This window comes from Dermacentor andersoni, chromosome 6 (assembly GCF_023375885.2).
Source record: "Dermacentor andersoni chromosome 6, qqDerAnde1_hic_scaffold, whole genome shotgun sequence".
NCBI lineage: Eukaryota > Metazoa > Arthropoda > Arachnida > Ixodida > Ixodidae > Dermacentor > Dermacentor andersoni.
In genome coordinates this window covers 110,171,828-110,316,006 of record NC_092819.1, presented here as the reverse complement: position 1 = coordinate 110,316,006, position 144,179 = coordinate 110,171,828, and the positions used below count along the sequence as shown (strand labels likewise).

Here is a 144,179-nt window from a genome sequence, read left to right as displayed (position 1 = left end):
AACAATTTGCAGATCATGCTTATTCATCCATTCCGCATGAAAATGTTGCAGGAAATATCGTCATGTCATAGGCACAATTGATTTAGTTAGTTTAATTTCTTTGCATTGTGATTCTTAAATCAAGAAAACGTTATTATAGCGCTATAAACGCTAATACGTCATACGCGTTGCTACGGCGGAATTCAAACTGAAACAATATATTTCGCTGTCGGAAGCTAACTTTAAAGATTACTTCATTACTGTTACTTTATGAACAGTTCATTATCCCCCTTTCTCAGCATTTTTCACTGGAATGTCTAAGGAACTACAGGCTGGTGAGCTACATAACGGACGCCAATAGGTGGTGGTGGCAACAAAATTATTGAAAAATCCGGGAAATTCTTCGCATGGCCCTTGGCCGCCCCCGAGGAGGTCCGGAGATCTTGTTTCGTCGCCGCCTCACGGCCTTGCTGGATGACCCGTAGTTGATGACGGTGACTTGAGCTGCGCAGCCCGGCCGACCACCGCGCCGCAGCTCGTCGATCCTCGTATTCGGTCACACCTACGACCAGCGCTTCCTTGTTCCTATCGAAGGCTTGTAGCAAAGCCTTGGCTCTATTCTCTTATCGACACTGAGTTTAGGGTACATGCTTTTGGCTAGGTTAACCACCTGGAGCTTTTTCCTGATCGCGCTTGGGAGGGATGTCTTTTCGCCGTGCCGTTTGTGATAGGATATACCGAGTTTGTCCATGATGCTCCTGCCCGCTGTTCTCCTGCTTACTATCTTGAGTTGCGAGATGTTCTGTGTATTGATCAACTCTTCAAGCGTGTTGCAGACGCCTAGTTGTAGCAGAAGTCCCGCGCTTGTTATATCTGGAAGACCCAGTGCCATCTTATGTGTTCTCCTAATGAGCGTGTTCAGGTTGACCTTTTCGGTGGTGTACCAGTTCTGGTAGGTGGCCACGTAGGTGATGTGGCTAATGACGAAGGAGTGAATGAGTCTGACGATGCTCGCCTCCCACATACCCTGATGTCTGTTGGTGATTCTTCTGATGAGCTTCATCGTGTTCGTGATCTTAGTCTCCAAATTCCTGACCGCTTCTCCGGTGATGCCGTTGGATTCTATGATGAGTCCAAGCACTTTAGTCTGCTTCACCTTGGGTATTTCTTGTCCGTCTTTGGTGTGTACGCAAATTTATTCGGGCGCAGCATGCTGGACGTAACCTTTAACGTTATGCATAACGGCATAACGTTATTTAACGTTATGCCGTTCGGCCTTTGTAACGTGCCAGCAATATTCGAACGATTCATGGATACTATCCACCGAGGACTTAAATGGGAAATTTGTGCTACCTTGATGATGTGGTGATTTTTGGCAGCAGATTGAGTGAGTATAACAGCCGTCTCAGTCTTGTCCTGGGTTGTGTCAAACAAGCCGGCTTGATCCTAAATTCCAAGAAAAATCATTTCGGGGAAACCGAGACGTTAGTACTTGGGCATCTGGTCGACAAAAACGGTGTGAGGCCAGATCCACGGTAGATCAGGCAGCTCCTTCGAAGCATCGAAGTCAGTGCGGGAGTTAAGGAGTTTCTTGGGCCTGTGCGCGTATTTTCGTCGGTTCGTCGCAAGATTCGCCGACGTGGTGTGCCCCCTAACATGTCTTCTCCAAAAATCCGTCCCTTTCAACTGGACATCGGCTTGCCACAACGCGTTCCGCCAGCTAAAATTTCTACTAACGTCAGGGCCCATATTGCGTCACTTCGATGCATCCTCACCTACAGAAGTGCACGCTGATGCCACGGCATTGGTGCCGCACTAGTGCAACGTCATCAAGGAGCTGATCACATTGTGGCTTATGCTAGTCGCTCTTTGACTAAATCGGAACGTAATTACAGTGTGACCAAACAAGAATGCTTGGCAGCTATTTTCGCTGTCCACAAATTTCGGCCCTATATCTACGCACGCCCGTTCACTATCGTTACTGACCACCACGCGTTATGCTGGTTGGTGAATCTCCGTGAACCGAGTGGACGACTGGCACGTTGGGCTCTTCGACTGCAGGAGTACCACTTTGTTATTTCCTACAAGTCTGGGCGTCGCCACGCAGATGCGGACTACCTCTCCCGCCTTCCTCTGACGACGACGGAGTGTGACGAAGACAATTTTGATCACTGTTTTGCTCCCATTTCTTCTGCATTCCCAGACTCGATGACTTTTAAAGTAGCGCAGGAAAATGATATTAGTTTAGAACCACTATTTGTAGCCGCATCACGTCCTGGAGCCACCGGTCGATTTTGTGTCCGTGACAGCCTGCTTTACAAGACCAATTATTCGGCTAAAGGCGCACGCTTCCTTCTGGTGGTGCCGCAGAGTCTGCGAGCGGACATACTGAGAGACATGCACGACGATGTAACATCTGGCCCTCTAGGATTCATCAGAACTATGAACCGGACACAGGAGCGTTTTTACTGGCCCAAAATGCGGGACATAGTCAAGCACTACGGCGCCAGTTGCGAACAATGTCAACGCTACAAGCGCCCTACGACCGCTCCGCCAGGTCTTCTCCAACCTCTACCGCCGCATCGCCTGCCATTTGAACAAGTGGGTATCGATCTTCTATGCCCATTTCCCCGATCATCTAACGACAACAGATGGGTGATCGTATGTGTCGACCATCTGACCCGTTACGCGGAAACGGCGGCCGTAGCATCTTCAACAGCTGCGTCCGTTGCCACGTTTTTGCTTCGATTCATTATTCTTCGACATAGTCCTCCCCGTGTCATCATTAGCGATCGCGGTCGTCAGTTGGTTCCGAACGCCGCAGAAGAACTGCTTCATCTCTGCAGTTCGTAGTTCCGTCATTCAACGCCTTATCTCCCTCAGACAAATAGGCTTGTAGAACGTACGAACAGAACTCAAACTAACATGCTGGCCATGTACGTATCTTCCGATCACAGAGACTTGGATGACGTACTCCCCTTCATCACCAATGCTTATAATACTGCAAAGCATGCGACGACCGATTACAGTCCATTTTATCTCCTTTACGCACGTCCACCGCTAAGCTCCATTGACACTATACTACCGTTTGACTTTAAAGGCGAGTACTCTGTTGCCAAGACGCTTTGTCCAGACGAAGAAACCCGGTATATCGCTCGTCTTGGTACTGTGGCATCGCAACACCGATCCAAAGAGCGCTATGACAGCCGACACCAGTCTGTCTCGTACACTAAAGGAGACTTTCTGTGGTTGTGGACTCCGGAACGTAAACGTGCCTAATGCAAAAAGTTTTTACCCCAGTACACGGGCCCATTCGTCATTGTAGATCGCTTGAGTGACTTGACGTACGTGGTGGCACGCTTGACGTCCGCTGGTCGTCGGTCTAGCCCGACCCAGTTAGTACATGTTACTCGTCTTAAGCAGTTTCACCCTACCCTTTCCGAGTGATTTGGACTTGCCCAGCGGGCTTCGTCTGGCAACCGGGGATTGCTATGGCATGAGCCGGGCGAGGAGAAGAGGGGGAAGATGTTAGCTGGCGTAGCCTCGGGACGCCATCTTGGCTTCACCATCCACCACGTCCCTTAAATAAAGCCGGTTCAACATTAACCGTAACAATATATATGTGTGTATATATATATATATATATATATATATATATATATATATATATAACACAAGTGTGTGTACACTTGCAAGAATTGAATACACAAATTTTCAATATAGAATGAATACAAACTCTAACCGTATCTACCAACATACAGGCAAACTCACCGGTCTTGGACAGACAAAAAAAATTATGCATGCTAAGCCGGACCTGCAGGTTTTCTCTCAAAGGGGATGATGTTCCAAATTTTGGTTTCATGCGATTCTATTGGTGTTTTGCCATCAGCCGTACGACAGTTGGGCAGGTTAAAGTGGCCGTTTGAATCATGTCGCGTATTACGTATAGGAAAAGAATAGGAAAAGCTGCGATGCAGAATAAAAAAGTTTTACCTCGTAATCTGTTTGCTTATTCTTGCAACAAACAACTGTAAATTTCGTTTTTTTTTGCATTTAGGCCAAGTTTATTTAGATAGAACTACTCGCTAAGTTCTTGTAACCAATGGGCTGCGGTAACTTCTAGTTCGTGAAGGTCTGCTCCAGAAAAAAAGACATTAGTGTCATCAGCGTACAGTATGATTTCCGCTGTCAATGGAACGGTAGTTAAGTCTTTTATGTAAATAATAACTAATAATGGCCCTAAAATGGAGCCTTCTGGTACCCCATATTTAACCATGCTCTTTTCAAAACTGTACCCTTTCAAGGAAGTATACTGAAATCTAGATTCGAGGTAGCTATGCATAAGTTCTAATGCTATGCCTCGAATGCCATATAGTTTGAGTTTCTCTAGTAATATGTTGTGTTTTGTGCTATCAAAAGCCTTGCGAAAGTCTAGGAATTTATCAATGGTAAAGTTGTTTTCTTCGATGTTATTTATAACTGTATCTCGGACTCTTCATAATGCCATTTCGGTCGATATATTCTTCTGAATACCATATTGCTTATCCGAGATAACGCCTTTATACTGAAAATAAAACATTTAGACGCTTATATATATATATATATATATATATATATATATATATATATATATATATATATATATATATATATATAGTAGAAGGAGTGTGGCCTGATCCCGGTGACCAGACCCGGTAACGCACTCCCTCACCAGAGCAGGATTGGGCACCCTGGTGCAGTACTTGGCCCCAACCTCCTATATGCACAGTCTGTAAAAATACTGAAAGATATCTATAGCGGCTCCACAGCCACCGTAATCCTCCATAAAGAAAGCAACAAATTCCCGATAAATAGAGGCGTCAGGCAGGGAGATATGATCTCTCCAATGTTATTCACAGCGTGTTTACAGGAGGTATTCAGAGACCTGAATTGGGAAGAATTGGGGATAAAAGTTAATGGAGAATAACTTAGTAACTTGCGATTCGCTGATGATATTGTCTTCCTTAGTAACTCAGGGGACCAATTGCAATGCATGCTCACTGACCTGGAGAGGCAAAGCAGAAGAGTGGGTCTAAAAATTAGCCTGCAGAAAACTAATGTTTAACAGTATCGGAAGAGAACAGCAATTTACAATAGATAGCGAGGCACTGGAAGTGGTGAGGGAATGCATCTACTTAGCGCAGGTAGTGACGGCGGATCCGGATCATGAGACTGAAATAATCAGAAGAATAAAAATGGGCTGGGGTGCGTTGGGCCGGTATTCTCAGATCGTGAACAGCAGCTTCCCATTATCCCTCAAGAAAAAATTACATACAGCATGCGGCGCTTCGTCACGATGTTATCGCCCTTGGACTTTATATGAAACATGAGGGCGACGATGACGGCAAGAAAGCGCCTGGAGTATCCACATAATTGGTAGTGGAATAATATGGTAATGGTATCCGGCAACTGAAGCGTCCCGTGGCCCATTACCTTCCGTAAAAGACGTAACAAAATCGAACTTTCGCCATGCGAGAATTCGCTGCGCCGCAACAATGTATTCCTTTTTCCTGTTGTGCGCCAGGGGCACCGAAATGAAGAAAGGCAACGGAAAGTATGTTGGCTGCCATCGAATGCCTACTTTGGGCCCCTAATGTGGCTACCGAAGGAATATCGAAGAAAACGTGAGAAGCTTGGTCTACCGAGAAGTATACGCATACTGCTCGGTATCCTACACCGGCGAGACAAGAGTTAACAGAGAGGCTGCGCTCAAGCGAACGCGGTGCAATCCGTCGAGTCCCAGCAGTGATGGACACGAGCGACCATTGTTTCTTTTTCTCGTCTGCTAGCCACTAAGCGTCCAAAACTATGCCAGGAACCGAACAAACCGAACGCGCACCGAAGTGCGCCGCGCGGTGGTTGGGACAACACGGGAAAAACGTATGCGCTCTGGCTGGCTCTGGCAGCTTGAAGGTAGGGTAACGAGAGCAAAAAAATTGAAGACGCTCAATGTGCCCGCGCGAATAAAAGTTAAAACAGAAAAATAAATAAGAATGTAGTTACCTTGGCTGGCTTTAGTGTCTTGACATGGTTGCTTTGGCGTAGGTGAAAAAAAAAGTTGGTATTTTTAATGTGACACGACGGCACAAATGATCCACCACAGCGCTTCGTCTCATCGGACCTCGCTGCGTGCTTTGTCAACTTGTGTGATAGTGTGGTGATTTGACTTGTCTCGTTGTATGATCCGATGTAAGACTTTAAACAGTCAATGCCCCTTTGTCGTCAAATGTATATACCAGCATTAAACCAACAAAGTTCCGCAATTGAAAATCTAAAGCACAACTTTGGAAATGCCAATGCACTTTTCATATCAAAAGTTTCAGAGATTTATACCCATAAAGTTTTGGAATTGACATACATGCGCTCCGTAGATTCAACGAGGTGCCGCGTGAGCCCGTTCGCCATCAAAACACCCTTGAAACTTTGTGTTCGGATGGGGCTGATTGCGTTATGTGACTCTCGGTACATTGGCGTTGCCGCGAAATCCAGCCCGACTTCGTAATGTTCGCGGTGAAACGTCTTTTCCAGCGTGAAAACAACATTCTAGACAAAATCCAGAATGATTTCCGGTGCAGGGGGTTGCTTTGGTCGGCGTTGCATGTACATTGGGGGGGGGGGGGGGGCGCTGAAGCCCCATAAGCCCCCCCCCCCCCTGGCTAGGCCCCTGCTACACGACCGTCGTGGCGGCTCGCCCACCACGGTTTCTACCATCCTGCTCAAATTGGCTTCCGTCCATCCATAGGTACTGAAGATGGGCTCGCTTTCTTGGCATCCTCAGTTTTATCAACTCGTAGCCACACGGGTCCGTACTGTCCTCGCTATGGACGTCGAAAAGGCGTATGATAACATCAGTCATGCTGTCATCTTGGCTTCAATTGACATGCTGCATTTCCCCCTAGAGTACAGCACTTTGTCAAATCTTTCCTTGAAGACCGAAACTTTGCAATTCGCCTCAGTGGTGACGCCGTCGGCTCATTTGTCCCTCTTCGCGGCGTAACCCAGGGATCGGTATTGTCACCAACATTATTCAATATTGCTTTCAACCCGTTTCCATGGCGCTTACACGATGTACCCGACATAAAGTTCTTGTTGTACGCTGATGACATCACGGTTTAGAGCACTCACCATGACCTGCAGACTCAAGCCGCTGCCCTTGAAACAGCTTTAGATGTGACGTCGACTTACGCTTCTTTGGTCGGCCTTAGGAATTCCGTCAGCAAATCTGTCTACATGTCAGTTGCCAATTGCTGGGGCCGGTGTAAAGTCTCTGCAACACCGATTCGTCTTCATCTATCCCGAACCGCACTTCAACCATGTTCAACTACAAAAATTCTGGGTCTGACGGTCCACGAGTGGGGAACCGGAACCTCTTGGCTCTCCAGCGCTAAAAAGCAGGCGATTCAGACGTTGGGTCTGATTTAGCGCATTGCTGCTAAAACGGCCAGCGCCCACTCATGTGTTACGTGACAGTTGGTGAGGGCGGTAGTGCAACCACGTCTTGTTTATCAAACCCAATTCCAACATTTCACGAAGGCATAATGGGATCGCCTTGAAGCTGGTAATCGCGAGCCAATGAGGGTCATCACTTGCCTTCCCCGCAACCACCCCGATCGTGGCTCTCCAAGAAAATGCAGAGCTGAACACACTAGATGAGCTGGTGTAGCAGCGACGTGATGCTCGCCGCCTTTCACACGCAACGTGTGCTCTCAGGGCTTACGCGTTCTCCTACTTCCTTCTACCACCACCATCGCCAGTTCTTCCTGCCTGGAGTTTTGTACAGCTGAGCGATAACAAGCCAACTGATATACGTCGCCCGACATCAACTCACCCGGCTGCGTCGCTTCGTGACCGAATTATAGCTCAAGATTCCCACCTGCCGCTTGGCTCCATCGTGCTTTACGTTGATACTGTGATGTGTGGTGCGCGACATGGTGCGGTGATCGGGACGGTCGAGAGCAGACGACGCTGAGTGCACGCGCGCCGAGGTGGAAGGAGGAAAACAACGACGCCGGAGAGCGTCCGGCACGAGAACGCGCGGCGCATGAAAGCCAACAAAAAGAAGAAAAACAACCAATTAGAAAAGACCACGGGGCGTCAGGCAGCCAATCCGAGAATGCCAAATCGGCCAGACCAGAAGAAAAAGCGTGGTGCGCTAGCAGAACGGGGGGACACGCAAGAGGACACGCAGGGAGACGCCGGGGAGACGCCAGGAGAGTCCCAGGAAGCGACGGCAGGAGGAGGTCAACCACCGGAGCGGGCGTTGAAGACGGGCCGTCGGGTTCCGGACCCGAGCCCACCAGGACCTCACCCGCCCGGGGCCTCCTGCCAACCTGTTCCTCTGCGTCGCCCGTCTACCCGAGCGTGCCGTCAGCTCCTCAACGCCGGTGAGCTTCTGCGCCAGTGGGCAGGACGAGAACAGTCGGGCTTCGGGCCCGAGTTCTACGCCAGCTGCCCGGCCAGAACGCCACCCCCGTCTGCCGTGCCGCCTGCTGCTCGAGGCCAGCGTTCGAGCTTCTGCGCCCGTGGGCGAGACGAGAACAGTCGGGCTTCGGGCCCGAGCTCTACGCCAGCTGCCCGGCCAGAACGCCGACGCCGTCTACTCGCGCCACCAAGCCGCCTGCTTTTCCTCGCCTAGCCAGAGCTGGCGCGCTCTGGTCGCCCGGTCGGTCAGCCTACACCGCGACCTATGGTGAGACCGGCACCACTCCTTGCGCCAGCTTGTCGCCGCGTCGCCGCGTAGAGACTGTGACGCATCCCCGCCCTCGTGGCAAGCCCGAACTCGCACACCCGTTAACCTCATGCAAGCCCTATGTGTGTTCTTTGCCGCCAGGCCTTCTTGAGTGTTTATTTTAGGCATGCTTTCTATTTCCTTCTATTTACTTTATGCCTCCTTTTTAGTTTGATTAAAAGTCTTTGTGTGTGTGTGTTCAAACCAACGGCTTTGTCCTCAATTGGGTTCTCGGAGGCTCCGCCTAAGAGAACCAACCGAACCATTGAGTACACGAACCATTGCCCCCATAAGTGGGTCGTCACAGATACATACATTCAGGACTCTGAAACGGCCACTGTAATTTATTACCCTTGTGCACCTTCCCTTAATAAGACGACCCGGTTTCAAATCCAAGAGCCTCCTTCTTCCTTTTGTGCTGAGCTCCTTGCTGTTCGAGAAGCGTTGTGCTCTGTGGCCACCTTTCCCATGGTCCCCACGGCCCGCATCGTCATCCGCACTGATGCCCTCCAGGCGACGCGGCTTCTGCGACGCGTCAGTCGCAGCCCTGAAATATGTCAACAGATCCATCTTCTGGCGGCACGCATCCTGCCGCCAATATCTCTCGAGTGGATCCCACGTGACCTTCTAAGCTTCAAAAGCCCTACAGATTCTGCGACCCGTCGAGCGACCTCTCCATAGTCGATGCCTCAGCTCTTTCACCTAGATAATGTCACCCTCCTCTTAACGAGAAAGCAGCACCTTCGACGCCGCACACGTGTTCTTATACCTCCGTGTGCGGTAAACGTCCCCCGCAGTCTGACCCGTGCAGAGGAGGTTGCGCATCAGAGGATCCCGGTCGGCGTCGCCCTCACTACTGCCGTGACTCGGAAGTGGCCGCACTTTCGCCAGTTATATCCTCGCCTTGGGTGTCCACTCCGCAAGTCGCGAAATACTGAAGCCGACAGCCACCACCTGCTGCGGGTTGGCCCTGCATTGAAACCGACGAGGCTCCGGCACTTCGCATCGGCGGGACTTTCGCCGCCTAATCCGAGCGATTACACTGCGTGGACGCAGGGACCACATTATCGATCTCTCTTGGACTTCATTAGATCAGCAAATCCTTTTTAATTCATTTAATCATTCTTATTCACCCCCATCCCACACCCTTGTATGCCCTGAGGCATTTGCCCTCGCATTAACAAAAAAAAACTCCATTTGCTGTGTCACCTGATTGTGCTGACAGGGAAAATGAAGCATAACTGTCTCCTACGTAATTCACGCCGCCCACCCAAGCTATATGCGACAAAGAGCCCTGTCCCCAAGTTGCTCCTATACGCGCCAACTGTGTTCAAGACCCTGCAATAGCAGCAGAGCCTCATATCCTCAGTCGGCCGCGTCGTCATATTCGTCAACCACGATGGCTTGGCGACTACGACGTCTAACGCGACACTCTCTTAGCAACACCAACATCGCCAGCCCCAGCCCTATGCTGCTTCCAATACTGTGTTTTCCTGTGCAGAACATTACGACCACGGGGCTTGGTCGCCAAGGAGGGGGTGGGATGTGAAGTGTCAGCCATCCCGCACTGCCTATATACTGTGTCTCTGGACAGATGGCAGCATCCGCAGCTCCGCCGTTTAGCATTTCGTCCTCAACCTACTAGAGGGCGCCTGGTGAGACGCCAGCAGAGACTGCCGGGAACTGGGCGCGTTGCCTGGGGAATGACCATTTTGTGTGCGCGTGCCGCCCTGTTGCACCGCAGTGTTTTCCGCTACTGTCGTTATTAAACATGTAATTTCCAAGAGACAGTGCCAGTGTGCCTTCAGTCGTTCGCCCTCGAGCATCACAGCATAATTGAACCCTTATATATCTGTTCGCTTTGTTATAAGATTCGTGCTCTGCAGTGCGCATGTATATTTTTTGACAGCGATGAAATACAAGTGGCAATTTCATTTTCATTGCGCGCAAGCATGCATAGCGCTAGCATGGGTGGCTATACTCATAAGCTGATTCGTCTTTGTATGCTCTCTCCAACTGCACGAGTACTGGCGTGGGAGGTGAGTGCCAACGTCTCTTTCTGCCACCTGAGCCCTTTCCCATAGCCCCATCACAGGCAGAGGGCGGACGGTGAAGAAGGTGTTCGTTCATTTCAACCTCTCTACCACAGAATTTAAACCTGCACTTACGTCCCGAAGCTCCCGTGCGGCTGCACCTGCACCGAAAAGAGCTAGGTGGCGTACGGCGACAAGCATTTCCTCTATCAGTTACGCGTGAACACGCACCCTTTGCATCGATAGCGGCGTATAAGTGAGAATAATTAAACCCGGCTCCAAACCGGTTAACACCCTTTAGCGTTCTTAAGAAAATACATTGACCGTACACCCACACCCTTATACCCGAAAGGATGTGAGTTGCGATCAAAATCCTTTGAAGGTGCGAATCTCTCATTACTGCACCTCAAAAACTGGCAAAACAGCATAAGAAAGCTGTCCTTTTCTGAGAATTTGCAAATAAAGAATCATTCTTAAAAGAAGCGAATAGCTTATGCAAACCACCGAGAGAATAAAGTGGACGCACTAGTCGCACACTCTGGCGGCTCTTGACAGCGGTGCCTAATAGCGGTGCTAAGGCTGTGCAGCTAAGCAGGAGCAAATATCTGGGCGTTTGCCATGACATGTTTTTGAACAATTCATTGTGGCGCTCCTTAGCATTGTACTCGTGCAATGTTTGACATCGGCCATTTTTAGAGACTCTGTGGTAACTGTAGCCATGACGCAGTGCTACTAAATTTCTCAAGCGCGATTTCTGTGCGCTGAACCATATTACGTATGGGCGCATCTCTGCATTAATAATGTTATCACCTTGACGCATATACGTGGGTCATTGTTCTTTTTTTAGCGCTTCCATTTCCAAGTTAATATATGTCGCTTTGGCCTTTACAATGCACTCACAATGACAATAACTCCAATGCATTTTCTGAAAATAAAATCCAACAAGCTGAAACTAAGTGTTCATGACGTCAGTGTATCACGTCATAGGAAAAAAAGCCAGACATGGCCCTTCGATTCAAACGCTAAAGAAAGCCGAGCACGATCATTATATTTGTCTACATGTCCCATAGTGTATTATTAAGCACTACAGATAGATGTGTTCCAAACCGGTATTTTTAACCATGAGTCCTCAGGAGGGCTAGACAAAATTACTCAACTTCTTTTTTCATACCTCATAAAGTACATAGACAGTAGGTATTTCAAATACACATACAAGATACTAGCAGTTTATAATTATCCGATGCGATACCTTCCAGTTCTTAACTAAATAAATTGGATACATTTTTTTCAATATCTCATAAATGCTCTGTTGGGCCACTGTAAGATTACAAAAGTTGGATTACAAATTTCTTACTTCCTGCGAACAGACAGAATTTTCTTCGAGTTTATTGACAACATAGTAGAAATTGTTTCAACGTTCTTACAAGAACTAGTCTATGGAGCTAACCACAAAATAATATGCTCATTGCGTGGGAAACTACACTTACTTCAGGATAAATATACTCCATTTCAGACATTAGGTGCAGTGCTGTGGAGTCTACGCACGAATTTCACACACGAAAACCTATCATTCCGCGCGTTCCGTCCGTGCTTCGCATCGAGCCAGAAGCGTTAACTGGCGGAATCATGTATGTCAGTGTACCGCGTCGGGCTGCAATAAAAACCCGTAAACAAAACCAACAAAAGCAAACTGATCCAAAAGAGCGCGTCAGCAGTTGTATAGTACAGTCGGTTTGTTTGTAAACAGTAGACCCTTTTTTTCAATCACGAGCACATACAGGGAACAGTTTCATATAATTTCGGTCAAAAGCGTCAATCTATCTTAAGTACAAACTCAGCTAGTGCAAAATGCGCCTGTATCATGCACAGCGCTACACCAGATGCCTAAAACAAAGCATACCATATAGGATAGGCGCGATGGACAGAAAGCCAGATCTTTAACTAATATCTATCTAACACAGACTATAACATAATATATATCTAGCAGTAAGAATGAAACAAAGGGGAGAACTCTTTGAATATATTATAACGTCGAACACTATCATTTCCCACCATATCTAAGTGCCTGACGGTAAGAACGTATTATTATAGTGAACAATTTGCAGATCATGCTTATTCATCCATTCCGCATGAAAATGTCGCAGGAAATATCGTCATGTCGTAGGCACAATTGATTTAGTTAGTTTTATTTCTTTGCTTTGTGATTCTTAAATCAAGAAAACGTTATTATAGCGCTATAAACGCTAATACGTCATACGCGTTGCTACGGGGGAATTCAAACTGAAACAGTATATTTCGCTGCCGGAAGCTAACTTTACAGATTACTTTATTACTGTGAGTTTAGGAACAGTTCATTATCCGCCTTTCTCAGCATTTTTCACTGGAATGTCTAAGGAACTACAGGCTGGTGAGCTACATAACGGACGCCAATAGGTGGTGGTGGCAACAACATTATTGAAAAATCCGGGAAATTCTTCGCATGCCCCTTGGCCGCCCCCGAGGAGGTCCGGAGATCTTGTTTCGTCGCCGCCTCACGGCCTTGCTGGATGACCCGTAGTTGATGACGGAGACTTGAGCTGCGCAGCCCGGCCGACCACCGCGCCGCACCTCGTCGATCCTCGTATTCTGTCACATCTACGAACAGCGCTTCCTTGTTCCTATCGAAGGCTTGTAGCAAAGCCTTGGCTCTATTCTCTGATCGACACTGAGTTTGGGGTACATGCTTTTGGCTAGGTTAACCACCTGGAGCTTTTTCCTGATCGAGCTTGGGAGGGATGTCTTTTCGCCGTGCCGTTTGTGATAGGATATCCCGAGTTTGTCCATGATGCTCCTGCCCGCTGTTCTCCTGCTTACTATCTTGAGTTGCGAGATGTTCTGTGTATTGATCAACTCTTCGAGCGTGTTGCGGATGCCTAGCTGTAGCAGAAGTTCCGTGCTTGTGCTATCTGGAAGACCCAGTGCCATCTTATGTGTTCTCCTAATGAGCATGTTCAGGTTGGCCTTTTCGGTGGTGTACCAGTTGTGGTAGGCGGCCACGTAGGTGATGTGGCTAATGACAAAGGAGTGAATGAGTCCGATGATGCTCGCCTCCCTCATACCCTGATGTCTGTTGGTGATTCTTCTGATGAGCTTCATCGTGTTCGTGATATTAGTCTCCAAATTCCTGACCGCTTCTCCGATGATGCCGTTGGATTCTATGATGAGTCCAAGCACTTTAGTCTGCTTCACCTTGGGTATCTCTTGTCCGTCTTTGGTGTGTACGCATATTTATTCAGACGCAGCATGCTGGACTAACCCTTGGGGATCTTCCCTTAAGCATTGCGCTGTAGCGGAGAAGTTTAGATTTTTCTGGCGAGCAGATGAAACGGATTGCGACGAGGTACTCTTCCACCACCTCCACCGCTGTCTGTAACCGCTGCTCCATTTCTAGACCGCTTCTTTCGTACACCCAAATCATGACGTCGTCTGCGTATATGGCGCGATGCACTCCCTCGATGGCGTTGAGGTGCTCGGGGAGGCCCATTATAATGAGATTAATAAGCATCGGCGAGACGACGAAACCTTGTGGGGTGCCGACGCTGCCTGTGTTCCTGTCTTCTAATGCGAGTTTTCCCAGAGTTAAGGAGACTGTCCTGCTTGTGAGGAAGTCCTCAACTTAGCTGTACGATCGGTTTCAAAGATTGCGAGCTGCAATCCTGCGTAATATGGCTTCGTGAGCCACGTCGTCAAAAGCTTTCTTGAGGTGTAATCTTTCAATGGCTTTGCTACCTCTGTCGCAAGTACATCTTTTGCACAACCTTTCTTTTCCTGTAGTTTCCCGTGCAACTTTGTCCGCATTACGAGAACATTTCTCAGTAGCTATGGCCCACTCAAAGCTTACATCAAACAGGTTTATTAAAGATCAGCGCACACAGAGTGCCACGTACCAACTGCTCCAAGTCGGTGTCAAATGGTGGCTTTAACAGCGCTTACCCTTGTGATGAGGTCCTTTCAATTAAGTGCATGAAGTGATGAAGTCGCTCGTTATCATATTGCAAGCCGTTCATTAAACAACATCCAGCACAAAGAAGAGCAGAAATTGTACAAACTAATCAAACACAAACACAAAAAAAGAATTAAGTCATCAAAGAAAGTGTCCAAATCAGAAAAAACCTAGAGTTTCATGGTCTGCAGTGGCGTTGCGAGATGAACTCGAGGTGGCGGTGGAGGCAGCCCTGGGAGCATGCAAGCGGTGCTGTAGACAGGCACTGTTGGAAGAGAAATTCTGATCACCCTTGGGCCAACACTCCGGATCCAGTGATGCAGCAGTAAGTCACATTGCGATGTTGTGAACAAGGGCAGGTGGCCTTGGCACGGTAGAGGTCTCGACACCGGACACCAAGTCAAATGGTTTGACCTCTCTCTGCTCCCAGGGCATGGACTTCATTTTTCCGAAGTCGCTCGGCATCTTTCTGCGTGCGATCACGAGAACGCTGTTCGTGAGAACGAGGTGACACGCCCTTGGAAGGTCGCCCTGCTCCAGCAGAAGGCACAAAGCATGGGTCTGACGCCCGACGACTTCACCCCTGCGCCTTCAGCACTGGCGAACGCCTTCCTCCAAGCAGGCTTGTTGTTCCACGTCTCCCCAACTTCTTCTCTCCCTGCTCTCTTGTTGTTGCTGTTCGAATTTCTTCGGCACGCTCATGCCACCGCTGCAGCGTCTCATCGTCGCCTTCGCATGCCTTACCCAATCCGCTCAGGGCACTCGTGCACTTCAAACATCACAACCCTGTCCCGCATCTACAGTGAACCCTTCCGGCGTGAAAGAAGTCCGTGGAAGAGCGGAACAAATGCTTCAAAACGGTAATATGCAAACATACATCACATAAATAGACGCAGCCAACCAAGTGCATGAAGTGCCCAAAGAAAGCTGACGCATTTTCAGCGACGAAGACAAGAAAAAGAAAATGTAGCACTGCTTCGAACTGAACTCATCCTACGAACCATTTTAACAACTTGGCCGATGAGGGAAGCTCAAGGAGGGGACCTTGGCTTCGGCCAACTAGGTTTGTACACACCACCGGCGGCGTGTAATATTCTTAGCCCTCGTTAGCTACGGATCGGTGGATGGTTCATGCATGCGGCCATCGCTCCAGTGGTTGAGCTGAGGTTTAAGCGGCCTTATGCGTTTACTGATTTCGAATTGATGCCTACAGACAGATCACAAGAAAATGTTGACGGTGCATTTAGTAATCCCTACGTACATGGATAGGAACGCACTGCGATTAGTAAGCGCTGCTTAGACGTTTTGCCGCTACACAATGTTTTGGGTTCGACTCCCCCCAAAGGTTGAGGGCTCGACTCCCAAAAGAGGTTGTGGGTTTGGGTGCAGTAATATACTCGAGCTTAATCAACTGTGCCCTAATCAACTTCACCCTCGTTAACACCAACGTCGTGGGTTCAACTCCCACCAATAGCTATTGGTTCTAGTGCGATAATTATCGCTAGCTAAATATTTCCGCCTTGGTTAACTTTCCCTTATTACCGCTGAAGGTAGTGCGTTCGATTGCTCTACTTCTGTCTTAATTACCTGTGCCTCCGTTAGCTTTGCCTTTAAGTGAACAGCGTAGGCAAATTTTCCGAAAAAAATAATTTTTTGTTTTTGTGTAATTTAAAATCTCTATTCTTTTCTTAACATGACCCAGTGTTTCATTTGCGCGCACGCGAAATATTTACCTCAATATCAACATTTTTCGAAACCTAGGCGGCATCCAGCCACGCCCCCTTTGACACATGCTCGGGATCATTGCCTCTCCTAAACTGAAAAAAAAAAATTTTTTTTCACCGCCTATTTTTTGTCACGTTTAGCGGAATGGCTGTCACTCATCTGGCAACAGTGAAAACCTAGCTAGTATATTTCACTTAGCCAAACGAATCCTAAGACGCAGCTGGATTACTCGCAACGCGCGGCGTTTTGCTCGTGCTTTGGCGTGTTTTCGCGGACAATCGAATTTATTTATACTTTGGTGCTGGTTACTTAGCGGTAATGCAATGACGAAGCCAAAGAAGTGCTTCAAGAAACGTATCTTCCACGGAAACCGGCATAAGTCAACCTCCAATGACGCCAATTCTCCGCAACACAATCCAGCAGTGGGCGCCGCGGCCACCACGTGAACGTCTGCATCGAAGCTTTCGCGCTCGGCGGAACGCTCGAAGCGGAACGCCGGTGTTTCAGCAGCTCTCAAAGCCTGAGCTTCTCCAAAAATGTCTGCATGGAAAAACTAAGAACGCGAATGAGGCGATCAACAACGTTGTATGGGAGCGCGCTCCGAAGAATGTCTTTCTTGGCCTCAAGACGTTGAAAATATCGACAATGGATGCTGTGCTAACTTTTAATGACCGCAGCATTGCTCGATCCGACATTTTGAGGTCATTCGGAGTTTCTCCAGGATGGTTTACAGTTCAGTGGTAGCGCGAAGTTGACCGGCGGCGACTGTACTTTGCAGAGAGGGCTACACGACTGGTAACTAAGGAGGCCCGGAAAACAAGGCGGCTAGCACAGAAAAGAAGTGTTGACGATGGAGGGGACTACCAGGCTGGTGGCTATTGAAAAAATGCGCCAGAATTTGTTTCTATAGTCCTATATTGCAATAAAGCTCTTTCTTCCACTTCAAAACCAATTATCTCAAAACACCAAATTTTGCTGCATTTGACCCTTTTTTTTAGAAACTACAAGAGCTAGGGAGAAAATATTTTCCAGATATTGAGCAAACATTACAGAAAGTCTACTGAACCAGGATTATAAATATCCCTCCAGGATATTTTTTGTTTACAGGCTATTTACTGCAGATTTTGGCTCTAAAATTTGGTGGGTCCAGTAAAAAAATGAAAACAAAAAAACTAATCTTTAAAAAGAAATAATCCTGGTTCAGTAACACTGCCTAACATTGCTGATTACAATGCCACCAAGTTTAATGTTCTAACCCCAGCAGATCCCGAGAAAAACGGTCACGAACATACCCTAAAATGCATGGCAAGAATAGGACCTACCCTGTCCCCTTAATTATACCAAATGTCGTAGGTCCGAGTGCCATCAAAGTTTTTGGGATCGAATGCCCTAAATAGCTGGGAATTATTGATGCCTTAATAAACTTCGCCTGAGTTAGCACCAAAGCTCGTGCGTTCGAGTGCCTTAAACTCCATCCCACATAACTGTTCTGTACTCATTAACTTCACCCTCATTAACACCAAATGTCACGGGTCAGAGTGCGTAAATTAAATCTATCCTAACTGGACGTTTAAAATTTTTGCATGTGGGTCGAACGCTGAACATCGTTCCATGACTAATTGTGGGGTTTCGGGCTCTTGCGGTGGTTGTGTGGAGCCATTACGTTGTGTTTCCGGGGGCTCCGTGTCCCTCTCCTCCTTGCCTGGACGGCGTGGCAGCGGGTCATAAAACACTGTCGCTCAGCTGTCATCCCCCCCATGGGAAGGTCAACAGGCTTTCCCCATTGGCCAACATTTTGGCGGGATTCGGACCCTGCATACGTGCGCTCCGGGTACGCGCGAGCAAGACGGGGGCCGGGGAGACCACGTCGGGGCGTCTGAAGGTGCGTACGTGTTCCTCTCTGCCGGCGGCGGCTCCCTTTGTCCGCCGCCGGCCGATGGTTACTTCGGCTCGTCAGGGTCCCGGCCTCGGCGGGCGCGCGCACTCTTCCGTTGTCCCGATGTCCTGAGGCTGCGTGTTCCGATTGTGCCCCCGTCTGTTCGTCTGTCGTTTCTTTCTATTTCCATTGTCTCTGCTGTGGGGCGCGCGATGGCAGGCGCTGACCGAAGGATAGGCCTCTCAGTGCTGGGTTCTTTGTTCTTTGTTCTTTGTTCTCTCTGACGCGGTGCACCGTTAGCGGCCACCGACGACTATTTGGCCATGTATTGTGTCTTAATTAGCTTCAGATTCGGACGTGATGTTAAAAGGTGTGTTTGTACTGAGTCCCAGCTTAATAAATGTTCTTTGTGGCCTCTAGAGAGTTTGCCTAGGGTCTCCCTTGCTGCACGTGCGGTCTCGCCTTCCCCTAAAGCTGCGCGTCGGCACACCGAGCAGGCCGGAGCAGGCGCGGACGCGGTGCCCTGCACGCATGGCGGCTCGGAGTGCTCGAACCCGCAGTGGTCGTCAAGCGCGCGCGATGTCAGAGCGCGCGCACCGTGAGCGTAGCGAGGAGGCCACTACATTCAATGGCACATACTGAGTGACCTAAGGTGTCAAGAGGTTCTATGAAATGTGGCACACACACAGTCAATTGTTGGCGCAGCTCGGTAAATGGTACGCGTGAGAAGCGTTCTTGGGAGAGTGACGTTATCCCCATGCAACCGCGGTACCGCATTCTAAGGCGTCGCGTTGGCATGCTTGAAGAACCCTTGTCACGTGGATTACATTCTGCTCTGCGTCAGCAAATTTAAGCTATCTCTTGCGTTCTTCACTGTAGAATGGCACCTTCGCAGTGAGTCATAAGTATTTCCTCAAGTTCACGTCAGTCACAATCACATCATCAAACTTTAAGGCGGGCTTATATAACACTTTCATCTACGTTGTCTCCATGTGGTAACGCGACCTCACTTCGTTTTTCATCAAAAAAGGCAGGCGACCCTAATCTTTGACTTAGCTGTCTCTTAGTGGTACTTGCACCTCGGCGTTGGTGATCTTTAGGTTAACCGAGCGAACGCCTTTCCCTTGGCACGATATGCGAGCGAAGAGCGAGGGAGGGCGAGGATAGATGAATGGATGTTATGAGCGTCCCCTTTGGAACGGGGTGGTGGGTTGCGCCACCGAGCTCTTGCTAATATACTGCATAATGTCCTACCTAGGTTAAACAATAAAAAACGAAAAGAAAAACACTGTGAACTCCCAGAACCAAATTTTCTGATCCCCTATTGCGAACTGTGCTTTTGTACGTCTCCATTTTTTTGTGTCTTTTCCCTACTTTTTTCCACCAATCATCCAATCGCCTCTTACTAATGCCTATTGCGGACAGACAGGCAGACAGACAGACAGACAAAGAACTTTAATTACAAGGTCCTGAGAAGCTTTGCCCTAGGGCAGAACTGCGGGCCGCTCCCACGTGGGGACTCGTAGGCCGAGCCTAACCGCCGCATCGTGGGCTCTCTGGACAGCCCAAGTTTGACGTGAAAGTCCTGAGCTCTGGATGGCAGAGCTCCGTTCTTCTTCTGTGACGCGATTGGGTCCCTGTAACGAGGGGCATCGCCAGAGCATATGTGCGAGATTGCTAACAGCCCCACAGTCGGGGCATGTAGAGCTAAAAACCTCTGGAGTGATCGTGTGGAAAAGGGCCAGCTTTGGACAGTACTTAGTCTGAAGCATGCATAAAGTGGACGCCAGAGGTCTAGCCAGTTTGTTGTGATGGGGAGGATGAGTCCTCCTACCCAGGTTACTACGAAATTACTACGCACTATAGTAATTTCGCTGAAAGAAGTGAGAGTGTCCCGAAACTCGAGAACCCTGGAGTCTCAGCTCGATCCTGCTCCAGCGCGGTAGGTTAGTGCGCGCGCTTGGGAGTGGGCGATGTCATTGAGATTGGGAAAGGAGTCAAGCCGGAGGTCGAGGTGAGCGGGAAACCACGTCATGGTGTGCGGAGAGATTATATTGTTCTTGAGAATCTTGTCAGCCTCCTCAGCGATGGATCCTGAAGCGAAAGCCCTGACCGCTGATGTCGAATCAGAGAAGATTTGTGATCTGCTGTAGTCTAGGAGTGCTATAGCAACTGCGACCTGCTCCGCTCTGGTTGATGTTGAGCACTTCAGGGAAGCCGCATCCACTATCTGTCCGTTGTCATCAACGAAAGCAATTGCGAAGTTAGACGACTCTCCATATTGGGCTGCGTCGACAAAACATGCCGAGTAGGGATCGTCCTTGGTACGCTTGAGGAGGGCGAGGGCTCTTGTCCTACGTCTGCCTACGTTGTGTTGAGGATGAACATTACGGGGAAATGGTGCAACTCGTACGCTGTTCCTTTGATCTTCTGAAATTTCATATTTCCGCTCTTCCATGAGGATGGGGTTGATCCCAAGAACCGCCAGGATCTTCTTTCGGCCGGGGTACATAATAAACGCGATAGTTGGGCTGACTCCTGGGCCTCGATTATCTCGTCCATTGTGTTGTGCACTCCTAGTTGCATAAGGAGGTCCGTGCTCGCCCTTGACGGAATGCCTCCTAGTACTTTTTTATACTTTTTTGGATGAGCGTGTTTAATCGTTTCTTCTCGGAGTTATACCAGTTGTGCATGGCTGCCACATAAACTATATGACTCATAAAGAAGGCGTGGAACAACCTGAGGAGGTTGCCTGCTTTTAAGCCTCCATGCCTATTCGAGACTCTGTTGATGAGCGTGATCATGTTCTCAGTCTTGGCTGTGAGCTTGTTGAGCGTCGTATTGTTACTGCCCTTGGATTCGATGAACATGCCAAGTACCCGAATGGTGTCTACACTGGGGATGGTGCAGCCACTTTTAGTGTGGAGTTTGATGTTTATTTCAGACAACGGTTTCCAGCCGCTAGGTTTGGGACATCTCCTGACTGACCTGTAGAGGAGCAGCTCAGACTTGCTCGGGGAGCATCTAAGCCCCGTATTTTCCAGGTACATCTCTGATCTACAGTGTCCTGTAGGCCTAATTCAACAGCTCCTTCACTTCCTCCGGTGCACCAGATTGTGATGCCATCAGCGTAGAGCGTATGATTAATCCCTTCTATGTTGGAGAGCCTTTGCGATAGTTTCTTCATGGCGATGTTAAAAAGCAGTGGTGAGGCTACCACTCCTTGTGGCGTGCCTCTGGGGCACGAACTGAAATTGTCGGACTTGAGCTCACCGAATTTGAGCCTGGCCTTGCGATCCCGTAGGAACGAGCTTATGTATCTGTGGAAGGCGTCTCCCAAATTGAGCTCCGAGATGGAGCTCAGAATGTGCGCATGGGATACATTGTCACCGCCTTCTCCAGGTCTAAGCCTAGGATGCCTCTTATATCCCTTGTGGTGTTGTCAATGATTTAACACTTGATGAGCTTCATCACGTCTTGCGTTGACTGGGCCAGACGAAAGCCGATCATGTTGTAGGGAAACAATCCTTGTTTCTCGATGTGCTTGGACATTCGATTGTGTATGACATGTTCCGCTACTTTGCCCACGCAGGACGTGAGGGAAATGGGTCTGAGGCTAGAGACTCGGGGGCCTTCCAGGCTTTGGAATGAGGATGACTGAGGCCATTTTCCAGGACTCCAGGACAACCCCTCGTCCCCATATTCCATTAATCTCCTCTGTCAACTATTCTACAGAGCAGTCGTCCAGGTTTCTGAGTGCCCGGTTGGGCATGCCATCAAGACCAGGGGCTGACCTGCCATTTAGATTCTGGAGAGCTTCCCTTACTTCGCATGCCTTGAAGGGGTTATCCAGCTCAGGGCAAGATGAGCCTTTGTAGGGGGGATAGTTTTGGTTACTCGAGTTGCCCAGTAGCAGATACTTGCGAGTGAGTCTGTCGAGTACGGTCTGCAATGTCTCTGATTGTGATGCCTGATGTAGAACCATTGCTATCACTTGTCTTTGGTTTGACTTGGTATTGGTATCATCGGGCAGATGCTTGAGTGGATTTCATTTAGCTCCAACTCTCATCTGGCCATCCACGGAATTGCAGACCTCATCCCACTGTTGTCTGCTCAAGGTTTGGCAGTGATTTTCTATAGTTTTGTTGAGCTCCACGATCTTTTTTCGGAGCCTTCGGTTGAGTTTCTGCCCTTTCCATTTGTTCAAAAGTGACGTTTTAGCTTCTAGAAGATGAGCGATGCGGCTATCCATCCTGTCCACCTACAGTTGTCTGGATTTTCTTTGTCGCTGCGCTGATATCCTCCTTTACCTGTTCAGCCCACTGCTCTAGGCTAAGTGCTGAGTCATGTCTTTGTGCTCGCTCTTCCCGAATCTTGCGAAAGTAATCCCAATCTGTAATAGTGAACTCCTTGAGGTCCCTGCTTCTCAGGTTGACGGAGGCGGCCAGGATGTTGTGATTACTGCCAAGGTCCACTTGGAAGTTGGACCAAGATGCGGATTCCACATTCCGTATGAAAAAGAGATCAGGTGTGGTATCCCTAGAGCAGGAGTTGCCGATCCTGGTCGGAAAAGCCGGATCTGTTATAAGCGTGAGGTTATATTGACTGTAGTTTGCCATAGGTCAACACCCTTGCGGTTAGCTTGTTGGTAGCCCCATGCTTGATGCGGAGCGTTGAAGTCTCCGGCCACCAGGAGTGGGAATGTCTTGGCCTTGCTTGTAGCCCTGTTGATAATTGCCGCGAATGTTTGCCTGAGGTCTTTTGGTGCACTGTATATCTTAAGTATAAATAGACTTTTCTTGAACTGTCCGCTGGAGGTGATTTCAACGAGCGAGTGATCAACCTTATTGGATTGCAGATTCAGATCGTGGGCTATGAACGCACATTTGTTGATGACTAATGTGCTGATTCCCCTCTCCTCATCACCATATTGGGTATGCGATTTACAGCCTGGTAGGGTGACCGCATCCGTGAGCGTTTCTTCTAATATGATTACATGTGGCTTTTCCGGGTGAGTCCGAATGAACTGTTTGAGGATATTCCTTTACGATGGAATCCCCTACAGTTCCACTGCCAGATATTAATTACCCTGTGATGTGCCGCCATGGTGGGACGTAGCAGTTAGCTTGTATTATAATATGCTGCGGAGCGCAGCCGCTGCCGACCTTTCAGTGTCGGTGTGATTCCCTTTGTCCAACAATGTAATTGTAGCCATTGTATAAACGTGGCGCTCCAGATTATCGCATCTGATTCCTAGTGCTCTGACCGCCTCCGCGAGTTTGTCAGTAACAATTTGAATTTTTTCGAGGGATTCATCAATTTTATCTAACGTTTTTTCCAATTTACGAACACTGGCGCTCTTATCTAAGGCATAAACTGCCAGCGCCCTCTTTTTGGGTAGACCATTGGCAGTCGGTTCTGCTACAGGGATCTCCATGGGCGTTTCTACTGCAGGGGCCTGAGTTGGTTGAACTGTCCCTCGCTTGCTGGCTTTTTTGAGTTCTGAAATTTCTGCTGTAAGCTACTCCATTGCGTATTTTAACGAAGCGTTTTATCTTTCCAATTGTGCCATCCTGTTGTGCTCTGGCGATTTACCCACGTTACCTTTTTCGGTGATTCCTTGACCCGGTCAGCCCATGTGGTACCACGATCAGCACGCTCCTGGATATGAACAGCAGGTCCCCTGGAACGAGAGTGGCCCCTGGAGCGGGAGCAGGTCCTGGGGCCCTTGCGACCCCTGGAAGACGAGCGTTTGGTCGAACGAACCCTAGAAGGGGCACGGTCCTGGTAGCCGCTATCCTCGCCGCCGGGGTCTCGGGATCGGCTCCTGGATCTGTGCGAGCTGCTGAGGGCCTGCTTGAGAGGGGTTGACGACCCAGTTGGTTGTTTGGATTGTTCGCGGTTGCACCGTTCTCTTCTCCGTTGTCTAATTACAAACGGAATTTGGAACCTTTGCATGCAGGTTCTGTCAGCCGTGGGATGAGTGCCTCCGCAGAGGGTGCACTTCGGTGTACATTCGTGCTTATCGTACGGGTTGCTCACACCACAGCCGCGGCAGATTGCATTTTCAGGGGCTGGGCAAACGTAAGCTCTGTGACCAAGCTTCCCACATGCATAGCAAACGTCAGTTTGTCTGCGATGAAGTGAGCATTTGACCAAACTGGGACCGCATTTTACGTAGTCCGGGACTTTGAGTCCATCAAACGGGATGACAACAGTGCTTTTGTTGTTGATTCGTCTCACCTTGGGGGCACTTGGATTCTTGGGTTCGATAATGAGGCGTTTGAGCTCCTCTCGATCGATGGTGGGATCAATTCACGAAAAAGTCCCTTGCATTGAGTTTTCGGGGGCTGCGATATATGCACTAACTTCGTAGCTTGCTTGTCAAATAAGTATAGCTTTCACATTGGCGTGAAAGTGTGGTGTGCTTGCCACCAATATGTTTTGCACCATGTTCGGACATATCTACCTCCGTAAGTCTAGCAGCGGTAGTGAGAGCTTGGGCATAACGAACATGGTCTTCAGGTAGTCGAGGCAATGTCGAAGCAGCGGACATGTTTATTTTCCACTGCTCTTGCTGAACCCAAGGGCTTCAAGGAGGCCAGTATTGCCTAATCGACCGCTGGGTAGACGCCTTCACATTCTAATAAAACATGCACCATAGTTTCCCTAGCTTTACCGCAGCAAGCACATGCTTCTTCTTCCTTCTTATATCTCGCTTTATAGGTGCGTGTTCTAAAGCATGCTGATCTCGCTTCGCAAAGTAATGAGCTTCCCTTTGAGTTTCTTTCCTGATTTCGTTTTTTCCTCTTAAGTAGTTACTCATGGCAGGTTTCTTTACCATTGCCGCCACCCATGAGATTTCAGCCTCTTTGACTTTCCGCTTGACGTTCTTTGTTGCCGCATACTTGCTGGTAAGCTTCCTAGTTCTTTTCCTCCACTGTGAATCAATGTTTTTCCTGAACAGATACCGCAACACTCTCCCAGCCCACTTAATTTCTTCCATATTCCTCAGTCATTCTTCATACTCAATTTTAGTGCGAGCTTTCCTTACTCTAAATGTAGTCCAGCCCATATCACCCTGCACAGCTTCATTTGTAGTCTTCCCGTGAGCGCCAAATGCGAGACGACCCACTGACCTTTGGTTCCCATCGAGTCCTGATTGTACCCCAGATTTCCAAAAGTAAGTCCTGGAACCATTACACCTTTCCAAATACCTCGAGGCACCTCCTACCTATTGTATCCCTATAGCGCTCTGTGCTTCATTATGGCTGCATTTTTCTTCCCCTTCCCTGTTATTTTTTCCTGTGTTTCCATATATCTATTGCCTTCATTTATCCATACACCAAGGTACTTATATTCTGTTATCCGAGGTATTTCCTGGCCCGGTATCGCCACTGTCTGTTCACTGCTTTCATTGAATGCCATAACACGTGATTTTCTAACACTAAATTTCAAACCTAAATTGTTGCCTTCCTGTCCACAGATATTAGCCAGACGTTGCAAATCACTTTGCTTGTTAGCTAGCAACGCAATGCCGTCTGCATAAAATAAAGCTGGAAGCTGCTGCTCTACTACTGTACCCGCCTGTTTGTATAAGATATTAAACAATATTACTTCCTTCTAGCGCCCTCTCCATCCTCACCATCTACGAGGAGGAACTGCAGTAAGCGCCACCTGGCGGGGCGTAGCCCCTAGCGAGCGCCGCAGGAAGCGCACCTTACCCGCCGGCTTTCTGGTTCCGACGTCAGAGCATGTAACGAGCGCGCGCGCGCGCGCATCTTTAAGCTGTTTCACATGGCGCGATTTTCAGTCAGCGACACGGAGAATTGCGTCGTTCAGCGGCCGCTGCGACGTCGTGGGCTGTCCGCGACTGGATTCCAACAAGTTGGTCGCGCCGTCACTCAGTCGCAGCGATGGGCGCAATGTGTGAGGGGCAATGTGTGACGAAACAAAGTGCCGCAAACGAACTATAGGTCCGCAAATATAGTCCAGTTGTGGGATAAATTGTTTAGTGGGCTGTAGCCACGCACTCCTGAAATACCTGCTCGCAGTTGGATGCCAACGTTGCGGCACATAAACACCCTGCCTTCTGGGAAATCTAGAGGTCTGCGCTCCTAGAGACTTGTAGCGCGAAGTGTGGCGACGTCGTCCTCACCCATTAAAGTATTGTCGTGCATTCACAGAAGGTATCTGCGCCAGTTAGACACGTTCCTGGCATTCAAATGATCCTGTGAACCAGCACCGTGTGCCAGATCCATATCACAGAAGGCTTCGTGTAAGATAACTTAAACATGATTGGAGAAAACGCACACAAGGATGAGAGTGATAAATACACATTTTTTTCTTTGAAGACACAACAGAAAAAAATAACTGTTGCTGTATCCCTTCGGGCTCGAGGCCGCCAGATGGTTGCCGGCAGTGCACCTCATGTTTCACTTAATCTCAAAGACTTCCCGGAAATCCAGTTCCTCGTCGTTTTCACATGGCATACTGTTGATCGGGTGGACGGGAATGCCGCGCCTGCGGAGAGTTGACGAAAAGGAACTTCGGCTCCAGTTTTGTTTCACTGTATGAAGTGTGTACTAAATTGCAGAGAATGTATGCTTGTTTTAATGGATGATTTGTGACATAGTACTAAACATAGTACTGAGTGCTCTGGCCATATTGTATTGCATTTAACTTTTTTTCAACATAATGCCGCCTGACCTCAGGGCTATAGCGCGAGTGCGTGAAGTGCACAGCAACAAAAAGAAAGATGTGCAGAGCATTACAAAGATTTATTAGGTGCTAAAACTAATCAAGTGGTAGTGCATCAATACTGCCAGGCAAATAACTTCATTCAAAGGCATGGGGGAAAGCTATTTAAATATTACCTTCAAGTTATCTAAAATTTAGAAAATGTTACACAATGCACTAAGGGCAACGAGTGAGCTTAAGTGCAGAAACTTCAAGTATTTCGAATGGCAATGCTCGTGAAACAGGGTTTCTTTTAAGAGTGGAAGATTAGACGGTGACAATAAATATATGTTATGAACATAAAATTTCAAGTGTTCTTTTTTTAACTAATTATGAGTTGTAGCGTTTTTTATGCCAGATCCTGGCACTTGACAGATGCTCCAGAATCAGACGGGAAATAACTTTGTAGGTTAGGAATTTAGTTCCTTTAGTAAAACTACGTAATGTGCAACACAAATATCCTAGACGCCCAACTGTGTGGTTGCATGTAAATTAAATGTGTACTTTTTGTGACGTGAGCAGAACAGGTTTCTAGGCACTGTAATGAGCCACTCTCTGAAAATGAAAGCATTCACGTTTCGACAAAAACACACAGCCCGTCTCAATTGGCAACAGCATCGCACGAGTAACGCAAAGACGAAGGTTCAGATTCCACATGCGGCAAGTTATTCTTTTAGAAAACATGGAATCCAGCCTTTAAGACGCAGACACTAGGAGAGAAGTAGACAGACACACGCTGGGACTTGCAACTTGATATAGTTATTCTTTATATTTTTATATGCCTTCACTTTGTCATTTCGATATTTTAATTAAAAAGGTAATTTACCCTATAGTCTTATCGGTTTCATTATCTGTTGGCTTATATAATTGTGAATAACAAATATTTGGCTCCACAGTTACCGTTTTCGTCCGTCGTACTAAAACTATGGTCGTAATACTCATTTGCCATTTTCTACACGACGAATGCTTTCAACGCAATTGTCAAGAGCTTCATGATTAGCAGTATATCCAACAACATAGTATATTCACCATTTATCTGCATGTAGACCCCGTTTCGTACCGATATTATAGAACAAGTAACCTATATATAGCAAGAAAAAACGCACAATAACGCATACCACCGAACCAAACCATATCGGACACATTTATGGCAGACGATGCGACATTGCTTAAACGAACAGACTCTGGCTTTTGGTCGAAATATATAACCATGCATGTATATAAATTTTGCTCAGCTTATGTAAGAACACTTAACAGGAACGACTGTATTAAAGACCTTAGAAAAATCGATAAATATAGCATCAACTTGGTCACCAATGCGAAGAGAATGGCAACTAACCTCCGTAAACAATGACATTTCAAAAGCCATGCGGTTATAGCGACATTTATATTAATAAAAGGAAAAAAACTTGATTATTTTTAAAAGTGCAACTCTATGTTGACTTCACACTTATAGAATGACAGAACTTTCTGCACTTTCCTGGAATTAGTAACTAGACCACTGTAGATTATTTCTAAATGATAATCTTGGTATGCTTGCTCCTATAGAAAGAATATCCTACAATAAATATAAAATGTCACCAAGCGCTCTTCCTTCTAGGCGGCAAGTAAAATTTTTGTGTTAGCAACATCAAATGAGTTGGCTAACCAATATCGAAGGCTTCAAATTTCCACTGCTCTCTTGCGATTACATCAGTGGACATAGATGTATGACAGAATGATCAGATGATACTAGAATTGTTTCAAAGTTTACAAGCACTGCTTTCTACTAAAACTAACAGAGTATAGCATGTTCTTTCAGAGTTAGCAGAATTTCTTCTTTTTATCTCCTGAGGTTTGTAGCACAATAGTGCTCCTCGAGTTGAACAGCTAAGCGACCCACATTATTTGCACGAGAAATGAAAATGCATAACTGACTAATTGCCAAAGTTCTTTATGGCGTGTGTTGTAAAGTGCGAAATGTAGCCGGCGAATTCTGAAAGCATGTCTGCTTGGAACACATTCTGAGCATCATACCACCTTCTAGGTATGTGATTCCAGAATGTGCGACGAAATGCATTGGCTTTCCAGCTAATTTGTGTTTCAATGCATGAATCAGCGTTTTCTTAACAAAGTAATGGATACAGCAGTTCATTTCTCACTGCAAGTTTGTCCTCAAAAGTGGTGCTAGTTTCAAAATTGCTTCCAAATGAATGTCCTTTCATACTTCCTAGCTTCCGTCTGTAAATAAAAAAAAAGATTGTGGTTCTACGTGCCAAAACAACGATTTATTATGAACCACGCCGTAGTGGAAGTAACGGCATTAATTCTGACGCCCTGGGGCTCTTTAAAGTATGCCCAATACACGGTACAAGGGTGTTCTTGCTTTCGTTCCCCATCTAAATGTGGCACGAATTTGAACCCGCGACCTCCTGCTTAGCAGCTCAGCGCCTTAGCCACCAAGCCACCACGGTGGGCCTTTTAGTAAATTGCAATAGGCTTCCTAAAGAATTAGGTAAACAGTTATTTAATCAAAGTTCGTACATCTTTTGCTGTGCATTTTGATTTCTGGCGCAAGCAATACAGTCACAGCCTAGTAGGAGACAGGAAAGCAGGTGTAGAGGACGTATAAAAACACTTTATCAGAGCAAAAAACGCGACGTCGTTGTCGTCTCTGTTGTTCTACCCGCGAGCTACTTCAGCTTCATTTTCATCGCCTGGCACATACCCGCGGCTACCATACAGTATGTGGCATTTGCCCCTCCTTTGGAAAAGAAAGAAGACACTGTCCAGATGCACCAACCTCCGAAGGCAGTGCACAGACGGTGCAAAGTTGAGGTCATGAGGAAAAGTATGGCTTCATTCGAAGCACGTGCACGGCTTTCGGCAGATGCCGTCGGCGTTTGGAGCAGTTATGACTGTCAGGGACAACTTCATAATTTATATCGCTGATGTGGCGCAGAACTGTGTGCGGCCCGAAGTATCTTTGCAGGAGCTTCTCAGACAGCCCCTGCCGACGAATAGCAGTCCAGACCCACACCTGGTCTCCGACGTTGTACGTGACAGGTCTGTGCCGAATATTGTAGTGTCTGGCATCGTATTCCTGTTGTTCTTGGATTCGCAAACGCGCAAGCTGCCTGGCTCCCTCTGCGCGTTGCGTAAACTCCTCGACACCAGTCTCGTCATCACCGCACTCGTGTGGCAGTATTGCATCCAACATTGTTGTCACTTCCCGGCCGTAAACGAGGTTGAAAGGTGTCACGCGTGTTGTCTCTTGGCGAGCTGTGTTATACGCAAATGTAACATACGGTAAAATCTCGTCCCAGTTCTTCTGGTCAACATCGATGCACATACTCATCCTGTCTGCCAGAGTTTTATTCAAACGTTCTGTCAGTCCATTGTTTTGGGGATGATAAGTCGTGGTCTTTCGATGAGTGGTATCATTTGGTAGCAATACGGCATCCAGAAGCGCAGCCGTGAACGCAGCACCTCTGTCTGTTATGACTACTGCGGGAGCGCCATGCCTTACAACAACGGCTTCGATGAAAAATCGCATTGCTTCGGCTGCTCTTCCACATTGGATAGCACCTGTTTTGGCGTATCGAGTAAGGTAATCTGTGACGATGATTATCCATCTATTTCCGGCAGTAGACAGTGGAAACGGACCTAACAGGTCCATGCCAATTTGTTGGAGCGGTGCTTGCGGCATCTGAACAGGATGCAGCAGTCCAGCTGGCTTGCCGGGCGGTGCTTTACGGCGCTGGCAACCCAGGCATGTCTGTATGTAACGTTTCACGATTGACGCAAGTCTCGGCCAATAGTACTTTAGCCAAATTCTTGCCAGTGTACGGGTGTAGCCCAAGTGACCAGCGGTTGACTCGTAGTGACAGGCACGTAGGACTTCGTCCAGAACAGATGCGGGAATGACGAGTAGGTAGCTGCTGCCATTAGATAAAAAGTTCTGCGTTCTCGCGTTGCTGGCGTGGAACGGTGACAGTATCTAGCACGCCTAGAAAAGCCGCGTCATCATCGTCGTGCTCTGTAGTCTCAACAGGAGACCGAGAAATGCAGTCGGTGTCGGTGTGTCGTTTCCCCGATTCGTATACAACCGTGAAGTCGAATTCTTGGAGCCGAAGAGTCCAGCGCGCAAAACGACCAGCTGGATCTTTTAAATTAGTCAGCCAGCAAAGTGCATGATGATCACTGACAACGGTGAAACACCGACCATACAAATATGGCTGAAATTTCAGGACTGCCCACACCAGTGCGAAACATTCTTATTCTGTAGTGTAGTAGTTAGCCTCCGTTCTTGATAGCGTCCTGCTGGCGTGCGCAATCACTCTTTCGATGCCGTCCTGCCGCTGTACAAGCACTACGCCAAGGCCGAGTTTACTAGCGTCGGTATGAAGCATCGTCCGAGCGTCTTCATCAAAGTGTGGGAGCATGGGGGAGTTCTGCAACCGTTGCCGCAGGTCGTGAAATGCCCGTTGCTTGTCTTCACCCCACACGAAGGGGACATCTTCTCTGGTGAGATGTGTTAATTAATGGCCATGCGATGCGCGAAAATTCCGCAATAAACCGTCGGTAGTAGGCGATGAGGCCCAGAAAACGTCGGATGGCCTTTTTATCTGATGGCATTGGGAAATTAGCGACGGCAGAGAAGTTCTTCAAAACCAAAATGGCACTTTTCCGATTTCAAAGTTAGACCGTCAGGTGAGCGTGTTCAAAGACCGTCTGTAGTCTCCGCAAGCGTTCCTCGAACGTGACGGAGAAAACAATCACGTCGTCGAGGTAGACCAGACAGGTTTGCCATTTCCGCGTAGGTTAATCGTCGCGGCACCGACTGCCAGTCAGGCGACAAAAAGGCCTGTCGAACTACCTCCCAAACGATATCAGCGACAGAGGCCACCTCTGGTGCCATGGAAGAAATCCTGAGCAGCCGAATCTCCTCTCGCACAATCCCTCGGATGACTTCCCGCAGAGACGTGCCGCAGCTCTCAGGTAGAATTAAAGGATTCACCGGTGAGTTCTTGCGATCATATTGGTAGTACCGTTGTTGTAGTGCCCGTTCGATAGTGGCAACCTCCGTGGTAAATTCGCAGACTGTCGTCGGTGGGTTCCTCACGCGTCCGGCAAACAGTTCGTCCTTCACTGCGCGCAAGAGATAGCGCAACTTCTTTTCTTAGGCCATCTCAGGGAAAGGCCATCTCTGCGGAAAAGGCGGACCATATTTTCTGCAGACATGGCAACGCTCTGGTTTGGTTTTTGAATACGGGATTCGAGAAGGCGCTGTGTGTTCTCTCTTCTGTCGATACTAGGGAATGTGTCTAGCAGCTGAGTGCGGAAGGCATCCGATGTGGTCAAACTTCTCTCCCGGTTCACAACCCACGTCGGCGTACTGTCTTGAAGCGCAAAACAGACATTAGCCAGCTTTTGCTGGGAGCCCCAGTCATTATAACTGGCGACACGCTCGAATTGGTCCAGCCAATCTTGGACATCTTCAAAAGCTTCACCATAGAAACTTTCTGGGATCTTAGGATTCTGCAGCTCCCCCTGCGATGTAGTTGTAGTGGCCATGGCGGAAGTAGGTAGACGCGTTCCTGCAGGGTCCTGCAAAAGATTGAACTAGGGCGTCAGGCCTGGCAGGCGGCGACTGCACCGGTGAACAGGAGCTTCAACGAAAGAAGGTGTTTCACCGCGTTCGAGGTATGGCTCCGCGAAGGCATGCCGAGCATGAGCAAATCCTACCCAGCCCCTCCACCAGTGTCACAGCCTAGTAGGACACGGGAAAGCCGGTGTAGAGGACGTATAAAAGCACTTTACCAGAGCAGTCAACGCGACGTCGTTGTCTTCTCCGTTTTTCTACCCGCGCGCTACTTCAGCGTCGTTTTCGTCGCCAGGCACATACCCACGGTGACGATTAGGATGTGGCAATATCCGGCTGTTTGAGTAATCCAGCTCTATGTAAATTTGAACTATATATCATAGGCGATTTTCAAAATTCGTTAAATTATTAGAGAAACCTAGTAACATTTCTTGTGTAATTGTGGTAAATTTTGAAGGCCTTTCCAAAACAAGGTTCGAAATAAAAAAAGCCACTTATGCAACCGCGCTGCTGGGTGACGTTTATACTGACTCTCGGCGCGACATTGGCTGGTAAAGAGCATGTGCTGTACTCTGTCTTGAAACTACGAATGATTTCTTGTGAGATGGGCAGTAGTCCTAAATAAATATATAAATCAGCTCATTAGCATGTAATCAGGCAGAGGTTGGGTGGTTGTTACTAATTTCAAAAAAATAAAGGTATGACCGAAATATCTTACACGGATTCGTAAGAGTGGTCTGTGAGGCATGAAATAAAACAAATTTAGGCAAGCATACAAACGCTAAAGTCCTGATGATGGGTCTTCTTGAAGAAGACATCCTTGTCTCAGCATTTATTTGTTCATTTAGTGCATAGTGCGAATGCGTGGAAGTTCGTTGCAGGAAACGCAATAAAGGAACAACGCATAGAGTTAAAGTAGACCCAAAGACTAGAAGAAAGGCAAGCAACCAAATATTATACTAAAGAAATGAAATATGCATTGACATTAGGATACATGGCATAAGCTATAGAAGGAGCTGCCTTCTTTCCAGTCTGTGAAGAAAGTGGGATGTATAAAATAATGAAAGCAGCAGTGACCAGCACCAACCTCAGCATACGGCATCGATGCGCGTTGAGCCTGACCACCGCGCGATCAGCTTTGTCCACGTCGCGGCTACTCCACAGACGCTCTGCCACGGCCGAAGCCCTTGGCCTGCGGGCAAAAAAAGAGGTTCTGAGCACCCCAATGTGATAATGTCCTCCACACAGGACCAGTGTCAGGGCTAACTACTCAACACTGTGTTATCCTACTAGTACTATGCAGGGTGTGAGAACTATCATGCACCAAAATTTAAAAATATGTAAGCGCCACGTACCTGCACAAAACCAGGGTAATACTGTTTGCCGTCGCTTGGAGATACTCGGGTCATATTTTGCACTCTTCTAATTACATAGTTAGTCTCAATTATTCAACTTCTCGAATGTTATAATTAGGTGAAAAGAGTCTATCAGAAAATTGCAGAGCAACATGCAAAATTTTTGACGCAGCTTTCAGTTGCTCAACACATGCTACATAAATAGTGTTTTTCCGAGCGTGAAAGAAGCCCGCGAATACAAGCAAAATCTAGGCACGGAAAAACTGCAACAATGCTCACCCCTGACGCGCATTTTCGCTTCTTCGTGCAGTTCGCCGGTTACCTTGCTGCCCCCAGATTCGAGAACGCTGCTGCGCATGTCCCTGACATCACGCTGTGCTTGGCGTTATCGTCGTTCTCTTGCCGTGTCATGGATGTGCCAGGCAGTCAACGCGTGGTCGAACCTACCTTCCTTGCACATAACAGCGACGATTTGCTCCTCCTTTCATCGGCCCATCTCCTGCATGCTCCGCTGGACAAGATTGACGTCACACTCCCCCGCCCAATCGCCGACCGATCAAGTTCCACGACGACATGGTTTACGGCTACAAAAGCATCACCGGCAGTTCTCTTCTTCAGTGGGTGGCGAGGCAACAGTGGCGGGGGCACCATGTTGTTCCGCTGTCTGTTTATCACGCAGGTATGTTAACTTGGTGCATACGTTCTGAAGACCGATGTATACTGCTGTTCCCTCGTCCACTTGACTGCTAACACGCTTTTGTCAATATTTCATTGTATCCTGCAGTGCTAATTTCTACCCGCACGCAGACGTTTATTGAGCAGCGATATGGATTCTAACCGAAGTTCCAACGTCCGTCCTCAGCGCGATCCTGCCTCGCAACAACGGTTGACAGTTATTATTAACAAACCGAGATTGCGCAAATGCTCTCTGAACTCCTGAATGGTCAAAAGAAACTAGCTCACGATATTTCTGGACTAAAATGTTTCAGTCATCTGTGAACACGAGGTTTGAGGCTTTGGAAGCTCCTGTCGCTTCCCTAGAGTCACCCTCAACGTCTAGTGGTGCTCAGGCTTCTAATGGTAACCTACACATTCAGATTCAGCAATTAAGAAACGCTACATCGACACTCTCTTGCGCAAATGACACTTTCGAAAACAGATGGCATAAGAACTATAACATACACGGTCTCAGCAAGGACCCTAACGAGAATTATGCGGAACTTTCTTCCAGGAATGTTAAGTGGCTCCAGGACACTTCTAAGATCGCATGCACGCGTACCGAAAGATTCGGTAATAATTTTAGAGGCCGCTCACGTACCGGCACTATGAAGTTCCTAGATTTTCAGGATAAGATTTTGGGGCTGAAGAATTACTATAAACTTAAGAACACTCGCTTTCGTGTTTCGGAAGACTTATCCCCTCAGGTTCATATTCGCAAGAAGCTACTGGAAGCGTCCTGCTCTCATAAGGATAATGGCTCCTCTGTCCAACTTAGATACCATACAATTGGGATGTCATATATTTTAGTGAGGTTATCTACTGGCTCACCTAAACCCCCCGAAACATTTCCTAGGGCCCAATCTCCTTGACCGCATGGCACAAGCAATATACTTTCCATTTTAAACATTAAAGCAAGAAGCCTTCTGAATAATTTATCTAAATTTCTTTCCATAGTCTCGTCTTACTCCCCGCATATCATCGGCGTTACTGAGAACTGGCTGCATGGTGGTGTACATGATTCTTAAGTAACCCTCCCTGCCTTCAACGAAGTTCCAGGAGACAAAAAATCCGGGAGAGGAGGCAATGTTGCTCTATACCTTCGATCGCACCTCCGCTTTTCTGTAATCCGTGCCCAACCTGATGCTGAGCCTTTGTAATGTAAATTTCAACTAGAAAACATGTATTTGATTATACGGGTCGTTTACCGTCCGCCTCGTTCTAATATTGAGTAATTACACAATCTAAGTAGATTTCTTATCGTAGTTTTAATATCTTATCCAACGTTATCTGCATGGGCGATTTTAATGCTCCAGGCGTAGATTGGCTACCTATAAAAGGGAGCGGACACGAAGTATCTATCGGGTGGGAGTTGGTTCATATTTCATTCTCCTGTGGCCTGCACCAAATCGTCCAGGATTTCACTCGGCAAAACTACAGTCCCTGATCTTCTTTTCTTTACTACGTCTCTTATTAATTCTGGTTAGGAATGCGATGTATTTATGAAGTGGTTAACCTTAAGGCTGTGTTAGTTTTAGTTCCAGGCATCGTGCATAAATACTGTCACATCTACTTCACATTTCCTGTTTTCAACCACGCTGATGATTTGGCAAGAACAGATGCCCTATGCGATTGTTTTCTTGAGTCTGGGCTAATAAGTACCACGATACTAATACCATTGGCAAGTTTCTTCGAAAGATCTTGTCAGCAAGCGTATCTCCCTTTTCATCCTTTTAAGAGCAAACAAAACCAACACTGGAATCGCTTACATAACTAGCGACCTTTTGCATTTATCTCAGGATATTTTACGCCAGATTACGTCGAACAAAATGCTCTGGCGACCAAAAAAGTAATCGCACAGTTTCTTAGCGCTAAAAAGATACTTCTTTTTAAAATGGATGCTGAAAAAAGAATTTTATTACAAGGCAACCTTGCCGAAATTAATGAACACTAATTTCCGTAAATTTTGGAAAGTTATCCTACCAGCTTTGTCATCCTCGGACACGCTGACAATTAACAAAGTTGCAGTTTCTGATACACGGACAATAACTTCTTTTATTACCTACGTCCACTCTGTCTTTATGATGGACAATTCGGTAATCTCTGTTTTTCAGTCTGAACCATTCCCTCCTTTCGACGATGTGTCACTGTGCCCTGAGGATGTAGATAACCTAATCCTAAACTTACACACAAAGAAGTCATGTGGTCCTGAGGGTATCCCGATCGCTTTTCTAGTTCGATACTCCATTTAGTGTAGTAGATATCTAACAATTATCTTTAGAATATCTCTCTCAACCGCCACCCTTCCTCCCTCGTGGAAACTTGCTTCAATCTTCCCCTGATTTAGGTCAGGTAACGTTAAATTATTATCTAATTTTAGGTCCATCTCCTTAACAGCACATTCATGTAAATTACTCGAACACATTATCGTTAAACATACTATGAAATTTCTTGAAAATCACTTGAACTCATTTTCCAGCATAGCTCTAGACGCGGCCTCAGCTCTACAACACAATTGACAGAATTCGTTCACGATATCAGCAGCTCTTGAAACACAGATGAAGAGCTTGATGTTATCTTTAAAGACTTTGCAAAGGCCTTCGACAGTGTCTCACACCCAAACCTTAAGCACAAGTTGTTCGCTTTATTAAAAAGCACCCTTGGTTGATTGGCTATCGGCCTTTCTTTCACAGAGTTCACAATATGTTTCAAGTCTACTAACTCACCCTTGATGCCTGTTTTATCGGGGGTTCCCCAAGGTTCAGTACTAGGTGCTCTCTTATTCGTGATTTATATTAATGATCTCCGCCTGCATACCTCTGTTAAAATAGGCTTTTTTGCTGGTGAATACGTTTTATGTCATACAATTAAATCTCCAACTGATCATGTTGACTTCGTTCGCCGATTTCTGTAACTGGTCCAAAGCATGGCAAATAAATACCAACTTTTCCAAAACAGTCTCAATGTGATCTACACGACGTTCATGCTCTTCCTTTTTTGCATTGCCTTTAATATTACTTTAAATAGTGTGTTCGAATCCAAATTTTCAGATATCGTACTAAGACGCAATTCGTCACTGTCAAAACACATTGACGTAACCGGTAACAAGGCCCTTAAAGGGCCCCTCACCAGGCCTGGCCATTTGGAGCTGACAAACGCAGAGCATACAATGCACGCCAACGATCGTGTTTGCAAAGAATTACATCGCTACGCGCCGAGTAAAGGTCGGACATTTCAACCCAAGCGCCGTTTTCCATTTCCCTCGCGGCTACCGCGCTCCAAGCTGAACGGTGACGTACTCGTGTCCGCAGTGTGAGGTTTCTCGTGTTGACACGTGGCTTCGAGAATTATTCAAAGCAACATCTCTTATTTCTGTGATGTGTTGCTTGAATTGACCAATTAAAGTTTAGGGAAATAATAAAACACACAAACGGAATATCTGAGTTTTTTTTTTTTTTTGTTTACTTCGCAGCGAAGCAAGAGCGATGTACTTCCGCTTTGTCAGCTTGTTCCCACGGTCGTGCGGTCACGTGTGCAGGTACCGAAACTATGCCATTTTCTACCGTGTTCCAGCGCATGTTCATGCTCTGCGATCCGCTTGTGTCTGCCTCAGTACTCGTATAGCACGGAATTATACCGCTAGTCATATCCTTGTGCACAGCGCGCAAAATCGAGCAATGCGCGAAACGAGACAATCACAACAGCTCGGGCGCAACGCCATCGGCGAAAATGCGCAGCGGCGAAAAAAAAGACAGCTAGGATAAAGAACTGGGCCTGTGGCATATGCGTAACGTGATCCTTGAGATCCGGTATGGGAGAACGCAGGGAAGGAATTTCGTTTGAGGAGGCTAGACGGGGCGAGTACATAGAGCCTCTAGCTTGGCAGTGGAGCTCGCCTCCTGAAATCATGGATTCGCGGCACTGAAAATTTCTATCTCGGCTATTATTGAGTCGATTTGAAAAATTTTTGCGGCAGAACGTCCCTTGAGGACACGTACAAACCTCTAGCGTATAACCAAATTTGCTATGGGGCCTGGTGAAGGCCCTTTAAAGCTAGATTACTTTCATCGTACGCTGCGTCTCGCTCCCCAACAAACTGAAGTAACATATGGAACCCTCATTCGTCCTTCCATAGAATATGGCAGCGTTGTATGAATCCACACAGACACTGGGACATCAAAAAAAGTATCTGTGCAAGAAAGGCAGTACGTTTTCTTTGCATGAGATATGACAAGGGCATTTCATCGTCCAATTTTCTTCCCCTGCTTGGTCTCACTGCTCTTGCAGCGCATCGCCATCTTGAAGGCCTAGAATTCATTTACACGTTCATTCATTCTCCTGGTCTCTCTTCACTAGATAATTATTTGACTATTTCCAAACTTTCATCTACGAGAAGTCACCACGCCCTAAATATTTCAACCTTTCTCGCCCTCATTGATTCTTTTAAAGATACCTTTTTGCATCTACGATTGAAGCCTGGAATTCATTGCCGAGAAACATCCGTTCACTAGCAATGAGAGAATTCAGGAAAAGAACATTCAATTATGGGGTCTGACATGCCAAAACCACGATCCGATTATGAGGCACGCCGTAGTAAAGCCTCCGGAAATTTGGACTACCTGAGTTACTTAACGTGCACCTAAATCTAAGTACACCAGTGTTTTCGCATTTCGCTCCCATTGAAATGCGGCCGCCGTGGCCGGGGTTCGATGCCGCGATGTCGTGCTTACCAGCCCAAAACCATACCCACGATTCACGAAAGGTTGTCTATAAATATTTGTATATTTGTTGTACATCTCACTCTTTCAATAGCGTCATTGAAGCTGCAATACGCATGAATTATTTAATTAATTAATCATTAATTGATAACGTTGTCACGCGAAGGGCTGCTCGAGGCACTTTGCGTGTATTCGCGCGCATCTTTCACGCTCGGAAAAACACTCTTATATAGCACGTATTGAGCAACAGAAAGCTATATCTGGAATTTTCATGTCGCTCTGCAATATTTCACTTTTCACCTAATTATAATATTTGAGACATTGAATAATTAGAAGTAATCGTATATTTAGCCTGAATGAAAAAAAAAATAATCTAAGTATTTCTAATCGACGGCAAACAACATTACCTTCGTTTGGTCCAGCGACGTGCTATTTGCATATTTCCAAATCTTGGTACACGATAGTTGGGGCAACCTCTACACAACGCCTATTTTCACGCGCACTGAAGTTGCGCAGCACACGTCAAACGAGTATGGCATGCCCAGGTTTCAAATAGAGGTGTGGCATGGGAGGAGAATATTAGAAAGAATTTTATGATTCGCTCAAGCTTCTCTCGGACGGCAACTCTGGGCAATCAGCTCAGAATTCAAACGTAGTAAAAATGCTTTCTAGTAGCCCGCTATGTCTTTCAAAGTGTTGCAGGTAGATTATATCGGCCGCATGTTTTAAAACTTATGCCTTGCATGGTGCCTTGCGAATCATCTCTTATATTCGTATTACCTGATTGATATTATCTGGAGCGGCCGGCACGAAAAAAATGCACAACCCTCAAGTAACGACTCGAATGGCCATTACTTTTCAATTGTGCCCACCCTCAGGCAGAATCATCGGAGCAAAAAATTTCTGCGGCGTGACGTCTGACACAAGAGGGAACTACAGCGCTTGCGCACTCACCAGAGGCTGGCGAGCAGGTTCGTGCGGTCAATGTACTCGCCCCACATGCAAGCTTCGCCGCCCAGCACTTGACGCTTCTGCTTCCGGCTGCCTGCAGACGTAGAATTAGGCAGAGAACATCTTCAAGCTATGTGCCACTTTTCTCAAACTTGCGGCTACTAAAGTGTTTGACGGTGCCTGCGCTCGAAGGACATCGACATAGTACATGTCCTTCTAAGACCCAAAGAAAACACAACGCCGCAAGTTCATTCTAATGCAGCTCCTAGTATTCGCTGATGCGTTACGAACCTGAATAACAATTAAAAAATAAGTGTCACGGTGTTCAACAGCACCCGAGCTGAACAGCGGAATATAAGGCATGCATAACCTCGGCAAGCGGATTTAATGCCGAAAACTCATCGTGAAAATAAGGCATGCTTAGACTCGATAGAAAAGTGAGTTCTGAGTCTGCCTTAATAAATCTTTACCATACAGTAGTTGGCCAGCGGGAGCTGGGTTAAATAATAATCCAATTGAAATATAAGCCGCGATCAAATTCCGTCATACACTTGCCTTGAGCCAACCAGTTCGTTTGCGTACTAAACGAAGGGTCTATTATCCCATAAGCTAACTGCACTGACTGGTCTGCGACACATCTTGCAGACCAGGGCCAGAATTCACTAAGCTGCGCTGTTCGCACGCAATTTTTAGCTAAAAATTTCTTACACAGAGATAAGGGTGCAACCAAAGTGGCAGCGCACCTAACTTACGGCCTCGTATGAGAGCGAGGAGGAAGCAAAGCTCGGATTAAATGACAAGATATGAAAGAATTGGGGTCAACTCATAGCATCATCGCACATAATTCATAGGTAGTTGAGGCTATTTCCTTACGGCAAATCACTGCACACTCTTATTCGACAGCTTCATTTTTCGGGCATCTGCTACAGAGTCGCAGGCGCAACCACGTTCGCCGTTCACCTCACCGCCATCAGAAAAATTTCAGTGTAAGTGTTACGCATTCTTCCCTCATTTCTGCGAGAGACGGGACTGATGGTCACATGGCGACATATTTGGCGCAGAAAGAGACGCTCAGTCGGAGCAATTGCCGGTCAGGTCTGCAAGGTGAACCGCGCCCGTATACCTCAGCAGCACCACCACCACCACCTTATTACAAAGCGACTGAATGTCTAATTTTCGATACTAATTACGTAAATGAAAAAAGCTGCTTAATATCTATTTCGTAAGGCCTCAAGGCAAGGGGACCAGCACCCGTACGTTCATCGGTATTCTATGTGACCGCGCTGCCCACGGTATCAGGGTCGGTTCTAATGACGCGCATAGGCTCAATATCAGCTCCCTCGGCGCTGGTCGACGATGTCGTCGACCGCTAACCGACGACTTAACGTGCGCTCCATTCAGGTACAATCACTGACGAGGGCATGGAAAGCTATGAAAGCAGCCCTAAACAAGAAATGCAGAAAGAAGCCGTGGTTACCAACACTCCCAAATTAAGGCAGAAAACTTCACTACATAGTATCTGCACCTGCAAGGTTAGGTGCATATCGCACTTTGACATCATGTCATCGTTCATCGCTTTTTCTTGGCTTATCCTAAGCTGAGAAAACACGATGACGCCTCGTACAAGGTCAAGGGGCCCTATAACGTAAAACTATTCTAATATGTTTCTATTCCAATCTCCTGACGTCAAATTTGCGTAACCACTGACGCAAGCACCGGGCGGTCACCACCACGGTTGTCTGAACAGACCAATCAAACGCTCTCCTCGTTCATAGGAGGTCACTTTTGTTTGCTTGAAAAACGAATAATATTGCCTACACTGAGCGGCTTGTCGTATCTAATTGGCCGACAAGAGGCGAGGAGAACGCTCAAGTGGAGAGGGATTCACTGGGGCAGAGCCAGTGCACTGAAAATCGATAACCGGATGAAGAGGGTGGTGCCGGCGTCTGCGATTGGTCGGCTTTCCCTTACTTAGCTTGTGGTGGCTGGTCGAAATTCACGGCGGCATGCAACGTAAGCTTAAGAATGACGCTAAAACTGACCCTCAGCAAAGAAGAGTTGGCAGAATGAGGTTGTAAACGTGCCGAAAGGGCTCGAAAACGTTACATGGCCACACAAGAAGTTTTATTATACGCAAATACACCCATGCTCTCCGGCAGGCGCGAGTAGCCAGCGTCTCAGCTATCGGCGGCAGCCATCTTTTATTCCTTTTGGAACGGGGCAGCCTGCGGCTATTCCGAAGAAAATTCAGTTTTGTTCGGCATAGTAATGCATCTTTATCGCGTACACGTCACTTTGACGCGGTGAGTTTGTGCGGTTTTGTGAAGTCGCGTGACAGGCAGGTGAAGTGGGTGCAGCCCGAAAACTTTTTACGAATAGCCGAGGGCTAATGGCGAAAAGCAGTCGAATCAGAAATAACTGTTTTTCTTTTTTCTGTCAAATCATGCATAATCAGTGTGTACACATCATATCAGATGGGGAGGTATCGCGGTTTTCGTGGCGTCGCGTGGAAGACAGGTGAAGTGCGCGTGGGCGAAATAAGTTTTTGACCAATCGTGGAGGGCTGCTAGCAGAGTTGGAATAGAAAAGTTTGGAATAGTTTTACGTTATAGCGCCCAAGAGTGTGTTTTTCAGGTTCATACGCATTTTCAAATGAGGCAAAATGCATAAATGCGCGTAGACGACCATTTAGGAGACCGGTAATAAATCACAGGTTTGTGATTGTGAATTGAATTGTGATTGTGAATCATAGGCCTGGAGCTCCTAACTACACGGTCTGTCATCGCCCAAATACCAACTGAAAGAAGTCAATGCTAATAAGTCAATGTCGCCACGGAGCTCAACGCCAACGTTGCTATAAATGTACCAGCCTCATAAGAACACACGCTCAAGTACATGTTAGCATACTGGACATCACCGTACACGAAGTACATAGCGGTTCAATATTCTAGCTGGTTTCCAATGAAATCGGTTGAATGTCCTTGAGAAATTTGTGGAATGTTTATGGCTGCCCCATTATCTCGCAGAAAATCCATCCCCAAGATGAAGTCTTCACAGCAGTCGGGAAAAATGATGAAAGTGCCAAAGAAGCTGTAATCACCGATGTGGATTCGGGCGGTGCATGTTCACGTTGGTGTCATTAGTTGACCCCCGGCCCTTTTAGCAAGGGGTCCTGCCCACGGCGTCTTCACTTTCCTAATGCGGTCGGCCAGCTCTTGCCGCATAATTGAGAAGTCTGCGCCAGTGTCAGCAAGTGCTGTTACCAGATGTCCATCCACCAGAATGCTGAGATCGGCACGGGCAACGTCGTCGGCATGAGTATTCATCGTCGTCATATCGTCTTCGTCAGCGTCAGTATTCGTCGTCATCAGAGCATCTTGGTCGGGAGCATGGCGGGTACTTTTGACGTCTCGACAAAGGGCAACCTTCGCCCCTGAGGTCGCTGCCGTTAGTTTCCCCGGCGCTGACTAGGGCAACGAACCCCCCCCCCTCCTCCTGCCGACGTCAGTGATGAACCTCTGGCGGTTTGGGGAAGTGTGACAGGTGACGGAAACTACCAGAGACGACGTGGTGAAGCTGCTTAGCTAGGCGACAGCTGGTCACTGTTCGGTACGCGACGGTCGTCGAAGTGCAGAGAATTTGCAGGTGAAAAGGGGCGGACTTGAGCATCTGTATGGGGTCAATAACGGGTAATGTGGCCTAGTTCCCTTCAGTGGAAGCAGAGTGGGGGACGTTTGGCCGCGCGCTACAAGTCAGTACGGCGATCTGGAAGTCCTCACAGACTGCCATTGACACCGTGGCACGAGAAAGGGCCATCGCTAAAACATCGCTAAAACATCGCTAAAATGGCGCTAACGGCGGTGAAGGAGGAAGATGTCGGACCATATCGGCATAGGTCAGCGGATGTGTCTATAGAGTGGGGCTGCTGAGGAGAATGCTTGCTGCAACTGTTGGCGCAAGACTTCGGAAACAGAAACGACTGGCGTTGCTTAGGAGGAACGCCGAGGGTTCGCAGCTCTTCACGCAGGATGTCTCCAATTATGTACCGTAAAGAAATCTGGTCAAGAATCTGAGCAGCGGAGCTCATTGGTATATTGTTGGGCTCGCGGTCAAAGTTGCGGTAATGATGCTGAAGTGCCCGTTCGTTGACAGTCGTTTCCTTGATGATTTCGTTGACCGTCGTTGGCGGGTTTCCTACAAGGCCGGCAAACAGGGGTTCCTTAATTTCCCGCACAGATGACGCACTTTATTTGCCTTCATCATATCGGGTTCAGCTTGGCGAAAAAGACGGCATACATCTTCCGCATGCATGGCGACGGTTTCGTTGGGTTTCTGTACCCGAGCCTCAATAAGTTGTTGAGCATAATCTCGTCGGTCAGAGCTCCAGTATGTATCGAGGCGCTGACGATGGAAATTGGCCCCCTTTTGGAAGCTCGCTTCCCTCTTCGCGTACCACGTAAGAGGGCTGTTTTCTAGCGCGAAGTAAGCATGGGCGAGTTCTTGCTGTTCGTTCCAGCGATTTACCAGGGCGACGCACTCTTACTGGTCAAGCCAGTCCTCGATATCTTCAAAAGAATCACCGTGGAAGATTTCGGGGAGGCGAGGGTGTTCGAGTCACTTGGGAAAGGCTAGTAGCCGTCTGTGAAAGAGGAAGAAGCACCGATGGTGTAGCCATGCTGGTGGGAGTCACAACGCGAGGCAAGTCCGGGCTGAGGACGAGCAGGCGTCGATTGAAACGGTGCACTGGAGTCGTTACGAGATTTGGAGCTTTTGGTCTGGGTGTACCAGTCCGGATAGGGATTGCCCGTATGAGGTTACAGGCTCCAGCACCTCCGCTCGTGTCGCAACGTCAAAAACAGGGGTCGTGGAGCAATATTCCGGAGGCACAGCGGCAGGTCGCCTGTTTATGATGATAATGATGATGATCATCATCATCAGAATGCTGCTGGTGAACCTCTGTCATGGCTCGCAACCACTAGGGGGATAGGTCAAGAATCGGGCGGCAGGAGGTAACTATAGTAAATTTATTTGAAGACAAAAACGGCATACTAAGAGAAATACAAAAAAAGAGATGATACAATAACTAGACTAGTACGCGAGCGAGCCATAAGTCTAATTGAAAGGTGAATGTTGAAAGAGGCTACAATCAAGGAGACCATGTCAGTAAAAATTTAGAAAAACCAATTTAGGTGAAATGAGTGCAGATTTTGTATCTAGAATACAGATACAATAATTAGCAGGGCAATCGTTTTGTTTCAGCTAAATAATCAAATACTCCGGAACAAACGTCTCTGTAACGATAGTCGAGTGTCGAGGCCCCGAATGATAATAGTACTGGTATACCTAAACCTAATCAATTTTGCAGAGTGGAGCTTCGAGTAATGTCTTTCTCTTGTGTGCATATCGTGCACATGACAAAATGTAGTGGTCTATTGATTCAGCTTCCTTACAATTATGGCATAGAGGGGATGTCGTCAGACCAGCTCTATGTAAATAGAAATTTAATTGCGGGATGCGACAGGGTAGTCAGGTGTATGTACAATTTTCGAACAGGACACCACTGTTTATTCCAGCAAACACCGAGATGCTGAAAGTCTCGAGATGGCATCAGCGATACTTTGCTTAAACCATTTTGCAAACAACACTTTCTGTATTCCGATGCAGTGATGTAAGTTGTATCGGGTAAAACAAGAATCAAAGATCCAATGGAAGATGTGGCTAATACATCTGACATTTCATTTAAGTAAAAACCGCGGTGGCCAGGAACCCACAGCAAATAAGTTTTTTGCAGAGTTGTAGGGAATAAATTTTGAAACATACTTAAGATAGTTGTATTCGCTGCCGTGAAGTGCGACACACATACCGACAGAGGATCTGTAACTACGACAGCTGACGATTGATTAGCCGGAAGATTGCGAAGCGCTAGAACAATAGCCAATAATTCTGCTATGAAAATAGGCGTGTAATCTTGAAAGTGTATATAAAAGAACCAAAAGAGAGAAGGAGAGAAAATGCCTACGCCAGCCTTCTTTACAGACAGTGAAACATCAACCGCTATTATATTGCTTGTTTCCAGGCAAGAAAGGTAACCTAGTAATTGGTCATTTAAATATTGGTATGGCATTAGTTTAGCATCTGATGAGAAAATATTGCCAAATATCATCTGGAGACTTATCTTGGATTGGCCTGCTGGTTGAATACGTTGAATTTGCACATTCAATGGTTTTAGTTGTGCCTGTAGAAATACAATCTGAGGTGTGCGTAGTTTATTACATTGATTCCATTGGTGATTACAATATATATTGATTTGTTTTGAGGAGAACTGTAATTTTTTAGGTACGCATGGGCTGTGAGAATCCTGAATACTTTCTAAACATGGTATTCGTGCTTGAATATACAGAGCGGTGTCTGCAACAAACTTAGGAGCCCAAGGCACCAATCGCAGAACTTCCCTTTCTAATAAAACAAGAGGCTGCATTTCATGAGCTGGGCTGCCGGAAAACAAGACTCCCAAATTCCATGATGGGTCCGACATACATTCTAAATATTATAATTAGTTCATGTCTTAGCGACCCATATCGTCGGTTATTGATCGCACGCGACCACCCCACGGCACGAGTTGCCTTAGGCACGGCTTTTTCAAAGTGACTTCTCCAGTTTAGTGTCTTATCATCAGTGATTGCCACGTATTTAAGAGAATCCACCTGGGGAATAAACTCTTGACAATACATAAGTGAAATATGAACGGGAACATGTAAAGGAAACGGAAGAAGTGCACTTTTAGTGACGTTCAGAGACATATATATCTTATCTATCCAAGGTAAAAGAGTAAATAAGATATTTTATAATGATTGATAAAGTAAATGTAGACCGTCATTCAGTGCAAGAAAGCGATGCCATCGGCATAAACGTATACCTGAATGTCCTGGAACAGAGGGTTGGAGCTTTAACATATATTAAATAAAAGGGCAGGTAACATTGACTCTTGTGGTACCCGGCGTTCCTGCTTATACCTAGACGATGAACATCCGCTATGAAAACAGTAGAATTCTCGTTCCCTTGAAAATTCTGAAACCCATCCGTGATGTATTTCGGAAACCTGTAATGTGCTTGCTCTGAAGGGCTCTGAAGGAATTCCTCGAGTTTCTGTCTCGTTGGGAGTCACATGCAATAGGATTGCCATTTGTTGGCCGTGTTGGTAGACTGACTTGGAAAGCATATTTAGCGCCAGCAAACTAGGACAGAAGGGAGACGACACCACAATGCGCTAACTTCAACTTGATTTTCAGGAAACACCCGCCTATTTAACTGTGCATAGGTTAAATAGGTGGGTGTTTCCTGAAAATCAAGTTGTTGAAGTTAGCGCATTCTGGTGTCGTCTCCCTTCTGTCCTCACCACGCCCACTTTTTGACCTGGGTCGCCATTTAGGCCAGACCTCTCTCACGACACATCCTACTGACGTGGGTGACGCACACCCTATCCCCAGGCGACCATGCCATCGGTCCTTGCGCAAACGACAAATCATTCAAACGGAGGTCGAGAAGATTCTCTCTCGATGAATCGTTGAACCATCATCCAGTCCTTGGGCGTCCCCTGAGGTTCTAGTTAAAAAGGACGCCAACTGGTGCTTCTGCGCGGATTACCGGCACCTCGAAAAGATCACCAATAAAGACGTTTATCCTCTACCACGCGTTGAGAACGCCTTCGACTGCCTCTATGGCACGTTTCTTCTATCGACCTTGGTTCCGGTTAATGGCAGACTGCTTACACGACATGGACCGAGAGAAACCCAACTTCATAACACCCGATGGCCTATACAAGTTCAAATTTATACCATTTGGCTTATCTAAGGCTCCATCTACTTTTGAACACATGATTGACACACTCCTTCATAACCTACTCAAGCAGCATCCAGACCAGCGCGTCGCAAATTGAACGTTCCCGCCCTGTGTTCGCAGTCGAGGCTTGCCTCGTCGCACTAGAGCACAACTACTCAAGCTGAAGGTTGCCTGCGTGAACGTGCACGAACGTTTATACAGACAAGGACGTGTGGCAAGTCCATTGTGTACGTATTGCAGCTGCTGCGAGACACCACCATGTCGCTAGTGACAAACTACCCTCACCTTGTTCTGCGGTGTACGACACTCGACGAATGTTTATACCCCAGTGGTTGTGCGTCTAACCGTGATCAGGCTCATCGCGCTCTACTTACTTTTCTAGAGTTAACTAACTTAGGTTCACGTTTGTAGCGTCGATACTATTCTATTCAACATTCTGTAGTAGAGTGACGATTAGTGACCGGCCCTACTGTGTGTGATCTGTGCTGTGTTCTACTTTAGTCTTTAGATTTGTCCTGTTTTTCTTCTTTTCCTCTTTCCTCCCCTCCTTGCTATCTTCCATTTCTGTGTTGTTGTCACCTCCCTTCTGAAGAGTAGGCAGGTGTTGTGCCCCTTCCGGTGGCAGTTGCCAGCCTGCTCCTCGCTTCCCCTTTCCTGTTAATTGTGTACATGTGTTCAAAACAAATAATAATAATAGTAATATTAATATTATAATAACCTCAAGAGGTTCACCTCTATTTTTTGCTTAGATGACACCGTCGTTTTTGTTCCTACATTTGCCACGCACCCGGAGTGCCTCTCGCTCGTTCTTTCTGCTTTTCCCAAAGCTGGCCTTCAACTTGATTCATCTAAATGTCACTTTAGACGCGGCTAAATTACTATCCTCGGTCATCTTGTTCATTCATCTGGTGTGCACCCAGACCCGGGAAAAGCACGTGCCGTACAGAAGTTTCCCGTGCCGACATGGGCTAAAGATGCCCGGAGCTTCGTGGGCTTCTCGTACTTCCACCGCTTCATGCACAATTTTGCGGAGGTCACCCGCCCTCTGCTCTTCTGAAGGCAGGTGCTTCATTTTCGTGGGGACCTGAACAAGCAACTGCCTTCTCGAAGCTTATCTCTCTCCTAACATCCCCATTCCTTCTTGCGCACTTCGACCAGGCTGCTCCAACAAAGTCCGCACTGATGCCAGTAGCCACGGAATCGGTGCCATTTTTCGCCAACGTCAGCGACGCCACGACCGCGTCATTGCCTACGCCAGCCGTCTGCTTTCTCCAGCTGAGCGAAATTATTTCATTACTGAACGTGAGTTCCTTGCACTCACGTTCAGTACACAGTACACAGTGTGTGCGACCTGTGTACACAGTATACAGGTCGTACACAGTCCGACCGTACATACCAAGATGCCGACTGCTTGTACCGCCACCCAGGCGATGTTCCTGCGACCTATGCTTCTGCTCTGTATTATCGCTATCTGCTTAGCTGACCTCGCTACCGAACAGCGCCGAGATCATTGAAAAGTTCATATCTAGGTCATGTGAGTCTTCTTTTGGCATGTTCCTACTCAAGGACGGCACTCTATATCGGCGTAGCATGTAACCCAGTGGATCTGAGATGGTGCTGGTCAATCCCCAGCATGTTCACACAACTATGCTGTCTAAGCTGCACGATCTACCAGCTTTTTGTCACCTGGGGGAATCAGTACGCACGACCATGTCCGGCGACATATTTCGGCCTGGTTTGTACCGATCTACCCACTGCTACGTCGCTTCTTGTGAGTCATGTCAACGCCAGAAGAAGCCATCTGTGCTCACTGCTGGCTTACTCCTACCTCTTGACGTTCCTTCTATCGCATTGGCACCTTTCCCCACATCTGACTGATGCAGCAAGTGGATTGCCGTCGCAACAGATTATACAACTTGGTTCGCGTTCACCAGAGCCCTTGCAACAGACGTAGCCTACTTCCTGTTGCACAACGTCATTGTTCGCCATGGCGCTCCTCGTCAACTTCTTACCGAGAGGAGTCGCTCATTCCTCTTTACAGTTGGGGGCGACTTCTTCCGTTCTCATTCTACCAAGCACAAATTTACTTTAATTTATTGTTGCTGTCGCCTCCCTTCTTAAGAGTAGGCAAGTGTTGTGCCCCTTCCGGTGGCAGTTGACAGCTTGCTCCTCGCTTTCCCTTTCCTGTTGGTTGTGTATGTGTATTCAAAACAAATAATAATAATAATAATAATAATATAACCTCAAGTGGTTCAGTTCTTCCGCATGCCATCCGCAGAAGAACGGTCTTACGGCTTAATCGAACAATAACAGACATGCTCTTCATGTATGTTTCTGATGACCATCCTGACAGGGATACTGCTCTCCCGTTTGTCATATTCGCGTACAATTCAGCCCGCCACGACACTGCACGTTACTCGCCCTTTTATTTGCTGTCCGGCCGAGATCCAGTATTGCTTTTTAAAACAATACTGCCTACCGCTCAAGGGTCCGTGTCTCAGTATACAAGAGATGTCATTGCTCGAACCCAAGAAAGACGCCAAGTTGCTCACCGTCGCCTTTGTGCTTCTCAGAACAAGCGGAAAAGCATTTCTGACACTAGTCACCGGGACGCCTATTATATTCCTGGGGATCTTGTCCTTCTGCGATCTCCCAACCGCCTTTTCGGCCTCTCGGAAGAACTGACGGCCCACTACTCCGGCCCTTACCGGGTCCTCTGTCATGTAACCAACATAACCTACGATATGTCCCCGGTCGACCCTACTACTCCCGCCATCCAGACAGGTCAGCCGCCTAAAACACTACCAGTCCTTTTCTGCCTAAAAAGCAGCGGGACGGCAATTTCACGCAAAGTGGAAATATGTTGCGCAGCTCTGCACAAAGCTGAGGAAGATGAGCACGAGCTTAGGTCTGAAGAAGTGAACGCTTCAATGACTAGCCTGCTGTAGGCTTGGCTTTGTCAATACTGTAAATAACTACATTCTGTAAATTAAAAAAATTACGGGGTTTTGCGTGCCAAGACTACGATGTGATTATGAGGTACGGCGTAGTGGGGAATCTAAATTAGGCCACCTGGACATCTTTAACGTACACCTAAATTTAAGTACACGTGCGTCTTCGCATTTCGACCCCATCGTACTGCGGCCGCCATAATGTATATGCTCTACCCGTCTTGTTTATTCTTTCAGCAAAAATATAATTCTAAACCTACTGAACGGGAAGCTTCAGCTTCTACATGGGAAATCAGCAATCCTATCTTCTTACATCCACAGCACCACAATTCATTAGTTATGTTGAACTCATGAAACAGTTAAAATGAGATTTCAGAAAGCTCAAGTAATCTTTCAGTGTTCGCATACCTCAGGAGACCAAGGACAGCTTTATGAGCTGTGCGAATGACGCTGTTAACCTTTTCCTTGTCAGAAAGGCGTAGGTGGTAGTAAGGGAAGGAATACACGATGCGAATGATCAGGAAAGCGTGCGTCAGATGGCAGATATCGGCCTCCTTCATACCGCGGTGTCATGGTGACTCCTCTGATTAGACCACATATTTGGCGGGCTGTCGTCTGTAATCGGACAATCGCCTCAGAATTATGGGTGTTATGTTGAATTAGCATGCCCAGGACTCTTATAGTCAGCACGGGCGAAACTGGGCCGTCTTCCATACTGACTCGTATAGGTGAGGTGGCGTCCCTTTCGGTGGCATGTTTGGTCGATTTATCTCGGATGACGAGAAGCTCCGATTTTGTCGGCGAGCACGCTAGACCATTCTGTCGCACAAACTTTTGTACGGTATCCGCGGCCGCTTGTAATGCTTCCGTGATTTCTCCATCGGAACCGCTATTAGTCCATATGGTGATATCATCGGCATAGATGGAATGCTTGATATGCGGGATCATTTCCAGTAATTGAGGCAGGTTGGTCACATTGAAAAGGAAGGGGGATAGGAACGCACCCAGAGGGGTGCCCCTTGTGCGTAATTGAAATTGTCCGCTTTAATGTCCCGAAAATGTATTTCTGCAGTGCGTCCTTTAGAAAGCTTGTAATATAGCTATAGGTGCGCTTCCCGACATTCATTTGTGAGTATTGAAGCATGTGATACATTGTCAAACGCTTTACTCACGTCCAGCCCTAGAATTGTACGGGTGGCTCTTATAGGGCTCGGGTGTAGGATATCTTGCTAAATTTGCCACATAATGTCTTGAGTGGACAGATTTGATTTGAAGCCTATCACCATATGGGGCAGCAGCCCATTGCTTTCAGTGTACTCGTTTAGCCTGTTAAGAATGACGTGTTCCATAACCTTCCCCAGGCAAGAGGTTAAGGAGATAGGGCGGAGATTCTCCAGCTCCAGCTTCTTGCCTGGTTTGGGTATGAAAATCACGTTTGTATGTTTCCAGCTGGTGGGTATAGTTCCCCTTTTCCAGTGGATGTTGAAAAGATTGGTGATTTCGGTAACTGACTGATCGTCTAGGTTCCGTAACATCTTATTGGTGATGCGATCCGCGCCAGCCGCCGCTGTAGTTTTGATGTTTAGGACAGCAGGTACTTCAGATTCCATAATTTTGATGCCTAGTACCCTGTTTTCCTTTCCGGTATAAGCTACGGGTAGAGGAATATCGGTGCTTGTATTAAAGTAGCGGTTTTTAAGAGCTTCAAAAAGTGCATCATTATCTCCCGGGAAAGAGTGTATGATCCTCTGAAGAATCTTTTGTGATGCTGTTTTAGTCTGACTGGGGTCAAGTAGGTGTTTAAGCAGGAATAAGGTGTTTTTGCACCCAAGCTGGCCGTTAAAGGCGGTCGCATACCTGCTGCCAGTGTTCCTGACTGAGCTGTCGTATCCCGTTCGAGTTGCGCGATGCGTTTGCGTAGGCCATGGTTGTGTTTCTGCGCGAGCCAGCGCTTCTGCAACCTCTGCTGCGTAGACAACAGGTGGACCAATTTAGCATCAGGAGCCGGGCCGTCCTCCTCCTGGACCACGGAGGTAGAAGCTCCATGGTCGAGTTAGCTGCGTCTTTGAGAAGAGTGCATATCCACTCTTCAAGGTTTGTAATGGTTGCGGGTTCGCGTCCATTGCGAACATACCGGAAAGCGTCCCATTTAGTGTGCTTAATTTTCAGCTTATTTCGCTTGTAGCCTCTGGAGGGTACCGTAATGGAAAGGATGTAATGGTCGCTACCAACGTTTAGTTCGGTATTCTCCCAGATGGCATTGTCTATGTTCCTGGTGAAGGTCAAATCAGGCGAGGTGTTTCGCTATTTCCTATGCGGGTTGGTCTTTCAGGGTCAACCAGAAGAGTAAAACCAAGGCCTTGAGCGGTCTCCGAGAGTTTAATGCCCTTCTTTTCACATTTTTGATAGCCCCAGGCCGAATGCTGCGCGTTAAAATTTCCCAGCAGCATGAGTTGTGCATGCTTTGCAGCTTTATATGCTTTGCTTATTAGTGTAGCTACTGCTAGGCTCTTATCCCTAGGGGGGCTATAAACTTTCAGAATGGAGCGTTTGGTCCGATCGTCGTTTTGGCAGGATTTTAACGAAGGTGTATGACACCACCGTGAATTCTAAGTTTAATTGGTTGGCGGTTAGATCGCCGTGAACGCCGTGGCCGGAGAGATATCTGGAGCGGTAATTTCGTCGAAAAACCTGGGATGCGACCGCCTTATCGGTTATGCCGCTATCCCAGTTTCCTGGAGGGCAACTATGTCAGGTATGGTTTCGTGATTTTGAAGCGTGTGTTCCAGAGACCTGCATTTACCGCAGAAGCCCCTGCAATTCCACTGCCAGATTACGATTGGTGCTTTGGCCATCACGTTTGTTTTTGCGGTTCCATGTACGGTCAAACCGTGCTAGGTGTTCTTGTGAGCACTCCGGAAGCGCGTTGAGCCACAGAATTGCGCAGCATGTTTGGTTCGGGCGTTGGTGCAGGCGGAGTTACCACCTGAAGGTGAGATTCAGGTTGGTATTGGGGTTATGCCGCGGTTAATCCAATGTGGGACATAACTGCAGTCATGGCGGAGCTAAGAACGGCAACGCTCTCTACCAGTTGTTTGTTTTGGGTGGCTTGCTCAGCAACCATGCTCTCGATCACGCGTTCTAATTATGAAATTTGGAGGTCCGGCGCGGCGGCGCTCTCCTCGGGTACTGCGGCGGGACTTCCGCCTTCCGTTTAGTGCGGCGCGCACCACCTACCTCATGTCGTATTCTGCATCCGCTTCACGCTTAACACAAGCCGCGATCTCGCTCGCGTTTTTTGTACAGGGGGAATTACTAGGAGTATGCCCGTTTTCTAATTGTCGAATTTTGTTATTAGCCGCATAATTGTTGTTGGAGTAATTTCATTTGCTCCGCCATCTCCCTTACCTGCGGGTTTTGGGGCAGCTTTTTCCGGGGCTTCGGCTTAGGCTTGGCTGTTCGCCAGGCGACTTGGGTGCTCCTGCTGCCGGTCGGGTGGCCTCCACCGCATACTACGCAGGAGGGAGAGCAGGTTGGCTTCTCTCCGTTGGGTGGCGAAGGGTGTTCTTCACCGCACCGCCGGCATATCGGTTCTGTCGGTCGAGTTTGAGGGCACACGTCTGCTCGGTGCCCCAGCTTCCATCAGTTTAATCAGGCCTCCGGCCGTTCTCGCAACGGGAAGACTTCAAACGTGAAAGCCAGGTAACGTACGAATTTCGGGAGCTTGACTCCGGCGAAGGTGATCACAAAGTGGCGCGTCCTGCCCATTCTCCGCGCGTTCACAATTGGCAGGTCGGGATTTCTGTTGCGAAGCTCGGCGTAGATGGTTTGGTCCGTTTCGTAGCTGTACGCCCTGTACACCACCCCTCGCACCGAGTTGTCGGGCGCCGGAATGTAGGTTGTCACAGGCGTATCAAGTTTCTGCTGCGCGTGCTGCAACTTTGTGATATTGCAGTAGGCCTCGGCCCGTTGCCGGTCCGGGGTACTGACCGTGATCGTGTTGTTGGTGGGGTAGATCCAGACCTGGTCAATAGGGAGGGCTTGGCGAACGTCGAGGTTGGCGGCGGCGCATATGGCGTCCGCGAGTACAGCTGGCCCAACCTCGGTCAGGTTGACGGCACCTTTCGGTCGAAAGACCACCTTGTAATCGTCCACTGGTAAGCGTGGCTTGGGTCGACGACGCACGCTCGGAGGCGGGCGGGCCCGTCGTCGCGGCGTCGGTGCTGGCTCGCCCTTCGGCGAGGCTTCTCCGTTGGCGGGCCTCGATGCGGCTCCAGTCCGGCGTCGATATCTCTGCTGCATGTCCAGGACCGTCTTCCACTTCCCGTAGGACAGAGCTCGGCTGGGTCAATGTGTTCGCCTTCTACGGCGAACACCTAATATTTACAACACCTAACACCTAATTAAGCTGCACCTAATATTTCATTTACCACGTAAAAAATGATATATCATATGCCACCCTGAAATACACCCCTAGCTCCTGAATATGGCATTCGCAAAATCTTTACAGGCAGTGTAAGAACTTCACATAAGTTACAAATTCATACATCAAATTTGTCCGATTGAGATGCTCCAAAGGATGCAGTTTAGAGGGATGCGATACCAGTTTTTATCCGAACTAACGGATTTGTAAACTTCGTACAGGACCGTCTTCCACGTCCCGTAGGACAGCTCGGCTGGGTCAATGCTATCGCCTTCTACGGCGTACTCCATGGCTGGGCTCGGGCGAGGCTCGGCGAGGCAGGCAAACGCCGCACAACGCGGCTTTTCAGATTTGCATTTTCCCAATAATTCTTGTCTTGTAATTCTTGTACTACAGCGCTCGTCTTTCCACCAGGAACACCACAAGCTTGTTCATCACACGAACCGTTATATCTTTTTGGTAAGATTATTCTTGCGTCAAAATGTGTTCGTAAGTTAGCTTAGTGAATTCCTTCAATCCTTTCAATCCCACAGACATGAGTAAAGCAATTAAGATACGTTGTAATACGATGCATAATTGGCCTAGTTGGCAGTTTCATACCCAAGGGATAGAGCCTTGTGACGACGACACATGATGAATTAAAAGGACGCATACATGCAAAAGGGCTCTCTATGAGCGCTCCCCCTGTCTTTTTTCCTTTAGTTTGTCGCCGTAGCACTGCTCTATTTATGAGCAATGAAATTTAAAATTCGGTTAAAATTCTACCACTTGAACCTACTTTAGAGCCTTGCTTTACTGCAGCCAGCGTCAATGAATTCAACAGTGATTATCACATTTTTCCCCACAGTTCTATACAAAGATGTTCGGCCATCATCTGCGGTCCACACATAATTAAATCATTCAGAAGAAATGACGGTGGACAATAACTTTTTGCATAAGTGGGAATCAAGCTTGAAATTATGAAGAATTCACAGCCACTAGTTTTCAGGAATTTAGCCTAGCGTCATTTGAGAAGGTAATACTAAGGCCGTCTCGTAATCTAAATAAGGCGGGACAAGTCGCTCCGTAATCTTTGTGTAATCTAAAAAAATGAGGCAATAAAGAAGAAAAATATAACTTGGTTCCCGGCGCTACAATCGTTGCTGTGAGCTTGCCAGTGTACGCATGGGTTTGCAGAACACGTCAAAAAAAGCACTGTAGCTTCAGCGTCTTCTTCTTTTTTTTTTTTGCGCACTATAACTTGATGAAATGTGCGCTTTTCTTTGTATGTTTTATGTGCTGAACTCAAATTTCTGTTTTTCCTGCACAGTGCTCGGCGATTCGAATACGATAGCAGGACCACATGGCGCTCGTAAAGCCCCTCGATCTTCAGAAAATAGCGAGAGCTGTCGATGCCGCCACCGAACTACGCGACTGGACGATAACTTCAGCGCGCAAACTGGTTTGGGCCATGAGCCGTTGGAAGAAGACACATGCATCGGGAACGTCTTTCTGCGCGTTCAAAACCAGCGCCCACGTTTCGGCCCGGATATGCCCTTAGATATGACGGCTTTGTCGTGAATTTAAGCCCTATAGAAACCTACAGGATACAGCGCGGTAAGGATAGAAAAACATTTGTAGCACAAAAATGAGTAAGCAAAAGAAACGAAAAAAAAATTGCTACAACGAATAGCTCCGTAAACAACCGATCCTCCTATTCATGCACAACGAACCAACACCCAAGTTATAGCGTCTCAGTTCACAATGGATTAACCATCAGAACATGGTGGTAGCCGGTCCGACGTTGTAACTCCGAGGTGACGCAGGCGTCGGCCTCCGTCGCTGTCGCTAGTTCCCGGGGGCTAGCTCCCGCAAGGGTGACAGTGCACCCGTGACATACGTGGTACAGGATGTGGTCGTAGTCGGTAGTGCGCCTTGTCGCTGGCGTGGCCAGGCGATTGCCTATGTGGATCTGGATTGTGGCTGGTTATGGCTTCACGTGCCTCGACCGAGGCCGTCGAGCACTGACACGGCCCCATGGTCGGGGCTCAGGAGATGGAGCTGTCGCCGGCCAACTCTCCGGCATGGGTCCCCGAGGAATCCCGATCACGTCACCACGGCACAGCTGGCGATGCATCTGCACCAGTCAGTAATTGCCGGCTCATCTGTCTTCTCCTTGTTCTTTTTCTCCTCTTTCCTGGCGCTTCACGTGTCGTCTCTTCGGGTGACTTCATTTTTGTCTTCTTTTCTCGTTTACCTTCATACATTCCTTCTTTTTACCGAACGGCATCGTCGTCTTTTTTGCACCAGAATCACCTGGCTCGCCTGTCGATCATGACAGGCTTTTATATGACGATAACTGCGTTCGCAGTTGCCCATTTCTCCTCCGTTTGTCCGCGCGAAAGGAAAGAAAAAGAAAGCGACGGGATCCACAAGATCCACTGAACTCACGGACTGGCTGCCTCATGTCACACAGCATTATTGTAAGCAGCTCGTAGGGCTCGCGCAAATAAATTCTCATGGCACAAACCGGCAGGCACTGCAGGCAGTTTTCGCTACTTTTATAAGATCCAGGGGTTTTAGCCAGCAGGCGCTTGTTCCGGTGGCGTGCCAAATGTAGTCACCATGTATCACAAACGATCTCGCCCTCATCCTTATACCACAATGCATCATCTCGGTTTTCCCACCTCCAGCGGTGGCACAATGAGCGCCGACTGACATGCGATCTGTCTAACGCGTTTGACTCGCTAACACTTGTACAATATAGCTAAAGGGTTACTCATTTCCGGAAGCGCCACAAAGAGCTAAAATTACTAGCAAATGAGAATGATGGGATGTTTATCCAGAGCGAAGTAAAGCGGAATTGAAAGTTATAGACCAAGTTGGGAAACGTTCTGGGGCTGACAACCTTACACATTTTTTGCACCCTACATTAGCGCAATGAGGAGCATGAATATATTATGAAGCCTATAAATGCAGCAATGCCAACCTTCCACTTCAACAGACTTCGATGTCACGCACTTCTTAGAAAATAAAAGTCACTCTTTCTTTCTTTCTTTTTTTTTTGCAAGAATTTTTTTGCCTGCACACAGACACTATCTCTCTAGCGGGGCTCGATGTTATACCAATGGACCCTCCGTAGTAAACATGCGTGCTATAACGGAAAGCTATTCCAAAGTTTTCTATTCCAATTATGCAATCAGGCTTCTGCGATTGATTAAATCTTTTTTGGAACACGCCCACTTCGCCTGTCTGTCATGCGACGTCACGAAAACCACGATAGTTCCCCGTCAGATATGACTTGTACGCACTGAGTATACATGATTGGACCGAACAAAAAAATCGTTAATTTTGATTCGATGCCTTTTCGCCATTAGACCTCGACTATTGATCAAAAGTTTTCGGGCTGCACCCACTTCACTTGCCTGTCACGCGACGTCACAAAACCGCGAACGCTCACCACGTCAAAATGACGTGTATGCGTTAAAGATACATTAATATGCCGAACAAAACTGGATTTTCTTCTGAATAGCTACAGGCTGCCCCGTTCCGAAAGGAATAAAAGATGGCCACCGCCGATCGCTCCGGCACTGGCTACTCGCACCTGCCGGAGAGCATGAGTTTATTTGCGTATAATAAAACTTCTTGTGTGGCCATGTTACGTTTTTGAGCACTTTCTGCACGTTTACGACCTCGCTCTGCCAACTCTTCCTTGCTGAGGATCCATTTTAGCGGCTTTCTCAAACTTCCGTTGCATGCCGCTGCGATTTTCCACCAGCCACCGCAAGCTAAGTAAGGGAAAGCGGACAAATCGCAGACGCCGGCACCACCCTCTTTATCCGCTTATCGCTTTTCAGTACACTGGCTCGGCCCCATCAAATCCCTCTCCACTTGAGCGTATTCCTCGCCTCTTGTCAGTCAGTTAGATAAGACAAGCCGCTCAGTCTATGCAATGTTATTCGTTTTTAAAGCAGACAAAAGTGACCTCCTATGAACGAGGAGAGCGTTTCATTGGTCTGGTCAGACAAGCCTGCGGGTCAGCGCACGATGTTTAGGTCGGCGGTTACGTAAATTTGACGTAAGGAGATTAGAACAAAAACACATTGGTATAGTTTTACGTTATAGGGCCCATTTTGTCAAAATAATTTACCTCCGTAATAGGCGCTCCGGCAGAATAACTTTTCGCACGTGCGCTACACACGGCCACAATTATGCGTTTCTGTCACCGCGTGCTCGCTCAATACAATACAGTTCTATGAAGCATAATTTAAGTGCAATAATAAATTCGATATCATTTCCGAGTAGTTGTCGGAGTGCGGTGTTGTACCACGGTAAAATAAGAAAGAGAATACCCGCGCAATTCTTGTTCTCGGACCATGAGCCCCACAGATGTGATTCGGACACTCCACTAATAGCACGGTTCGAGAACAGCCTACTGTCGGCAACATTATAAAACCGAAAGAACATAAAAATTGTGGGGACACACGATGTCAATATCTGTTTTATTTATTGCTACATCGGTATAATTCGGCCAAAACCAACACGTTGTTTACTGACATGCTGGCCAAATTGCTGTTCTGTGGCCCCTCTACTGCTAACAGTCGCTGCATTACATCCCATGAGTACCTGCTAGGAATCGCTAGTTAAGGAGATGCGTGGTGCTTACCGCCGAAGTCCCTCGGGTCACAGTTGTAATAGAACGCCCAGTCTTTCAAATGCTCGTAGTGGTCGACATACCAGCAGCTGGAGATCACCAGTTCGTATCCGCGTTGGGCGAGGGAGGCCGCGTATTCGGGCCATGGGAATGAGTGACCGAGATCGGAGCCCTTCCACACCTGCACCACCGTACTCTTGGGCGAAGCCTGCAAACGCGTTTGTGCGAAGGGTTAAGCGCCGCGTCACGCAAGTTTAAGGGGAGTTACGACAGCGGAACAGCCAATAAGGGACGCAGGGAGACAGACATAGACTTCGCTGAAATGTCAGCTCTCTTATTTTCGCGCATGCGGCTTTGCACTATGTGGTAGTGCAGGTGGAAAAATAAAAAAGAACAGATAAACAGCATCTTTGTCTCATACCAGCAGGCAAAGAGGTCTAATACGTGATCTAAAACTACCGCCCGGAAAGATGTGCTCTTGCTTTAGCTGTCAGAGTTACTGAGGTGGTGCCGACACGCATCTCCGCTCTTCATAAATTCCAGTAGCCTCCAGGCTTTCCTGTTCTTGCATCTTGTTACTCTTTCTTCAATGGCGGACCCGGTGAAAGTGATCTTGACACGCAAAGCCTCATCTATGAGCTGCTAGGTATCCGCAGGATGCTGTTACCCTTATTGGGTCACCATCGTTCTCTGGCCCATTCATTGAAGTGTCCTGTTTGTCTAATACAAGCACGACCGCGTGATAAGAGGATGCGACGCAGTTTGTTGGCATATCGTGAGTTTCGTCGCCTGGTTCTTGCACATCCCACTTCGTTCTCACGTGTACATGCGTCTGAACATTGTCGGTTCTTCATTTGCAGCTGAAAACAGTTGAAACAAGACTCACGCCATGAATATATACAATGACGGCAGGGGGCTTTCTTACGTTGCCTTCATTTGACGAAGCCCTGCTGGGATCCTTGCATTGCAGTTTTTGAGACAATCTTTCGCAAATGGCAGCTTATATCCCGCGTCAACAAAATTTTTCTTTGACAAAATTTGTTGCTCAATAAATGACTCGTGCACGCTATATACTGAAGTGATCTTGACAAAGCTGCAGGGTTGGTAATCGTTTTTTTTTTTTTTTTTTTATTAGCAGCCTCTAAATAGCGCCTAAGTAGACGACGTACGCATTTTGCCATAATTCCCTCCACATCGCTTTCGAGATTCTTTAGGACTCCGCGGGAACCCGTGGACGCCACCAAATTCTGAAAGTCATGCCATGCCAAAGAGCCGCCTTCGTTCTCTAAGTTATAGAAGGCAATAATGGTGGCCTTTTCTTTTTCCCTTCCCGTAATGAAAACGTCTATTCTTGCAAGCTTTTCTTGACGCATTCATTCATATTTGAAACCAACATTTTTGCACGGGGACTCCTCCAATGTGCACTATGTGAAACGAGGCTTTTTAACATGGTGCGAAATTTTTTCGCAGTCAGCTTTTAAAATTCGTGTATGGTTTTGACGAAGTGCTGGCTTTCACCTTCACGTCGTTGTCGATGGGATCCTGCCAGATCACGACCTTAGCACCTGTCTGGATCACATTGTCTAGCGTTCGCTCGACGTAATACTGTTCGACGTCGCTCGTCCACTTCAGGTGGTGCTGCGAACGGAAGGCATCGACCTCGGGACTGGACTTCCTGCACGCGCGAGGGAGAGAGAAAAATGTATGGTAAATGCTGACTGCGCCATGGCATCGCCAGTTGTGCTTCTGGCGATGTCTGCATGCAATATATTAAGAGAGTTATGTCATGCTAAATAGGAAACATGATAAATTCTGCAAGTTCGCTTCCCCACCCACTCATACAATATGGAGAGGATATCATCCTAGAAGTGGCTATATATATATATATATATATATATATATATATATATATATATATATATATATATATATATATATATATATATATATATATATCCCTGGTATGTTCTACCCTGGTATGTTCTAATCCATTGAAGAGCCCTGCGTATGTACAGGAAGCCCTAGAGCTCGTAATATCTTCAGTTCTGTACTACGAAATGAAATGGAGTTGTTTCGACCTCTACGTGTGTCACCGATCATTTGGACGACATGATCTCCTTAAGGCTGGGTATACAAGAGGCGGCGGGAAGAGGAAAGCGAACGCTAGGCGAGCGTTTTGTTCGACAATTTCATAACTGCATTAATTGAAGACAAAGCTTTTGTTCTCGTGTATTTCTCAAGCATGCCCGCTAAAGTTGCCTTGGGTGAGAACAAAAATGCTAGCCACCCTTATAAGAAGAGCCAAGGAGAGTTCGGTGCGCTGCAAAGAAGTCCGTTTCCAAAAAACACAGGTGTCTAGGTTGAACGGGTTCTGCTATCAGAGCGTCTAAACCGGTACGCACTCCGTGCTAGTCCTTCAGGTGACATTTCGTTGTTACACACATTAACAGAGAAAGGATAACGAAACTGCCACGCAATTTGGATTTCGTGGTATTCGGTACGCTGCCTCCCCTAAATGCGCGGTTTTGCCGAACCATGTATCACATTTTTAATTGAATTGAAAGTAAACTATAGGGCGCAGGCACTGCGAAGCAGTCTGCTTCCCTCCCTTACTAGGTTCTGGGATCCCATTCCCAGCTCAGACAATTAGGCCTACTCAAAGTAAGCCATTTTAGAGCTTCTTACGAGCGAGAAAATTACCATCCACCGGACAGTATCGCGAGGCTAGAAAGCTACACGAAACGACAACGGAGAACGAAACCTGAAGCTACTGTCGGGTGGACGAGCATTTTTCCACCTGCACATGGAGAACTTCCGCCGAGCGGCTTTGCCAAACTTAGCGCTCACGTGAACGTAGCAACAGCCTCACCATATCACACCTTCAAAGCTGCGAAAAAATGAACAAGTGTTATCTCGAGTTTGCAGATGCCCGAAGTGGCATCGTGCAGTTGAGCGAACTGCGCACCACGTCACCTATACATACGCGGGCCATAAATTGCTGTCAGAGATCGAGAATTCTTTATCAACGCTGAATACGCGGCTCCTGCCTTCATGCTGTCACCTACTCTGAAACGATGTCAGACGTTCTTTTCTTGAAATATCTTGCACCTTGTGAATAGCCGCATAACAATTTTCTACGATCGTAAAGCTACTGAGCTAAACCTAGGTAAGACATTCCATTTCCTGTCCGTGGCGGCTACATTTCTGTAGGATTGAAATGCAAGAATGCTCGTGTGTTTAGATTTACCCATACAAAAATGCATCCTTCCTCTCTTTAGAACTCTTTCCCACTTTAACATCCTATGTAATTTTACTTCCTATTAGCGCATGTTCAAGAAAGTTGGTAGCAGAAAGTTTTTACTTTCGGTTGAAGAATGTTTGCTAAAAGAAAATTCTAGAAACGTTGGTAGGCTCTATATTTACTTTCGTCTGAAGAAAGTTTGCAAAAGAAAGTTTTAAAAAAGTTGGTAGGCTCTCTTTCTGCTTTCGTTTGAAGAATGTTTGTTAAAAGATAGTTGGTTGGCGGTGTTCTTACTTTTGCTAAAGGAAAATTATAACATTTGCGCTTGCTTCATTCATTTGCTCATTTGACCCTGCAAAAAAGCATAACATGCAAAATTGGTAATATAATTAGTACGAATACAAGAGTCTAATAGTGATAATTCTTTCCTTCAGTTTAAAGAAAATGCAAGGAGACAGAATATTTTTTTTTTTTTTGCTGCGAATGCACATATAATTAACAGAAGCAAAGGTCAAAATATATTTGCCTGTCCCAGTGAAATTTTCATTTTATAGCGTTTCTTCTCTTGAAAAGACATACATCGGGAGTCTAACCCTTTACTTACCGGTGTCAGGCAGAGACGCTACCTCTGCTCCACCTAAAACAGTGGCCCTATTGGCGTTTTTGACATATTGTAAGGCTGTTAATTTTTGTTAGCGACGCTCTTTTTTTACCTTGGCTAGTTGAGACACCTTTCATATACTATTCTATGCGAATTATACGGAAAACTTGTCTGTCTCACAAATGGAGTACCTGCGGTCACTGTTAGGAGTGTATTTTCTTTCATAACTTCGGGTGGTCGCTGTGTTAAGATTGGCGGTCGAAGAGAAGTACGACAGCACGAATTCCGTAAATGCTTGCTTGGGTGCACAACTGAATGATTTATGATTGTCTGGCTGTTCATTTTTGTTAGCGATGATTTTTTTTTTACCTTGGCTAGTTGAGAAACCTTTCCTATACTATTCTACGCGAATTATACGCAAAACTTGTCTGTCTCACAAATTCAGTACCTGCGGTCACTGTTAGGAGTGTATTTTCTTTCATAACTTCGGGTGGTCGCTGTGTTAAGATTGGCGGTCGAAGAGAAGTACGACAGCACGAATTCCGTAAATGCTTGCTTGGGTGCACAACTGAATGATTTATGATTGTCTGGCTGTTCATTTTTGTTAGCGATGATTTTTTTTTTACCTTGGCTAGTTGAGAAACCTTTCCTATACTATTCTACGCGAATTATACGCAAAACTTGTCTGTCTCACAAATTCAGTACCTGCGGTCACTGTTAGGAGTGTATTTTCTTTCATAACTGCGGGTGATCGCTGTGTTCAGATTGGCGGTCGAAGAGAAGTACGACAACACGAATCCCGTAAATGCTTGCTTGGGGGCACAACTGAACGATTTATGATTGTTTGGCTGAGCAGTGACAGTACCGAAAGTGAACCTAGCACGGCCGTATCTGTTTGTTTACGCGTGCGTGCAAACAGTACGCTTGTTCCACTTCGACCGAAGCTCCAGCTGCTGTGGCACGCCAGCCATCGCCACGTTTTGTCGTCTTTATTCCTGACGCTAAGAGGAAATATGGTCGCACCAATCCAAGATGAACGCACAGCTTCTCGAAAACGCAATACTTGGCGCAATAGGAAGCGTGCATGTGGGCGGTGATCATGAATTTGTGCTCGGCAGGTGTCAAAGAAGCATGTAGACCGTCCGCCATTGGAAGCAGACGGAGGTGAACGGGTGACGCGCTGATTGGCTCACGTTTGCTAAAGCTTGCTCATGGTTCGGCTTTAATCATGGCATATGTTTTATAAATAAGGAAGCCTACCCAGGTACCCAGGAAGTCGTAGCTGGGAGCAGGGGCCTAAATACCTGCCCTCCTCCCAGCTACGACTTCCTTTGAGTAACAAAAGCCAATCTCCAAGGCCGTACCTTTGCAAACTGCATGCGCGTGAAGCGGATGCGAATTTTGGAGGCAAGGTGCGCTTAGTTAATCGCAGAGTGGCGCCGCTGCAGTATTGAATGGCTTCAGAATAGTCCAAGATCAAAAAAGGGGCTGACAGATGGAATAGCACACTGTGGTATAAAGTTTGTAAACAGGGATAAGGTGCCTCAGAAAGGCTGGCCAAGGTTTCGATAGGAGAACCGATAGGAGGAAGATAGCTCCTCCTATGGAAACGTTGGCCAGCCTTTCTGAGGCACCTTATCCCTCTCTAGAATCTTCAGAATAGGTAGGCGTTTGGTTGACAACTTATTTGTTTTTACTCAGTGTATTGAAATATCAAGACTAGAAAGGAGACCGTTATATGTGGCCTTTTTAGACATTACAGGAGGGTACGACAACGTAGACCACAACATTTTGTAGGATATGCTGGAAAGGGAAGGCTTAGGCGACGATTGTCTACAGCTTTTGAGAGAGATTTACCTAGAAAATACAGCTTGTGTTGAGTGGGAAGGGATGAGGATCGAGGAGAAAGTTGATATCAACAAGGGACTGAGGCAGGGTGCCCTTTATCCCCACTCCTGTTTATGATGTACATGGTGAGGATGGAAAGGGTGCTGGAAGGCAGTTATATCGGTTTTAACCTCTCATATAATGAAGACGGTACAGTAGTAGAGCAGCAGCTTCCAGCTTTGTTTTATGCGGAAGAAATTGTGTTGCTAGATAACAAGCAAAGCGATTTGCAACGTCTGGCTAATATCTGTAGACAGGAAGGCAACAATTTAGGCTTGAAATTTAGTGTTAGAAAATCAGGTGTTATGCTATTCAATGAAAACAGTGAACATACAGTGGCGATACAGGGCCAGGAAATATCTCGGGTAAGAGAATATAAATACCTTGGTATATAGATAAACGAAGCCAATAGATATATGGAAACACAGAAAAAAAACAGTAAGAGTAAAGGGGAAGAGAAATGTGGCCATAATGAAACACAGAGTGCTATGGGGATACAATTGGTACGAGGTGCTCCGGGGTATGTGGCAAGGTGTAATAGTTCCAGGACTTGCATTTGGAAATCCGCTTGTTTGCTTGAAATCGGGGGCACAATCACGGCTCGATGGCAACCAAAGGTCAGTGGGACGCCTCACATTGGGCGCTCACGGGAAGACTACAAATGAAACTGTGCAGGGGAATATGGGCTGGATAAGTTTTCAAGTGAGGGAAGCTCACAGTAAAATTAGTTATGAAGAACGGCTCAGAAATATGGAAGAAACAAATGGGCTGGGAGAGTGTTTAGGTATTTGCACAGGAATAACATTGATTCACAGTGGAGTAATAGAACCGGGAAGGTTACCAGCAAGTATGCGGCCCGTATTGTGAGCAACGCAGGAGCAAAGAACATCAAGCGGAAAGTGAGAGAGGCTAAGATAATCTCATGGGTGGCTTCAATGGAGAAGAAACCTGCCATGAGTAACTACTTAACAGGACAAAACGAAATCACGAAAGAAACAATTTATGTTAACTCATAAGGAAGCTCATTAGTTTTCGAAGCGAGATCAGGATGGCTTAGAACACGCACTTATAAAGCGAGATATAAAAAGGACGAAGAAGCATGTGCTAGCTGCGTTAAAGCTAGGGAAACGATGGAGCATGTTGTACTAGAATGTAAAGATATCTGCTCAGCGGTCGATTTAGGAAACACTGGCCGTCTTGAAGCCCTTGGGTTCAGCGAGAGCAGGGGCGAAGTAAACATGTCCGCAATAAAAATCAGTAACACGCGATTGGAAGATTGGTGGAAGTAGGGAAACCACAAACAACGGAGGCGTATGAAAACAAAGTTCACAATAGAGGTTTAGAAACTTTGGTTATGGGAATTCCTCATGGTTTTTTTTTGTTTTTTCCCCATAGGTAGGACATTAGGCAACAAAATAACAAGAGCTTGGTGGCGCAACCCACCGCCAAGTTCCAAAGGGGATGCTCATAGCAGCCATCCATACATTGTTTGGTCCACGCATCCCGTTGGCTGGTTCTGAGTGCTCGTTGCCCTCTCTCTCTCGTTAAAAAGTCTGGTAGTGGGGCTTCGAATCGTAGTGTATGGAAGAATTTGAAGGTTGTGATTTTGTGGAGCTGGACTTCATCGGATGTTCCATAGTGTTTGTGCCGAAAAGCGTCGACACCACGATACCTGTGAGACGAAGGAGTGTTTGCTGACTACGTCATGAAAAGTAAGCAAATTTAGGTGCTTGCGCGCATTCTTGTGGCTTCGTCATAATCATCATTAGCCTGGCTATGCCCACTGCAGGGCAAAGGCCTCTCCCCTACCTCTCCAAGTACCCCGGTCATGTGCTAATTGTGGCCATGCTGTCCCTGCAAACTTTATCTCATCCGCCCATCTAACTTTCTGCCACCCCCTGCTACGCTTCCCTTCTCTTGGAATCCAGTCGGTAACCCTTAATGACCATCGGTTATCTTCCCTCCTCATTACACGTACTGCCTATGCCCCTTTCTTTTTCTTGATTTCAACTAAGATGTCTTGTAGCTTATGGTTCATGTAATGAGCTTTGTGTAACTAGAACCGATCGTTTTCTGAGCTTAGGTTGTCCATGTTGATTTGCTCATTTAGCAAGCACTTTCACGAAAGCTTCATCTGATGTTACCGCGTATTTGCATTCTGCTGTGAAGTATGCTACCCGCCCTGATTGCTATGACTGAATGGGCACATTATAATGAAAACACTGAAAGTTACTGCTTGTTCGGTAGTTTCCTGGCAAGAAATTCGTTATATAGGCATTCCCTCGTACATGTGTAATGCATATGTCGATGTGTCATGGGCTTCGCATGCTGGCATACGATTGCTATGTTCGACGTTTCAGCAGATATCAGCTTGTATGAAGATTTCCTTATGTATACAGTTCCCTTTAAAGGCCTACATCTCGACAAGCTGTCTGTATTGCTTGTGTTCTTGGGTGTGTTCGCGCATTTGTCTTCTATACTGCAGGGCAGATATAGGTTGATATGAAAACAGCGATGTTTCTTTTCATCCAGACATTTAAATCAGACGCCGGCCTCTACTATATGTATATACATATATATATATATATATATATATATATATATATATATATACATATATATATATATATATATATATATATATATATATATATATATATATATATATATATATATATATTCCATCATAAGAACAGGATGTCAGTTCTTGCAATCATAGGTTAAGACGCAGCGTAATAAAGTAAGGACAGCGATTTTGTAGTGATACTTAGCGCTCGAGTCTATGCCATAATACCCGTGTCAAACGGGCGTTTGGACGGCCTTCCAACCGATAGTCAGTTGACTCAAAAGTCAAGTTCGAGCTGCTACACGGGCGGTTTCGAAGGCTGCCGAGTTAATAGTCTATCGAGTCAATGGAGCAGCCTACAACTCTATCGAAATCTCGATGGCCTTTGAGCAACGGAAGCGGAAACAGCGCGAACATGCCCTCTCGTTCACAGTCTGCTCGTACTCACGATTAGAAAGAACAAATCAAATCAAATGCTCTAAAAATACTATATATGAGTGTTATTCATTATTCAATAAAGTGTTTTTTCCACTTGAAATGTGCGAACACACACCAAAACGGCAGCCGCATCGAGTGGAGCAAACGTTGCCGCAGTTCCGCTACTCAACAACTTAAAAACTAAACATATATTTATGGCAATGTATAAAAAATTTTTTTAATGTATAAACAAATACAAAATAAATTATAGTGCTTTTAAATGGTTTTAATGTTGTTTAACTTTTTGTGGAATGCAAACGAAAATAAAGATCCGCAGCGCCACACAATTTTGCGAGAAACGCCTGAACCACTCAACGGCCTTTCAAAAGTGCCATGTAGCAGGGCGACAACTCCTTTGAGTCGATAGAGTTGTGGCGTTTCAAAGGCCGTTGACTGGAACGCCTTCCAAATGTGCCTGTGTGACACAGGTATTACTCTTAGAGCCCTCCATTAAGGGCCGGCTATTCTAGTATTTAACACGGTCCCGAACATACATGAGAGTACTTACGAAGAGGGAAAAGGAATATCATCGCTACGAAATCATGGCCTAGGTTTCGGAGCGCTTTTTATGTGCTCAATACATTTTTCTTAATCCAATGCTTTGTTTTACTACATATTTGAGTTTGGTAATGATATAGCTTTCATTCATTACGAGAAACCGTTTGATTCAGTCAAAACCTTAGCAGTCATGGAGGCATTCGGGAATCAGGGTGTAGACGAGCGGTATGTAAAAATACTGAAAGATATCTATATAGCGTTTCCACAGCCACCGTAGTCCTCCATAAAGACACCAACAAAATCCCTATAAAGAAAGGCGTCAGGCAGGGAGATACGATCTCTCCAATGCTATTCACAGCGTGTTTACAGGAGGTATTCAGAAACCTGGATTGGGGAAGAATTGGGGATAAAAGTTAATAGAGCATACCTTAGAAACATGCGATTCGCTGATGATATTGCCTTGCTTAGTAACTCAGGGGACCAATTACAATGCATGCTCACTGACTTGGAGAGGCAAAGCAGAAGAATGGGTCTAAAAATTAATCTGCAGAAAACTAAAGTAATGTTTAACAGTCTCGAAAGAGACAGCAGATTACGATAGGTAGCGAGGCACTGGAAGTGGTAAAGGAATACATCTACTTAGGACAGGTAGTGACCACAGATCCGGATCAGGAGAGTGAAATAATCAGAAGAATGGGCTCGGGTGCGTTTGGCAGGCATTCTCAGATCATGAACAGCAGGTTGCCATTATTCCTCAAGAGAAAAGTGTATAACAGGTGTGCCTTACCAGTACTCACGTACGGGGCAAAAAGCTAGAGGCTTACGAAAAGGGTTCTACTTAAATTGAAGACGACGCAACGAGCTATGGAAAGAAGAATGATGGGTGTAACGTTAAGGGATAAGGAAAGAGCAGATTGGGTGAGGGAACAAATGCGAGTTAATGACATCTTAGTTGAAATCAAGAAAAATAAATGGGCATGGGCAGGACATTTAATGAGGGGGGAAGATAACCAATGGTCATTAAGGGTTACGAACTGGATTCCAAGAGAAGGAAAGCGTAGCAGGGGACGGCAGAAAGTTAGGTGGGCGGATAAGATTAAGAAGATCGGAGGGACAACGTAGCCACACTTAGTACATGACTGGGGTAGTTGGAGAAGTATAAAGAGAGGCCTTTGCCCTGCAATGGGCGTAACCAGGCTGATGATGATGATGATGATGATGATAATGATGATGATGATGTTCATGATGATAATGATGATGATAATTGTCCTGGTAATCTGACGTTCGCTGCTGATTTCATTCCTTCCCGAAATTGTACTTGTTACAAACTAGCAGTGTAACCTCCCTGAGATATAACGAAGAGTCGTTTGTACAACGAGAGGCAGATTGATGCAGCTACCTGTGAGGAGCTCTCTTTTTTTGCAATTTGACATGACACTGGTAGATCACAAATTTTCAGGTTCACGGCGCAATAAATTGAGAATTTCTTACTGTTGAAAGCTATGCCGATTCTGGAAGCATCCCTACATCCCCAGGAACGTGCCGCACTGCAGGAAGCTGGACAGCACAGCCATTAAGAACCTGATCTGCATACTTTCACAAAGGTGCGTACAAAACTGTTGCTACCTTGCGAGTTGTAGGGTACGTTTGTAGGGTGATTTTACTGTATGTGCGGTTTTCAGGGTTTATAGTGGAAGATCACGAATTTTATTTTTGGGTGATCTATAGTGTCCTCAGTTTAATGAGCTTACCTAAATATAATCGGGGGCTTGAGTAAATATGTCTGATGTACTGCATATAGACTCTATATTAATATAGCCAAAATGCTTTTATAAATAAAGCACGAATTGAGGTTTTGGACTGTGAATAGTGCCGGGCTAGAGCGTCCAGAAAAATGTGTTCTACCACCTAAAGACATGGTTTAGGCAAAAAGTGCCTGAATCAATGCTTTCGCACAAAAAATTCTATCATCGAAAGTTTCACGGAAGCTTCTCTGTTCGGGAGGAAACATGCCAGAGACGTAAATCAACCAAATAAAACTTTAAAAGCAACACATTTTGGCTTCCATACAGCAGCCTTGTTCACAACAGGGCAAAAAAGTAGGAGTGCCTATTTAAGTAGGTTTTAACATTTGACGCAAGCACCGTGCATAACACGGGGGAGGATTCCTTGGTTTCAGTTAAGCGTGTGTCTTATTGATTGTATCCCTAAGGACTCCAGCTACAGGTGTGGCTTCCATTTTCTTTCCTGGCTCATTACACTAGAGTTCATCCAGTCACTACTGTACTTAGTCGTTGCTGCATGCTCTGCCAAAGCATTTGATGCCACTCTTATGCACATTATTCTGATGTCGGCGTAGCAGTTTCCCATGTCCCCGATGTAGATAGCGTCGTATACACACATTATATCTCAAAACTCAGGATTCAGGTCACTAAAATTTTTAATGCGGTTTGTTATTGGGATGGTTGTCACGTTGATTTATCATGGTTTTTCACTCGCATTGCCCTCAAAATTCTTTAGCTTCTTGCCGGGTTCTTATGGATTTGATCTTGTGCGCAATGACATGTTGCAAACACACCTAGCATATACTTAAAAAAAGAAAGTTTATAACAGAGTGAACTTATATGCAGGGGCACATGCATGTGTCAATAAAATGCTGAAGTCTCATTTCTACCTAAGGAAAAAATTAAAAAAAGCATGGTTAGCATGCACCCAAGCTGCTGCTAAAGTTGACGTGCCAACTGTCCTTTTTTGCCATGTTGCTTACGATACGACGCTGCATATTCTTCTTGCACTCTGCAACTACAAGAGGTATTCGTTGAGGGGAAAATGGATATTACCGGATTTGTGCAGCGCAACCACCTTAATTTCATGATTAAGGCACACGTTTCAGCTTAAACGAGGACGAAGAACACAAACAGGACGGGCACATATTGTCTATTATCTGTCAAACACAACGTAGAATACTCTTTGTAAAGCACTATGATTATGGACATATTATAGCTGAGCAGTTCAGGCAGCTGCGTTTAGCAATGATCAGTTTACTGTTGCTAAATAGAAGGAAATTGTAGTAAAAAGTAATGTTTTAAGGACCTTTCAAGTTTGCCTGTGAAGTTGTATATTGCATAAGTGATGTCATCGCATTATTTGGCAGTTAGGCATGTCTGGCGGAAGCCGTTTTAAGATCTTTGAATACCCTTGCAGCAAGTGATTTATGACTACTTCACACAATTGTACGATTCCTACATGCAACAGGTGCATATTCTAACGCCCACGCGGACCTCGCCCAAAATAATGCCTTCGGTCCCAGATGTGTGAATGCTTTTCTAAGCATGTGTGGCAAGTCAGCATGTTGAAATCTTTGCTTTCATTGTTAGTCATTCGAAGTTAAATTATTTTGCATGACTGCTATATGCTGTCTCGTCCACATACGCTGATACAATGCATCAAGCTATTTTATTTCTCCATTTTCTCCTCCCTTAGGCTGACTACAAGGTATGCTAATTTGACCACTTGGACATGAATAATGCATTATCGTTGCTGCTTGCTTGTGGCTTCTAAGGATATGCACGACAAGATTTCAAAATAAATATCAGTGTTTGAAAAGGTTGTTGTGTTTTTTTTTAATAGATGCATTTATATCCCACTCATGTTCAAGGTTGCATCAGAACAGCACCAGAATGCTTGAAAAATTCTGGAGAGAACGGGAAATGTCCCCAGGATGTCTCTAAAATGTACAAAAAACTTGCAAGGTTGTTTCATTGTGAGGGACAGAAATTTGAAAAAATTTTCCTAGGATCTTTCTAGGTCGAGGAATAAAACGTTGGTGGAACGTTGCTATGAGGTTTCTAAGAAGTGTTAAGATGGTTAGCGAATCCTGGTTTTAGTGTTTGGAGCATGTTCATTCATCGTTTAAAGAACGTTTAGAAATAAATTTCTTATTCAATATCGATGTCCAATAGTCGACAGGATGTTGATGTGAAGTTGTCAGGAAGTTTGAAAACGGCATGATAACATTTAATAAACTGTTGGTAGGTTCTAGTAACATTTGCCTAACAAATTTTTCCTCCAACTTTTTGTAAGGGTAGCCGCCGGGTAAAGATTTGCAGGTGGTCAAAATCTCCCAATACGAAGTGCGTCACAATCAAGTCGTAGTTATGACACGTAAAACCAAGATTTCTTTTATTTATTGTTTGCTTTGAGTTTATCATTTCGTGTTCGCCATATAATCCTAACCTCCACGTCAGCTTAGTTTAGTAAAGAGACCACCTCCTAAAGGCAGTGGTGCCAGGATCACTCTTTTCTTTTTAATCGCGAAGCATTTTCTTCTTTTTTCCTAGACACTCGGTTTTCTTTGCGTCTTCAGGCAACTTGAGAAGCATATCCACTTTCGATTTCTTACAACTTCCTCCATCTAACGTATCTGCAAAGAACTTATTTGCTTATTCAATAAATGCAGCCTGGAGCGTGAATTACGCCATACGAGGCCAAAAATTTGAGCTTTTTCGCGTATTCGTACCAGCAATCGTAATATACTTCGTCCATGCCGAGGTGCACGTATGGATCCTTGAAGACCCGGGCCACCTGAGAGATCAGCTGCTGCACCAAGTTGTAGCTGACGTTCCTAGTTGGGTCGAGCATCTCGAAGGCCGCGTGCGTGCCTGGGTTCTCGGTACCCCTGCTGCCGTTTCCATAGCAGGGAGTCAGCGCGTCTGCATGACGACAGTCGAGTATTCACTTGGTTTAGCACGCACCAAACATTTTAGCGCTCAACTTGCGAGGTTGTCTATTAAAAGATAACTCCCTGCAGTCATCATCATCATCATCATCAGCCTGATTACGCCCACTGCAGGGCAAAGGCCTCTCCCATACTTCTCCAACTACCCCGGTCATGTGCTAATTGTGGCCATGTTGACCCTCCAAACTTCCTAATCTCATCTGCCCACCTAACTTTCTGTCGCCCCCTGCTACGCTTCCCTTCCCTCGGAATCCAGTCTGTAACCCTTAATGACCATCGGTTATCTTCCCTCCTCATTACATGTCCTGCCCATGCCCATTTCTTTTTCTTGATTTCAACTAAGATGTCATTAACGCGCGTTTGTTCCCTCACCCAATCTGCTCTTTTCTTATCCCTTAACGTTACACCTATCATTCTTCTTTCCATAGCTCGTTGCGTCGTCCTCAATTTAAGTAGTTCGTCCTCAATTTAAGTAAAACCCTGCAGTAAAACCAGTCATATGCATTTTTCTATCCACATATTGTCTAGTTGAGTACCGAGATTGGCGAAGAGGCTGAGTTTGGAAGTTTGTTTCGAAATGACATTGAAGGCTATAGTTTGCCAGAGGTGCCTACTATCAACGTAATTTCTTGCCTAGGCGCGGAACTTCGTCTGCCCACGAGTGCATAGTGTAGTAGTGTGCCTATGAACGCATAGTGCAGCGACACGTTGAAAAAGTGCGGTATGTAAATGATCAAGACTCCATACAGTACATATAACTGCAAGTGAACGTGAAATGGCATCACTTGGGGCTTATTACTTTAAAATGAGCACGCGGGGGCAGCAATCACTTGTGTCTGTAGGCTGCTCGTTAACCACGTTCCTTTCCCTTTCCACCCTTACTTGTGACGACACCTGCGAAGGACGGCTGCATCCGAAACGTCTCGTTCTCAAACAGGGATGAACGTCTAATAATGAACTTTAGGACAGAATATTAAAGCGCTTACCGAAAGCATCGTCCAATGTGACACAACAAGCTTCTCGTAGCGCTGTTTACATCGGGAAATGTCCGGTAGGCGTACACCATTGGCGACCGGGCAATCTGCTTTGCACGACTTCGTGCGACAGAAAATAGTTGTCGATACGCCGATTGATCCAAGACCGATTTTTCTCGCCGAAAAAGAAAGCATCGCTCGTCGCAACCCAATCAGTACGCGGGATTACGAGAGAACGAAGTACAGGGTCGGAAGTTCTCGGTTGTGAGCATGCGTCAGCCATTTTTCAAATGGCACAGGCGTGACCAGTAACGTCGTTGTTTGCAAGTGTATTTGCTGGTCTTGTGCATTTGCGTGCATTAAGTTACTTGTGAATGATGGGTTTCTTGTCAAAGTATGAGCCGAATGGGGCCTTCGCCATAAGTACGCAGTATTTTTTTCTTTTCTCTGCACTGTTGCGTCGGAGACAATGAACATGACAATTCAATCTCACTGCACACTTTATTGGCCCCTACAAAAATAACAACGCCGTTTATCATGCCCTGTGTATATGTAAGTACGAACTGGTGAGCGCGAACGACGCCTTGCACTGCGTTGCGTCAGAAGCGCACTGATGCAGGCGCTGTAGCCGTGAACACGATCAACACGGTGCTGTTGGCTAGCGTGCCGTCGTTGTAGCTACAGTGGAAGCGTTTACAATGCTTAAGCGGTACGGAGTCAAGCGATACGCGAGTGCGATTTCCGAATTTTATTCAAGATTCGTTAGCCTATTTGTCCATGTAATATAATATCTGTGTTGTCTGTGCAGCGTATTTCGGAGTGTTTTCGTATTTTTTGATAAATACGCATTAAATGCTTCTAAACTAGCCACGCATTCGGAATAAACCTGCGAGAAGTGCCTGGTGAGTTTCAGCGGATCTCGTGAGGGTTGCCGGGGGCCAATGAGTATTTCATTAGCATCGACGAGAGATCTGGTCTGAACGCGCCCACTTTGTCGCCGACTATCTCGGAGCTCCTCGCGCGAAAGAAATTTTCTCGTGTCTGAACGCGTCGTAAGTGCAATCGCAAGAGTTACCCTGACGCGATAACCATGTTATCCCAGGAACTCCCACTAAAATCTCAAAAAGATGTTTGCGCCATATAGTATTTCAAATGTACGATGCCAAAAGCACATCACACAAGATTAGGGACAGCGCAATGTGGCCGTAAGGCTACTGGAGCGAGAGATGTTATTCCGAAAGAATTCCAAAAGTGCAGCTGTCTGGCAAGGTCATAGAGTTGTTTGGTATGGCGAATACTTCCGTGTGCAATACCACTCACTGTGGAAAAGGGTGCATCGGTGTGAGATGCGCACTGAGCCACTGGGAAAATGAATAGTTAGATGTGTGAATATCTGCAAAAGCTCAAAATAGGGGAGTAACTTGTTTTAATGAAAAGGGACAACGGTACAATCGAAAACGCTGAAATATTTTCAGGAAAAAGCCCACTATATTTGTTACGACAATTTCTTGCACTAATAGTATTAGTTGGCGAGTTTTATATCTTTAGTACTACTAGAAACTTAAAATTAGCACGAAATCTAGCCGATGAGATCGCCTTATAATTTTCGTTCAAGTATAGCAAAGACCTTAACTTTGGCAGCCTTGGTGCGAAGAGGCTGTATACGAGGGTCTGTTGGCCAGTTGGAAGGCCACTAAGGTCATCTGTAGCTAGGCAGTTCGTTTAGAACCGCAGCTGCCGCCATGGTCGTGAGCCGTGCTGGACACCACACCCATTGCTAAACTTGTGCCCTTCAACAAGTACCCAAGAAAGTGTACCAGAGGTGACAGTACAGCTTAATTGTGAAAGCACTGACACGCGTAATGCGGAAGAATTGGGCTCGGCTCCTCATTGCGGACGGTTGTTTTTTCACCTTCTTTCATTTCCTTTTCGCTTGTTACATCTCAATTAAACATCCCCGCATTTATTCCTCCATTTTATCTTTCTCTGGCTTCATTGTCTGTTTCACTATATGGTTCCAACTAAAAGCATCAAACAGCTAAAATCCACTTATGCGTCCGCTATTGCTTTTTCACGAAGTTATTGTCTTTCATATAGATCATCGACTTCTCAGTAGCCTTGTAAGCTTCTCTCGTTTCAAACATTTTACTTTGTCCCACTCGTCACTTTGTTCTTCTCGGTAAATTGGTGCAGCTTCTTTTTTATTGCAAGCGTTGCCTATAGCTTAGCAAACACGTTGATTGCTAATGTCACCGCCACTATTATAGTGCGCTCCGTCTTTGGTGCTATTGTGCTGATCATTTCGGAAAAGCTCTAAATAGAGGAACTTCATTCCCAGAGGTACGTATAATTAAGGATTTATTCTCCGGGATTTTATTGAGTTTTTATTATGCGTCACCTTTATAGTAGCCAATACCGACAATAACGATGACATTGCGAAGCTCTTGTGATAGAATTACGAAGTACAAAATAAAAATAAAAATAGTTACAAAATGCGTGTCCACTAAAACAGTTTACCGAATAACTTCTTACATAATGAAAATTCTCTGTTCCGCACCGCAGCAATTTAATAATTCTCTCTTCTCCGCTCCCATACCAAACGTCCAACATTCCTGCTCTCCTGTTGGCGCAAGAAGAGCAGTCTGCATAAACACGCGAAGAATCACCGCTGTTGCCTCGACCAACACAATTTCTCCTGTCCCAACGATCTCAGAGGAATGATACGTGTACATCAAATTATGATCAATCTTTGATTTATCCGCACTTATGACCATGTATTTTGACATCCTCCTTTGTGTTTGTACATTCCACTCAGTCACAATGAAGTACAGCTGCAAATTGACAGCAACGCCATTAGGCCATCTATGGTGAGTGAGCACGATGCCGCAAAGAGAGCGTCTTGTAGTGCGTTCGAAGGGCAGCGCTTTTTATCAGCGGCCAGACACGCCGCTCCTATGCCGCTCGAAATCTGTGCAGACACAGTCGCAGCGCCCGCTGTGGCTTAGACAGACGCGCCGCAACAATAGCAAGGTGACAAGCATTTGTGAGACAAGTGAAAATGGGTACTGTATCCGTCCACCTGGTCCATCGTCTATTTGGCGTTTAAGCGTTGCTCACAACACGGATTGTTATGCGCCTCGCTCCCACAGCTACTCTACACACCCGACACCTAGCAGACACGTGCTTCCTCGTCTAAAGTCAGGCCTTACATTCGATTTCGGGAGAAACCGACACGAAGGAAAAGCCAACAAACCGGGAGAGAATGGGTTATTCTACGTGCTACGCGTGCTCTGTAGTTGTTGTCGGTAATGATTGTGATGGTTATTCCTTTAAAACTTAGGCGGCGAAAATTGGTCAGTTAGTCTACTGGAGCTAATCACGGTTGTCTACATCTATTGCAGTAAAACATTTCTCCTATCTCTAAATTGCATTATTTATCTTCGGTAAATATTTGGATCTGTGTTGTAAACTTACCTACGTTATTCAGGTGTTACCTCTGCCTGTAACCACCCGGGCTCCATCGCTTCGCAGCTTTTCTTTTCCGACATCATTCTAACCCACTCTTGCATATCTCTCCCACTGACCACCTGAAGCTCCCGTCAGCTTTCGATCCCAGCGCTTTAGGAACATGGACGTTCTTCACGCTCCCGGGTGAGTGAATGTCTTGGCATTCCCGTTCAATATTCACTTCAGCCGAATTATTCCTCGCGTACCAGGAAAAGCTCGTCCCAGAGCCTGCGTGTGTCCCGGAGTGTCAATCTCTGGAATGACGCGTATCCCGCGCAGCCGGGCGTACTCGACCACGCCGCGAACATCCTCCGTCGAGTACACGTGGCGCTGGGAGTACGCGGCCACCTACACCACCGAAAGAGAAAAAAAAACGGCATTGAGCAAATTTTGTCGCTGACAAAGATAGCACGTCCGTCGAGAAGCAAGCATATACAACTATCTGGCAGGATGTTGCCACGAAAATCTCTACAAGTTTCTTTACACAATCACTAAAGATGTTGAAGTATAGACGAGTTTGTTCGTTGCTACTACTCCGGTAGTGCAATGCCCTTTGGCAGGGCATTGCAACCTGCATCTGAAAAAAAAAAATTCATTTCCTACCTGAACATACATTTAACACATACATTTATGCTTCCAAACATTGTAAAATAAACACAGTGCTGCACATGCTCATGAGGCTAACCGCATTACTTAACAAGAATGTTGCTAGCTATTAGTAACGTAAATACCTATGAACCTAGATCTATAGTATGCTCTAGTTTTATTAAAAGGAACAGCAAATTAAAATTCCAGCACTCATGGCAACTCAGTTCGTACAAGAAAGTCCGGAACATATTTTCTTATCGATAGAATATCGATAGACATAGACACGTTAGAGAATTAGGCGCTTTTTTTTCTCTCTGGACCTGAAGAAATAGCTAAGTTACCCCAAATACCCCAAAAATTTTCAGTTTATTTGTGGGCCATATTGTGCTTAATGGCTACCTTCTATTGTCTAGAAAGTATTGCTTTCCAGATTTATTCAAGAGAGCAGGAGGAATTTTTTTGTTTTTATAGCAGGTGGTTTTGTTGTGTTAACATTTACTTGATTGGCTACATTTACCTTGATTTTTAAACCGGCAGGACTTGTTTACTCCCGACGTGTCCTTCATCATAAAAATGTCAAGTTTTTGAATTTCTTCACAGGAACGTTCAGCCGTATGTAGGAGGACTGAAATAACAATGCAGTCTACAGTGTAAAAATGTTCACACCATTAAGGGTGTTTTCTTGTCGCACTGGTAACTTACCCTAACGGTAAGGCTTACCGTTGGGGCTTTACAAAACCGACCGACTGACCGACCGACCGACTGACCGGCTGACCGACCTATCACGCGTAAATTCCTCTGGGGATTTTCTAAAGCGTGTAAACATTTGCTACTAATCCCCAGCTTTTGTGCGGTGGAGCGGACGAAACCCTTCTTCTCCACGCTTTACAGCAATGGCGATGCTCCCCGCAGATCCCCGATCGTGCCCCCTGGCGAAGAGCCTGGAGCTGATTGGTCACACCGAGGCGGACCGAGCTGCGCGCGCAGAGGCTACGAAGACCCGGCTAGAACAGTGGGAACTGTCGGGCAGGCACATCGACAGTCTGCCAGAAAACCCCAAACAGACGTCGACTAGCTAGAGCCACCCCATCAGGGCAACAGTGAACTCCAACAGCGGCTGTCTCCTGACGCCAACCACGCCAACTACGCGAGCTACTGCTAGCTACGGCCGACTTACGGCCGGCCAGAAAGCGACGCTCGACCCCGACATGGCTGGCGGATTGGATCATCTTGGCTGTGGTGATATCCGAGTCGACTAGAGTACAGAGAACTGGACCGACCAGATGGTGGTCTCAAAGACTGTGTGACGAAACTGTGTTTTATGTTTTTCGTGTCCTTATTTTCTACGCCTTTCTTTACTTTCTTGCTTTCTACATGTCCTGTTGCGTTGACAAACGCCTGCCCTCATTCAAAAGGGAGCAAGGCCACTCACTTATTTACTAACACAACGTTTCACGCGCCGTAATATTTACACACGAATTTTATAAATACCTATCTACTATTTCTCAAAAATATACGGAATGAATTTTAAACATCATCTGTACATTCGCAGTACATGTGAATGTGTGTTCTTGCATAATATTTTGATTATTTTCGGGTTACAAATGTGAGTGGTAGAAACATGCCGGCGTCCTTGCAGTGGCTGCTTTTTTCGCACAAGTTGCACTGCGCCGCGAGCGCGATAGCAGCGGGGATCAGCGATAATCTGGTTAACGACGGCCGCAGGCAAAAAGAAAATTTCGCATCTTTTACTGATGCAACACACGATTTCAGTATGTGCAGCTAATCCAGACCTCCATCGCCATATGTAGGCAAGTCCCGTGCAGGAGTTGCGGTTTCCATGACGGAGCAGCTAACAAAAACGGCGAGCTATACAACTGTCGGCAAGCACACGATAAGAATATTCTGGGCTAAGCCCTATCACGGCTGCTTGTTTAGCCCAAAATTCACCAGTTTCCGCCATTTCCGGCGAAAAGTATTGCTGGGATATACAAGTGCCGCAAATTCTCGTTTACCACATTCTCCATTTCCTTCGCATTGCCAGGTTATCGCTTATGTTGTCTATATGTCTTGATATTCTCAATGAATTATAGGCAACCGTTAGGCGGCCAACAATTTCAATAAACGAGCGGCAACACATTGAACGCGCGCCGCATAGCGTGGGGTATTAATGCCGCATGTATTTTCTTTCAATAACGCAGATGACAGAATAATGCAGACGTTCTTGGCTGGCCAACATGTTCTTGCGCTCTCGTTTTGATAAGACAATTATGACTTTTCAAAAGTGCATAGTGGGCATAGTAGCTGCATGAAGGCTCATGGGAATGAATAGCTGCAGAGGGCTTAACCTTCTGTGCTGAGTCTTTTTTTTTTTGCTTCCACTTGAGATTGCAGAATTGTTGTGCATCGTACTCGAATCGCATTGTCTATGGTGAGTAGGTAGCAAAATGAAGTCTCAAAAGATAAACCGCTTCGATCCATTTTTACGTGCGACGTGGAATGGTTATATCCACCATCTCGTTAAACCTACTTCTCTGAATTGATATCGTGGCAAACGGAACACAGGCAACGGTGAAGATTCGCGTGGAGTGCCCGTATGATTGCTATTGAAATAATATTATAAAGTAACTCACCTTAGTAACGTTAGGAAAGGCTTCCATGTAAAAAGGCCACGACTGGTCATCTACCAAGTGCCAATGGAGAACATTCAACTTGTTGTACGCCATGGCGTCCTGCACACGGAAAATCAGAATTTGACGACCCATCCATATTTCTCCTCGAATCTTACGTAGATCAATAAGTCAGTGCATGAACGTCTAATTTGCAGCTGTGTTTGTTGTTAAGTAAATGTAATAGCACTTTAGTGAAAAGTCTTATATTAAAGGGACACTAAAGTGAAAAATGATTTCTTCTGCATCAGTAAACTACCGTTCTACAACACCAAAAGCACCACTCTTGCAAAGATCAGACGTTTGGTAAGCCAGAAAAAGCGCAAGAACGAAATACGGGTCGCGACGCCTACTTAAGTTCCCACACCTGGGGGCTGTGACGTCTTGGATTTTGATGGCATCTTCTCGGGCCTACTAATTACATATAGCGGTACAGATTGGCTACATTGTGTTCTAAAGGAACCAAATATCAAACATGGCAAGTTTATGAAACCTTTATTCAGCCAACGCGGCCCAAATGCGAAAACATACTTTGGAAACCCTGACGTCACGCTGATGTACCAGCGCTGGGGTTTCGGCGCGAAATTCAAATACTGATACTTGGACCTTCATTTTCTCATCTAATAATCAAACTATATTTTTTAAATGACTGCCTGCAGGGTCCTTAAACAATGCTCCATTAGTCTAAACTAATTTGTTGTTTCGCTTTAATGTCCCTTTAAATTTAGAATAGCAAATTTATACGCCTCGCGGTGAGTATATATGACGAGGTCGCGATGAGCCAATGTCTCGCCCATAATTGCCACTTTTTCGCGGTTCACCTGTTTTAAGACAGGACAATGTATTCGGAGTAGTGGCTTCTGATGGTCATGGAAGCTTACTGCGCGCAATAAAGCGCGCACTTGACTTCACGCGCATCAGTCGTACCCTCGAATTAGAGGCTATAATAAGCCTCCCAAGTATATGGTTTCATTTGTGAAGCCGCTGCCAAGACCGCCGACTAAAGGCCTGCTCACACTGCTGGCCAACACTGCATCCGCAACCTCACGAGCCTATTCGTCTTGTCTTAGGTGTTTATTCGTGGACAACATGAATGACGCTGCAGACTTCCTCATGGAGGGTATTCTGTAGCAGTGCACCTTGTTGACTATCCATTTCGGCCGACGCTGATTGGCTGGAACTGTGCCAGCAAAGAGCAGACAGACGGCCCCAGACAGTCTCCTCTTCGCTGTTGCAGCTTCAGCTAATCAGGAGAGGCCGAAATGGACAGTCTACAGCGTGTACTCTGACAGAACACAGCCCGAGGCTTACCGTGCCTCCACAATAAAATTTCTGTGGCAGAATATCTCGTAGTTTTATCACTTTGAGCGTCTGAGCTATTTCGGGCGCCACAAGGACGAGTCACCATGGATGCGTGAATTATTGGTCGTTGCTGATGGCATACAATGTTCAATAGTGTCCTAACTTTGAAAAGCAGAACACCATAGAGCCTCTTTTGAAAAGTACGGAGCAGCAGCTTGTTGCAAGCTATCGAAGAATAGAGAGAAAGAACTTTTTAACAATTATATCTGTAGAGCTTAACTGTTCGGAACTGCACAGTAAGCTCATGAGGGGGGGGGGTGGCATAGTGGAGGGCTCGTGATTAATTTTGACCACCTGGGGTACTTCAAGAGTGAAAGAATGCGAACGTTGCAAACAATTCGCCGTCATCAAGGTGTGGCCGCCGTGAACGGGAGTTAAACCCCCGACTTCGTGCTCATCAAGAGAACGCGATAGCCATGAGCCACACGGTGGGACTACGGTGCAATATGAATTAAATTGCCTTAATTTCTTTTCATTTCCATGGGCCAAATTCAGTACCCCTTCTTCCTGGCGTGCACGTGGAAGTTTTTTGTAGGGCAGCGATATGGATGTCCCTAGCGTTCCTTGCTCTTCCATCCCGTGAGTAGCCCAGTCAAGGCAAAGTGCAAGGAAACTGAAGCAGGTGTTTTGTGCCGTTAACGCAATCTTGTGGCCGGCGATCAACCGTAATGTAGTAGAGCGGCAGGTTTGCTAGTTAGAAGTTCATCTTGTAATAATGGGGTTACTGCGCTATAAACACGCGGACAACAGAAGTAGAAGTTGGCAGGACGCGCGCAATCCTGTCCACTACTACTTCTGCTGCCCGTGTGTTTATAGCGCAGTAGACCCCTTATTACAATATGATCAACCGTCCCTAAGGAGCGACAAGCGCGCTTGTTTCTCCCTTCTCTTCTCATCAAAGAAAAAAAAGGACGCGAAAGGTTTCGGTAATGGTTAAAGCGCTAACGAGAAATACATCGAATAGTCAGTGATTGCAGTAAAGTTCTGCGCTTTTTCTTTATATACAGCGTCACACTATTCCTCAATCAGCGCTCCTGCTGGCGTCTACGTCTTTCATACGTCTGCAGCTACAAAGTGATAAATATCTCCATTAATACCTCATGGAGCAGACAATACGAAAGTAAGTAAACCGGGGGCGGTATTGCACCGCTTTGGCGTATAAGCACTTTCAGGGCGGCCAGAAAACGCCCACCCACCAGATTCTGCTTTATCACCGGCGCCGGCAGGAAGTGACGCGCCGTGTCGAGCAGGACGCCACGGTGCGAGAAGCGCGGGAAGTCGTGCACCGTGCCACAGTACACCGTGGCCTGCAGCGAAACACCATGGCGAGAAACGACATGCTTCAAGGCTCAGAGTGGAACTGTAGGATAACCTATAAGGGAGACAAATATATATATATACCGAATATTTCAGCGAATACATTTACAATTTTTTAAAGGTTGCCTGTGGCAGCTAGCACAATTCTAGTTGATGAGCTGGTGTACTCCAAGAGGCGGATATGTCTTGCCCATGAAATTGAAATTCAACATTATCAAATTAACAAAAATCACTAATTAGATTTTTAACTAATTTCTCTATGGTCCGTATTGCAATTTTGCACACTCCAGCAGGGTAGTTCGCAAGGCGGATCCACTTTGAACCAATTCTCAGGATGATACCAGTTTCAAGATATTAATTCCCGAACTTTGTCGAGAAGTTCGTTTGCGTTCCAGTTACTTTATTAACAAAACGTCGTTTCTGCAACCACAAGATTACGCGCAAGAATTTCTCAGCAAAGTTCGGGAATTATTATCCCGAAACTGGTGCCATCCTGATAATTCGATTTTCGGGCCATAAGGTGCTTAGTTAAGAAGATAATTAGTGATTTTTTTTCATTATACTTGATTATACATTCCAATATTTTGTGCAAGTAGTGTCCGCCGCTTCCAGTAGTCCACCTCATGAACATGAATTGTGCTATCTGTCACAGGCCACATTAAAATTTTTGGGATGCGTTCGCTGAACCACCCTGTATATATATATATATATATATATATATATATATATATATATATATATATATATATATATATATATATATATATATATATATATAATTCATGGAGGTCCCAGGCACTGTGGGAATCGCTATAATCCGAGCGGTCGTGTCTATTTCGCCGCCGCGGCTGACGAAACGCCGGTGTGTGTATCATACCACTGTCTCCTATCCGCCGCGGAGGCGTGATGACGTCATCGCTCGCGCCAACAGAACAGCACCACACCTTCCGCTCGGCCTATAACGTCACTGCTCGGGCCAATGGACGGGCAAGTTATCGGACGAGTTGGTGCCGATTCGTGACCACAGTGAACGTAAACCACGAGAAAAGCGGGAGGGAGGAAGCAAAAATGTCAACACCACGAGAGCTGAATTTAAACTTCCGTGCTCTTTGAGCACGTCCTCTTTCTCTCCGCGAGGTTTTGATCTGCCCGTAATTACGAGCCTCACTGCCGAGCAACGATACGCAGCAGTTCTGAACAGCCATACTGCCGCTTCTCTTTGTACTAAACGCGCGCTGCGTGGTTCGTATCTCAGGTATATTATGACTTAAAAGGATCATCTTGTTGCATGAGGAATACTCTGCGAAGTGCCGCACTTTCGTCATACGCGCATTGACACCTTTACTTGACTGAATACTATTAACCTGATGATTGACCTAGATACGCAGATATTCAAAGAATTCTTAATGCCGCTCTGACAATACGTAATTGAATATGTGAGGATGGTACTCACGTATCGCATAAAAGGTCGCGTCTGCAACATTTGGCTGAACGTCTCCAAGCCTGTGGTCAGAATGAAATAAACAGAGAAATGAAAGCTATCCACATGAGATCACGGTTTGTTTCGTAAGCGCGTTTGCATTTTCATAAGGGATGCAAGGAGGACAGCGCCCTGAATTCAAGATATAAATGTGTCCTATGAGTCTAGGAGAGAACTTGGCTGCACTGTTTTTCACACCGTCTTCGTGCTCATCGACATTACGGCGCTCGCAGTAATTTAGCACATACGCAACACTATTCAGTGTCAAGATCGGCGTCAGCCATAGGGTCGTTCAAGCCACGCTGCGAACAAATACCACCAAGACTCAATGTAAGAGAGCTTACAACTCGGGTAAATGAACCTGCGATTGTGAGTTTTACTCAAGCGTTCCAGAAATCTAAGCACTCGTAGCTGGAAAGTTTCGTTCCAGCAGTCCTAACAGATCTAGTGCTTTAATTATTTCAACGTGCTAGTGCGCATCGAGTGCTTTCATTATTTCAGTGTATCAGTGCTGGCGAAAATACGGGACAACCGGAATACTGTCTATTCGAGGAGTACAGACTTTTGGGCAAGTTGGATTTCCTGTGACTATTTAGTGGTTGAAACTTAGGGCACCGACCTTGTCGCTCGTTCTTCTCCGCGTCGCTCGAGCGCTATGGTCCGAACAAAATCTATCTCGATTCGGTTGCCCCGTGTAAGCGCTTGGAACATAATGCTATGTGAAATCAACTAGCCCAACAGTGTACGTATTGTAGAAGTACTTGAAACACTGAAAGCACCAACGCTGATTCTACATATCAACACAGCAGTGTTTTCAGCTAAAGAAATATTCTACCATCAACTCGGTAACTACTGATCCTTTGCCCAGCTCGTATTGAGCTATCTGCCCGCTGTCGGGGTAATAGTTTCGACAACAAAGGCAGGATGAGGTTTTTCTTTCACGTACGAAGGTTCTCATTGTGGAATTCTTACGAGTTTGCCTAATAGGATTCGGTTACATTGAAATGGGTTGCAAAATATTACACTCATGGATCTACCTCTGCATTACGGTTATTTCGCGGAGCATTGATCCTAGAGAAAAATTTCGTATTTTCCTTGTTCAACACTTGTTATCTTGTTTCAATCGTTTCTAGTGCGCACCTTATTTAGAATGTTTCGATTCGCATATTTGCTCTTCTCTGTAGACACTCGATTCATTCAGAAGCCTGACTGCTTGGCGGATCGAAAAAGGCACCATGAGGGGATATGGAGCTTGCGTTTTAAAGCGATGTCGTTTAAATTGTATTTACACAACGACTGGCGCATATATACGCCGAGTTGCAGGGACGAATAAGGTGGCGGAAATGCGGAGAGCTTCCGAAAGTTCTTACCTCGCAGCGCTCCCCAAACTGTCTCGGACGTCAGCAAGGCGTCACCACGTGGTGGTATCTTCAGCAAGTCTGAAAACCCGCACCCGTGAGACAGAAATTACTGGCACAAAGTTAAGTTTGCGAATCGCAATTACGTGGTGGGCATGGAGATTCGAAATACAATACATCACCATTCAAGCACTATGGCTGCCACTATTATTAGAGGTTGCTTATCTCTGGAAAAAAGGGTCACTGAAAGACAAATGCGCATCACCTTTATTACACTGTCAGCCGCACAGAGTCACTGCATTCTGTTAGGCTTTCGACCAGGATTTGCACTAAATCATAACGTTCTTCGTGAATTACAGATCAAGGCACTGCCGTGTGACACCGCAACTGAAATAGAATGACGAAGCACGATGGAACCAAATAACTTCTCAAAATAAATCAACCCCCAAACATAAAATGCGCGCAAAGTATGACTTTTTCTCGTCAGCATACTTCTATCATTCTTTTTGTTCCTCATATCACCGCTCCATCAAGGAAGGTTAGTCCAATATGCTGACAGTCATCACAAATTGATCAGCAGAATTTTGTTTTGCGATCCTCAGTTGATGAGGCTGCTAGTATTGCCTTGTAAAATGAAAGATTCACGAGGCACTTTAGATCTAGACACCATTGAGATGGCTTGTGAGAAAACAATTAAGGACTCTAACCATTAAAGTCTAAGGACATATTTGAACAGTTATATGCAAAAAAAGAGCTAAAGCCGAATTTGAGCCAATAGCTAAGGAGCAAGACGCTGTATTGCAGGTATTCTTCAAAATCATGAAGAGCATGCTATGCTGGTATAGTTGCGATGTAATTCCTGATTTTTGCATGTTTCATGTCTCGCGGCAGTTTCTAGACAACTAACTACCTCGTATCGAGTCTTGGTGAGCTGAGTATTAGCCCGTCTTTTTTCCATGATGTTCTCTGGAAATAGACTTGAACCGAATAGTCAAGCGCATTCTGTCAGCACTACCTATACAGCTAAAACTTCGAATACAGTCGACTCCTACTATAACAATCCCGGATAAAATAAATTTTTCTGTATGTCGAACACGTTAAACTTACTGACCGACGCTCATTTAGAACAACTCCATCACAACGAACAGGACATTCGATATGCCGAGCCCGGGGCGTTCGCATCCTGCGCCATAAAGCAACTTACACGCGGCGCACGCATCGTTCGGGGGAGTGAGAATATTAAACATATCCTGAATGCAATCAAGGACGGCGCATTTAAAAGGCTGCTTGCCAGTCCAACCACTGTAGCCATTGTCATCCACCTGTGTCAAGAGTTTCGACGTCCTACAGGCTGACTCCATCTCGGCCATTGCAGTTGCCGCTGGTAACACTGATTTTTCTGTTCTCGTCCTTCAGATGAATTTCATCGAGAGGAAATGGCCCGCCAGCTGTCACTGCTCCCTCACAGCCAGGAGCCCCAACACTCACTTCGGCCGTGCAACAAGCCATCAGTGCCCACATACTGGACGCACTTCCATCTGTTCGCCCGCCAGCTCCTGTGAAGGCACCGGTTTCCTATGCCGATCACTACCCTCCGCTATTCACACTTCCGACGACACGGCTTCTTATGCCGACTACCCGTCTCGGGTCACACCTCCGCCATCACACTACGCTGTCGCGATCGCAAGGCCACTCCATCGTCATATTCCGCCCCACCACCAAGCTAAGGTGGCGGCGTGGAACGGGAGCAAGGGGAACCCTTGCTCCCGTTCCACGGCAGCCACCCCAGCTTCTTCGTCGAGCCGACACGTCGAGCCAGACAACAGGCGTATTTGCTTCGCCTGTGGCATTTCTGGTCACGTTGTGCGCTTTTGTCGTAGAAACATGTCCTCAAACTATGGCACCTTCGACCAGTTCGAGCATGCAGCAGAGACACGCCGTCAAGATGCCGCTCACTTACCGCCGAGACCCTTCGATCTCGACCGCCCTTCTGAAAGTCACCGTTCTCCTTCTCCACGTCGCCGGTCGCTGTCATCTTTACATCGTCCACCACCTACTGCCGAGAGAAATTGATTAGCACAGTTCTGGGGGCAAGAACTGCAAGGTCGTCAACTTTCTAAAACGTCAATTTTCACCGCAAAATGTCATTGACATCCATGTTGAGGGAGCAGCCGCACAAGAGCTTGTTGATGCCGGGCTGCCGTTTCTGTCATCCATGAGAATCTTTGTCGTAAAGGGAAAATAGTCACTACCTCTCTCTGGCATGGTATTCTTAACTGTTAGTGCGAAGAGCATGCATCCTACAGCTGCGGGCTCCGATCGTGTAGTCATCCAAGACGTTTTGTATATGGTCGCGTTTATTGTATTGCCACTCTGTCCTCATTATCTCAGCCTCGGGTGGGACTTCCCGTCCCGTAATAGTGCCATCATCGATAGTTCTCACCTCTATGTGACTGCCCATCGGTCGGCGCCGACCTCAGTGCTGGCAAAGTCTTCGTTGATGCTGACACGAATCTACCTCCGGAGACGTCGGTGCTCGCGACCTTGTCGTGCGCTGCCATGCCCGATTTCACTGTGACATGCTTGCCAACTGCAAGTGCTTATTTCTTCCGTTCTCCGTGCTCACTGTTACGTGTGAATCCGCTTTGGTACCCATACGTAATCCGCACCGGTACCCTGTGACCATACTGTGTGGTGAGACTTTAGTATTTGGGCAAACTGTCATGTGTATTGAAGATCTTGAGGTTAACAATGGGCGCCACCCGTTTAGATTTTGACCCCAGAACTTCTTTCTCGTCAACACCACCTTCAGCCGTTTTTGACTGCGCCATCGCCGCCAACCATTTGACATCACACGCCCACCTTACCTTCTTAAATCAGCTCGTTTCTTCATTAGACTACAACGAACCATCCTTGGGTATCATGAAAAAATTCATTCATACTGACACGTGTACATGATTATCTTTTTCGGGTGACAACGTTTCACCGCTTAACAAATGTTATCACGCAGCGCAGGACGCGCCTGCATGTATAGGAAGTTTCTGGAATGTTATGATGGTTCCATCCGCTATCTGTCACCGTACCTTGTGTAATCTGATTACATGTATGCGCGACGCGACTAGTGTAGACCTTTGTGGAACGCACAAGACACGCGGGTCCCAGCGATTAGCCTGGAACATTCGACGATTGATGTACAAAAGCCGACGCGTTTGACCCGTTGATCAGATTTCCGACGTTCGCCAACTGTGTTTGCCGCTCTCGTTGTGCTTTAAGTGTAGGCTGTTTTGTGGGCACAGGTTCGCCCAATAAAAGCTAGTTTTGTCTTTCACAGTATTGCTTTTGTGTTCCTTAACGTCACTACCACGTGACATCTGGTGGAGGTGCTTTGCGTTCATGTACCGGACGCCCCCACAAAGCCGTGACTCAAGTCCGCACGCGGAAGGCAACACCAACGTCGCCAAGAACCAGTGAGGTAGCCGCCGGCTGCAAGGACTGCCCCCGGAGCACGGACTTTTGCCTGAAACGACCAGGACGATTGCCACAAAGGCCACCCCAATGGCAGCCCCAGCGTCGCCCGTCGTGCTGCAGCAGCCCAGGTAGCCTCCGACGTTCCGCGGTTCAACGTTCGAGGATCCGGAAAGCTGGCTTGAGACGCATGAAACAGTCGCTACCTTTAACAGCTGGAACAGCGACGACAAACTGCGACCCATCTTCTTCGCATTGCAAGACGCTGCCAGGACATGGTTCGAGAACCGGGAGTCGACCTTGACAACATGGGACCTGTTTCGTAGCGGCTTCCTGCGCACCTTTACGAGCGTCGTCCGCAAGGAAAGGGCCGAAGTCATGCTGGAAACCCGAGTGCAGCTACCTAACGAGAACGTTGCTATCTTCACGGAAGAAATGAACCGTCTGTTCCGCCACACCAACCCGGATATGCCCGAGGAGAAGAAAGTCCGCTTTCTCATGCGTGGTGTGAAGGAAGAACTTTTCCGCGCAACGATACGAAGCCCACAGAAGACAGCAGAAGAGTTTCTTCGCGAGGCCACCAGCATCGAGAAGGCACTCGAAATGCGGAACCGGCAATTCAACCGCCCCACGAACTCTATTAACTACGCATGAATTCAATCACTGGCCATCGATGATCTGCGCGAGACTATCAGAGCGGTCGTACGGGAAGAGTTGCAGAAGTTGGACCCTAGGTCGCCGCCTCAAGTAGCCTCAATCGCCGAAATCATCAAAGATGAGCTTGAGCGATCCCTCGGAGTTCCTGAGGTGCAACCAACATCGCCGCAGCCCCAGCTGGAAGCGATGACCTATGCCGCCATTGCCCGCCGCCAAGGCCCTTCTGCACAACCGCGCCAGGGCACGTTAACACCACAATTCCGTCGTCCACCGCCGCCGCCGCCAGCACGCCCGCCCGTCGCCGAGCGCCGCTACGCGAGGAAGACGGACATTTGGCGCACTCCTGACCACCGCCCGCTCTGCTACCACTACGGAGAAGCGGGTCACGTCTACCGCCGATGCCCATACCGGGAGATGGGACTGCGAGGATTCGCCGTTAACGCGCCGCGACCACAGATTGGCGAACGACGTCGCGATATCGCCGACTACCTGTCCGCCACTCAGTGGAGCCCTCGACGACCGTCCCGTTCGCCGTCACCAGGCCGCTACCTGTCGCCGCAGCGCCAACCATACACTGGCCCAGCCCGGAGCCGGTCAGCGAGCCCATATCCGGAAAACTAAAGGCAGCAACCTATGGAGGTGCGGTTGCTGTTCGTCGAACTGACGAAGATCCTCCGCCGCCGACGAAGACGCCGAAGAAACTACCTCGACGACATAACGACACGCCGCCGTCCCGACGAAGTATGGAAGCAAATAATACGACGACGAAACACGACCTGCGACATCACATACCAGCCAGAGGTCAACGCGACGCAGCCGTGATCCGGCGCCAAGACCGAACTGTAATGCAAGACAAAGAACCACCGACCTCGACGTGCTTCTCGACGGCCACGCAGTCACCGCCTTAGTCGACACAGGGAATGATTACTCCGTGGTGAGTGGACACATCGCCGCCCAGTTGAAGAAAGTTAAGACTACATGGGAAGGCCATCAAATTCGGACCGCTGGAGGACACCTCATAACGCCGACTGGAATGTGCACGGCAAGAATTACTATTCACGACCGGACTTACTACCCTACCACCTTCGTTATCCTCCAACAGTGTTCACGAGACGTCATTCACGGCATGGACTTTCTGAACCAACACGGCGCAATCATTGACCTGAAGTCGAAGTCAATAACACTGTCGGAATATCAAGCCACACCGCCGGAAAGCCTTCCCAGTCACCGCGCCTTGAGTGTGCTCGAAGATCAAGTGAGCATCCCGCCTCGCTCCAGCATTGTTATTTCGGTCGGCACCGAAACACCTGCAGACGTAGAAGGCGTCATTGAAGGCGACCAACGTCTACTGCTCGATCGCGAAATTTGCGTCGCAAGAGGAATCGCTCGATTGCACGGAGGAAACACGAGAATGTTGCTGACAAACTTCAGCCAGGAGTTCAAGTACATAAACAAGGGCACGACAATCCCATACATCGAGGAAATTCTGGAAACCAGCAATGCGTTTCTCCTCTCGGATTCTGCTGCATCCACCCCGACAACCATAATTCCCGAACCAGACTACGACATAAATCCAAGTCTCCCCATGATTAAGCAACAACAGCTCAGAAGTTTACTTCGACGATACAAAAAGTGCTTTCCGACGTCATCAATTATTCGACAAACGACAGTCGCAAAGCATCGCATAATAACCGAAGAGTGTGCGCGACCACTCCGCCAGAGCCCGTATCGAGTTTCTACGCGAGAACGTGAGGCAATAAGGCACCAAGTCGACGAAATGCTGCGCGACGACATCATCCAGCCGTTAAAAAGCCCGTGGGCATCTCCTGTAGTCTTGATTAAGAACAATGACGGAACCATACGCTTCTGCGTCGATTATCGTCGTCTGAACAAGATCACGAAGAAGTACGTATACCCCCTCCCACGAATAGACAACGCATTGGATCGGCTCTGCAACGCTAAATACTTCTCGTCGATGTACCTCAAGTCTGGCTATTTGCAAATAGAAGACGAAATAGATCGTGAAAAGACAGCCTTCATCACGCCAGACGGCCTCTACGAGTTCAAGGTTATGCGATTCAGACTGTGCTCGGCGCCTGCAAAGTTCCAGCGCGTGATGAACATGGTTTTAGCAGGATTGAAGTGACCTGTCTCGTATACATGGATGACGTCGTCGCCTTCGCCGGAAATTTCGACGATCAGCTTACGCGGCTCGCAACAGTACTATTGGCCATCAGGTCATCAGGGCTTACACTGAAGCCGGAAAAGTGCCGCTTCGCTTACGAGGAGCTTCTGTTTCTAGGCCATGTCATCAGCAAATCTGGAGTCCGCCCGTCCCGCAGAAGACAGCTGCCATCGCACAGTTCCCGCAGCCAATCGAAAAAAGGCAGTGCGTAGATTCCTTGGCATGTGTGCCTACTACAGGCGCTTTGTCAAGGACTTTTCACGCATCGCGGAGCCGCTAACACATCTAACCAAATGTGATGTCGAGTTCAAGTGGGAAACGCCGCAGGCCAACGCATTTCAAGAACTCAAACGACACGTGCAGTCGCCGCCGGTACTTGCACACTTCGACGAGGACGCCGATACCGAAATCCACACTGACGCCAGTAGCCTAGGCCTCGGTGCAGTCCTAGTTCAGAGGAAAGACGGACTTGAACGCGTGATAGCTTACGCTAGCCGGTCACTGTCAAAAGCGGAAGGCAATGATTCTACGACTGAAAAGGAATGCCTCGCCATCATTTGGGCTACAGCAAAATTCCGCCTTTACCTCTATGGCAGGCCATTCAAAGTTGTCAGCGACCATCACGCGTTGTGTTGGCTAGCTAACATAAAGGACCCTTCAGGACGGCTGGCGCGGTGGAGCCTCAGACTACAAGAATATGACGTCATGGTAATCTACAAGTCCGGACGAAAACACTGATGCCGAATGCCTGTCACGCGCCCCCATCGATCCCCCGCCGCAAGACGACGAGGCCGACGACGCCTTTCTCAGAATAATAAGCGCGGAAGACTTCACTAAACAGCAACGAGGAGACCGGGAGCTAAAAGGCCTCGTCGAGTATTTGGAAGGGAACACCGACGTTGTCCCTAGGGCATTTAAGCGCGGATTGTCTTCGTTCACGCTTCAAAACAACCTACTCGTGAAGAATTTCTCACCAGTCCGCGACAACTACCTTCTTGTTGTTCCACCGGCGCTGCGTCCAGAAGTACTGCACGCCCTACATGACGATCCGACCGCTGGGCGCCTCGGTTTCTCCCGGACGCTGCCGAGGATACAAGAAAGGTATTACTGGCCGCGCCTAACCGCCGATGTCGCCCGTTACGTCAAGACATGTCGAGACTGTCAGCGACGCAAGACACCACCGACAAGGCCAGCGGGATTACTACAGCCGATCAAGCCTCCTTACCGACCTTTTCAGCAGATCGGGATGGACTTGCTGGGACCGTTTCCGACATCAACTTCCGGAAATAAGTGAATCGTCGTGGCGACGGGCTATCTAACCCGTTTCGCTGAAACTAAATCTCTACCAAAAGGCAGCGCAGCCGAAGTGGTGAAATTTTTCGTCGATACCATCCTGCTGCGACATGGTGCTCCAGAAGTCCTCATCACCGACAGAAGAACGGCTTTTACAGCAGAGCTCACCCAAGCCAGTCTGCATTACAGCCAGACAAGCCACAGGAGGACAACTGCCTACTACCCGCAGACGAATGGTCTCACGGAGTGCCTGAATAAGACCCTCGCCGACATGCTAGCAATGTACGTCGACGTTGAGCACAACACGTGGGACGCGGTCCTGGCGTATGTAACCTTCGCTTACAGCACGGCGGTGCAAGAAACAACATAGATCACGCCGTTTAAGCTGGTTTATGGAAGAAAACCGACGACGACGCTCGACGCCATGCTGCCGCACGTCACTGACGAAGAGAATCTTGACGTCGCTACATATCTCCAGCGCGCCGAGAAGCCCGACAGCTCGCCCGCCTACGGATCAAGAACCAGCAGCGTACCGACAGCCGATACTACAACCTCCGACGACGCTGCGTCTAGTACCAGCCCGGTGACCGTGTTAGGGTTTGCACCCCGATACGCCGACGAGGACTCAGTAACTATTGCGACGCTATTTCGGACCCTACAAGGTCATCCGACGTATTGGCGCACTAGACTATGAGGTCACGCCAGGCAGCATTCCGCATTCACAGCGGCGCCGCGCACGATCTGAAGTGGTCCACGTGGTGCGTATTAAGCCCTTTTACGCATGCTGACGAACTTCCTTAGTTTGTTGTTTCTTTGCTACGGGTGTATTTATTTAGTACTTTCGTTTGTTTACAGCATCGGGTCGATGCTTTTTAAGAGGAGGGTATTGACACATGTACATGATTATCTTTCTCGGGTGACCAGGTTTCACCGCTTAACAAATGTTATCACGCAGCGCAGGACGTGCCTGCATGTATAGGAAGTTTCTGGAATGTTATCGATGGTTCCATCCGCTGTCTGTCACCGAACCTTGTGTAATCTGATTGCATGTATGCGCGACGCGAATAGTGTAGAACTCTGTGGAAGACACGCGGGTCGCAGCGATTAGTCTGGAACATTCGACGACTGTTGTATAAAAGCCGACGCCCTTGACCCATTGATGAGATTTTCGACGATCGCCGACTGTGTTCACCACTCTCGTTTGCTTTAAGCGTAACCTGTTTTGGGGGCACAGGTTCGACTAATAGAAGCTAGTTTTGTCTTTCGCAGTATTGCTACGGTGTTCCTTAACGTCACTACCACGTGACAATACCAGAGAAGTCGGTTCACAAGCCCCCTCGCGACAGCGTGCGCATTGTGTTTCCGCAGAAGAGCGCCGAGTTATCACGGAGCATGTGGACGACGCGCGGCGTCATTCAGCCTTCTCAAAGTCCTTGGCCGTTACATGTCGTCCTAGTGGACAAAAAGGGGGACTACATTTAATTTTGTATCAATTATCGCTGCCTAAACAGGATTAGAAAACGTTTCTCCACTGCCTCGGATCGACAAGGCTCTTGATTGTTTACAAGGCGCAGAATACTTGTCACCCTTAGATCTCTCTTCTGGCTATTGGCAACTTCCCACAGCGGAGTCTGACCACCCAGATACAGCTTTTGTCGCTCGCGATGGCCTTTACGAGTTTAACGTTATGCCATTCGGGCTCTGCAACGCGCCCGCCCGTTTGAGCGCATGATTGATACCATCCTTCGCGGCCACATGTATAAGAGTTCTTTATGTTAACTGGACGAAATAGTTGTTTTCTGAAAATATTTTTCTACACATCTCATCCGTCTGTATGACATCCTAACATGTCTCGTTGCAGATGGCCTGCAGCTCAACCTGATGAACTGCCGCTTCGCTGCCGAAAAATTTACTATCTTGGGTAACGTTGTCTCGAAAGATGGCATCCTTTCTGATCCCGACAAGCTTAGCGCAGTCGTCCAGTATTCAAAGCCCAAATCTCTCAAGGCCCGACGAAGTTTCGTAGGCCTGTGCTATTATTTTCATCGCTTCGCCCGGAACTTCGTCTTTATCGTTGCATACTTGACAAATATGTTTACAGCAAGCACAAGCATTTCCGGGTGGTCATCAGCATGCGACAAAGGCTTTGAAAAGTTAGGCGGGTTGCTGAATTAGGTACCGATTCTTCACCATTACAACCCAACTGCGCAGAGAGAGGTTCCCACCGACGCCAGTGGGGTCGCCCTTGATGCGGTCTTGTCCCAACGGAAAACCACTACTGAAGAATACATCGTGGCTTACGCGAGCCGTTCCTAGCTATGCTACACGTCCCGGCACAGTTGAATGATATTGAAGGCATACGGCATGCGCTGTACGCTGATGATATCACGATCTGGGCCACCGAAGGCAACTTAGGGCACATGGAGGAGAGCCTGCAGGCCGCAGCAAGGGTAGTGGATCGCTACGCGGAGCGCTGCAGCCTCCAATGTGCACCAGCAAAGTCAGAATTTGTTCACCTTAGGGCTTCCCCTAAGGATAGTACAAACATCCACTTAACCCTAGGCAGTGGCCCTATCCACGAGTCTAAGGAGATTAGAATTCTGGGACTCTTCGTACACCATCAGCGAAAGGTCAACACAACACTTGAAAAGCTCCGGAAGATTGGAGACCAGGTGGGGCGAATGGTCCGCCGGGTTTCCAATAAGAAAGGAGGGTTACGAAGCAAGGACGCGGTGCGGCTCGCTCACGCTTTCGTAACTAGCCGCATCCTATATTCAGTACCCTACCTCCACTTGCGGAAGCACGATGAAGACAGGGTAGAGGTTATCTTCCGTAAAATGATGAAAGGGGCTCTTGATCTCCCGATATCCACTTCCAACGGACGACTTCTCGATCTTGGAATCGTCAACACCTTCCAGAAGCTCAAAGAAGCTCATCTAACAAATCAATACACAAGGTTAGCGCAAACACGATCGGGCCAACTACTTCTGGCTCAACTACACCTCCAACACGATTTTCACATACAAGAAAGAGTCAGAGTGCCAGAACTATGGAGACGCGCCATTCGAGTTCGACCTCTTCGAACCAAGATGGACAAAGAAGACCATATTGGACGCTACCAAGCTAGGGCGGAAGCTTTGGAGCGTCACTATGGTAACAAATATGGAGTTTACTACATAGATGTCGCTGGGCCAAACCACGGAGGATGGCACACAGCAGCAGTCATACATCAGGGAACACAGGTGGATGGGCTCACTTTTCATGCACCAGGTACAACACCAGCAGAGGAGGTAGCGATCGCCCTAGCTGCCTCGGACTCTAATTGTAAATATATCATTACGGATTCGCGTGGCGCGTGCCGTAATTACGAGGCTGGTTGGGTCACCCTATTGGCCGAGCGAATACTGCGAAACTGCATCAAAGATGTCGATCCCACCCCCCGCTGTATAGTTTAGATTCCTGGCCATCAGGGCCTTCAAGGGAATGAAGCTGCTGATGCGGCAGCCCGAGCACTCACTTACCGGGCGGCCCCTTTGGCCCCTGAGGTCCTGGAACAAGAAGGCGGAATTCTCTTAAACTTCATAGACATTTCTGCCTATTATAAGGATAGCCATCGCCGGTACCCAGCCCCAGCTAAGGGACTGGGGAAAGCGAACGAACGCGTTCTACTTCGCTTATACACCAACACAATGCTGTGCCCGGCAGTAATGAAACATTTTGATCCTGCAATCACTGGCAGGAGCTAACACTGTGGCGAGGTGGCTGATGCTTATCACATGGTGTCGGCTTGCCAGCAAAATTCGGCTCTCACCCCCCACCCCAACCCTACCCGAGAGGACTGCAGTGGGAGGCGGCCCTGCTTCGTCGCTCAGACCTTCAGGCACAAAAGGCCTCGGTCAAGAGGGCGAAGCTGCCTGCTTCGACCAATGGGGTCACGGACTAGGGACTCCACCTAGTATATAGGGCTCCTGCGCGAGTCCATGGCACACCTCTCTTTCTTAATAAATGCTTCCCACCCCCACCCCCACCCCTAAGAAAGCTTGCGAGTTGAATTACACCATCTACGGGAAGGAATGCTCAGCCATCATTTGCGCATTGCGCAAGTTTCGGACATACCCCTATGCTCGTCCTTTCAGCATCATGACCATCACGCCCTTTGTTGGCTCTCCTCCTTGAAAGACCCGTCAGGCCGCCTCGGCCGTTGGGCGCTTCGCCTGCATTAGTGCCATATATTGCTCCGGTCGAAAGATTTCCGACGCTGATGCGCTTTCGCACTCGCCGATGACAACTGATGCGGCTACTCTTTCCGCTCCTTCTACGACCTAAAATCCATCGCTACTTACCACCACTTATATGCCCTCCCATCAACTCTATGACCCATCGCGTGCCATGCTACTCGACTACCTTGGCGCTCCCTGATTCGTTCCTTCAACGCGAACGCTAGGCCATCAAGCAGCCCAATTTGCCGTGCATGATGACACCCTCTACCGCCACAACTCTGTGCCCGACGGTCGGAAATGGCTTCTGGCTATCCCTCGTCACATGCGCTCCGATATCTGCGCACACTTCCATGCCGACCCTCAAAGTGCCCACGCCGGCGTCCTAAAAACTTTCACAAGTCTGCGTCAACGACAGTATACTGGTGCGGAATGTATCGGTTTGTCCAACAGCGCGTTCGAGTGTGCGCAGCCGGCCAACAAAGCAAGACTTCACAGCGATCCCCTGGCGCACGGCAGCCGCCACCACGTCCTGCTCGACCGCTCGAGTGCGTCGGCATCGATCTCTACGGCCCACTTCCATAAGGCGGATGTGGGAACCGCTGGGTTATCGTTGGCGTGCCAGTATTCTGAAACGTTCGCCTTCCGCGAAACTATCGCTTTGGCCACGCCTCCGCCTACGGCGCGCGCTGATTGGCGGTTTTAGCAAAACCGGAAAATAAACAACACCTGCTAGTAGCTCCGGCCTACGTCATTTTAGCGTCATGGTGTCGATGGGTGCTCTCGACATATATTGAATAAACGAACATGTCTTTTGGCGTCTTTTGGCGTTCGGTTGCCGGGGGAGTATAATAGAGATAAGATAGGTGGTAGCTTATAGTAGCCTTTTTGATGGCGTCTTACACGCGTTGTTTCGCGACGATATTTGTTGATTCATTCAAAATAAAACATTTCGCACCACCTTATTCAATTTATTTTACCTATAGCGGCCGTAACCAACCGTGGTCAGTGCGCAGAACCCGTACTGCGGCCACTACACTCGGAAACAACACACCCTAGCCGCTCTACACTCGCACGGTGCGCTCTCTGATGCGATGTGAAGCGTTAGACAGCACGTGTTGGTAGTGCACGCTGACGTCACGTGTAAGCAGTCGCTTGATTTATTGAACTTGACTTTCGTGGCGGCGAAACTATCGCGGAAGGCGAACGTTTCAGGATACGGCCCCTAGGCGAGAGCGCGGGTTCTTCCCGCCGCGACCGCGCGCGACGTTGCTATCTTCATTCTGCGTAACTTCGTCTTTCGCCACGGCGCTCCTCAAGAACTAGTCAGCGATAGGGATCGTGTTTTCTTATCAGAAGCAATGCAACCCCTCCTTCACGAATGCAAGATCATTCGCCGAAAATCGACCGCGTATCACTCGCAAACGAACGATCTCAACGAACGGTTCAACCAAACGCTCGGCGACATGTTCAGGATGTACGAAAAGGATGTGCGATTTTAAAGCGAACAGCTTTCTGTGGCCCTTTCACCGGTTTTTGTGGTTGATCGTGGCTGTACTTTCACCGCCGATGCGATGCAAAAGCGCCGCTGTGCGACAGCATCCGCGGCAGTCGCGCATCCACGCGGCGCTCGCGCCGCTGGAGACAAACGATAAATGACCAATCAGCTTGTATATCCACCTGCACTACACTGCACCTGCCCTGAGCAGTGCATATCACTGCTCCGTTCGCTGTAGAAATATGCAATGAAACAACAAACGCTATACCTAGATACTCGTATACTCAGTGCAACAAATATAGACGTTATAAGCAACACTTATTTACATAAAACTAATACCTTTCTAAAACCATTCATGGCAGCGCTTACCTCCCCCCCCCCCCCCCTGCCGTGCAGCCACACCTCGATGTAAAATTCGAGTAGCCATGAAGCTACATTGCACGACGAAATTCGCATGCAACCCGCCAGCCGACTTGACTGTAAATTCTTTTTGCAGTGAAGCTGGATAGGCTAGGTTCTGGAAAATATGGCGTGCGTCTATCGAGCCCTACACATCGAGAATTTCTCCCCATTCGTGGGCCAGTCCCGAAGATAGAGCAATACTGGGTCGACCCATGGCGGAAGTGAAGTAAGCTTTAAGTATTCCGCCCACTTGCAAAAATAAGTTTAATAATGCAACCCGTATCAGATAATAAGCTGATAAGGTCATATACTACATTTTGACTCACGTAGGCCATGTCTACGTTTGCACCGCCTTTTCTTCGTCGGCGTTCCAAGCGCTTGCGTATGAACTTTCCTTCCGCTTTACCGCACGTGGCTGCGGTCCCCTAAGCGTGCTGCCCGCCAAGTCCGCGAGGCGGAAAGAAATGTGAACCGTCCATGTAGACCAATCCCGCATACTTGGAACGTTTCACCGTTGAAACGGCCACGTTTCAGAGGGAGTTTGTGGACGACTAATTTTGTGTGGTCTGTGTTGTATGTGATCGCTTGCGGTTTTGGAGTGGCCTCACAACCATTACTGCACTGTAACACGTCGGCCAACGCACGATCGATTTGGCTGCGATGAGGCAGTTTGTGCCCACGGAGTGCGGCGAGGTACGTGTCTGTCCTACGTGCCGGGAATCGTTGATGAAAGGTCTCGTGCCGCGTTTTGCAACAATACATGGGCATATGTACCCCCCGGTGCGTCATAATCTTCTGAAGCTCAACATTGTGGAGGAGCGACTAGTCGTGCCCCCCTGTCATTTATGTGCGTGTGGCGCTCGGCGCGCGGCAATGGACAGTTTGCCATTAAGGGGCTAACAAACAAATCTTTGCTGGTCATCCAGCTTCACGAAGTGGATTGGCACTGATTTTATCTTAAAACGAAAGCTTTACTGGCCGCGAACTTCCGATATCGCCGTGGCAGTGCTCCGAGGAGGCACATGACGTCACAACGCGCGCCTCGCCGCGGATATTTCTCTCTCTCTCGCTCCCTAGTCACTACTGCGCATGCGCCACTAGTAGCCCCAAGCCACAGGTGTTCCGCCGCTGCGCAGTGCCGCGCCTTGCGGCCGCCGCCGTTTGGTATGACGTCACACCGCTTTCCTCTTCGTTGCGCTCGCCTCGGCTCTCTTCGCCAGCTGCGTCGCATGCCTGATAACATGTCGGAGGATTGAAAAGGAGAGCTCGCGTGCGCTGCAACCACAGTTGAGGTGGCAGTATGGACGCCGACAATTCTGATAAGCAGGAGGAGGCCTGGAATCGACATCGGAACGAGATGAAGAGGGAACGAATCGCCCAGGAAACAGACGAACAGCGCGCAGAAAGACTAGCTAAACGCCGCAACATAGCTAGGCAACCAGACCAACCTGGACTTGCAATCAAGATTTACCAGGGCGAACCATGCTAGGCCTTAGCTTTTGCTACGTATATCCTGGCATAGCCGAGCTAAGCCACTGCCAATTCTTTTGTTATGCTAGAAGGACAGAAAGCTGAGCTAGTTGATAAGGATTCATTATGCAAAAAAGTGAGGCGTGCAGTTACAGGCTCAAAATATGGCAGGACTTCGATTAAACCATGAACGCAGAGGATGATTTCACGTTCTATAATGTGGCTGTTATTACACTTTTGTTTTTCGCCGTTGATAAACAAAGCCAACGACGCTCGTGAGTGCGTTATCAGTACGCGTTTGCCCGCTGCTGGAACACCCGTGTGCGTTTGATGGAACTGCGCAGCAAGTTTCGCCGCATCGCGCCCGTGCCTTCAAGTCCAGAGCGTGGCTTCCGGGATCGTCCACCGGCGCGCACCGTCGACTAACGATGGTGAGAATGGAAGGCCGTACACCCCCCTTGCGCTGAAGACAAGAATCGTAGCTTGTTTCGTGCGTTGACTAACTATAAATTTCAGCGACATATCTAGTTATTAGTCAGCTCTTTCTCTATCCTGGCCCCATCGTTCAGGAAGACGACGTGCTCGGGCTCGTATCTCACTTAACTGTTGTTTTTCAGAGGGAAAACAATGGTACCGAACTTTGATTATACCAGCTTAGAGGCGCTAATGGTCGCTGTAGTTCTTTGTGTATTGTGAAATGTGCTGCTATATATATAGAGTAAGCGTGTCCCCCTGGCTACGTCGCTGCAATCTATCGTGTTCTGAACCAAGCTCTTAACGATTCTGCACTCATCATTGTTTCGCACGTGCGCCGAGGATTAGTTAAACAGCTATCTTGAGCGCCAATAATCAACTTCATTAAACACTAGTGCCGCGCTACATGTCGTGTGGCACGTTTTCGTGTTTCGCAGATACCTTTCATGTTTGGAAAAACTTTTATGTAACACGCACTGAGCAAGAGAAAGCTCGATGGAGTATTTTTTCAGGATGCTCTAAAATTTTCTCGTTGACACTTACGTTATGACTAAATATTGAATGACGTAAGTCATTATGTATTTAGTCGAAATACAAAAAAAAGATAGTCTGACTCGCACCAAGCGACGGCGAACAACATTAGCTCGGTTCTGTCCACCTACGTGGCACTTGCATTTTGAAAATTTTGGCACAAGTTACGTGGGACACGAGGTTTGTTCGAGCGTAGTGTGACTGCGTACCCACACAAAAACACGGGCAATGAGGGAGATGGAAATTCATGACGACGACCAAAACGAGAACAAGGTGAAAGCAGGTGCCAACGTTTAGACTGTGGACTCGTCTTTTTCAAGGCAACATACGCTTTTCGCGACAACCAAATAAAGCGTACAACACACCACATAAAGATGCTGCGCCCCGCATGTCTGTCCGAGTCAAACAGAAAGGACGACCACGCACTACGGATACCACACGCAACAAAAAAATGTCGCTGTTTCCCTCCAATCCCGTAATTTCGCCGCCAATCAAACAAATTAGATTTCACCTAAAAACTTACATTAGATGCATCAAACACAGGCAAATCGCAAAAGGCTTTAGAATGAAGGTTAGATGTGCCCTCGGCTCTTTAGCCTCGAGGCTACCGAAGTAGAAAATGCTGTCCTAGAAGATGCATCGCTCTCTTTAATTGATATTCTCGAAGAACACTGCCGGGGACCACTTACGATAGTTACTAATCAGCTCGACAGCGTAAACTTATCTCACCAGAAAAAAAAGAGAACTTGAACAATTAATCTAAACTAGGGAGCAAAACCTACTTGATAAATACCAGCAGAAAGGGATTTCAGTGGCATATCCACCCGAGAAAACGACTATGACCCCTACAGCACAAAGCTCCACCGGTAGTACTACACTGTACCAAGGAGAGCACATATCCCCTTGAAAAAGGCAAGTTCGCTTGCCTAAACGTTGGCTCCTGGTTTTACTTTGTTTTGCTTGGCGCATCCACACGGCACTCACAGCTCTCGTCGGGCTTGGGTGGCGGGTACCGGCAGTCGAGGGCACGATGTCGCCGAATTTTGACGTGCAGGCGGGTCAGCATCACGGTGGGAGCGGCCGTGTCGTCCACGTCAGTCTCGCTTCCGCCGTATTCCGTCGGCAGCAGCACGAGCTTCCGGTAGCGCCTGATGGCGCGCCTCACCACATCGCAGTCAGTGTCGGCGGTGATCCGAAAGCGACGGGCGTCCAGCACGCGCGGCTTCCTCAGCGACACGTTTAGCTGCCTCGGGGCCGGCCACAGCGACGGCACTTTGTCCAGAACCCTCTGCACAGTTTCCTTTGTTTATTTCATTTATTGTTTCTTAAAGGGCACTAATCAGAGAGTCCCTCAAAGTAACCTAAAAAAGTAATCCTTCAAGCCTGATAACGTGTTCATTCAGAACTATATTTTTGGTAATTTCGCGGTAAGAGCTTTATTGCTAGAGGATGCTGCCGGTAAAACTGCAGTTTATATGTATTTCTTCATTTAGCCCGAGCGCTTGAGCGTAGGTGTGACGTCACTTAGATCGAAGTGTTTCTTCGTCTACTGGTCGCTGTGGCGCAGTAAACGTTCTCCAAATTTTGCACGTTTACTCTATGGCTCGTTTTGAATACAATGCGTTCCATCTTTACAAATAAAAGATAATCAGACTCGAGCAGACGCCGTCGAAATCTGTCTCGTCTTCTACAGGTGGCGCGGGAATTTCATGGCGATGGTACCATTGCTGCTTTCTTTGTTATCGTGTCGCTCCCGGCTTTCCAAGCCTCTTCAGTGGCTTTCTGTTGGTGCTATAAAAGCATAATAAACTGATACAGACAAATCTATATTTATATTTAGTGTGTCTTCAAAAGAATGGAAGGCGTTGCATGAGGTGGTGCATTTACAAACAAGCGTGATTCACCAGCATTCCCGAGACTAAATTAACGAACAAGAAACGGAAATCAAAAAGCTGACCAATAAATTCGATCAGTACAGCATGGAGTGTAAAACGTTTGCAGCAAAACGTTGCATCTAAGTCATCACTTCATATATGTGACGAACAAGTAAAATGAAAGGGAAAGAAATTGAACTCCCCCGCCCGGGAAAGGCGTTGGTCCCGGGATCGGATGCAGGAACAGGAAGAAAGCTTCGACTGCGAAGCTTTCTTTCTTAGAAAGCCGTTTCGGCTTCGTTCGCCGCTTCGTGCTACAAAACGGGTGGATGTCACTTTTTCCACTTCAGAACCTTCCTCCGTCTTGCCGACTTCCGTAGAACTCATTTACCATGACAAATGTAATAAAGTAAAAAAAGTAAAATGGAAAAAAGAGGAAGGCCTAAGAGCGCTTCAAACATTTGATAAAAAGGCATAATTCCCATGCCACCGTAGGTACGGATACACATTATAAATCTAGACGCACAGTACTGGCATGGTAACGCTACCAACAGTCACTCACCTGGAGCTCGCCGATCTTCTGCACACCGATCCGGTCTTCGCCGTCCGAATTCTCACCCTGCAGTCACCGGAAAGCGTAAGACCATGTTTTCAGACTAAAGGAATATGATACCTAAAGATATTTCCTGGTGTGCTGTGGTGCGCAAAATATTTAAGTATACGAGATATACACGTTATTCATAATGGTAACAGCGCTGAAAAGAAAAACGACGGATGGGGTGAAAGAAACACAGGACGAGCGCTGACTCACCACTAAGTTTACAGCGTCCTGTGTCAGCGCTCATCCTGTATTTGTCACCTTAACGAAAACTGCGAGAAAACGACGAGATAGAGAGAAATAACAAACACGGGTTCTATCTCGTCTATGTCCCTCTTGCGGAGTTTTTCGTTAAAATGGAACCACACCAACTCGCCCAGCTCTCAGTTTTGATGTTGTTGTCACCCCGCCCGTCGCTTTTATCGCGCTGGTACAATTATGAATGCTTACCAACTTGCCCACCTTTCTACTTTATTATAGACAGTATCACGGCATAACTTAAAACCATACACAAGTCACACAGACAGATTTACGCAAATTGGTGTTGGTACGTGACTACCAACACGGCGGAACCTGAATAAAGAAAAATAAAGCTCTCCGTGTTGCGCTCCTTTCTCTTTTTCATGTGTCCTGGTGCCGCTGCGCGACTGCACTAAGGAAAGTACGAACTGGTCGTTCGTGCCACCCAAGAACATTTACTTTCGCACAGCCACGTGCCATACGAGAATTTTTTTTTATACGTCGTAGTTGAACGACCACCGTTTCCTAAACCACAGCGAAGTGTATCTGGCGAAGGGATTCTAGTGAAGTCTGTTAGCAGCACAGTCTCACCAGCCGTAGTTCAGGCTGCTCAGATGGTCTACATTGATGCGTAAACAATCCATAGTATGGAAAACCTAATCTGCTGTAATCTTCGCTGTAGGAAAAAATTCGGCAGCATGTTACCCTCCTGTAACACGTGAAGGCGAAAGCCTGCTTCACACTTGGTAAAGCGCCGTCTCGCATCGTCGCGTTGCTGCTTTCCCAGTCTGGGTTTTTCGGCTCATTTTCGACGCATAATCGCGCCTTCGCGCGCCCGTATAGAGGATTCAGACTCGCAACAACGACGTTACTTTTCGACTTCACGTTGCAACCTCTCAGCAGGGAAGTGAAGCGTATGCTGTTCTGTGTTTTGTATGAGTGATTTCAATGAATGTATGGGCTGTTCGCTTCACTATCCTGAGTGCTTGTATCCTCAGCCCTACAGTGGTATGAGCCAATGCATTGTTCGCTTGCTTACGGGGTTATCAGCCATTGCTTACGGGGTTATCAGCCATTCAGAATGTCACGTGTTTTTTTTTTTTTTTTCTATACAACTGGACGACTCCGCTTTTTGTGCGTTATATGCGCGATTCCAATAAATGTATGCACTGTACGCATCACTTTTTTGAGTGCTTAGGGTTTTGAGTGCTTTGAGTGATTACGAGAGGGATCAGCCAATGCATTTTTTGTTTGCTTCGGGCAGTATGAGCCATATCTGATGATGATAGTTCTTGTACCATTGGAGTGGAGGACGCGTTTCTTGGTATAAGCCATTACAATGAGCCACTTAAGGCTTTTGCCTTTAGAAGAAATATATGAGGGAGCACAACTGTATATATACCGCTTAGTTCGGCTTTCCTATGCGACTGCTAGCCTTTTGGTTAACTCAGAGGGTAGAGCGCCCACTACGGAAAGGTGCTGGCCCCGAATTCGTTCCCCGGACGAAGGAGTAGTAGTATTGCGATCGCAATTGTTTGGACGCTGCAGGCGAATTTTCGCCGTCGTCGTCACCGTCGACATCACCGTGATGGTCCGTATTAGGCCCAACTACTATAATCCCCGCCCGCCACTTGCTGTGGACGCGAGGGAAAGCGTGCGAGGATGAGCCGAGAAGGATGGTGGCTTGATACGCACCGTCTTCCAACGTGCCCTATGCTGGAGGTCGCTTGATCAAGCGCATGCAAAAGGAGAGGGGACACGGAAGTCAGCGCCTCCTAGATACTAGACCTGTGCACTCTACTTCATGACGTCATGCTACTTGGATCGAAATTTTGATTCTCAAGCCCTGCGTGACGAAAGCGGTAACGTCAAAGTCACCGCGCCTTATTCGGGTGCGTCCCTGTTAGATTCTGTGGCAGTCGGGCAAGGTAGCATGACGTCACGTATTGAAGTGCGCCTGCGTTGCGGTATCTAGGAGGTCCTGGGTGAGCGCGCGTCTCCTCCCCTAGCTCGGCCGTGGCTATGCATGACGCGGCGGAGTGCATAAGCCCGCCGCGCCATGCCCGCGCACCATGTGTTGGAAGCAAGGAGGTTGAAGAAAAACTGTTTTTCTTTAACCTCCTTGGTTGGAAGTAATCTGCGTTGGGTGCAAATGGTGGTCGAGCCGAGATGGCTGCAGGCTTCATGTACTGGAGGCCACGTAATCTTATATTTCAGAGACGTGAAGCGAGATGCCGCAAAGAGCGTTCGCTACCCGCTGCCGGCGCTCTTAATCGCGCCACCATTGTGACAGCAAGTGTTCGCGATCACCGAGTGAGGCATGTTAATGTTAACCTGTGCTTGCGTGACACCATGCGTGTTAAGTTAACTGGTACAGAAGCTTTTACTGTAATTTATACGGTCGACTAAACTAAGAGTCCCACTTCATGTATTTGTCTAATGTTCTCCTAGCGCCTCGCCTTTCGGGCGAAACTGCGCCTTTTTTTTTCAATTGCAAAGCTTTCTGAGAGAGCCGTACTATCTTCTTTCTGTATAGCTCTGTGCTAGTCAAAAGCGAATGTCATTTTTTTCCTCTTGACCGTCTGTAGTATATGATTGTCTCTCACAAACATCGGGGGAAACCAAATACCGACAGGCCATTGGCATCTGTTGTGGTGACGCTGTCGGAGCTTTGAATCTTTCCATTTGTATGGGCTATGCTGCTACAACGCAGCACATTGGGTGTCGCGCTGTGCATGACGCCCGAATGATCTTTTAGTGTGGGTGCGTGGCTCGGCGAAGGGTGCAAAATAATTGCAAAGTGTTTCGCGTAAATGATGTTGCTAAAGAAAAATAAAGGAACGCTCAAGGTGGATTCTAGCCGTCACCGCAGACGCAGCCACTGACATGTTTTCTGTTTAAGGGAGAGAAGTAGCTTCTTCCAGGAGCGGGAAACACGCGTCAGCCCTCCCTGAAACGCTGATTTCTGCAGATGACGGCAGGTAGCAACAGAAGTTATGCTTGCGCCATCGTGGCAGGAGCTCGCATCCCCATAAGCGCAGGCACATTTGCAATTTTTCTTAAAAACCAGGCATTTAGCTATGCCAAGTGTTATACTAAACGAAGTCGACACCAAAATGCGATGCTTCTGAAAAATTTGTGCAAGGACAGCGCAGCGGTGAGCGCAAAATCTTTTTTCGAACACGCGCAGCGAAATATTCAGGACCCTGCATGCACACTAGCGTTCCTGTTGAGCTGCGCTGTATGTCCGCTGGTCTGAGCGGTGCTTCAGAGGCGCGACGCCGTTACTAACGGCGCTCCTAATCATGTGAGCATTGTGAGGCGCCTGGTAGCTGCCAGAGTACTGTTCCTTCTGTCCAGCGGCAGTAGCTGTGCGTGCAGCGCTCGCCAAGGTGTCTGACCCTCGTATAGTAAGGAGACCACCCGAGGAGTTTGAGCGCAACCTGCTTGGTAATGCTGCACTTTGATAATGCACCTTGATAATACTGTCAACGGTTCGCTCTTCGGGAAAAACTGCCAACTTTTAAGGCGAAAGCATTTCTATGTTCATGGTGAAGTTTGTGTCAGCAGACGTGACAGCCGGAGTTTCCGCCGAAGCGTCATCACGCCACATGAAGACAGATTAAAGACAGCTTAAAGAATGAAAAATGATTGATAGTGCCAGTTAGGTGAACGATAACGTTATTATAGAGATTTGTAGAGGTTAATAATGACTAATAATGGCTACTAATGACTTGTAATGACTACGAATGACTAATGACTCCGGAATGACCAATATGTCTAACGACGGCTTGTAGTGCCCACAATTGATTAGAAATGAAAGAAATGTCTAGTAATAAGTAGTAATGACTAAAATGACTACTAATGACTTGTAATGACTACTAATGACCACGAAATGACCAATATGTCTAACGACAGCTTGTAATGACTACAATTCATCAGAAACTTAAAAAAATTATGGGGTTTTACGTGCCAAAACCACTTTCTGATTAAGAGGCACGCCGTAGTGAAGGGCTCCGGAAATTTCGACCGCCTGGGGTTCTTTAACGTGCACCTAAATCTAAGTACACGGGTGTTTTCGCATTTCGCCTCCATCGAAATGCGGCCGCCGTGGCCGGGATTCGATCCCGCGACCTCGTGCTCAGCAGCCCAACACCATAGCCACTGAGCAACCACGGCGGGTTCATTAGAAACTGCTAAAAACGATTATTAATGACCAGTATATAATGACTAATAATGACTGGAATTACTTGTAATGAGTACTAATGACTTTGACCACCATCAGCATCATCATGATTTTTATTTTCAACACTGGATACAAGTAGATACTTTCATGTTATTGCATAGACACTAGTTATAATACAGTTGTGAAACGTACCTCCCAGTATCCAATTACAATCTGTTATCTTGCATATTATTTAACAGACTCAGTGGCATATATCATAAGAATGCAAAAGCAATATATATATATATATATATATATATATATATATATATGCTGTAGCGAAGACAACTGGCGCGCCCTATGGATGCACTATCATCATCGGCCCTCCGACGCAGAGGGGCTCTCGCTCTCGGTGTCTGACGTTCGACTTAGATGGTCGTGTTTCTGAGTGTTCATTAAACCGCGTTACATAGTTGGTTAGTTGGTGGAAGTGCTGGGTAGTTCTTCCCCAACCACCCTTGAACTACGTAATCGGCCACTGTCGGCCATCATGCCTGACGACGCCAGCAAAACAACACCTCTGGCATCGTCAACATTGATTTGTTCTGGCTCAGTGCGTCAACGCGATCCTCCCATCTTCAGCGGTTCCGAAGAATACGACGTAGAAGATTGGCTCTTGATATATGAGCGGGAGAGTGCCCACAATAAATGGGACGATGCTGCAAAGCTCAGTTACGTGAACTTCTATCTCACGGGTGTCGCTAGCGTGTGGTACCACAACCACGAATCCGACCTCAGCGCCTGGCCAGATTTCAAGGCGCGCCTTACGCAAGTCTTCGGTCGCCCTGAGGTGCGGAAGCTCCGTGCCGAAGAGCGCTTGCGCAGCCGTTCCCAGCAACCCGGTGAAAACTTCACCAAGTACATAGAAGACTTTGTGGACCTTTGCAAGCACGTCGATCCATCGATGACTGAGTCTGACAAGATCCGTCACGTAATGAAGGGCATCGAAGACGACGCATTCCAAATGCTCCTCTCGAAAAACCCGCGGACCGTGCTCGAAGTCGCTGAACTTTGTCAAAGCTATGACGAACTCAGGAGGCAACGTCTACTCACTCGACGTTCTTCGATCCCCGATACTTCCATTGCAAGTTTAACCGCTGTGACTAACAACTACCGGCGAAATCAAGGAACTTATACGCTTCGAAGTCGCCCACCAGCTATCCCTACTCACCGCCGTTCCATGGCCTACGCCGTCCATGGCTCCTACGTTGCGTCAAATGCTCCATGAACAAGTGTCCGAAGCTATTCAGTCCCCTCGTGCAGCGCCACCATTGCCTGTACCTCTAAGCCACGCCGAGGTTGCAGCACGACCACCTCCATCGACTTCTTCAGCATCACCGTTTGCTGCACCACCACGTCCAATCCCTTCAGTGTACAACACCAGATCACCAGCTAGCACGGGACCCTGGCGTACACCCGACAATCGCCCAGTGTGCTGCTTCTGTGGAATCCCTGGTCATGTGGCACGGCACTGTCGCCGTCGCTTATGGCTTCAAGGTAATGACCAACCTGTCCGCTCCTACGTTTCGCCAGCTTCGTCCTTCTCGCCACCAAATGACTCACACTTGCCGTCTACGAGCAACGACATTCCTTCTGCCCGTGATCGTCGCTCGCCATCCCCTTGTTGCCGCTCACTTTCCCCCATGCGGCGGCGTCCGGCCCCATCAGAGCAGAAAAACAAGCTACCGCAGTTGAAGAGGCGAGAACTGCGTTCCAGTCGAACCACACAAAGCCTCGCTCGCTTCCGACGAACGTAATCAAAGTATCTGTAGAAGAAGTCGTCACACTGGCATTAGTCGACACAGGCACCGCCGTTTCAGTAGTTACGGAAGAACTTTGCCGCAAGCTTCGAAAGGAAATGACGCCCTTATCTGCGCTGTCACTCCGGACAGCAAGTTCCCAGTGCATTACCCCGGTTGTCGCATGTACCACCCGCATCGTCATTCAAGGATACACGCATAGAGTCGAGTTCGTCGTCCTCTCATCCTGTTTATACGACGTCATATTGGGGTGGGACTTCCTTTCCGATCATCAGGCCATCGTTGATTGTTCTCGCGCCGAAGTTGAATTTTCTCCGCTTCCCGATACCAGTTTACATGACCTTGACGATTTTGGTGACAAACTGGCCGTTACAGAAGACACCACGATCCCTCTGCACTCTTCTGTGATTGCGAATGCCTGCTCTACTTTCGCCACTGACACTATTGCCCTGTTTGTCCCGTCGGACATTTCCGTTCGCCGACGATGTTCCCTTCCCTTCGCTGTCCTAACTGTCAGCGGTGGCTGCACGCGACTGCTCGTTTTCAACACGCCCCTCGTCTTACGTCGTGGCGAGTGCCTTGGACGTCTTCAGCCTGGCTACTCAGTAACCATCTTTGACGCACCTCTTGACAACACCTGTTCAGACGTGAACTCGTTGGCTTATAGCTTGCCTGGTTCTCAGCCTACGCAAGACGTCTTCCATAGCTCATTAGATGCCCTCCTGAGCCCTGCGCAGCGTTCGCAGCTTCTCAGCCTTCTACGGAAATACCAATCTACGTTCGACTGTCAACAAGCCCCACTAGGCCGCACATCGATTGTACGTCACGAGATCGACACCGTCACCCGCGCACCATTGCGCCAGAGGTCTTATCGTGTGTCACCAACGGGGCGCCGTGTTATTGAAAACCAAGTAAGCTAAATGCTTGAGCGTGGAGTGGTTCAACCCTCTAATAGTCCCTGGGCGTCACCTGTAGTCCTGGTTAAGAAAAAAGATGGCTCAATTTGATTTTGCGTCGACTGCCGTCGTCTTAATAAACTCGCAAAGACGTCTACCCTATACCGCGCATCGACGATGCTCTGGATTGGTTGCAAGGCGCAGAGTATTTTTCTTCGCTGGATTTACGCTCAGGCTATTGGCAAGTGCCTATGAATCCTGCCGATCGCCCGAAGACAGCCTTCGTGACCCCAGACGGCCTATATGAATTCAACGTTATGCCGTTTGGGCTTTGCAACGCCCGTGCAACATTCGAACGAATGAGGGACAATCTCCTTCGTGGGCTAAAATGGAAAGCATGCCTATGTTACCTTGACGATGTCGTCGTCTTTTCTCCAGATTTTCCCACATTAGTCGACACAGGCTACCGACACAGGTACCGTATCGAACAAGTCCTGCAGTGCATCACCGAGGCAGGCCTCCAGCTCAACTTGAAGAAATGTCGCTTTGGAGCCAAGCAGCTTGCAATACTCGGACACGCTGTATCGAAAGATGTCATATTACCTGATGCTTCCAAACTTCGCGCCATCGCCGAATTCCCGAAACCCACGTCCCTGAAAGGACTTCGGAGCTTTATCGGGCTCTGCTCCTACTTTCGTTGTTTTATCCCGAATTTCGCTTCTATGATTGCCCCCTTGACTCAGCTGCTTCTCGGCGACACACGACTTTCTACTTGGACCACAGCTTGCAACGATGCTTTTGAAACAATGCGGCATTTGCTCACTTCGCCTCCCGTGCTGCGCCATTTCGACCCCACGGCCCCCACGGAAGTACACACCGACGTCAGCGGCATAGGACTTGGTGCCGTGCTTGCACAGCGAAAAAGTGGGCATGATGAATACGTAGTAGCCTACGCAAGCCGAACACTAACGAAAGCGGAATCCAACTACTCCGTCATCTAAAAGGAGTGCCTGGCTATCATCAGGGCCCTTGGAAAATTCCGACCCTACCTGTACGACCGCCCCTTCGACGTCGTTGCAGATAACCATGATCTATGTTCGTTATCGACTTTAAAAGATCCGTCTAGCCGCCTTGTGCGATGGGCTCTACGGTTACAAGACTTCAACATAGGCGTCATTTACCGGTCTGGCCGTAAACAGACTGACGCGGATGCCCTCTTTGGTCACCCACACCAAGAGACATGACTTGCATTTCAGTCATCAAATCGGCGTTTTCGTCGCCTGTGCACGTCAACATGGCTATGGAGCAACGCAAGGATTCCTGGATTGCGGCACTTATGGATTGCATTCCTGACACTTCAACAACACGCCCTTCACGCGCTATTGGTCGCCAATATTGGTCACGCTATTGGTCGCTCATTTTGAGTGGCGGAATGGTGTTCTCTATCCTCGAAATTACGCTTCCGATGGCCGCAAATGGTTATTAGTCGTCGCCCGCCATATGCGCACAGATGTATGCTCCGCTCTCCATTCAGACCCGCAATGCGCCCATGCCGGCCTCTTCAAGACTTACGCCAGGCTTCGCTCCCGCTTTTATTGGCGTGGCATGTACACTTTTATGCGAAATACATTCGCTCGTGCACAGCGTGCCAACGACGCAAGCTTCCTGCCCCTCGTCCTTCTGGTCCTTTGCAGCCCATTCCTTGTCCGTCCCGACCATTCGACCTCGTCGGCATCAATCTCTACGGTCCTCTTCCCTGCACATCAGCTGGCAATCGCTGGATTATTGTCGCTATCGACCACATCACCCGCTATGCAGAAACTGCGACACTGCAAACAGCGACAGCCCGCGACGTTGCGTCCTTCCTCCTGCATCACTTCATACTGCGTCATGGGGCACCGCGGGAACTTCTGAGTGACAGAGGTCGTGCGTTTCTTTCCGAAGTTCTTAACGCCCTTCTGACCGCGTGCCATACCGTCCATGACACCACTACAGCTTATCATCCGCAAACGAACGGCATAACAGAAAGGTTCAATCGTACTTTGGGTGACATGCTGTCGATGTACATTAGATCGGATCCTACCAAATTGGACCTTGTTTTTCCATATGTTACGTACGCCTATAACACCGTTTCACAGGCCACAACGGGATTTTCGCCATTCTTACTCGTATATGGCCGTGAACCTACCTGTACGCTCGACACCATTCTCCCCTACCGGCCTGACCCATCAGAGGGCACGCCTCCGTCTGAAGCCTCCAAGTATGCCGAGTAATGCCGTCAGCTGGCCCGTTCGTTCGGGGCGGAAGACCAGTCTCCAAAAATTCCGTCGCGATGATGACCGACCTCCCTGCACGTATCAGCCGTACTCACTGGTCTGGCCGTGGATACCTTTAAGCACCCCTGCTCTATGCTCTAAACTCCTCGCTCAATACCACGGTCCCTCTACCGTGTCGTACAGCAGACGACGCCAGTCAACCACGCCGTCGAGCCGCAAAAGCCATCTACTGGCTTGAGGCGTCGCGGACGCGAGACAGTGCACGTCCAGAGGCTTAAACCCTATTACGACCCCCTTGTCCTCGCTTCTCCTTGAGTCGCCAGGATGGCTCCTTCTTCTCCAGGGGGCAGTTGCAGCGAAGGAGACTGGCGCGCCCTATGGACGCGCTATAATCATCGACCCGCCGACGAAGAGGGGTTTGCGCTCTCGGTGTCTGACGCTCGACTGAGACGGTCGTGTTTCTGAGTGCTCAATAAACCGCGTTACAATACACACACACACATACATATGCATAAATATAACAAATTTCGCAGTAGTGTACAATAAACACAAGTTACCATTAGGAAACGTTCTTTTCTTAGAAATTATTTTATATACTTGCAAATATATATGTGCATCTATGTTAAAAAAATAGAAAAAGAAAATCTGCATATAGGCTGCTGCTTTCGCGACAGACACCTCGGCTACGTAGCCCAGGACGTCCATCACATGCTCGAATTTTAGAAACGCGAAGACGCCCCTTGCATCATCCAGTTTACAACGCAAACCCTGCCACGTGGTCCGGGCACAACCACTACAGTGGAAACCTGGATTCTAGGTATAATAGAGACAAGTGTGAACGTTAAGTTCTGCGGAACGATTTGAGTAGTTAACAATACACATATATAAGAACGAATACAATATTTTAGTTTTGTTTAGAGATAACACATCAACATTTTGTTGGTTGAAATAGTTAAGTAGGAAAGGTAGTGTATCTTTAAGGCGTTGACAGCCATAATTAGTACGTGAGAAAGGGATCTGCGATGATATGAATATGTACTTCTATTTTCTTGTAAAGTTCCAGGGTTAGGAATGAATCGAGTTTTCCCAGCATAGCATTTCTATAGCTTAATAATGTTTTGAATTTATATATGTGACGAGCTCTGATTATTCTGTTTTGTTGGAAAAGCTCTTGCGTATGTTCGAAAAAACAAACGTTCGCTATCGCCCGAATCGCTTTCTTTTGAAGTATTTCCAGCATTTGAATATTTTGCGCTGTAGTGTTACCCCATATAAGTGAACAGTAACTGAGGTGTGAATGGAAAAGAGCATAATAAGTGAGACGCTTAACTTTAAAAGGTAATACACTTCGATTCCAATTTAACACACCAACAACTTTTTGTACCGTTGAGCAAGCATGACTAACGTGTTCATTCCAGGACATCTGCGCTGTGAATATTACGCCTAGGGTTTTTATGGATGACGTAACGTTAATTTTTTACGGACCCAAAACAATATTATGTGGCAGTGTAGTAGAACTTCCCGGAGCAAAAAAATGACGCATTTTGTTTTGGTTTCATTGAGGGTGAGGCCGGTTGCCTTAGACCATGCTCGAAGTTCATAACAAACGGAGCTTGCTGTAGGCGTTATTTCTTTTAACTCTTTACCTGTGAAGAAAACAGAGCAGTCATCTGCATAGGCGACAAATTAACACATATCGTTTACTTGTATAATATCATTAATGTAATACAGGAAAAGTATCGGTCCAAGGAGGCTACCTGGGGGCACACCCGCTGCCAAAGGTTTTATCTGCGATCTGTCTAATTAATTTACAGATGTCGGCTTTCTCAATAAGATCGGATAAGTCCAAGTGTTATTCCTCGGAAGCCATATTTTTCCAGCTTTATCAGCAGCAATTTATGGTTGACTCTATCAAAGGCTTTGCTGAAGTCTAAGTATAACCCTAAAGTCAGACATCTTTTTTCAATGTTCTCTAGAATAAGCTCCCTCTGTATACTTAAAGCAGTTTCCGTAGACCGATTTTTCTTAAACCCGTGTTGACAGTCGGTTAGCAAGCTATGTTTTTGCAAAAAAATTATCAATACGAAAGTTAACCATTTTTCGAGTCCCTTGCCAATATTATTTTTGTCACCTCCTTTGTGAATAACTGGGGACATGTCTAACGGGACATGTCTAACAGGGGCATGTCTAACGAAGGATTGTAATGGCCACAATTGATCACAAATAACTAAAAATGCTTAGTAGTGAGCAGTAATTACTAATAGAAAGAAGAGAAAGCGGAGAGGCAAAGAAAGAGGCGAATGATATGAGGAGGAAAAGTAGGCCTTCGCCGTTCACAAGAGACCCTGTAGTTTGTTTGTTTTTTCATACCGCACCGAATGGACGCATTCTGTCAGTAACTTTAGTATCTTTAGTGCTGTAATTAGCTCATAAGAAGGTTGACAATCAAGTATCCACACGTAATTTGAATGCAATATCATAATCACTTCTCTAAGTTATCATCGTAGAATAAAGATCTACCTTAACCAAACTTGCGCGCATTTGTACCAACCTTAATCCACCGTAATCCGCTTTAATCCACCTTAATTCAGTTTATTTTGCTTAATTGCACCCTAATTCACTTTAATCAACCTTAATTCACTTTTCTGAGTGGGCGAAGGCGTTCTTTCTTCTTTTTTTTGGGGGGGGGAAGGGGGGGGGGGGTGCGCGTCACGGCGTCTCTCCTACGCCATGGCTGTTCACCGTGGGATTTCACAGCGCGCCGCGGCAGATCCAACGCCTGGAGCATGAGGTCATCACTTGCTCACGTGGGTTTTTGTACCACCGGATGATGAAAACGGATGGCGGGTTTCTTTCGCTTCACGGGCACATACGATTTTCGCCTTAATTGGTGCTTCCTTAAGTTAACTGAATTGGTGACAAGGGAAGGGAGAAAGCAGTTTGGATGGTAGTGAATTCAGTGGAGTGAGGAGATTTGCAATACTTTATAAGGCAGAAAGAGAGACCAAGGAGATGCGTTCATCCTTGAGTAAAAAGCAGTCGTGTGATGTTGATAACAACGATGGTATGCTATTGATTTGGAACCATATGAGCGAACGTATACACACCATGATATTCCTGCGCGTGGCTAGGAGTGCCAAGAAGAAGGCGGCCAGTATGAGCATGGCTTTCCAGACGTCCCTGGCATATCGCCTGGGGAGGCAGCGCTGCAGCAAGTGAGGCGGGCGCTGGACGAGGTTCATGGCGGCGGTCACCAGGTACAGCAGGGGACGGCAGCGTACAGACGCTGATCGGCAGTCCGCCTTCGGCATTCTGCGCACCAGTGGTTGGTCGGAAGGGCAGCCAGATACGTTGAGCGAGCTGCGTTTAAAATCAGATTGTGAGGTTCACATCGTGAAGCTAGCCAGTGGATGGGGTACGTCGTATGGGAGGGCATAATTAATGCATTAATCGTGACCACTTCCAGGTATCAGCTAACCCCAAATTCGAATTCTCGAAGTGCATTGGCACACCCATCGAAAACCCATCGCCGCGAGCAGAAATCGAACCCGCGACCTCGTGCTCAGCACCACTGCCCGTATATATTTTGGGAAGCACGCTGTCTCAAATACAGAAGACGGCTCAGCACCACTGCCCGTATATATTTTGGGAAGCACGCTGTCTCAAATACAGAAGACGGTTCGTCGAGTGGGCCCATGGAATCTAAAGGCAGATCCGCTGAAGCGAGGCGCTGAAGTTGTCTTGGCGGGTAGTTGAATATCGGTTGCTAGAAACGAGCAGTTGGTGGCATCCGGCACCGGCAGAAATGCGCCACGTGGCCAGCAATTCCGCAATAGTAACAAATCGGCCAGTTGTCTGGTGTGCTCCGCGGGTTTGGCACGCGGGCATACTGTGGCACTAACTGGGCGGGAGACGGTGACGTCCGCGTTGGTGCATGAAACGTGGCACGGGCCAGCGTTGCGGGCAACATGGCGGCCTGCGCATAGATGAGTGGCGCAGCAACAGGAGTGTTGCGAAAGGCAGGGGCAATGGACTCAGCGACTTGGTCCTGGATGACATGCTGCAGCATGGGCGTCAACGAAGAGTGGGGTTTCTCTTGCATCCGAGGCACCAATGAAAGTTGGCGGCCCACCTCTTTGCGAGCAACTGTTTATTCTGCCCCGTCAGCGAAGTCATCGGCGGCAACCGTCAAGCCAGAGAGAAAGCCTACGGATGAATTGCGCGTGGGGAGCCGCTGCTTGCGCAACTCATTATAGCTCTGGCAGAGGTTCACTACATCAGACAGTGCGGGGGTTGTTTTCCAACAGCATCTGAAAGGCATCGTCGTGAACCCTCTTTACAATATGCCTGATCTTGTCGCTTTCTACCGTTGTTGCGTCGACACGCTTGCAGGGATCGATGGCGTTCCCGAGGGATCGATGGCGTTCTCGAAGTCTCACCGCTCTGCGGCGCTAGTTCCGCAAACGTTGGTAGGCGCGAAGCTTGTGAGATCCAAGCCGTTCAAACACCTCTACGAAGTTAGTCTTGAACGCCGTCAAAGTTGATAGGTCGGCTTCATGATTGCAGTGCCACAATTTCGCAACGTCGTTTAGATAGAATGTGGCGTTGTTCAGTTTGGTCGCATCGTCCCACTTGTTGTGGTTGTTTATCCTTTCATAGAAGGCGAGCCAGTTCTCAACGCCATGGTCTCTGATCCCCCTGAAAATGGCACACACCTACTGGCCCAAACCCAGTGACCCAAGTTGGCAGCAAAGACGTTCAGTGAAGAATAGCACAGACCGATTGGTGCATACCCAGTGCTCCATCGGCGTCACAGTTTCTTGGAGCAGCGGTAAGCAACCAGTGCCTCATCTACGGTGATCCATGTCGGCATGAAACTTCATCAGACCAACATCACGCCTGCGCATCGCACTTCATCCGGTCATAGCCATTCAAAGGCGTTTTATCCCCCTCCAGATCGCACCTCCGCTCATCTTAACTCTTTCTTCGTTCAAACAGCGAAAGACTGGAATCATCTACCGGCTGAAGCGGCGCACCACTCCAGTAATTCATCGTTCAAGGCATTCATTGAAAATATGATCTAAATATGCCCACCCCTCATGTAAAACCCCAAATGGGGTATTTTAGGTACCAATAAATAAATAAATAAATAAAATATAGGTTCGTTGAAGAGCGGCACGTACACACTGCCGCACGTGCACTGACCCAAGTTCGTCCAACCGTTGGCTTGGAACCCTATTTCCTCATTACAGCAGTCCGATGCGCCACTCATTCGACCACGGACTCGTAATTATAATAGCGCGAAGAAAAATACGGCGGACAGCGTGAAAGACATACAGAACGAGCGCTGTCCTGTCTTTCTTTCACTCCGTCCATCGCTTATTTTTTTCCCCACTCTTACCATTATGAATGCTACCAACTTGCCTGCCTTTCTACATTAAAGAGCCCCTAACCAGGACTGGCCATTTTGAGCTGACAAGCACAAATCATACAAAACGCGCTAACGAGCGTGTATGCAAAGTATTACATCGCTCCACGTCGCGGAAACGTCTGACATTTCATACCGAACGCCATTTGTCCTCCTCGCAGCCGCCGTGCTCCAAGCCGGACGGTGACGTAGTCGCGTCCCTGCTGTACGTAGTCATGTCCGCAGTGTGACGCCACTCGTGGTGACACGCGACTTCGAGAATTATTGAAGGCAACATCTGTTATTTGTGCGATCTGTTGCTTGAATTGACGAATTGAAGTTTAGAGAAATAAAAGAACACACAAATGGAATGTCTGCGTGATTTTTTTCTTTTACTTCGCACCGAAGCCAGAGAGATGTGCTTCCACTTCATCTGCTTGTTCACACGGTCGTGTGGTCACGTGCGCGGGTCCCGAAACTATGCCATTTTCTCCCGTGGTACGGCGCTATGATCATGCTGTGCGATCCGCTTAATCGGCCTCAGTATTCGTGTAGCACTGAATTATGCCGCTAGTCATGTGTCCTTGCGCACAGCACGTAAAATCGTGCGCTGGGCGAAACGAGGCAATCACAAGAGGTCGCGCGCAACGCCGTCAGCGTCGTCGGCGAAAATTCGCAGCGCCGCAAAAAAAAAAGTAAGAAAAAAATGTAAAGGGGGGGCCCGTGACGTTTGCGTTTCGCGATCATAGGTTCTTGGCAGTAAAATATTTCTATATCGGCTACTAGTGAGCCGATTTTTAAAAAATTTTGCGGCAGAACGCTCCCTGAAGGACACCTAACAACTTCCAGCGTATAACCAAAATTTGCTATAGGGCCTGGTGAGGGGCCCTTTAGGACCACGAACTACCCAGTGACTGAGGTAGGCGGAAAACCGGTTACAAACACATATACAAACATACAAACATTCATAGATAGCCCCCGCAAGGTTTGAGAAGCACCGAAAGAATGCTAACGCATTTAAAAAATGCTGGACGGCGATTCATATCCCAGTTGATGTGGACGTGAGCCTTCCCAGGAGAGTAGGAAGTGAGAATGTGGTGCGTGAACCATATGTCTTTCGCAGAGGCCCGCAGCGTCTCAAACAGCGTCGCCGTCTTCAACCTGATGTCATCTTATCAACGACAGCATCTCGAAACGCTGGCTGTCATGAGAGGGAAGCGAGAACGCTGCCCTTACCACCGGTACCATCGCACGGCGTTATTACACGGTGACAGTACTCCCCTTACCGCAGCCAGCCAATGAGCACAATGTCTTGAGGATACTGAGCCAAGCAGGATAAGAAGGACGGCCAAACGCTCTCCTGGCGACTCTGCCCGTGGCTGTCTGCATACCCAGGCACTTCACCCACTGAACTAGCGAAGGAACAGATGCTGTCCTCACCGGTAGGAAATGAGCTGCAACCACGATGAGCCTCGGTCGTCCATGCGTCGACCTATATTGCTCCTGCCAGCTGCGAGGTGGAGGTATGCGAACGACTGCACCGTTCCCAGAGTCAGGAACGCGACAAATAAGCACTCGGGGATCGATGCGGCAGGAATCACCGGCGCTGCTTCGCGTGCGAAAAACGAGGTCGAATGCGCGTGGCGTGCGCAGCCGCTCCACGTCTTCTTTGTTTTCTACATTTACAGCATCGTTATTAATCCGAAAGCATTATGTGCCCCTTTACAGAAACATTTCTCAGGGAGGTTGCTCTGCAGGTCCCCCTTTCACCCAAGAGGAAATTATGAAGCTCATTAAGGCACAGGACCAGACCTCTCAAATCCTGGCAGTCCATAGGGCTCGCGAGAGAGCCGTCAGGTTTCATCTGATGGTCCCCGAGTCGAGTTTATTCGCGTCTACAGTGGGCCAAATAAAGTTGTTTCACTCACTCACTCACTCCGGGAGGTTGCTGTAAAGAAAGCAAATAATGCCTTTGAAGAGAAAATTCCCTAAATTTCGCCCGGGGTGGGAATCGAACTTGGGCATCCGGGGTGCGAGACGAATGCCATGGTGGCTCCACGATTCTGGTTAACTAAAAATGAGGAGGACGCTTAAGCTTCGCCTTTAAAAGTGGACCGTGATAGCATTCAAAGATCCTTGACTGATCTGCACGCTTCCCGGCCACTGCAACTTACGTAACCGTAATGTTTACCGGGAAACGCTGGCGGTGAACGCTATGAACGAAGGCGAGCTTTCTGGTAGAAACGCGGCCTCTTGCCTGGGCTGATGTCCTGATATTGTTTCGCACTCTTAATATTTAAGTCTGAGAAGATCTAACATAAAAGGTATGTGCTGTCAGTGTTTTTTTTTCTTTTTCATATTGTTTGTGGGCTGTTATTCTGAATATTCTTAGGAATTACTTTGTAAAGATTGAAAGGCAAGGTATGAGCCACTTTGGTGATAGAATAGTGGTTGGGTATGCGTGGTTCGGAAGGACTTTTCGCGAAAGGATGGTCGACGCTGGACAGGGGACGCCGACACCGGATGTTCTGCGACCCGGGGCTTTTAACGGTATCGCGATAATAAAGGTGCGCCTAGTGCATGCGTCATAGCACACGTCACGTTCAAAGGAGTGGCCTAGTGGGCACGTCATTTTGTACACCATTACGTAGCAAATGTGGACGAGGTGGCGCTACGCCATGAGTGTATAAAATAAGTGCATAAAATAAAAAGCATTAACGGCCAATTGAAAGCCGCTGCGCGGTCCTTCGAGTTCTGAACTCCTCGCGGGCAAGCCAGCACGTCGTGATGCTTGGCGCGTTTTGATTTGCCCTTACCGAGGTACAGTGACAGCGCAGCCGAAAGAAGGAATGAAACATTATTTTTCAAACAAAAAGTAGGCGTTGGGGCCTTAGTCCAGGGCTCCACTGGCGCGAGCAGCTCGCTGGGCTTGGTCCAGGAGAGCCACTTGGCTCTCCTTTTCCTCGTCCACAAGCCATGCCTCCCACTGCCTGTTTAACTTGAATGGATGTGCATTTGTGCATAGGCTAGTAATATGTGAAGGCTTTTACAGGCACTCCCACGTGATAACGCAGCCGAGAGCACGCGCGGACAAGGGATGCACGTAATGGAACATTTCGCCAAAGGGACTATAATGCTATCACATTCCCAAACGTAAGCAGTCCTAAGTGTCTCTGCCGAATTTTTACTTCGCCGTGGGATTTTGACTGAAAAATTACGCGTTTTGCTCTCAAGCTAAGCTGTACCGGAAGTCAATTTTTCGTTTCTTTGTAATTACGAGCACCTCTCTACAAACCGTCTGTGCGCGTGTGTATACATGCGCACATTTCGCATAAATGCTGTGTGCATCCACATTTTCTGTATCCTCCTGAGACTCTTCGTGCATTAAAACTATAACTAGCACGAGACTGGCGTACGCATAGAGTGGGATCACTTGCGCGACATAAATAGCTTTGTAAAGAATTGTCCAACAGACACAGACACCAAGGACAGCATAGGAAAATTACTTGTACTTATTGATTTAATTAAAGGAAAGAAAAGTTATTGCAAATGAAAGTGCATGAATAAAGGATTGGCCGCTGGCGGGGCACGAACCCACGTCTTCGCATTGCGCGTGCGATGCTCTTACCAATTGAGCCATCAGTGCGCCCTTTTCCCACCTGCTTTCCTGTTTATTAATATTTATCTCCTTGTATCAAACCTGTGTGTGTTAGTCAGTGCCACGACCAACGGCCATGGCGGCGGATGTGTGGCATGTTTTTTGTCGCAGGCGTGACGTGCACGTGATCTTTTTGGGTGAAGACAGCCGATTAATAAAACCACACATGCTACCGGAAGGCATCAATGTTGCCGGATTCGAGACCCTCGTTGTGTAATGAACGATGAGAAAGCGAACCGAGGTCCCGATCTTTATTAGTCACAGCTGGCCGCAGGTGGGCCACGACTGCACCTGCGACAAGTAGCTTTTTTTTTTCATCCGCTTTTATTTGCATGAATTTCTCATTTCTTTATTTTAATTATGAATTACAAGCAATTTCCCCTATGCTGTCCTTGGTGTGCTTTTGTTGGCTTCTTGTGATATGACTAATAAAAGTAGGGCACTTGGTTTCCTTTCTTCTCGTTGTAAAAGATTGAACATGTACGCGAAAAAAAAATTCAATTGCTTTGGAATGTACGGTGAAGCACCTTTATACAGCTTCGACTCTCGCTACAAAGAAAAATACTTCTGGAGGCATCATTTCACGAACTAGGGCTACCGTTGACTTCCCATATTATCCTTTCTGTCGGGACTTCGGCTGTGGGCTTTAGCTACAGGCATGGTCGCCTTGCCAAATGCGATTTCGGTGGCAGCACAAAAAAAAAAAGATTAGTCCGATAATGTAATATTATACTCATCATTTACTGCAAATTTCTCATGCAAAATTCCGTGTTGTATTCACCCGCCTTTAATCGATACGATTGCTCTTCCATTTCTATTCTTAACATTTATATTGCCTTTTATTTCACCGTGTAACTGTAACTGTACCGCTCGCTTCGTTGCCAGGCTCCACAAGTGGGTATGTGCCATGTGAAGTAAATCATCATCATCATTTAAACAGCGATAGACTTGAGCAGTGTGGCTGTCAAGCGTTCTCGCCATTATCATTGACAATCCAGTTTTTTCTTTGCATTCTGGGCCCAGCTTCTCCAAACAAAGAGGCGCGGTTATTTCCTAAATTTTAGCGCGCATTAACAAGTGCGATCCAACTAGCCCAGCAACACGAATAGTGATACTCCATATCAGTTGCAGTCTTCTGCATCTCCAAAGACCATGGCTCATTTCTTGCCGTCAGCTAACCAGGAAATTCAGGCGAAATTGTGCGAGGTCATTGTGTCGTAACAGACGAACAAAATAGGTGGTATGCGAGTGAATAAAGTTTATTAATGCGAAAGCATTATATGCCCCATGAGGCGGAAAACCGGGCGCCCAGCCGGCGTTAACATCCGATGGTACCGAAGCCCACGTGACCAAGTGTGACATCACGTTCCCGGCGCTGAACCTGCGTCAACTCGCACTGCGAAATTCTACGGTGAGCAGCCACGGCGTCGGACTTCTTCACTGACTTCATCTGACTGACTTCAAACTGACTTCACCCGCCCCCATTATTTGGGTGCCCCACCCCTAAAACTGAATTTGCCGAATTCGAAAAATGCCTTGACCCACGTTGAAAACCAAACTGGCCTACTTAGCACGGTACCTTTTATGGTAACCTGTAATCACGAGTAACTTATAAAATAAAGGTTACATGCAAAATATGTTGATGTTTTAATTAAATGTTGTTAGGTATATATATATATATATATATATATATATATATCTATAGGTTACAAGAGTAAAAATTGACGGATTTAAAGGTTAGTTCAGCGCAAAGTGCCTTGTAACCTTTAGATTTTAACCTCTAAAGAACACTGCAGCGCATCAGTGAGGAGACCTACATCATGGATTGGACGTTTGCTGATAAATGTATCCTAATGCGTTCGTGTTCTGCATTTATGATCTGGTTATTACAAACGTAGGACGTCGGCAGTTCGGGCTGCATTCGGTCTTAATTTCTGTCAGTCAAGCAGTTACATTTTTCACGATATAAAAACAAAAAGGAAATCTTGCACGATCGCACTTGCATGTTCATCTGCGCGCTGTTCTTTGACGACCCTCCACACTTGGCGCATAGCCTTATTTGAAATATCAGCAACGAAGACTGTGTCATCGAATGATGTGGCGTGCACTGCCTGCCGAAACCCAGCGGTCGAACGTGACGGAAGCCCCCTGCTCTCGCACGCATTCTACCCACGATGAGACAGGCATGGAACATCGGTATTTCAACACGAGAAACAAAAGCGGGCGAGTTTCTTTAGAAAAATGAATATTTTTTAACAAATTTCATGTACGAGGCGAGAAAGAACAGTAGAAGAAAAGCACACGAACGCGATGGGTCTTTCAGTAAAAGGGTGTTGAAAACATTGGATGGTTCTATCACATATCAATATAATTCAACTTGTCTACTAAAATGTCCCTGTGCAGAACCTTTCAGTTGTCTGCATACATTTCCTGCCTTTAACCGGGTTCGTTTCATTCCCTGCACTGCCTTGATGCTGTCAGCCAAAAATTTCCCATGCTTCAACCATAAGCGCTCAAGATGAGGTTAATAGTTAGTGTGCAAGAAGCGCGTGCCTAAGAAAACCATGCCGACACGCGGTACCAGTTAGGCAGCGTGCGTACATAAGTATAAACGCGTGGCGAGGGAGCTGGGGATGCGGTACGGGCTAGGCGACCGGCGTAACTGCTTTGAAATAGACAACAAGCTACATGTCGGCGAACCATTCTGTATTGCACTTAGGATGTTTTCTAATAAAACTTGTAGCAACTGATTCCACTGCCAGCTTTCTTTGGGCATATCAAGCTGTGCCGAAGATTGGCACTACAACGACAGCAAATTTAAGTTACAGCAGACACGAAACGCGCCAAACGTTCAGTGAAATCAACAGGATGCCGCTACACTCACATAAAAGCCAGCGCCGTCCGCTCCGTTGTCTTTTTAGGAGACATAGACAGATGAAAAGAGCGTTAAATGTGTGAAGCCGCCAACTGAGAAATGAAATCTTTACCACTGTCCAAACACGACATGCTTCCACCATCACACCGATAACATCACTGGCACCTCTGACATTTATTTCTGTAATTCATTGATTGTTTTCATTTTTTTTTCATTTTTGCTTGTGCCTCTAAGCATAGAGTTAGTAGAACAACTCTAGAGGAAAAGCTGGGCCGGAAAAGTGGGAACCTCTAGGGCGCCGCCCTGTTGCTACTGGCCAATGTGGCCAGCGCAATTACTATTGAAAGAGCTGAAAACAAGTACCGGTCACCGTATGCTTTGTCATCTAAAAACGCATACCTGAGGTGTTATGAAGGTGGTGGGTTAATATTAAGTTTACAGAAAGCGATCACTAAGTCCGTGACTTATGTAAATCACGAACGACGCATTCATTTAATAAAGGATGACGCGAATTTCGGTTTCGAATCTGTTTTTTGGACGCGTAGTAATTTCGTACGGTTTAGGTTTGACATGCGATCGCGCGTCGACATCGGACGCTATGGCACACTCGTGCCTTCTGTGCCACCGAAGCCCCGAAGTGCCCAGGCATATACCTTCACATGTAAGTAAACGAATGTATCTCCTTGTTGAGAATATCACGCGAGTAGGCAGTTCTTGTGGGGCATCACAATCGTTTGAGAAGCGTCACAGAAGAGCATTTTTCTACATGCGGAGCGGCTTTTTTATTTGCAGGTTTCCCTTCAGTAGGAAATTGCTGGACAGGCGGACCAGCGCACCGGAATTGTACTGGCGAAGCCACAAGCAACTCAAAGAATCTGTTTAATTGTTGCACTTTGAACAATCATGCTTCTACAAAGGCCACAGCAGAAAAACAGCCTGATGCCGAGTATTTCTGTGCCCCGAAGTAATCAAGAGGCGAGTGCCTAATGCGGACGAAATCGAGTGCATCGAGACTTAGAACGACAGAAAGCTGAGCTAGTTGGTAAGGATTCATTATGCAAAACAGAGGTGAGGCGTGCAGACAGGACACAAGAGTAGAGAAGTGGGCGACGCTCGTGTTGCATGTTTGCTTGTAAATACTCTATTCTTGTGTCCTGTCTGCACGCCTCACCTCCGTTTTGCATAACGAGTGTATCAACCCACATATTAATAGCGTAGGCGTTTTATTAACTGTGCAATATTTTCAACACTTCCTTGCATGCCATTTCATGTGGAATATCTTTTTTGGTCACAAATTTGTGCAGCGAATCTATTTGCATGATCGACTTCGGGCCTGTAGGTCCGTTCACTTGCACTTGATGCTGAGTCTTTTACATGTATCCATAAACTGCAGATATGCACATCAGATCCCTGCGAGCATTTTCAAAATTCAGTTATTTTAGACAACAGGCACATATGCAATACTGACATAATCTCAAATACCACTAAGCAGCTGGGACACATTTTTGTTGACCATACTCGCAGGTAAAATAAGTAGATTATGTGGACAGCTCCAGCTCATTTTCCTTAAATCAGTGTGTACAAGAGGTATGCAAAAATAATTTTTTTCTCGCGCACCGATTCTTTTGCTGTATAAGCAAGAGAACCCACCACGTTAGTGTAACGTATCTTGTACATCACACTAATAAGTGCTTTAATTTACCAAGTGAGATGAGTTACTATTATGGATCATTCAGTCATATCACACTGCAAGCTGCATTCATCAATCTTCAATTGGATTTCGCAAGAAACATGTTTCCCTTTTATGCAGATATGCAATGGCAAGCCCTTCCGTTTGTTCCAAAGGTAAAATTTAAGCTCTAAATTAAAGAAGACATTTCTAGTCAGAAACAAGCAAAAATTGCGAGTGCAGAATATCAGAAGCCCAAGGTACAGAAACTATGAGAAGTGTCAAATGATTTTAAGGAAAGAATGGTATTTGAAGATGCAAGATTCTTTAGTGGAAATCAAGCAAGTCAGTATAGGTAGAATACTCTGAGAAGTTATGCGAGTAATGGGATAGCACACAATGGGTCAGGAAATGCGTTGTTTTTCTGAAAAACTAAAGCTGATGACTGTCATATCATGAGTCACTTTAGCATCATGAGATTGCTGTTTGATAAATTCAGAAACAAACCAAAAAGCAAGCCATGCAAAAAAAAAACTATTTAATGATGCTCTCTCCACACTGGGATAAATAATAAGAAACGGATCACGTCTAATGTGGACATATCAGACACCTTGTGAAACACTAAAGGAAAAATTCAGTTTCGAGCTATGGCACTTGCCGCATAGATGTGGGGGGCCTTGCACCAATAGTAATAGTTACCACTGCATCTAAAAATTTAAAGCATTCATGCAGACAAGGATGATTCTTTATATTTTTGGCTACCACTTCAAATGCCTCCACTAAGTGTTACAATGCTGCACGCAGCCATACTAAGGATCTCACAGCAACACTTGCAGGTAAACAGCAAAAACAGTCAAAGTGCTGGTGTATTCTGGACACTGTCTTTGAAAACTTTTAGGCAAGAACAGTGCAAGAAACAGACATAAGAACTGCATTTATTTCTATAATTCCCCATTTGAATGGCCGTTTCTTTTTCCTTCGACAATGCCTTCGCCTAGCCACAACAGCTCCCTCATACAGACTCAGCAAGCCAAGAGGCCGTGGAGGCAAATGCAGGTAAGAGGCAAGAAGCAATAGCACTGGTATCGACATTCATCTAATTTCTTTATTTTTCTTTCGTTTAGACAGCCAGCACACCTCGAACAGCCACCTTGACTGCGGGTGTGTCACCCTAGTCGCCAAGGGAACATTTGAGGGAAAGCGACAGGCAATGTGAACAGCGACTTCTCCATGTAAACGATACTCTTTCTCTCGGATGACTCCTACGTTCGCCACGCCAGCACACTTGTGCACAAAGATGCCGCGGAGGCACGTGCGCAAGAAGCAGTGGCACTGATGTCGACATTCGCCCAATTTCTTTTTCTTACACTGAGGCAGCCAGCACACCTCGAACAGCCACCTTAACTGCGGGTGTGTTAGTAGATTCCTGTTGTACATATGCTCATAATAAACTTCAGTAAACTTGAACTTGATAATAAACTTGAAGGCAAATGGGACTTTGATGCATTGTTTTTTTGAACATTTATTGTACACATACAATATATGTTATACTTTACAGTGCTACAGAGCGTATTTTGAAGCTTCCCCCTATATTTTGCACCTTTAATTACGTATGTGTTGTGTGGCCCTCAATTCAGTTCATGTTGTAGCAGTTGTTTTGTCTGTGTATCGCACATTGGCTTAAGCTCGTGATATCCACATACTTCTCTCACATATACAAAATAAAGTTCTATGTAGTCCTCAGTGTTACAACAAAAAATGAAAGTAAACAATCCGATCGTGGAATTGTGTTTATTACAGTCATTCCTATGACAGTTACTGACAAGTTGACAACTTGAACTGGTTAATCCGTCCATAGCCTCCTCTATTTTTCAAAAATAAAGGAGGCTATGATCCATCATGGCAAGGAATTGTATGTATACATAAAAAAAAGGGGGGGGGGGGGGTATGTGTGTGTGTTTGTAGTGGGGGGTATAACAGGATTAGGGCGGTACGAAAAAAATGTACCAACACCGTCCTCTAGACCCATTCCGTTAAGGTACCGTAACAAAGCGCATTAATATGATGAAGTTCATACAACCAACTCTGATATTACTACACACGCCAGGCGACGCGAGCTACATTTGCCATGACGCACTCGCGACTGCACCGGATGCCCTCTATATTATTCCCATTAATCGTGCTAACTGCACCGAGGCAAAAGAAAGATCATGGGCGCAGGTGCCTTTAAAGTATCTCGACCTTGCGAGGCACTGCTGCGCGTGCCAGGGGAGCTGTCCGTGCGAACAGTCCCTGGCACACACCTGCCTCGGCGGCCCCAACCTACGTACCGTTCTGCTTCGAGCTTTGATCCCCCCACTGTCCCTTGGGTGCCCTGGAGTTCCTGTGCCGCCTGCTTTATTATAATCTCAGGTGCTCTCCTGAGACTTCCGTTTGTCGGCTACATGTGCCCTACAGCTGGATCAGTACTTATAATAATAAAGAAACCCGATCTATCGTCGCTACGATAGATCGCGAAAGCGGCTTTTGCAACATACCGCGCCCGTGCGAAGAGAATTACGGAACGCCAACGAAGAATCTGACCACAGCTTCGAGCTCGTAACCTCGTCGAGTACGTGACACTCCTGCAACAGGCATGACCGCTGACAACCGCATACCACCGGAAACTTCAACAGGATCATCCCTCGGTTGCATAACTGCCACCTGTACGGCCAACATGGACCACACCCACACCGTCCCGTAACATAGAATAAAGAACAAACTTATAAAGCCCAAACACACGGCTGCACGCACACATCACGACACTACTAGCGAGGCGCCATGCTGCTACGCTGCTACGGTTGCCGGATTAAAACTGACTACTGTCACCAAGTCTAGCAAGCGTCTCAGGAGCTGGCAACCTCGGCGCGTAGCAACATGGCGGCGCTCTTGCGGTTCCCGATTTCAATGCATGGGCCCTATGGGTAGCTTGTCCTCTAGAGTCAGTATAGTAACTCTATGCCTCTAAGTGTCTCTTTCTAACATGGCGGAAGCGAGCAGGCATCAGCCACACTGGAGTGCGGCCATCCACGGTGCTATCATCTCTCCTCCTCGGTCCAATCGAGATAACTCGAGTTGCACGCTGGGAAGATTTTAAGTGGGAGCGGGAGGCTCGGAGCCGGCGGGAGTAGTTAGCGCGCTGTCGTCCTGTCGTTGTTGTAGTTGTCGTTCTGAGACGGCCATTATATTTGACTTGTTTGGATACCATCCGATCACCATTGTCTGCTGCCACCACTTGTAGCCTGCAGTAGTTATTACCGCTTCTACTGGGAACTTGCGCCATCCGCTGCACCCTCATGCCTTTGTGCAGCAGAGATCTTTTCGGTGTGTTGCGCGGTCGCTGCAACGAGCCGGGTTGTGAGTGCAAGCGATACACTATTCTGCGCCTGTCGGAAAGTGACAACCTGGTGAGGTGTGAATATTGTGACCACGTCCCAAATGCACACGGAAAAATATGTGATCTCGGTAAGCAGAACTTTTGCTTTTAATTATTTTTAGGTGGATAGTACGTGAATTCTTTATAGTTCGCAATTCAACATTTGACATAGTGCATGCTCTCGCTGCGCGTAAGTGTTTCTGAAAAAAGTTATTGTTGATATATTTGCTTCTTTATGCTCTTCGATTTACTTTGAGCTAAATTCGATGTTGTCATTTTGTGCAAATAGTGGATTAGACCTTTCTAAAATATTGAGCTTGTCGGTCGGATGAGTTGTGTCAGGGCAACTAAATGACCTCAACAATACGTTTCTTGTACTGGCACCGTGCTCTGGGCTGCTGTAGTTGACAGAAATCATTCAGTATTGTACAACTCTCCTCGCGCACCCTCCGTTAGCCATGCTGTCGTGGTGCGTGACTACCCGCGCCCTGGCCTGGAGGTAATCTCCGGTTTGTGCAGAGGTCGGGCAAGCCGAGGCGGCTCGTGGTTGCATTTCCGCTTTCTTTCGGCGCGCGTAGTGCTGGAGGTCGCGTAATCTCAAAAGTTCGGAGACGCGTTGAAGGGAGCAACAAAACAAACGTTCGCTCCCCTCTGCGTTCTTCAAGCCAACTTGATAGCGATTGTTTGCGGTCGTCAAATGAGATATGTTCATTTATGCCTGTGCTCGCGTGACACCATGGTTATTAGTAAGCTAATGATTACTGCTACGGCAGGTAAAACTACGTACCTTAGTTTGAGTAGTGGTCTAATGCTTTGCTATCGCTATTAGTGCTTCGCTTTTTGGGTGTAAATGCGTGTTTTTTCTATTTTCTTTTAGTCAAACGGGCCAATAATTTAACATGGGAATTTGTGGTTAGCATTGACTAACTGCGAAGAAAACACAATTCTCTTTTTACCGCAACGTCACCCCTTGTCTTACATCTTGCATTCAAATTTCGCACAATGATGTATAATTATATACAGCGTTTTTCCGGAGAATACATGTTGTATAGCTTTCGCACGAATTTTGCTTATGTACGCGTTTTTTTTTTTTTCGCCTAGAGCTCTGCAATGCGCTCTGCATTACTTTGTGAACATTAATGATGTTCTTTCGTTGCGTCTATAATTTCAGAAACGACAAATGCAGCCGAGGCAAAGGCGCAATGCAATGTGCCAGGCACCGTGTTCGAGGCCTCAGTGTCAGATGAAACCGTGAAAGCTTGCACATCTAGTCTCTCCTCGGTGCAATATGGTTATTATAATGTGGAATGTTAGCCAAAGCTTTTTTTATTGCCTAGTGTATCAAATATTTTAAAGCGAAGCTTTCTTTACCACTTCCCTCGACTTTTCCACTGCTGCTGCTGTCGCTGACCTGCACGCGGCGTCAGGGAGTGGTTTAGTACGTAATGTATATAATGTACGCAATGTATGAGAAATTACATTGTACGTGTACATAGTAGGGACGCAGGAGTGGCGTCTGTGAGCCCTTTCCAGCAAGAACTTATGAAAAGCCTCCAGGAGCGTTCCTATTATACTTTAGTGAGATTTCAGTTGTATATAGTTCAGCAAACAAACGAAAATTAGTATTATACTGATTACTTTTAGTAAAATAACATTTCATTGCTTTTTCCTGCATGCTTACTATAATGAGAGCTAAAGGTGAGCCAGTTCTAATTTTCCTTGATGTAGAATGGTTGGGCTCTTTGGGGTTGAGTTGTGCTCTGCAGTACTGCACGTTTTTGATAAATTTTACTTCGTCAGTTCACATTATACTGTGCATATCAAATGTTTGATAGGCGAATGTTTATAGGCTCTAGCTGTCTTTGTAGGCTCCACTGCCCAGTGGTGATATCCAGATTGCAGCTCCCCACGTCTACACATGCAGCGAGCATACGTGTGTTTATGCTGGCAGCAGGCAAGAAATAATCTGGGTCTCAAACGGCAGCCTGGAGCTAGCTGTAATTTATTGTATTTTAACCTACTACATCAAGAACCTCGATTATCTATATGCATTTGCACCATTCCTGGCGCTGATGCAGAAACTTGTGCTTCCCAGCAATGTTGTGCCTAGAGGGCTCATAAATGAGATTGAAGTGTTTCTTTGCCCTTCTGAAGAAAAAGAATGTGATTTGACTCAAAGTCTAGTTAACAATTTTCACCTTGCATTAATGTTCACTTGTTGCCAGGAGGTGGTGAACAGATGCATCATTTTGTGCATTACATTTGCATGCCTTTTTATAACTGTTCAAAATTACTGAGGTAATACATCCATTCATGCAAGTGGCACTTAGTATTGTGCACAAGTATTTTATTTAGCTGCTCAAAATTCTTAAATTCGTGCAATGTGAATTATGGCGGCCTTGTGTTGTCACTGAGTTATTCTAACTGCTAGCCTCTAGATGATAGAGTAATTGTGCAGTACTATGCATAGTAGTGTCCAAATGACATTTTTCAATATTGATCTTAAATAGGTAGTGCATTCCAGAAGTTTGAATCCCATCCTTGACATTGTTAGCTAGACAGTAAAATGTGTCTTGTAGTAATTTTAATAAAACAAATTTTCATGTTTGTATTGTCACAAGGATCTAAACTGAGAGTTCACTATGCTGTAAGCATCACCACTTCCAGCCTCTTGTCATTTGGCCCTACAAGCCAGCACTTTGCACATCTCCTGGTTAAGCTTCGTCTGATGTTTGTAAGAGCAACAAGTTGTGTTTTGATGCCAGTGGTGGCCAATGCTAACACTAAGGAAACGTTGCTCAGGTATAGATGGGCTGCATGCATGCATGGCCTTGTGGTCCAGTCTTCTTCTTTAGGTTCACCTATAGCCAATATTTTGTATATTTTTTGCATTGGCTACATTGCATTGGAAGCGTCTTTATTGACCTGCTCTAATGCTGCACAGGATGTGTAAAGCTTTTTTTATGTAGTGTCCAATGTGGATCTGAACGCAAGTGTCCAGTTTTTGTACCTGCAATCTCATGTACTAATCTTTGCATTGTTTTCTTGCTTCCTGACAGCAGTACAAGTTTTTACATGGACAGTTAACACGAATTTATTCACGACATGCATGGCTGAAACACGGTGATATGATTTTAAAAAATCCTGTGATATGATGCAAGTGATAGTATTCTCTTGAATTTTCAGATCTAGTCATGTGCCAGCAAGGCCTGCTGTATTTGTGGTGTATTCTATGTTGCATTTTCAAATAAAGATGTTGCATTCTGAAGTTAACCTTATACTGCCTGTGGAACTGTCAATTTATACTCAAGTTATTTATACAAGCTAACGGTGCCCCCTCCTCAGGCGTTCAAATTGTGTTTTGAACTGTATTTTTGGGAACATTACGGTTACATATTTGCTCAAAATGTGTCGCACGGGGAGTTTCATTTCGTCAGAAATCCCAAGGGATACTAGAATCATAGTAGCCCTTTGTTGGCTGAAATACAACGATTTAAGTGATTTAAATGAAAGTAAACTTTTGATACCACATTCAGTTGAGCGGTTTTCTTTTTTTGTTTTTTTTTTTCAGAGAATTTCATGTGGGCCCCGCTCTTTACATGGTCCGACGAGCCGGGTGCGGCCTAGCAACGGGGAGGCGCCACCTTCGGTTTTGTTCCAGAAAGGCCAAATCTCCGCATGGTACACCGAGCCGGCTGCCGCCAAACAACAGAGGTGCGTCATTTCCTTCTTTTGCGGTTCTCTGTTTGCGCCTCTTCTTTCTTGCGCGCTTCTTTCCGCGGTCGGATTAAGCAGCCGACAACCATGCCCGGAGAAACGTGAGCCCACGCGGAGGACGCCACTCGGCCAGTCTTTTTTGGACACTGTCTTTACACGTGGTTGCGCTTCGAAATAGTTCACCTGTCCACCTCGTGTGGTTTCCACGCGAAAGGGTGTCCCTGTGTCTCTCTCAGCCTAAGCAAAAAAAAAAAGAGAAAAAAACTGCGTTTTGCTGGCAACTTAACTTACGCAAGCCGTAACATTTCTTCGACTGCAATGATATCTAGTCAAAACATTCTCTAGCTATCAAAAAGCACAACAAGGAGGAGCGCGGGAGTACAGATCTCTACTTACGAATGGCATAGCAAGTGACAGACGCATACTGTTTTTGGGTATAATTGTGTAGCTGTTTAGCAATAAATGAAGCAAATTTTTTGCTTTGCTTATGAACAACGGCAAGTGTTCAGGCCCTTTACCCGTGCTGTTGCTGTTTTTCTCCTGCGCATGCATTTACGTTTACTGTGTGGATTGTACCAAGGGCATCATTCAGCCTGCAAAAATTGAAAAGGAAAATCAGCCAGCTGAAATTCATTTTTTTTTTTCATTTTCGCATGCTAACTAATACCTTAGGAACAATCCATCGAGTAAACAAACGCATGTGCAGGAGGATAAAAACCGCAACAGCGTGAGCCACAGGTCTGAACACTTGTAGTTGGCAAAGCGAAAATTTGCCTCATTTATTGATTAGCAGCTACAGAACTGTAGCCCAAAAGAATATGAGTCTGTCACTTACAATATACTATTCGAAAGTAAAGAAATTTCTCTGGCTCCCGCGCTCACCTTTGTTGTACTTTTTGGGGTAGTAGGCTGCATTTTGTCTTAATATTGTTTAGGTCAAACAAGAGGTGTTGCGGTATGCGTTAGGTCTAGGTTGCCTGCAAAACGCAATGTTTCTTTTTTTTTTTACTTAGGTTGAGAGAGATACAGGGACACCCTTTGTCCCGAAAACCGCACGAGGTGGACACGTGAACTATTTCGAAGCGCAAGCGTATGTAAAGGCAGCGTCCGGAAAGGACTGGCCGAGGTGCTTCCTCCGCAAAGGCTCACATTTCTCCGCGCACGGTTGTAGTCTGCTTAATCCGGCCGCGGAAAGAAGTGCGCAAGAAAGAAGAGGCGCAAGCAGAAAGAAGCGCGAAAGAAGGAAGAGACGCACCTCTGTTGCTAGGCGACAACTGCCTGGGCGGAGCATGCGCAGAGCAACGGGCTTTTATGAAACATGCCGCAGAAAGAAGGCCGAAAGAAAGCAGAGCCGCGTCCCCGTTGCTAGGCGACACCGGCTCTATATACGGAGCATGCGCAGCACGGTGTCCATCTGGGACCTCCTGCAAGCCGCTTTGTGTAAACATTTTAATCGTTCAACCGGTATATTGTAAAAGTAACCTTTATATTTAGGCAAAGGCACTCAATACTGTATGCCTATACTAGAAGTTAAAGTGTTGTAACCTCTAGTTGAGGTGCACGCTTTCTTACCTTTAATAGAAGTTAAATTTGTAAAGGTTGATGTGTAACTTATAAGTTAAAGGTGCACAAATCTGTGAGAATATACGCCTTTATTAAACGTTACCGTGCTAAGAGTGTACTCACAAAAGTGACTATATTTTTAAATAATTGTATCCTCAAGACCGAGGTACTGCAGAGAGGAGTGGATAAAAACATATAAATAAGTAAATAACAAAGCAGGAAAAAGTGGTTAGTTAATACAGCAAAATTGATAGGTAATTGTATCCGGGAGGGATGATGTCTGATAGTCTTCAGTGGGTGCTGAGAATGGCGTTGTCCGTGGGTTCGTTGTTCGTGGCGTTCGCAGATCACGTGATAGTGGTTGTTTGGTATATTGCAGGATTCGCAGTCTCTTGTATATTGAGGCGAGTAGTACAGTACCGTGGAGGTAACTGCCCATCTGAAGTCGGCGTAGTATGATGGCTTCTCTGCAAAGCTTGCAGTGTGGTGACCACTGTTCCCGCCTCTTTTTCGTATTTTCTAGAATGCCGTAGTGTTTTCTTTGTACCTTTTCGTCTGGGTATTGCGCTAGACGACGTCCAGGTGGGTTTACCCGGCGTACGTGTAATCGGGTCACGGCGTGAGCCCCTTCGTTTCCCACTAAACATTCCGCTCCCGGGGTCCAGACAGTCTACGTTTCCGTTGGAAAATACTGTTTCCCAAGCCACGAGACGACGCGACAACGAAGGATGCAAAGTTAACATTCCAAGGTGAAACAAAAATTTACTTCTTCGGGTAAGTTTAAATTAAATTATGGGTTTTTACGTGCCAAAGCCACGATCTGATTATGAGGCACGCCGTAGTGGGGGACTCCGGAAATTTGAACCACATGGGGTTCCTTAACGTGCACCTAAATCTGAGCACACGGGTGTTTTCGCATTTCACCCCCATCGAAACACGGCCGCCGTGGCCGGGATTCGATCCCGCGACCTCATGCTTAGGTTCTCCGTGTACGAGAGCACATGTTTATGTCAACAACAGCGCTTCATTTTTCGTTTTTCAACCAATGCAAGTTAGAGGAAGTAGTCACACTTCACAAGCGCGTATGTAAAAGCTGCTTTCTGCATTTCAAAATCTACCTCAAAATTAGATTTTTCATGAGTTCGTGACAAGTCACTCATAATCACAAGAACTGATATCAAACGCCGTTGTATCCAAGTGACCAAAAGTTGGTCCAACGAGGGATATCCCATACCGGAGCCAAAGATTAGGCAAGGGCGGATTGCTTTGGCATAAGGTTCGTGCTTCCGTCTTGAGACAGTAGTATGAACTATTGGCCGCGTAAACGGGCCACAGGTGGCATTCCCGTTGTCCCGTTAATGTGGATGGGCGGTCGGCGGCGCTTCACTGTGGGTGATTTAAGCCGTTGTTCGGTAATGAAACGCACTTATACTGCAGTAAAGTGATATAATATTACCTTTCAATGCTGGATCTTTGCACTAAATGCACTGAACATTCCTGCTATACGTGGGCGGAGAAGAAAACGTGGTTTCTGTTCTGGAACATCCATGGAACTTTTCGTTCGTGTTCGGCTTGCTTTCTGCCCATTCTGCTGGCGCTGCTGTTACACAGCTGAACTTTGTGCCATTATCGCAAAAACAAAATCTGCATTGCTGCACAACTAAGTTAAAGTAGCTAGTTATTGTGACTCCACTTAACCACTTGTACGTACACATACTTACATTTTACATCTTCTTCAATTATACTTGAAATATGGGACAGTTACTTAGTTAAACGGAGCACGCCTCTATGAGTGATTGCGCAGGGGCAGGATCGCCATGCAGCTTCAGACGCGTTTCTAATTGTTCGCGTAGGGATGTTTTTGAACTATTACATGCATAGCAATTATGTTAATAATATTTGATTATTTTAAAGGGGACGTTATTGTGTCGTTTTTTATTTGTGAAAATAATTACTGCTACCATCCGTCAAGCCAACAACAACATGCTAAAGAGTGCATTATATTAGCCGCCAGCAACTCAGTTTTACGACATCCTGTGTCTAGCGACTGTAAATACACAGCATCCTCTCGTAACTTCCGCTCGCCTTTTTGAAGCAGAAATTAAAGTACCAAAGCAAAAAATTTACTTGCGAATCAAAACTATTTCTGCTGAATGGGATATCCACGTAATAGAAGGGCACCTCAGGAACAGCTAAGGATGGTCGCGTGACCACCAAAGGACAGTCAGGCATATTTGCGCCTTATTTCAATTTTACCCTACGACATCGTAAGAATGCTTAAGATTTCGTTTGCTACTGCTGAGTGATCTGAGGCCAACTCGCTCATGTTTCGGGGTATGACAAGGATTTCAGAATGGTCAACACATCACTACGAGGAATAGCTAAAGCGCTGCGTTCAGGTGTCGTAGCGGCCCCTTCATTCTGTGAAGGGGGCCCCCGTCTGTCAAGCGCTTATATCACAAAATAGCGATGAAATAGAAATGATTGTAAGGAACGGACGGCGCGACGATCACATATCGCGCGTTCGACGCATGCAGTCACTCATTTTATTGTAGCGCAAAGGCCATAGCGCAAAGGCTAATCAGTCCACATCATCTAAAAGAAGTATACTACCATTTACGGCTGTGATACAACCAAGGAACGAACAGATTTTACAGAATATATGCGCACATGTAAACATGCAGCGGCTAGCACACGACGCGGTGCACCATCCACACCATGGCCCCCGAAGTTATCGCGCGCCGGCTGGTTTCTCTCCGGGCGTCGTAGTCGCACGGAGAGAGCGCAATTTTTACAGGTGGGCGTGGCCAACACCACGTTGGTGTGGCCGCCTCCTCCTCCGCACCAGGGCGGTCGCAACCGAGGGTTATACATGCGTCCAGGGTGCTTCCGGGTGCTCTCGTACTGTTGCAGGTGCTTGGATTAGGCGAAAAACGTATGCTTTTGCGCATCTGTATGATCGTTTACTGATTTAGAAATCACCGCTCAAGGTGTACGAGGGGCAAAGTGTATGCTGGTGCATATTGATTCTCAAATGCGTTTATTTTACCTGCAGACATACTTCTGCTACATTCAGGTGGGTATGGAAAAGTGGAATGCCTCTGCAAAAGATCATCATGTGGTGGAAACGCACAACACTTCGACATTTATGGACTATATAGCTAAGTTAACCTTTTTCCTTCTTTTTTTTTTTTTTGAGCCGCTGTCAAAGCTTCCTCACCAAAGCACCCATTTTCAAAGCAGTTTTGCCTGCTGGTGTCGGCGCTTGTTTTTGTCTGTGCATTTCTCCCCCGTGATGGGGCTTGAAACAAAACGTAGCATGACCCGCCCATAGAAACCTGCCGCAATCGCCCGTGTGCTTATACTGACGTGAACGTTAGAGATCACTCAGCGGGCAAAATTATTTCGGAGTCACCCGCTACGGCATGCCTCGCAATCATACGGTTTTCTTTTTTTTTTTTTTTTCTGCCCGTGTACCCAGAATTCTGTAGTGCGACAGGAGTTATATGTACAATCCAGGCGGTGACATCAACATCTCGTCTCAGTTGCACTGAACGCCAGCGCCGCATCCGCAGCAGGCAGCAATGCAATCGCTCAGTTTAGGCAGCACGCGCGCGTTAGAGAAACTGAACTGACAAGGGCTTGAAGTCTCCGTTCAGTGCAGGGGGAGCGCACAAGACAAGACGCACAAGAGCAAGACGACGATTCTGGCCGGTGCCTGAGCGCACAGCACAGCGGCTCCGCCTGCAGCTGGCTCCGGGTCTGCGGTGTTCGACGCTCCTGCCGTTCCAGAAAGAGTGCTTTGTGGAGATCGCCTAGCTCTGATCCACTGTACCTCCGGGTTTGCTATCAAGTAGCCGGCGGTTGCTCTCTTACGTTTATAGTTTTATTTCACACCTTTTTTGATTAAAAGTAGTAGTTATTTTTCGACTGATATCTGTCTCATCTTCAGGACAGAGGGCCCCCGTCTATTTTACTTCCATCCCTCCTCAGCATATACAAGTGGAGCTGTCCCTTCAAAGTGGAACAAGCTGCGCTCCTGTGGCTTTGGTACCCAGAAACGAGGAGATGATCTGCATGAAGGATCCCAAAGTACTGTGGCTTTGGTACCCACAAACGAGGGAGGATCTGCGTGAAGAATCCTAAAGTAATTCAAACTGCACTTCGGGAAGTCTCCCCTCACTGTCGCCAAATAACCGAGGTTCGGGAGTTTGGACGAGGGGGCATCCTTTGCTTTTCACCGGACCAGGCTTGTGTACAAGATCTGCTAAAATGTGCTAATTTTGCCGCGCACCCGGTGACCTATTTCATCCCAGCACACTTAGCATGCTGCAAAGGCCTTGTCTGCGGTGTAGCTGTAAGCTCAAGTCCAGAGGAAATGTTAGACATTTTTACTTCGTCAGGTGTCGTATATGTGTACCGCTGCACAAAAGTAGCCGATAACAAGAAGGTCCCTACTGAAACAGTTATCGTAACGTTTACAGAGACGGCTCGCACATTGGAGATTAAGGCCTGGCCATTGATTCACATAGTAGAACCCCTAGTCCCACGATCACTACAATGCCCCAAGTGTTGACGTTTCGGACACTGCGCTCACGGTTACCGGTCAACCACTCGATGCCGTAAATGCGGGGAGGAACACAGTTATAGTAATTGCACATCTCCAGATAGATCATGCTGTTTGTGTAATGGAAATCGTCGCGCTGACGATTCCAACAGCCCTGCAAGATCGAAGGAGCTTCAAGTTGTCAAAATATTTGAAAGGAGAATTTGCTCTCACGGGGAAGCTCTTGGAGAAATTCAGAGCAGAACACAGGGATACGCTGGAGTTACAGCCAACCAATCGCTCAGCAAGTTCTAATTATTTTCCCAGAGGACCACAAACGTGACAGAGAAAACTGTTGAAAAAGCAATAGAGAACCTTCTAGGAAATCTGACAGAGTATTTGGCTCAAGTACTGTCTACGCAATTCTCTGGGATATCTCAGGTTATAACAAAATGTAGTGTTTAAAATCAGACTTCCTCACTGGCTAAGTCTCCTAAATCCCAATTGTCGAAATCGCTCTTCTCTGCGAGTACAGATTTAGCGCAAGCTTCAACCTCACAACTATGTGATCAAGAAGTTATCTCGGAATCAGAGTCGCTACACAATCAGGATGTAAACATGGACCCTCGCACTCACAAACGCATCAGATCTCCTAATAACAAATCGCCTAGTTTCCCTCCGAACTCCAAAATTAAAAAGTGTGAGAAAGATTATCTTAATATAGCAGACTTTATGAACGAAAGTTTTTTGGAGCAAGCAGTTGCAGCTGCTCGGCTTTCGTCAACATAGGGTGCCTTATGGTACTCTAAAGGAATTGCCGGTCGATACTTTTTTGTACTACTGATTTATAATATCTCGTACCCCACATACTCCCCATATTACACTGTTACAAGAAATTTGGTTGAGAGATGGAGATCGAGCTGAGAGCTGGGAATTTTCGGCATCGGCCCACGCATAGGGAGTGCTTAATGCCTGCTTCACCTCCGCCGCGGGTCGGCCCGGCATTGCACAATATGCGGGATCGGCCCACGTATAGGAAGTGCTTAACGTCTGCTTCACTTCCGCCGTGGGTAGGCCCGGCTTTGCACAATATTCGGGATCGGCCCACGTATAGGGAGTGCTTAACGTCTGCTTCACCTCCGCCTTGGGTCGGCCCGGCATTGCACTATCTTCGGGATCAGACCACGTATGAAAAATTGTTGATCTATGTCCACGGAGACGAGATTCACCAGAACCTAGCCATAGATAGCTTCGCTGTAAAAGTGCTCCCTCTGCGTCGCTACAATGCACTCTGGAGCTCCGTAGCCATTGCCACAGTGCCCTTTGCAGCTCCCTGGCTGTCGAAACAATGACTTTTGGCGGATTGAATTACACGTGAAGACACGCAAAAGCCTTGCAGGAACTACAACGCCTACCCTTGTACTCCCACGCGACAGTCCACAGAAAAGATAGATATAGATATAGAGATGAAATAGAAAGATGAGACGCAGAATGTGTAAAGCCAACCCTGTCATGAAACAGCTAAATAACGTTGTCACTCTTGCATAGGAGGATCGCGAGAGAGGAGAAAAGTGCCAACAGAAAGCATAGCTCATCTTGGGCTTCATCATAAAGAAAATGCTACTGCTTCAGATGGCTGATGTTAGGGCCAAACTAGAAAATAACCATTTTATCTACGGTGCGGCACGTTTACGCTATTTCTGAAACATAAGCACCGTGCAAGTCTGCCCATG

At 47.1% G+C, this 144,179-nt stretch overlaps 1 protein-coding gene, 1 long non-coding RNA gene and 1 pseudogene across 2 annotated transcripts; all 3 read right to left on the bottom strand.

Annotated features, from left to right (window-relative positions):
* Positions 1-26,682: 26,682 nt before the first annotated feature.
* On the bottom strand, positions 26,683-122,802 carry LOC126522299 (beta-hexosaminidase subunit beta-like). The gene is made up of 15 exons (XM_050171024.2): positions 122,444-122,802; positions 118,704-118,956; positions 106,164-106,220; positions 104,712-105,015; positions 87,548-87,616; positions 86,151-86,200; positions 84,577-84,687; positions 81,983-82,081; positions 78,968-79,109; positions 74,062-74,254; positions 61,791-61,947; positions 60,285-60,480; positions 40,430-40,520; positions 33,773-33,877; positions 26,683-26,885 (listed from the first exon to the last, which is right to left on the bottom strand). The coding sequence occupies exons 1-15, from the start codon at positions 122,485-122,487 to the stop codon at positions 26,798-26,800; spliced, it is 1,959 nt and encodes a 652-aa protein (XP_050026981.1). The 5' UTR covers positions 122,488-122,802; the 3' UTR covers positions 26,683-26,797.
* Positions 101,420-101,587, bottom strand: LOC126523101 (U2 spliceosomal RNA; annotated as a pseudogene).
* Positions 122,803-128,742: 5,940 nt separating the features above from the next.
* LOC129382352 (uncharacterized) lies at positions 128,743-132,203 on the bottom strand. Its single transcript, XR_008610430.1, has 2 exons — positions 131,743-132,203; positions 128,743-128,946 (listed from the first exon to the last, which is right to left on the bottom strand). It is a non-coding gene; the product is annotated as an uncharacterized lncRNA (long non-coding RNA).
* Between the last annotated feature and the right edge of the window lie 11,976 nt (positions 132,204-144,179).

Bases quoted from the DNA above. Each gene is read 5' to 3' on its own strand.
- LOC126522299 (XM_050171024.2), bottom strand. From the start codon at position 122,487: ATGGACGACCGAGGCTCATCGTGGTTGCAGCTCATTTCCTACCG. The intron at 82,082-84,576 runs GTGGGTGGGCGT...TTCCGTGTGCAG, and splicing joins CGGTGATAAAGCAGAATCTG to GACGCCATGGCGTACAACAA. The intron at 26,886-33,772 runs GTTGGTGCTGGT...AACTCTCCGCAG, and splicing joins CATCGATGCCGTATGCTGAG to GCGCGGCATTCCCGTCCACC.